The 109,893-nt window shown below is 34.2% G+C and overlaps 3 protein-coding genes across 4 annotated transcripts; 2 read left to right on the forward strand and 1 right to left on the reverse strand.

Moving 5' to 3' along the window:
* Positions 1–6,750: 6,750 nt before the first annotated feature.
* LOC120412884 (ras-related and estrogen-regulated growth inhibitor) lies at positions 6,751–37,837 on the reverse strand. 2 transcript variants are annotated; one of them, XM_039573512.2, is made up of 5 exons: positions 37,711–37,837; positions 17,736–17,882; positions 11,615–11,671; positions 11,398–11,471; positions 6,752–7,590 (listed from the first exon to the last, which is right to left on the reverse strand). In XM_039573512.2, exons 2-5 carry the CDS (start codon positions 17,821–17,823, stop codon positions 7,159–7,161), a joined length of 651 nt encoding a protein of 216 aa, XP_039429446.1. In that variant the 5' UTR covers positions 17,824–17,882; positions 37,711–37,837; the 3' UTR covers positions 6,752–7,158. The 2 variants fall into 2 exon arrangements, with proteins under 2 accessions (XP_039429447.1, XP_039429446.1); XM_039573513.2 differs by lacking the exon at positions 37,711–37,837 and having other exon boundaries at positions 6,751–7,590; positions 11,398–11,464; positions 17,736–17,811.
* Positions 37,838–45,286: 7,449 nt separating this feature from the next.
* On the forward strand, positions 45,287–46,448 carry LOC128093471 (uncharacterized). The gene is made up of 2 exons (XM_052710354.1): positions 45,287–45,715; positions 46,146–46,448. The coding sequence occupies exons 1-2, from the start codon at positions 45,407–45,409 to the stop codon at positions 46,446–46,448; spliced, it is 612 nt and encodes a 203-aa protein (XP_052566314.1). The 5' UTR covers positions 45,287–45,406.
* Positions 46,449–51,621: 5,173 nt separating this feature from the next.
* Positions 51,622–57,969, forward strand: LOC120412887 (uncharacterized). Its single transcript, XM_052709287.1, has 3 exons — positions 51,622–51,629; positions 51,762–51,894; positions 57,436–57,969. The coding sequence occupies exons 1-3, from the start codon at positions 51,622–51,624 to the stop codon at positions 57,952–57,954; spliced, it is 660 nt and encodes a 219-aa protein (XP_052565247.1). The 3' UTR covers positions 57,955–57,969.
* The last annotated feature ends 51,924 nt before the right edge of the window (positions 57,970–109,893 follow it).

The following is a 109,893-nucleotide window of genomic DNA, read 5'->3' on the forward strand; positions in this document are numbered from 1 at the left end:
ACATTTGAACGGAAAAAGTTTTTTAAAATGCATTTTACACCTGCCCAGATGTTTTCTAATCTTTAGTTGTCGAAAAAACTTTTTGCCGTACTGTTCAACGGAATTTTACAAAAAAAAAATATTGTTGATCGATCTCAAATATGCTTAATATGATTTTAGGCGCAGGAAAATGCATTTCAAATTATTTTTAGTTCATTAGACTTCTTTTTTCATTGAAATTATGAAGTTTTTTGGAAAGATTTTTTTCTACCCCCTGATTTTTCGGGCCAATTTTGACATAAACTTCAAAAAATATTTGCAATCCCCCTAATAGTTTTTAAGTTACAGGTTTTTTAATGATAATTTAGCCTTTTTGTACACTATTTCAATGTTGTTGAATAATTAATTGTGCTAAAGTGCTGAAAAAAAAAACAGTAAAAATAAGCTTAATAAATAAAATGAATAGAATAATTTCACTTGACTGTGAATATTTTTTTCTGTCACTTCTGAAAGTTTCATCAACACTTTAAACAAAGTTGTGAACATTAAGATATCCATTATTTTTAATAAATTCAAAACTCTTTTCTGCACCACCGTCACTCCCCCAGCACAGGTAGCAATGAGAGAGGGGGGGTAAAGTCACTCGAGCGGGAAGCGATTTTCGGACAAATGGGATCGATCGGAATTTAATTTTCAATCGAGCGCAAATATTTAATATTTATAAAGTTTGGTGCGCCGTGAAAATTGCCGAAAAGGTGAGTGCGTTCGTCCGTCCATCCACCCCCCCCGTGCGACGACCTGTGTGCACCGCAAGAATATGTGGCGTGTGTGTGTGTGTGCATGCACACGTGCAATGCCCCGTCGTCAATACAAGTGCAAATATGTACACTGAGCTGCATATGCCCGTGTGTGTGTGTATTTGGGTGCTGAAGAGGATGCAGTTAAAATTATTTTGGCGCAGGAAATTCTCTGATGTGCACTTCCGGTTCACGAGAAATGAAGGGAACAAGATTGCGAGATGAAAGTTGCGGTGCCAGATTGAAGTTATGACATTCTATGAATTAAATTAAAATCAGTATTGGAATTTTTCTAAAATTTTCGAAATAAAAAAAATCATCGAAAGATTTTAATTTGTGAAAGTAAAATACATCAAGCCATATTTATTATGCTCAGCCTGTCAGCACCGATGAAACTATCTCTTAATCACGAACCTCCCAACACAAAATTGAATCAATATCCAATCAGTCGGCAGTTTCTTCTCCCATCAAATTACGCATGAAAGTTGCAACATTGAGTAACTTTTTCGCTGAGCTACAAGGCCAAATTGGAAACGTGTCGAGCTGAGTGCCCGGGCACGTGATAAATGATTCTAATAACTCGTGCATTAACGCCACACTGACAGAGAGGACGACCCATCATAAATGGTCCTGGAAGCTGGAAATGCTCTCCTCCCCCCGGGGGAACCAAATCCTTGGCCAGACCCGGCGAGCCCGGCATCCTTCTTCTGATAAATCACGGCACGGCCTTTGTGCGTAATACATTTTTCGATTTGGCTTATGTGGCTTAATCCTATTTAAGAGGATATAATTTCCAGACTTGATCCCCGGGAAGCGCTCGGGATGCGTTGTTGATGGGGATAGAGGTTTAGAGACTTGGTGTGATGTCGGGAGCTTCGAATAGGATGAACCAACACCCCCTCTTCCTCTTAAATTGCACGTGGCAGTTCATTCGAGCTTTTGGCACCATCAACGGTTAAGCTGATCTGTGGAAACTGTTCATAGGGGAGGTCATGGTTAGTTTACTTTGTAAAATACAGTTTTTATGAAGAAACTTAGGTACACCCAGAACTGGGCATCGGCATACGAGAGAATAAAGAGCACGATTCGGTAGTAAAATGGTACTGTGTGCGGACGGAGAGGATAAATCCTGAAATTACCGAGAGTACTTTACTCATGGTTCATTTTCCAAAAAAGTTCATCCATCAAAAAAAAAGTACCGGTACCGAGACTCGAACCCAAGACCTTCGGCATATTGAACCGTGCCTTTGCAGTATGGGCCACCATGGTTCGGTGACTAAATGGCGGTCGTTTGTCCATATAAGCCACTCATAGGATGAACTGTTCCAATGAACGAATGAACACGTGAGAGGACTTTACTCTCGCAATATGGCACTTTCCTCACGTTTATTTTCGTGAGGACTACCCCCTCGTTCTTTAACTTTGGGTGTATGTCACGTTTCAATTAAAGAAAATCTTCCCAGTTCTCATCAGGGCTATCATGTACAGAGCGGATCTAGTGACAAGTGTCTTCCTTAAGTGTCATAATAAGGTCTAACTTGTGACGATTACTAAGCAATTGAGTCCAGAAAGGACACGATCACGGTGAATGGCCAAAATTTAATTCTCGATCCACCTCTTATTTTATGAGCCATTGTGACCGATCAGCGGAATTACAGTTTTAATTTAGGTGTCACCCATAAACCATGTGAACACTTTAGGCGGAGGGAGTTTGGCGATTGTCCACAAGGGCGACAAAAAAAATAAATGTTGGGTAATCTTCAGGGATTTCCCTGGTTCGATTTTTTTTGGTAAACATAAGTAACTGTGCAAATTTTGAACCAAATCGGTTAAGGTATAATGGTCACTTTTTATCGTTGAAGTTTGTATTGGAAAAACCGCAAAAGATTATGGCGTTGAATGGATCGGATTATTTTCAAGTGTGAGATTCATGAGTAAAATTGTATGACAAACAACTTTGTCGAAAACTGTAAAATGATCCGAGTTAACCCTGACGAGTTATAAGTGATTTGAAGAAGACATTTATGCATGAAAACTTTTTTTTTAACCAACTTTAAAGATCTAAAGCAGGGGTGCCCAACCTTTTGGCCCTGCGGGCCAATTCTTATTTTTCTGAAGCAGTGGCGGGCCGGAACTAATATTTGATAAAAGTTGAAAAAGTAAAAGTAAGTTTTTTTTTTCAATTTTCTTATGATTGGGTTCTTTTAAAGTAAATACATAAAAGAACTAGTGTTGCAAATATGATTCATATATCTTGATTTTAAGAATAAAAAAAAAGATTACATTCAAAAATGTGTTTATTTGACTTATTTTAATTTTTGTTTGTTTAATTTTTTAAAATTGTACAGATTTTTTTGACAGTTGCAATTAAATGCCTTGATATATTTTTTATAAAAAAAAACTTTAAAATTTCAATGATCATTGCAATTTTTTGAAGTTTTTAATACGTTTTTTAATATTTTTTTAAGTATTTGTAGCGATCTATTTTCAGTAAGAATAATTTAATTTTTTAAGCTTTTTTTAAAAAAAAACTTTATCAATAAAAAGTTGTTCTGGAATAATACATTATTTTTGCTAACTTATTTATTTTGAAAAAAGAAAAAAAATCAATTTGAAGTAAACACAGTTTAAACTGAAAGAAATAACATTTAGTCTCTTTTTGTAAATTTTAAGACAACAATCAAAGTTTTTTCATAAATTTCACAATTTTACGAAATGGATAATTTTGTTTTCCTGCACAATATTTTAATTAGAAAATATCAATATAAAAATTATAAGAATTAAATTAAACATGAAGAATGTTCTTATTATGTGTTAAAATTTGATCTCAAGCTTATTTTTTTTAATCCAGACAATAATTTTATTTATTAAATACTTCATTAAGGGTCAGTCATGGAACTATTTTGAAAAGCCGTCGCGGGCCGGATGAAATGGCTTCACGGGCCGGATCCGGCCCCCGGGCTGGACGTTGGGCAGGTTAAATAATGAAACAGAATAATAATTTCACGCTGGCTATAATCGTTTCGTAAAGGTCCAAGGTCAAATAGATAAAATGAAACAAAAAATAACTTTAAGATGCTCATACCCGAGCAGACGTGAATAACTTTGGAAAAACATTATTTGATATTTGAAAATTCTATTTTATGTCATTTAGAACAAAATTTGTTATTCGTCGTTGTGATTTTTTTGTTATTGTAATAACAGACTTATAACAATTTAAGTTATTCTTCGAACAAATCTTTGTTATTATTTTTTGTCATTTTAACAACTAATCCAATCATCCCAATAACAGTTTGAGGTATTCTTCCATAACAAAAAATGTTATTCCAAAGTTGTTTTTGCTTTCAATCAATATCAGAGCAATAACAAATTTTGTTATGATAACATAAACTGTTATTCAACTCTTATGAAAACATTGATTTTGCAAGAATATTCCATAACACTTTCTGATATTTTAACAATATTTGTTATTGAAATGGCATAAATTGTAACGATTTCAATAAAAAGGATTTGAATATTGTTAAACAAAATATTAAAATTAACCAGGGGCAGTTTTTTTTTTTAAACATGTAAGCTCGGATTTCCGACAAAAAATCACAATCTCCTTACTCTTTCCGAATTTTTTCAGGTTATGGCGAATTCCCAACTTCTTTCCCACTTTCACGATTTGAGTGGCCACTTTGAACATAGGCAATGCATTTATTCGATGTGATGTGCATTATTAAAAACATATAGTTATTTTGTTCTATTTGATTTGGACGTGAAATGATTTTCACTGAGAGATAATATCTATTAAAAACAAATTCTTTTTTGATCTCAAAGAGATGCCATTTGCGTGTAATATTTTATTTTGAATATGCATAACGATGTATAACATGTAATTTATTATTAAGTTACCAAAGGAGCAATAGTAATCATTTTTTTATACTTTTTTTCAGTTTTTTTTTTCAAACTCCCAAGCTCGAGAAAAAAATAGATGCAAATTCCCACTTATCTTGAATTAAGATGTAAAACAAAACTATAAACTGAGTTCTAAATATATTTATGAAAAGATCTAATAACATTAAAACAGAGAAAGCGGCGATGCACTCGCTTCACTTTTCATAAGTTTATAACATAAAGGCTTGGATCGGGAATGACAAAAATTACGAAACTCCTGGAAATACTCACTAGAAAAGCCAAATTTCCGCACAACTCCCAAAATCAAATTCGTGAGAATCGTTCCCTCGAAATTTATTGAGGGCTCAAAGCCAAAATCGATAGAATAATGCTACCAACTCACACCATCAAAACAAATGTGTTCATTCGTTAATTGATACAATAAATCTCCAACAAGTGTCATACGTCGACTTCTGACATCCCCCTAGCTACCAAGCTGTGGTGGCCGAGGCAGTTAAGTCATTGGGTTAGTCTGTCAAAGGTTTCTGGTTCAATTCCCGTAGTCTCGACAACTCTGTTTTTTTTTGTTTTGAAGGATGAACTTTTGTAGCAAATGAACCTCGAGAGAATAATTCATTCGCCCAACTCGACCTGTGTTCTCTGTGTCCGTGAATGATACCGCTGTTCTCTAGACCCCAGGCCATTATTCTCACGGTCAACGCTGCCCAGTTAGACAAAGTAAAACTAATAATTCGCCAAATGTCAATTACATCAATTTTATGATATTCAAAACGCCTTTTTCCCCACATTTCTTATGTTTAAATGGTGCACACAAACCAGAGCTTTATGCACCAAAGTTTTTATTACGTAATTTCAAATCTACGGAAATTATCGATATAATTGATTCATCCCCTAAGATACTGCCTACAAAATTTTTGATAATACAGTTTGACTATTTTTACAACCAGATTGCTGCAGGATTGGGACCGTCAATTTTACAACCTTCAATAGCCTAAAACGAGTTTTTGATATGAATAATTATCATTTATCAATAATGTGTTTTTGGTTTTTTTTCTTCATATATATTGATCATTGATTGTTACACATAAAATTAAATCAACACCTCACTTTCCCTTACGTTCCTTTTCTCTCCCTGACTGTAAGCGACAAGCAAAATAAATATCAAAGTTTTTGCTTCATTTCTTCACGGCGGGACATATTTCTTCTACCCAGCCCGACTGACTGCGTAACACCACATTTTCACGCAGGCAAAAAGGAAAACCTCCAGATTTGCTAAATGGAAGGGAAAACTTTGCAACCACGACTCTTTCTCTCGCTGGCAAGTTGAGATTTGGCCACGCCTGAAATGGTGCAACCTGCTCGCGTTGCCTACTTGCTGGCGGGGGGGATCTCGCCCCGAATTATTTTCACCGGATTAGGACGGATGGTATAAAAATCGCTCGTGTTTATGCGGTAAATTATTTGCGGAATTAACGTAAGCCAGTCGCAAGAGGGGATGATATAATGACTTGTGGATTGCACAACTTTTTTTTTCTACTTAGTCGCCTCGTACTTTGCGTACGCCTCATTATTGGTGTGTTTTATGGGGAAAGAATAACACTTGAGTGGAAGTTGCGCTGCTTAATTAGTTTGAGTTATGGGTGCTAGCGTGGAATTCATTGGAAGCGCTTCAGTTTAACAGTTGAGTATGATTTTTTAATCAGAACTTTTTATTTTTAGCATGAAATTTTTATTAAATTCTTGAAAAGTAAGCAGATTATGGAAAAACAATCCGACAAATATACGGTTTCTTCCGATTGCGTTTCCAAACAATCTGACAAGCATTAATTACCATATTGATATGAGCTAACAGATATCATCGACAAATCCAACAAACAGTTTGCAATGAAAGCTGTTCGATGCGTTTAATACCTCCAGCATCAGGTGTGGATAAATTTATTTGTTTAGATCGGGTTTCCAATTCAATTACCTGCCATAAAGCGCTATAAAAAATATAAAATACAGATATCGAATAACACACAAACGCAAACGCACACTCGCTGCGAAAATGTTTTCTATATCTGGAAAAAGAAAAAAAAACGCTAATTAAATTTAATCTCACTTGTTTGCTCGTATATTTCACTGTTTATTGTTTTCATTCTCATTTTCTATTTTTTTATCTATCTCTTCTGTCTCTGTTTCATACATATTTGCACTACTGTTGTCCTATCACTTAAACAAATTGAAATAAATTAAATCTACACCTCGGCACACGCAATCCACACTATTGCGGGATTGGAGGAAAATAAAAAATACAGACACTAGATCGGATAACATCCCTACGAAACCCCCTCGGGAGCCAGGAGGGGGGAGAGCAAATCAACAAATCAATACAACTAATTTCAATTAATACCGCGCAACAATGCACATTGGGATAGAACCGTTCTATAATTGAATTGAACAAGTTCCCCCGCAGAAAAAAAAAACCCCGCTGCCCCGCTCGTCAGTCCTTGGGCGAAATGCTGTCGCTCTTGCCCCGGTTGTACGTCCGCGACCCGCTCAGCATCCGGTCAATCTTGTCGATGAAGCTCTGCTTGGACTTGCGCTTGGCCGCGATCACCTCCCGGCACAGGTCGTGGAATGCCTCGGCCACCTGGAAGACGTGCTCGGCGGCGGAAATCTCCGCAAATTTACACTCAAAGTCCTTGGCCAGGATTTCGCCCTCGTCGGTGCTGACCTGGCGCAGGTGCACCATGTCCACCTTGTTGCCGACCAGCGCCACCGGCGGCGTCGTCTCGCACGGCAGGTCCTCCTTGGCGCGGCGCACGTAGTTGAACGAGTCCCGGTCGGTGATGGAGTACACCAGCAGCAGGCCGTCGGCCCACTGGACCACCTCGGAACCGGCCGTCAGGGACGGCTCGCCGTGCTCCTCGACCTGTCGATGAGGGAGAAAGCATGGGTTATTTTTTTTATTTTTTTTTAATCGTTATGTTTGACAAAGTTAAAGTAAATAAAGTTCAAAAAGTTTGAGCCAACATTTGAAAGTGTATTTTTTTTTACTTTCGAAACAACAGGTAACTATATTTTATTCGCAAGACTTGAAGTGTAAAATAATAGGTGGCTCCCAAGCTTCCATTTAACACAAAGGAGCTTGTTAAATAATTTTAGCTTTTAAAATGCTGAGGCGCCTTTTTCAAATGCAGCTTTTGAAGTACGATTAAACTGGCCCGTTCAATATTGAGTAGTGAAATGGATTGAACTGTGCCAACTATTGAAGCTGTAGTGTTCGTTAAATATTACGTGAAATTCAAAAATAATTTGTTGGGCTCCAGCTTGTCCTCACTCCACAGATTTAAAAAATAATGTAGATTGAATTGTTTCAAAATAGCTTATTCATAGCGTTAGTGAATTTTCACGATTTCGGGGACAGCATGAAATTTGTGAAATTTGACGATTTCCGTGAAATCGCGTGAAATTTAACAATTTGATATGAAGTTGATATGAAACATTTCAGTTTTTTTTTTTTTAAGGGGTCTTATAAGCTATTGTTTTTCAAATGTTTAAAGGTCCCCTTAAAAAAATTCTAGTTGTTGGCAAAACATACATTAACAAAAAATGGTAAACAAAACAACTGAGAAGTGAATCCTGCTGAATTCTTATGTAATGCAAACAAAAATTAAAAAATAACATGTTTTTTTTCGGAATCATCAACTTATCACATGCATGGTAAATATTAGGAATCATTTGTTATTACAGTTATTCCTTTAACAAATGTTTTAATTTTTACAAATGATTGCATTTTCAACCGAATCTTGTTAAAGTTTACTTAACAATGAAATTGTTATAAGTTTTTAAAAAACTTCAATTTTTTTTAATTTTAATGATTTTATGTGAAAGTAACAGTAGCAACATTCTCTTTCCTGAGTCAATATATCATTGACTGTCCTCCAATCAGAACATAGACTGAAAAAATTAATTCCATTGGATTAGTGACAAATATTCAGTATCAATAATAGTTTTTCTTAAGAAACAGAATAAATTCAGTAATGTTTCGATGCGCGGTTTTAAAAATTTGACAACTTTTTTTTATTTTTAAGGTACAATTTTAAAATAAATTTCAAGATTCTAGCTTGGTTTATCCAATATTAATTGTATAATATTATTGATTTTTGAAATCACATTTTAAGAACATTATAGTTTTGCCTGAGTCCTGTTTATTTTCACGATATTTGACTATTTGAGTGAATACTTTTTGATACGACGCAACGGCTTCGAGATACAGTAATTTTTAAATTATAAATTAAAAAAATATTTAAATACCTTACGCCCTTCTCAAATGTTATTTTCGAGTACTAATGGCTCCATATACACAAACATGGCTTATATAGGCCCAGGATAACATGTCTACAAAGTTTCATTGAAATCGGAGAGAGTCAGGTACAAAAGTACCAGAAAAATTCCTGATTTGAGCTGGAATTGTTCATTTTAAAAAATCATATTCCCGGAAGAGCTGAACCAATTTAGGAGCGTCACATTTTGAAAAAAAAAAAGATTATTAGTTTAGCTTTTTTGGAAACGTATGTTGAAGTACGAAAAAATTAGCTGAATTTTTGAAAAATCCTTTGAAAAATTCTTTTGCTGATTTGAAAGTCTTAGGACCAGAGAGCTCATACCTAAAAATATTTTTCCCTGGTTCCTTGTAAAGTATTTCATAACATATCCAAAATTTCGATATGATTTTTTGAACATAAAAACTGTTTTTTTTTTCGACGCACCGCGCGCATAAACGGTAAAATAACGAAAACGGGTAAAAATCAACACTTTTCACTAAAATTGCGATACCTTGAAATTTCAGCAATGTTCATGATCATGTAAAAAAGCACCCCACCTTTTATGAAAAATAAAAAAATGAGGAAATAAAAATAAAAAAAAACATTTAATTTCCGAAATTCGAATGACCAAAGTAAAGCAATGCTCTACGATATCGGTCTTTTTTTAATTTTAATCGTTGTATTTTTTAATCCGGCTGAAACTTTATTGGTGTTTTTGGTGTGTCCAAAGAAGCCATTTAGCATCATTTGTCCATTTGTTCAAATTTGATGTATGAAAATTCAAAAATCTGCATATTTTGAAGAATTTTTTTGATCGACTTGGTGTCTTCGGAAAAGTTGTAGGTATGGATAAGGACTATATTGAAAAAAATTATACAGGGTGAAAAATTTTGAAGAGCTACCCGGGCAGACGGTAATAACAAAATCCATACCATTTCAATAACAAATACTGTTAAAATAACAGAAATTGTTATGGAATCTTCTTGAAAAATCAATTTTTGCATAAGAGTTTAATAACAGTTTATGTTATCATAACAAAATTTGTTATTGGTCTGATATTGGTTGAAAGCCAAAACAACTTGGGAATAACATTTTTTGTTATGGAAGAATAACGCCAACTGTTATTGGGATGATCGGATTAGTTGTTAAAATAACAAAAAATAATAACAAAGATTTGTTCGAAGAATAACTGAAAATGATATTAGTCTGTTATGACAATAACAATCAAATAACAAAAAAATCATAACGATGAATAACAAATCTTGTTATATATAACATGAAATGTTATTGGCCTAGTATTTTCAAATATCAAAAAATGTTATTCCCAAGTTATTTCCGTCTGCTCGGGTAGGGGAACTATATCCTTTCTCAGCCTATTTCAATAATTGGCCTATCAGCACTTTGATCATAAATTACAGTTTGAATAAAGTGTTTTTGACTTTTTTAAAGTGATAAATAGCTCAAACAAAAGTGAGCAAAGCAACTCTTCATTGTTGATACATCTGAAAATGTAGATTTAATATCGGAAAACGGAAACGGAAAAGTGATGAGAATTGGTTGAACGGCTTAGTGTGATTAAAATCGCAGAAGTTTTTCAATTTTATTTTTCAATGTCGAATTTGCAAACAAAAGTACTCTAGTGAAATTTTGATAAAGTGCACCGTTTTCAAGTTATAGTCACTTTTAGGTAACTTTTTCGAAAATATAATCGCAGTTATTCATTTTTTAAAATTAGTGTTCGTGTTTACCCAATTCTGGTTTTTTTTTTGAAAGCTGAGAAAATTCTCTATATTTTGCTTTTTGAAACACTGTTGATACGACCCTTAGTTGTTGAGATATTGATTATATTGAAAATTGATGTTTTGTAAGTCTAACCCAAACAACCCGCTATTTTTCACAATGTTAAAATATGAAACATTCGTAAAATTTTCCGATATTTTTGAAACAATATTTTTGATTTTTATTGATCAAGACTAACTTTTCAAAAGGACGTAATATTGAATGTATGTCCCTTTATAAATGTTAGTCTTGATTTAAAAAATGAAAATATTGTTTTAGAGAAGATCGGAAAATTCCACGAATGTTACATATTTTTAACATTGAAAATCGGACCATTAGTTGCTGAGATAACGACATTAGAAAATGGGGGGTTGTTAGGGTGAGACTTCCTGAACAGACGGTAATAACTAAATTCATATCATTTCAATAACAAATATGTACTGTTAAAATAACAGAAAGTGTTACGGATTCTTCCTTAAAACTTTTTCAAATATCAAAAAATGTTATTTCCGTCTCCTCAGGATATTAAAAAAATAGAAACGTATATTTGAATGCTTGAAAATTGTTGTTTTGTGCAATTGTTAAAAATATACTACACAGACTCCAAACCTTTAAAGACACCTTTCTATTACCTTCGGACAGGTATCCCAAATCTCGCAGAGTACTGCTTCACCATCCACCATGATCTCGTATTTGTGTCTATTTTCTGTAACGAGATGAGCACCTGTCATTTTAGAAAAAAAAAATACTGGCAAAGCATTCCAAAATGGTCTAAAAACGTTGTAAGTCAGCTCAGTGATCCACTTTGAAATGCTTCGCTTTGACGTTTCACCAACGTGGTTCACTCACCTGCCTGATGGTCATACTCTCCAATGTACCGTTTGGTCAAAAACCGAACCGTCAGTGCTGCCAAAAAAGAGAAGATGAAAAACGAAGAAAATGGTTTAAAAATGCGCTAAATCAGGAAAAAACACTCTGAAAATCAAAACTATCGACGGTGGCTGACAACGATGAAACGGACAGACAGCCAAAGCCCTCCCAATAATAATACCCCTTAATTATTCACGACTACCGACTGACTGACTGATGGGCAAGCGAACAAACGTATGTGTGTGTGTGTGTGTGTGTGCGCGCGTGTCCCAACGTGAAATTTAACAATCATTTTGCGGTAACGGCATCAACGGCGCTCGAATGAATAATTAAAAGGTCGCAGCGAGGGGCAACCGATGGGAAATCAAATGGTAATTGCTTCACTGACTGGAAAATAATGGCGGGTTTCGATTTCACTGGAAAATTGTAATTTGAATTTTTCATACAGGCCTCCTTCCTCCCTCCCCGCACGCACACTCACACGCATAGTCATTAATGGTGCTGGGTGGCTATTGTTTGGGCAGCGGATGGGGTCTGAACTTTTTAATTAAAAATAAATGTATTAACGTTCCTTGGAATTATATTGAGTAATTTTCTACTGAAATATGCACTGAAATTAAAATTAATCAAACAAAGAATGCACGGGAATGGCATTTCAGCTGATAATGAGGATTTATTTATTGGAGTCGAAACAATAAGCTTGCAAATGAGTAAAAGGATCAATTTGTTGTGTTCTTAACTGCAATAATATTCTTTTGTTATTTAGTTTAATGAGCTAAATGATGATTAAACTTTACTTAATCCTATTATGCATGATGCATTGAAAGTGCCTCGGCTTATTATCGCATTTCATTTGAAACTTTCACCAAGAGTAAAAGAAATCCTAAACATAACTTTAATCAATTTATGGCACTTACAATTGAAAATGTTCTGACATTTTTTTCGGGCTCATGTTTCTTTATCTTTTGCAGGCTGCAAAAAATCAAGCTAGAGATTTAATCTTTTAATTAAAAATTTGCTGTCAAAACCATTTTAAACTAATACAGTTGGTTTGCAATCATCAGTTTAAAAAAGGAGGATTGGCGAAAAATATGTTTTGCGATGCAAAAATTCTTTTTGCGAAGTTGTACATCAAAAATTAATCAAAATTGAAACTATTTTTAAAACGCTTCAGTTTTCAGCTAATTTGCACACCAAATTTCGCTAAAAATTTGAAGTATTTTGAAAATAAAACCCTCCCTATTGAATCTCTTGCCAATTTTTAAGGAGGAATGCAGAAAAAAAACTTTGAAAATATTAGTTTAGGTTAATTTAATTTTTTTTTTAAATTTTTAAATTTTTGATGTACAGTACTGCAAAAAGTTTCTTTCGTTAAAATTTTTGTTTTCGTCAAATCTTACATTTTTTGAAAACTAATGATTGCAAAAACAACTGCACTAGTGTAAAATGCATTTTGAAGCACTTTGTTTCAGTCAAATGTGAAAATATGATACAAAGTATTCAAATTTTAATTTTTTTTTTGTTTTTTTTTTTGCTAATTTTGTAGTGATTTTTTTTTGTTAAAAACCATGGTGCCTGTAATAGTCACCGTTATTTTTTTATTTCGGTCTAAATGCATTATTTTTTTATTTCGGTGCATCACTTAATTAATTCAAACAAAAGTTAGATTTGTCTTCAAATTTTATTTGAAACACAGCATAATTTATGTTTAGTTAGGTTTGTTAAATTTGTATAAAATTTAATTTTTTAGTTATGTAGATTGTTTCTGGTTTTATCAAAAGTCATTAGAATTTATTTTTTTAATAAAAATAATTTTTTTGTTGCCACCAAAATTTTCTAGCATGTTTAAAAAATAAAATTTTCCTAAGAAACCTGTTTTACGAAATTCTGTTTCAGTAACACTTGTAACTTGAAACTCAGAAACTAATCTTAACTGTTTTAATTTTGAAATATTCAGAAAAAACTCCGGGAATTCAATCCAAGTAATTTTTTTTTTATTTATGATTAATAATAAGCTCAAATCTTTCCATCAGATTTTTAAATATTCTCAGCAGTGTGACATTTTTGCAATTCTAAATCGGTTTTTTTTTGTATTTTTTAATCCGGCTGAAACATTTTTGGTGCCTTCGGTATGCCCAAAGAAGCCATTTTGCATCATTGGTTTGTCCTTATAATTTTCCATACAAATTTGGCAGCTGGCCAAAAATGATATATAAAAAAAAACAAAAATCTATATCTTCTAAAAAAACTTTTGATCGATTTGCTGTCTGATAAGGACTACACTGAAAAAAATTATACGCGGTAAAAAAAATCTGGTGATTTTTAATTTTACTTGTTGTCATAAAAAATTGATTTGCAAAAATACACTTTTTATTTTATTTTCTGATATGTTTTAGGGGACATCAAATGCCATTATTTCAGAAATTTCGAAGATTTGCAAAAAATCTTTGACTGAGTTTTGAATTTTCGAATCACTACTGATTTTTTCTAAAAATCGAAAAAAAAATCAACTTCATTTTTCGATACAAAATCGAATTTGCAATCAAAAATTACTGTAGTGAAAGTTTGATAATGTGCACAATTTTCAAGTTATAGCCATTGTCAGGTAACTTTTTTTTAAATAGTCGCAGTGAAAAAATATTTGAATTATGTAATCATGTTTGCCCACTTCTGAAAAAAAAAAAAATTTGAAGAGCTGAGAAAATATTCTACATTTAACTTATTTGAAATCATGACTAAAATTTCAAGATGGCGTAATAATAATTTTTTTCCACTTGAGCAATTCTCTCAGATTTCGGTCATTCGATTTTTTTGTATTTTTTAATCCGACTGAAACTTTTTTGGTGCCTTCGGTATGCCCAAAGAAGCCATTTTGCATCACTAGTTTGTCCATATAATTTTCCATACAAATTTGGCAGCTGGCCATACAAAAATGATGTATGAAAATTCAAAAATCTGTATCTTTTGAAGGAAGTTTTTGATCGATTTGGTGTCTTCGGCAAAGTTGTAGGTATGGATATAGACTACACTGAAAAAAATTGATACTTGGTAAAAAAAAAATTGGTGATTTTTTAATTAAATTTTTGTCACTAAAACTTGATTTGCAAAAAAACACTATTTTTAATTTTTTGATATGTTTTAAAGGACATCAAATGCCAACTTTTCAGAAATTTCAAGGTTGTGCAAAAAATCTTTGAGCGAGTTATGAATATTTTAAATCAATACTGATTTTTTTTTTCAAAAAATCGAAAAATTGGTCGCAAAAATTTTTTAACTTCATTTTTTGATGTAAAATCAAATTTGCAATCAAAAAGTACTTTAGTGAAATTTTGATAAAGTGCACCGTTTTTAAGTTAAATCCATTTTTAGGTGACTTTTTTGAAAATAGTCGCAGGTTTTCATTTTTTAAAATTAGTGCACTTGTTTTCCCACCTTTGAAAAATATATATTTTTGAAAAGCTTATCTGTACTTTGCTTTTTTGAATTTTTTTGATACGACCCTTAGTTGCTGAGATATTGCCATGCAAAGTTTTAAAAACAGGAAAATTGATTTTTTCGCATATTTTAACATTGAAAATCGGACCATTAGTTGCTGAGATATCGACATTTGAAAATGGTATGTTGTTTGAGTGGGACTTAGAAAACATAAATTTTCCTGTTTTTAAACCTTTGCATGGCAATATCTCAGCAACTAAGGGTCGTATCAACAAAATTCAAATATGCAAAATGTAGAGAATTTTCCAGCTTTTCAAAAATATTTTTTTCAAAAGTGGGCAAACATGTGCACTAATTTTAAAAAATGAAAAACTGCGACAATTTTCAAAAAAGTCACCTAAAATTGGACTTAATTTGAAAACGGTGCACTTTATCAAAATTTCATTAAAGTACTTTTTGATTGCAAATTTGATTTTACATCGAAAAATGAAGTTGAAAAATTTTTGCGACCAATTTTTCGATTTTTAGAAAAAATCAGTATTGATTCAAAAATTCATAACTCGCTCAAAGATTTTTTGCACAACCTGGAAATTTCTGAAAAGTTGGCATTTGATGTCCTCTAAAACATATAAAAAAAAAAATAAAAATAGGGTTATTTTTGCAAATCAAGTTTTAGTGACAAAAAGTTAAATAAAAAATCACCAAAATTTTTTTTTCCATGCATCGTTTTTTTCAGTGTAGTCCATATCCAAACATACAACTTTGCCGAAGACACCAAATCGATCAAAAAAATCCTTCAAAAGATACAGATTTTTGAATTTTCATACATCATTTTTGTATGGACAGCTGCCAAATTTGTATGGAAAATTATATGGACAAACTAGTGATGCAAAATGGCTTCTTTGGGCATACAGAAGGCACCAAAAAAGTTTCAGTCGGATTAAAAAATGCAAAAATTAAAATTTAAGAAAAAAGACCGATTTCGTAGAGAATTGCTCACTTTTGAAATTTTAGTGTTGATTTAAAAAAAATAAAAGTATGGGTTTCGGAAAGATCGTAAAATTTTACGAATGTTTCAAAATTAAATATGAAAATCGGACCGTTAGTTGAAAGCTCAAAAAGCAAAAAATAGAGATTTTTTCTCGTTTTTAAAGGCATTTTTTTTTTAAATTGGCAAACATTGGCTCTTATTTAAATGAATAACTGCCACTATTTTCAAAACAAATACCTAAAAATGACTGTAACTTGAAAATTTGGTACACTATATCAAAATTTTACTATTGTTCCTTTTGATTGCAAATTCGATTTAACATCGAAAAATGAAGTTGAAGTTATGCGACCAATATTTCGATAATATTTTAAGTTAGTATTGATACGAAAGTTTTTCACACATTCTGGAAATTTCTGAAAAGTTGGCATTTGATGTCGTCTGAAACACACATAAAAAACATTGTTTTTTGCAAATCAAATGGTGAAATTAAAAATCATGACAAAAATCGTGTATAATTTTTTCCGATGCAATCCTTATCCATACCTAAAACTTTGCTGAAGACACCAAATCGATCAAAAAATTATTTCAAAAGATACAGATTTTTAAATTTTCGTATATCATTTTTGTTTAGACAGCTGCCAAATTTGTATGGAAAATTATATGGACTAACTAATGATGCAAAATGGCTTCTTTGGGCATACCGAAGGCACCACAAAGTTTCAGCCGGAATAAAAAAAATACAAAAAAAAACTAATGACCGAAATCTCAGAGAATTGCTCAGTTACAGTATTGCAAATCAACCAAAATCTGCTCACACTCCCCTCTCAAACCACCATTAAAAAGCCATCAAAAAGATCTACCTACTCGGGGCAGCTGTCCACTCTATCTTGTCAAAAATCATTTCCCCCAACCAGCAGCAAGGTCATTGCGTCACGGCTCAGATTTTTTTTTATTTTCGTCCCAGTTTATTTCCACGCAAGTTTTCCAACCTAACGAGACACAAAACTCCACCGAAAGGTATCGTTTCGCTTCGTTTTTTTTTTCTTTGAGCTGTGAAAAAAGCAGTTGGGTTTCCTCAATCACACTCAGAGTCTCAAAAAATTTCCGCGGGATAGTGTTAATTGGAAAGATGAGCCGGACTGAAAAACCCCCCACCGCAAATTTCGCCACTCGAAAGTTGGCGGTCGACATCTGGCACGTGCTTGAACCACCTCGATGACGGGGCCCAGGGATTAACCCTTGATGAAACGGTATTGTTTTCTAATTTAAAATTTTTAGTTCTACTCATTTTGAAATTAATTTTGGGGAAAAACCGCTTCAAACAACTAAGAGGCAATCAAAATGAAACAAGTTTTATTAAACGATTGAGGGTTAATCAATCTGGATGCTAGTTAATGTCGACGCGTTGTTTTTAATGGATGTTTATATTTTAGCAACGCGCAAAACCTCGTCGAACATGGGCTTAAATTTTGCCAGCTGTTTTGCCCGGGCGGATGTTGACTGTGTTCACTCAGGTTGCAGGCGAGAATTTTCCAACTGACGGAATCCATTAGTCATATGACATTCCGGAATAGGGAAGCATGACAACGAGTGCATCAACAAATTGGACGTCATTACAGTGATTGGCAGTTGGAGAGAGAGAGAGACAGAGAAAAAAAAAATGTGAAAACTTACCACTTTTCCCCACGCCGGGTGCCCCAATGACTGCCACCTTAATTTCCGCCAAGTAGGACTTTTTCCGCCTGATCCCTCTGGTTGTCATTTTTCACACTAAAAGTTGCCACCACCTGGGTTGAATCCTCTTGTTTGTCCTCCAATAGACTGCGAAACAAAAAAATAAATAATATTGAAAAAAATTCTGTAAAACCCGGCACGCTTCCACTATAAATCCTTTTATCGAGCAACTCTCATGCATTTTGCCTGCTGTTGTAGTCCCGTTCGTGTGAGTGCAATAATCTCCAGTTATACACACACACACACCGCCACAGAGCTCAAATGATGCATCGCTGATGAATAAATTTCAGCACCGCGCGCGATATGGACGCGAAACAGCCGTCAAACAATATCACTTTCTACCCCCAGCGGGTCCTGTCAGTCCGCTACTATTTTGAAATTTAATATACAATAGATTTGTAAAAGCCGTTTTTTTTCAAATTTATCCAACAACAAATACACCCATTTCTCACGATTCCATCAATTTTACAGTCGGTATAGCCCGTGGCTATCAATTTTACAGTCGGTCTCGTGGCGCAGGGGTAGCGGCTTCGGCTGCCGATCCCGATGATGCTATGAGACGCGGGTTCGATTCCCGCCTTATCCACTGAGCTTCTATCGGATGGTGAAGTAAAACGTCGGTCCCGGTTTCTCCTGTCTCGTCAGAGGCGCTGGAGCAGAAATCCCACGTTAGAGGAAGGCCATGCTCCGGGGGGCGTAGTGCCAATAGTTTCGTTTTTTTATAGCCCTTAAAAATGTGCTCAATGAAACAAAAAACAAAAAAACTTCAACTCTTTACCGCTGTGCTCTTCACCATTAGCACTCTCTGTGTCATTGAGCACTCTTTAAGGTTTAAAATCGGGAGATAACGAATATTTCCCCTTTTGGCTTCCTCTTCGAGGAATGCCATATAAAATCACTTGAAAATTGGCTAAAAAATGTCACTGCGATTTCTCGGAAATGGCTAAACGGATTTGGACACTTTCGGTCCTTCTAAGCTTTCGATAAGTCTAGCGACTTGAAAATCTTCCCCGTAGCCCTTTTCTGTCAAAAGATATTTACGAAAAACGATTTGCAAACCTAAAGCCAAAAAACAAAAAACGATGAAATTTTTTCAAAATTGCTTCATTTTTGCATAACTAGGTAGTCTGGAGTGTCCTCCATCCCCGGCTGAAACAGGACAAAAATCCATTGAAATTTGCCAAAGTTACATCCACTTTAAGAAAACTGTTTGCATTCAGCCGCCTTCAAATTGACTAAAACGAGGCCAAAATTAACCAAAATTTCGGCATGTTGCACATTTTTGTCAAGCTCTTTCAAAACCCAATCCACTGAGATACATATCTCGACGAATTATTAAGCTTAGTCGTTAATATCTGCACTAAACTGCTAGTTTCGACGATACCAATGCATTATCACATGCTGGTTCGCCCATCCGGCTAAAAAACCCAGAACTATTATACTTAATTCGAAAGCATGTTGCATCGTGCTTCGAAAGTCATCTTGGGAAATAAAATTCCCTTTGTGAATCGCGTCCAGCATGCAAAGATTCCACCGACCTCAAATCAGGTCCAGAATAGCCTCAAAAATGTCTTAGCCAAGCCAAGACAAGTCAAGTCATTTCGGGAAATGACAATAGAGCAATTCTGTACCAAAACCGGAAATGGATTTTATTTGTATTTTTTATTTGGCTCAAACTTTGTTGGGGGACTTCCCTATGGCCAAATATGCTATTTTATGTTATTAGTTCACCCATACAAGTCTCCCCAAGTAACATTTTTTTTCTAGGAGTTCTACAAGAGCTCTTCAAGATAGCTACAGCATAGCAGTTTGAACCGCGGTAGGATTAAATTCTCTTCAAAACTTCTTCAGGAGTTTGGAAGAGTACTTGAAGAGAGTTTTATCCTACCGCGGTCCAATCTGCTATGCTGTAGCTATCTTGAAGAGCTCTTGTAGAACTCCTGGAAAAAAAAATGTTACTTGGGCTCCATACAATTTTGGCAGCTGTCCATGCAAAAATGGTATGTAAATATTCAAACAGCTGTAACTTTTGAGTGAATTTTCTGATCAATTTGGTATCTTCGGCAAAGTTGTAGGTATTGTTGAGGACTTTTGAGAAACAAATAGGTACACGAAAAAAAAATTTGCAGATTTTTTTATCAACTTTTTTTTTCATTAAAACTCACTTTCCCAAAATACGTATTTTTTGATTTTCGACATTTTTTTATATGTTTTAGAGGACAAAAATCCGCAACTTTTGAGCCATAGAGAAACATGGTCAAAAAATCTGCCGCCGAGTTATGATTTTTTGAAAAAATAGTGATTTTTGGAAAAAATCGAAGTTTCATGCAAAAACAAGTTTGACATTATTTTTTAATGCAAAATTGAATTTGCAATCGAAAAGTACTTTACAGTTTTTTGATAAAGGGCTCCGTTTTCAAGATATAGCCACCGAAAGTTTGATTTTAGCGAAATATTTGCAGTTTTTCAATTTTTAAAAATAGTGACCATAAGTGACCATTTATAAATATTTTTTTTGGGAGGTTCAGAAAATTTGCTATAAAATTGTCTAAGGGCTATCCATAAACCACGTGGACACTTTTTTCGAATTCTCAACCCCCCCCCCCTCCCCTCCGTGGACAATTATCCATACAAAAAAATCTTTTTTGTATGGAGCGTGGACAATCGCCATACCCCGAAACACGAAAATTGACGTTTTGTTAATCTCACCAAACCCTAGTAACATTTTAGGTTTTAAGTAGGCCATAAAAGCCTATTTAGGCCGTATGAGGGTTTCCAGAACCATGATAAAACCTGTAAGTTTAAAAATGTTACTAGGGAAGTAACCCACCATCAGCAACTAAAGGTCCGATTATCAAGGTCAAATTATCAAACACATAAAACCTTCGTGAAATTTTCCGATTTTTCGAAAAAAATATTTTGGAAATTTTTAAATCAAGACTAACAATTTAAAAGGGCCAAACATTGAATATTACGCCCATTTAAAATGCTAGTCTTGATATAAAAATTTTCAAAATATTGTTTTCGAAAAGATCGGAAAATTTCACGACTGTTTCTTGTATTAAAATTGAAAATCGGACCATTATTTGCTGAGATATGGTCATTACAAAATGGTGGGTTGTTTTGGTAAGATTAAGAAAACTTCAATTTTCGTGTTTCTTTTTCTAAAAGCGGCTCTATCTCAGCACCCGGAGGTCCAATCTTCAATGTCTCTTAGACAGCTTGTTAGCAAATTTTCTGAACTTCTCAAAAAAAATATTTTTAGAAATGGTCACTTATGGTCACTATTTTTAAAAATTGAAAAACTACAAATATTTCGCTAAAATCAAACTTTCGGAGGCTATATCTTGAAAACGGAGCCCTTTATCAAAAAATCTGTTAAGTTCTTTTCGATTGCAAATTCAATTTTGCATTAAAAAATAATGTCAAACTTGTTTTTGCATGAAACTTCGATTTTTTCCAAAAATCACTATTTTTTCAAAAAATCATAACTCGGCGGCAGATTTTATGACCATGTTTCTCTATGGCTCAAAAGTTGCGGATTTTTGTCCCCTAAAACATATCAAAAAATCTCAAAAATAAAAAAAATACATATTTTGGGAATTTGAGTTTTAGTAGAAAAAAATGATAAAAAAATCTGCAATTTTTTTTTCCTTGTGCCAATTTTTTTCTCAAAAGTCCTCAACAATACCTACAACTTTGCCGAAGACACCAAATTGATCAGAAAATTAACTCAAAAGCGACAGCTGTTTGAATATTTACATACCATTTTTGTATAGACGCAGCCAAAATTGTATGGAGACTTGTATGGATGAACCAATCACACAAAATAGTTTATTTGGTCATAGGGAAGGCCCCTAACAAAGTTTGAGCCAAATCAAAAAATACAAATAAAATCCATTTCCGGTTTTGGAAGAGAACTGCTCAAATGCCAAAATCAAAAACTGACGATTTTTTTATAAGAAAAACTCAAAAATGTTCTTATCTTTTTTAAATGAAGTCATGCACACAGAACTGGTTCAACATGTCTTCACCAAAATTTTGAGACGATTTGGTCATTGTGGCACCAAAATCAAAATCAAAATCAAATTATTCGCTCTACAGCATTGCCTTGGCGTTCTCGACTGCGAGTGTCAAAACTAAGTGTCCGAAGGCTTGATTGTTGAGGCAATTGCAAACCTCTTTTTACACTTTAGATTAGAGCAACACATGTCTCATGGTGAGAAACATTGGAAAGTGATAAACATTGAATAAAGAAAAAAAATAGCGAAAAAATTGTTCACTGTATTCTTTTTACACCTTAGCTTCCATCCACCCCGGGATTTGAACTGACGACCTTTGGATTGTGAGTCCAACTGCCTACCAGCGACTCCACCGAGGCAGGACGCAAGGAGACGATTCTTACACCTGGACTGAGCTATTGACCTAACCCTTTAGGTTAGACCGGGGCCAACATTTACTTCCCTGTCCGACGGAAGGCGTGGTCAGACAAATCTCGTCTCGAAAAATACCTTCGGGATCGTCTGGGATCGAACCCAAGCCGACTGGGTGAGAGGCAACCACGCTTACCCCAACCCCACGGTCCCGGATTGTGGCACCAGTTTTTTGAAAATTCTAGCTTCAAATAGCTATATCTCAGCAATGATTCAACCAAATGTCTTTAAAATTATTTTGTTAATTGAACGGAAGGATATTCTCATTGAACGCCCAACGCATGTCCAACTTACACGGACGCCCAAGCCTCCCAAAAAAGTTGGAACGGTAACTTCAACACGCCCGTTCTCGGGCATAACTCAACCAATCGGGACGATTCTTGTTCCCAGTGATTTGTAAGAATGTCTAGATGATCCTAAAATTTTGCAGAACTTGATTTGAACAAATCTGTAATTTCTGCGACCGAAAACATCGTTCCAACTTTTTTTAAACGACTGCCTCCGCGGAATTTTTGGCGAATTTTTTTTACACGCGAAAAAAAAAGTTGGAACGATGTTTTTAATCGCAAAAATTACAGATTTGATCAAATTAAGTTCTGCAAAGGTCTAGAATCATCTAGACATCCTAACAAATCACTGGAAAGAAGAATCATCTTGATTGGTTGAGTTATGCCCGAGAACCATTGAGTTGAAGTTACCGTTCCAACTTTTTTGGAGCCTTGGGCGTTGGAATGTTAAAGATAATTGGTTATGCCACTATTTTCATAAAATAAATTTTAAACACATTTGCTAAATATTGTTCAATTTCTGCTCTGGACTCACTTCGCTAAAAACACACGTTAAATTTGCAAACAGATTTCCATCCTGGAGTGTGTTATTCTTGTGCGCAAATTACACAAACAACGTCATCACACGCCAGCACCCTTCCGTGAAAATCTGTTTCAATGATGGCTTTTATTTTATCTGCAGAGTATTTTTGCCGATGCACTCGCGCACCGCCCACACTGGATTGCTTTATCATTTTATTTTTATTTTTTTTTTTTTGCTCCATTGTTATTTTCCCCGATCAACGTGATCGTAGGCCTCCCTCGTGCCTGAAAAAAACGCCCATTTTCCAACCCAAACCGCATCAAATCTTCCGCAAAATCACACAAAAGTGCACGCACACACACGGAATAAAGCCGCCACGGTTGTACGTGTTGAATAAAATTTTAATTATTTTACACCAAACAACGCGGAAAAGTCCCGCTTCTCCTCCTGGGCGAGGGAAGTGGGACAAACGCTTCCGGGGATCCGCCAGGGATTTTTCCTCCGCCCACCCCGAGGGAGGGATTTTCATTGAAGGGCCGGGAGGGCAATTTTTTCCGCCTCACGTTTTTTCCACTCTGGCGCACACGTTTGCAACTATGTACACCGGTAAGCTGAGCATGAAAGCTCCCGTTCGCTTTAAAGTTGCTGGATTTTACATGCGGCGAAGGGGATTTCATTGAAGTGAGTACTCGAATTTTAAACGATGGGAAAACTGAGTTTCCGTGGGTTTTCATCACGCAAGGATATTGTAGCCATGGTTTTTTTGTAATTTGAAGGTAATTTAATGTTTATTATTTTCACGCCAATAAAAATTTCGACATTGAACTTGAACTTGAACAAATTGTGCAAAATCAATTGTGTTATTGGGCAGAGCCATCCGAGAGAATAAAAAACACGATCTGATAGTATAAAGAACGGACACAGAGGATAAATCCCGAGATTGGCGAGAGCGTTATTCTCATAGGTTCATCAACCAACAAAAAAAAAACAGTGCCGACATTGAGACTCAAGCCCAAGACCTTTGACTTATCAAACTGCGCCTTTGCCGTATCGGCCACCACAAATTTCGATGAATATAAGATGGTCATTTGGCAATGTAAGCCACTTAATGGGATAAACTGTTTCAATGAACAAATGAACACAATTTCGTGGTGGTTCACCCTCGAGAAGTTTATTCTTTCATTTAATTTTGGAAGAGCTTTTCTCTCTACTGTGGATGTATGTTTTGCATTTGAAATCAAATAAATATTTTAAGTTTTTTCATGTTTACAATAAGTAAAAGTTCAGGAAAAAAAATATTTGCATAAATTCATTGATATTTTGATAGCAGCATAACTGTAGCGATGCATAAAGCATTTTGAAATATTTTTTGTTCAAAAATTTCGAAAATCAGGCTTAAAATTTGAAATTTCCCAGAACTGGGCATCGGCATACGAGAGAATAAAGAGCACGATTCGGTAGTAAAATGGTACTGTGTGCGGACTGAGAGGATAAATCCCGAAATTACCGAGAGTACTTTACTCATGGGTTCATCTTCAAAAAAAGTTCATCTATCAAAAAAAAGTACCGGTACCGAGACTCGAACCCAAGACCTTCGGCATATTGAACCGTGCCTTTGCCGTATGGGCCACCACGGTTCGGTGACAAAGTGGCGGTCATGTGTCCATATAAGCCACTCAATAGGATGAACTGTTCCAATGAACGAATGAACACGCGAGAGGACTATACTCTCGCAAAATAGCACTTTCCTCACGTTTCTTTTTGTGAGGACTATCCTCTCGTTCTTTAACTTTGGGTGTAGGGAAAAAAACTAAATGTTGTATGGATCTGGTACGTTAATATAAATTTATTGGCTTAAATTTCGCAGAATATTCGAATTCCCATAACATTTCCGAGACTTTTTCCAAAACCATTTTCTTTTCAAAACTGGCAACCCCAAAGAAAACAAAACCTGTTCGAAGAATGTTGTTATCACATGACAAAAAAGTAGCAATTCCTCACGAAAACAGCATGACAAAAAAAACAAAAGGGCTCGGATCGGGCTCAAAATTGGCCGAAATAATTACAACTGATTTTTTTTTTTTTGTTTGGCCATAAGGGTTATGTACGCCTTGTTAGGGTAGTCCAAAAAATTGCAATTTTCGTTAATATTCGTAAAAAACACTTTTTTTCAAAAAATCAGAAATCCCGACACAACCCCACAATTTCAACCGATTTTAGATGACTTATACGCAAATGAATGCTGATAAGTTCGCCTTTCAAAGAAAAATAGTAAGAATTTCAAAAATCTAGCAAAACGTATAAAATGGTCGTATCAAACTTTAAAATGCAGAAATCGCATTTCTCGGTCAATTTTACGTAACATTCTAAAAAATGTAGGGAGTTCACAAACAGGATTCCAAGATATGATATTCTGAACATAAAATTCTCATTTTTAGACGCGCCGCGCGCAAAAACGACACACAAAACTGGCAGCGCTAGTCCGAGAGAATGATGGTCTCGAGTCGAGAGAATAGTGGTACCATTCACGGACGCAGAGAACACAGCTCGAGATGGGCGATAGAACTATTCTCTCGAGGTTCATTTGCAAAAAAAGTTCATCCGTCAAACAAAAAACCAAAAGTGTCGACAACGGGAATCGAACCAGAGACCTTTGACAAATCAATCCAATGACTTAGCTGCCTCGGCCACCACAGCTTGGTGACCAAGGAGAAGTCAGAAGTCGATGTATGACACTTGTTGGAGATTTATTGATTCAACTAACGAATGAACTCATTTGTTATGATGGTGTGAGTTGGTACCATTATTTTATCGATTTTGGCACTGAGCCCTCAATAAATTTTGAGAGAACGATTATCTCGACTCTGAATTTTGGGTGGAGATAATGACAAAATCAGCAAAAAAACATCTACTTTTTTTCACTAAAACTGCGATAACATTAAAATTTCAGCGATGACCTGTTTATGTATGGGTACCAAAAAGTTGTGTCTTTTTTTTTGTACCACCCTTTCAAGGCGTAGATCACTCTTATGGCCAAACAAAAAAAAGCGGGTCTTATTATTTTGACAAAGGACCCCCAGTCAAATTTTAAGCCCGATCCGAGCACTTTTGTTTTTTTTATGCTGGTTTTGTGGGGAACTTCTATATATATACTTTGTATATAAATGTATCATGGGTGTGGGTCTCGTGGCGCAGGGGTAGCGGCTTCGGCTGCCGATCCCGATGATGCTATGAGACGCGGGTTCGATTCCCGCCTTATCCACTGAGCTTCTATCGGATGGTGAAGTAAAACGTCGGTCCCGGTTTCTCCTGTCTCGTCAGAGGCGCTGGAGCAGAAATCCCACGTTAGAGGAAGGCCATGCCCCGGGGGGCGTAGTGCCAATAGTTTCGTTTTTCATATAAATGTATAACTTTGTAGTTGGTCTTGTTGAAAAAATGCTATATTCTCATTTTCATAGAAAACCCTATTATCATATTTTTTTTTATTCTTTTCGAAAGAAAAAGATATCAATTAAAAATTGTAAACATTTTTTGAAGTTTTTACATCATCAGGACAATTTTTTCTACTAGATGATCAAACGGACTACATTAAATTAAATTTTTCATTCAATTCAAAGCCATTTTAATACATATTTTGTTTCTTTTACAATTCTCGTTTACGAAACAATTCTCGTGTATTGTTATCGATTGGAAATATAACAGTTCTTTATTTTCGAGAAATATAGCATTAGAAAAATGTTTGTAAACTTATGAAATTTCAGATCAAAAAGATTAAAGAAAACATAAAAAACTAAAACTTACTTTTAATTCAATCAAGCGTTGCAAAGTTATATTAATTCAATGATTATGTTTTCAATTTCCATTTGAATTTCTCACGATGATGATGATTTAAACCAAAATATCATTGGAATATTTGAAAATCCAGCAATACTTCCTCCTAATTAAAATATCATATTGGAAAAAAATTAATGAAAACAAAGTTGATTCAACAATATTCGACGGATTTTTAGGGTTTAGGTTTTTAAGAAATTTTGAAAGAAGTGCATTCAGTTTAAATTTCAAAACTTCTCTGCTAAGTACACAAAAATTACTTTCGAAAAATTACTGATTTTTCACAATATTATCATAACAATTGAATCAAGACTAACATTTCAAAAGGGCGTAATATTTAATGTTTGGTGCAAAAAGTTTTTAAAGTACAATATTATTTTTTTTACAAAAATCACTATTTAAAAACAACCAAAACTCGTCGGCAAAATCTTAGAAGATACTTTTGAATGGCTTAAAAAATGTGGGGTTTTGTCCTCTAAAACAAATAAATAAAATCGAATATTTAAAAACTATGGATTTTGGGATATTAAAGCTTTTTAAAAGAAAGAAAAAATTAAAAATTCTCAATTTCTTTCCGGGTACCTATTTTTTCTGAATAGTCCGATTCTTGAGATTTTAAATTCCCGGGAATCAAGGGTCGAATTTTGCAAATTAACACTGGAACGCCCAACGCATGTCCAACTTACACGGACGCCCAAGCCTCCCAAAAAAGTTGGAACGGTAACTTCAAAACGCCGGTTCTCGGGCATAACTCAACCAATCGGGACGATTCTTGTTTCCAGTGATTTGTAAGAATGTCTAGATGATCCTAAAATTTTGCAGAACTTGATTTGAACAAATCTGTAATTTCTGCGACCGAAAACATCGTTCCACCTTTTTTCAAAACGACTGCCACCGCGGAATTTTCGGCGATTTTTTTTTACACGCGAAAAAAAAAGTTGGAACGATGTTTTTGATCTCAAAAATTACAGATTTGATCAATTTGAGTTCTGCAAAGGTCTAGGATCATCCAGACATTCTTACAAATCACTGGAAAAAAGAATCATCTTGATTGGTTGATTTATGCCCGAGAACCAGCGAGTTGAAATTACCGTTCCAACTTTTTTGGAGCCTTGGGCGTTGGAATGTTAAATAGAATGTTTCAAAATTTATAAAATTTGTATATATTTAATATAATTATGTCATAGTAATACAACACAATGTAAGTTTAAAATTGAAATTTAAATAAATAGAAAAGTCCCCCACAAAGTTTAAGCCAAGTCAAAAATACAAACAATAAAAATGGTCGAAATCGGTAGATTTCGTAGCGAATTACTCACTTAATAATTATTATATTATTACATCATCAATCCTTGATAAAATTGCCAAATTACAATATAAACAAAAATCATCTTAGGATTAGGAAATAAAACAATTTTAAAATTTATACTACAGTCCAGACTCGATTATCCGAAGGCCTCGGAAAAATTTCACTTCGGATAATCGAATCACAAAAAATTTAATCGCTGTCTTATTTTTGTTTGCATGCATTTTAATTATTTAATAAGCAATCAACTATTCGAATTTGACTAAAATGGGGAAGCAGAGCTCGAATTTGATGTTTAAAACAAAAAAAAAAAACGAAAAAAATCGTGATTTGATTATCCGAAGTCCCATACAAACCTTCGGATAATCGAACTTCGGATAATCGAAACTTCGGATAGTCGAGGCTTCGGATAATCGAGTCTGGACTGTAGTTTAGGTGGTTTGCCATATACTGTTTGGACGCTGACAAACCTAACCACCAAATTCAATGCGAGATTTTGCTTAGGGAAAAATTAGATTTTTGGAATAAGTTATGTGACGAGAAAATTACCACTTCAAAAATGTATAACAAAAAGTTGCAAGCCTGAGTTCAAAATCCAACCAGTAAATGGAAGGCCACACAAACTAATAAAGATTTGAAATCACATTTCTTCCAGAAAAATTTCGAATTGAATTTATTGGTTAGGTTTGTTCGAATAACAATAAATGGCAGACCACCTGAACTAATAAAAGTTAGGGAATCATGACATGGCCAAAACTAAAAGTGTGTGTTTTTTTATTTTTAAATGTTCCGAATGCATTTTCCTAAACCTGATTTTTTTGTTGAATTACTTTCCCAAGTCACATTTTTTCCAGGAGTTCTACAAGAGCTCTTCAAGATAGCTTCAGCATAGCAGTTTGGACCGCGGTAGGATAAAACTCTCTTCAAGTACTCTTCCAAACTCCTGAAGAAGTTTTTAAGAGAATTTTATCCTACCGCGGTCCAAACTGCTATGCTGTAGCTATCTTGAAGAGCTCTTGTAGAACTCCTGGAAAAAAATGTTACTTGGGTTATTTAACTGCCATGGCAAAAAAAAACAAACTGCTATTTTGACTTTTTTCAATATTCATACCAAAAATTTTCAGAAAAATGCTGAAGCAATTTTCCAGCGGCAATCATAAAATTAAATAAAATCAATTCGCTTCAAAAGCACTCCCAAACAACCGACTCCATGCAGCCACACACCCCCCTCGAGCGCAACGGAAACTGCTCTCTTTGATCTCATTTCGGCGTGTAATTTCAGTTTTTAAAATATTATTGTGCGTTCGCCGTGGGTCATAAATTAAACTGTCGCGAAGCCAATACAGAAAAAATAAAAACAGTAAAGAACTGGCGGTTGGCGACGGAAGAGAATAAATCTGAGCTGACAGGGTGTCCCGACCCGCCGGATGCACCACCCCCCTGACCTGCACTCTGTAAAAGCTGTTGGTGGCCAGTTTGAACAGGATCTCATACATTGCTGGCGAGTGTCGTTCTGTGATGAATTTTCCTCTCCTCTCGTCACTTAGCGCGCGCGCGCACGGTAATGAGGAAAATGTCAGGTTTTTTTCGCCGGTTTTTTTTTCAGAAAGGGGATGAGTTAATTAAAATTGAACGATTGGTTTATGGTAATTTACTTTGCAAGTGTTGTGGGACATATTGTGAACAATGCTAATGGTGACGGTGATGGTGACGCTTGCGTGAAATGTTGAAATAGTGAAAATATTTTAATGTAAGCAAGAAAACATTCAGACTAAATGGCGTTCACTAAATAACTTTGTGATCTTTTTCGAATAAAAAATGTCATAGAAGTTGCATACTTTGATGATTTTCGCAAAAGCATTTCTTTTTTTTCTAAAAATATATGTTCGAAACAGCTGTATCAACTTTGGCTAACCACGTTGCTCGTTAGAGCTTTTCAGTACATACATGTCAAATTAAAACTGTATCTTGGTATAATTCTGGTTTAGTTTGCATATGGTTCTAATAGACCTCTCAACCTTCAGCACAAATTTGCATTTTTAGCTAAGTCTCTCTTAGTTGCGTCAAGATAAAAAAATAGAAAAATTATTGAAAAAGAATTTTTATAAATTAATCCAAATAACCGTTTTATTTATCACAATGGTGTAAAATAAATTTTGAATTATTATATGAAATTCTATATAATATTACACCCTGGAATATGTAGCTCATTAGTATGGGAAACCTACTTGACCGAAATGTCATGAAATAACATTTTCAAATGCATTAAAAAGGAGAAAACATAATCTTTAAAAATAAAGGAAATGGGCAAATTGTGAATTGCTTATTTTTATTTTTTCAATTCAATACGGTCGTTGCAAATATTTCTCAAAGTTTATGTCGCCCCTCATTCAGAAATAATCTGAAAAATCAGGCGGCGAATTTTAATGGAAACAGAAGTCTAATCAACTGAAAACAATATAAAATGATCTATTCTGCATTGATGATCATATTTAGCATGTTTGAACTAATACATTTTAAAACACTTTTTTTTTTATTGAAATGTTGAAGCGTGGCCTGTAACTTCCATTTATTTATTTTTTTGCCCCCCCCCCCCCCCCTCGACTTTGGTCTGAGTTGAGGAACATTAACTTCAAAAAATATTTGCAACGGCCTAAATAAAAAGTAGAAACATACCTGAAAAGCATATCGAGCATGAAATATTAAGAATATAAAATACACACAAAAAAATATGTTTTCTAAGTCCCACCCAAACAACCCACTTTTTTCTGATTTCGATATCTCAGCAACTAATGGTCCGATTTTCAATGTTAGATTATGAAACAATCGTAATTTTTTTCGATCTCTTCGAAAACAATATTTTCATTTTTTTATAAGTTAAGCCCTTTTGAAATGTTAGTCTTCATTTTAAAAAAAAACTGAAAACATAGTTTTCGAAAAGATTAGAAAATTTCACATATGTTTCATAACATAACATTGAAAATCGAACCATTAGTTGCTGAGATATCGACATTCGAAAATGGTAGGCGAGACTTAGAAAAACTCAATTTTCCTGTTTTTTGATTTGTGCAAGGCAATATCTCAACAACAAAAGGTCAACAAAGTTAAATAAAGCAAAATAAAAAAATAAAATGAATAACTGCGACTATTTTTAAAAACTACCTAAAAATGGCTATAACTTGAATTCCGTGCACTTTATCAAAATTTCACTTAAGTTTTTTTAGAATACAAATTCACAAAAATGAAGTTGATTTTTTTGCGACCAATATTTCTATTTTTTGAATTAAAAATAGTATTAGTTCAAAAATTCATAACTTGGTCAAAAAAATTTTGCACATTCTGGAAATTGCATAAATGTTGGCATTAAAAATAATTGAAATATTGTTTTTTTTTTTGCAATTCAAGTTTTAGTGACAAAAAGTTAAAATAAAAAACACCAATTTTTTACCGTAAATCATTTTTTTTCAGTGCATTCCTTATCCATACACGGATAGAAACCCTAAATTTGGTAACTCTGTATTGTTGAATTTGACAACATATAAATGTTTAAAAAAAACCATCAACATTTTTTTTTCGATTTTGAACAACAATGTTATCGATTTTGAAAACATTTGCAGCAAAATTCAGAAAAATGTTGACGATTTTGCAAACATTTCCATGTATTCGAATTCAATAACACAGAGTTAGCAGATTTGCTTACAAGATTTCTATCCGTGTACCTACAACATTGCCGAAGACACCAAATCGATCAGAAAATTCCTTCATAAGAGACAGATTTTTTATTTTTCATTTATCATTTTTGTATGAACAGCAATTTTTATCATATTCTTAGAGATTCAATATATTGGGATTGAATGTTTAGCAGAAAATTGGTCTCGAAAAAAAATATTTTTCTGTTTTTCTTTTTTTCTCTTCTACTCTTACAGTCTTGACGGATATATAATATGTAAATAAAGTATTTACACCCCTTGGGCACTATGCACATTTTGTGATGAAACTTGTAAACAATTTAAAGTTTGACAGAAACCTAGTACTACGTTTTGTTCAGAAAATCATGCCGAAAATTTTGCTATAAAAAGCTCATGAAAAGATGATTTCCCTAAAAAGTTATATATCAAATACTATTACAGAAATAAAAAAAAGTGAAAAAATGTGTACACTTTTCGAAAAACTAACATAAATAAAGTTATTTGTTGAAAAATCACCTTTAATCCAGTCTCCCAACTCCAAAAAGGCATCCTTGACTGATGGAAAAAATAATTTGGATTGAATATAAAGTTTACCTTCCATCGGATGAGGAAGTAAAATGTCGGTCCCGGCCTTGGTTGTTGTTAGGCCGTTAAGTCATTCCAGGTGTAGGAGTTGTCTCCATGCCTTAAGTACAAACAACACACCAAACCAAACCTACTCCGGTGGAATCGCTGGCGGCGGTTGGACTCGCAATCCAAAGGTCGTCAGTTCAAACACTGGGGTGGAGTAAAAAGAGGTTTGGGTGCTCTCCCCATTCCAGCCATCGGACTCTTAGGTTCGAGCAGAAACTTGCAATAGAGACCACAAAAGACCCGGGGGTCGTTAATGTGGATGGTTTGATTTGATTGATAAAGTTTACTGAATACTTAGTATAAAAGTTTTTATAACTCTGGAAATTCTAAATAAAACTTATCTAAACTTAATTTTGCAAACTTTCAATTTAACTAAATTTCAATATATTACCATAGAATTGCAAAATAAACATTCTGGAGTGGGTATAAAACCGTTTTGGGGGTTTTTGTATCGATAGAATAGATTTTTCGTTGGAATTTCGTACCAACCCGGAATTACGTCGTCGGAAAATCCACCGGCATACGAACCGGTCCACAATTCACAAGTCAACCGATGTGGCATCGGAAAAGGGCATAAAGTTTCCAATATTTTGACAGCTATACATGTAGTTTTTCTATAAAACCCACGTTTTTAAATACCTGAGCAAAAAGTATGTTTGATCCACGAGAACAAAAATTACGAAAGTCCATACAGTTTTGACAGATTGCTCGAACGAAACCATAACAACGTTTTTACCTAAGTATTTAAAAACGTGGGTTTTAGAGAAAACCAAACATCAATCTTCTTGATATAAATTGTCAGTGAGATTATCAAAACACCTTTCTAAGGACGACTTAAGACAGACTCCAGTTCAATACAATGGGAAGGATGACAGGTCGATTTTTGTGAGCAAAATATGTTGTTAATTTATTGAATTGTAACAAATCTTTGTTTCAGAGAAGAATATGTACAACGAGTCTAGGCATGGTAAAATGGAACTGAGCGGATTTTTTTTTTATACTCTTGAAATAAAATTGACTCATGTTTTTTTAACTAAATAACAGTAAACTTTTAAAAAAATGTAAAGGCCTTGTTGTGAATTATATTTATTTTCATTGATTTTAAAATTTTTAAGATAAAAAAACCCAAAAAAAATATAACCTTCACAAAGATCATAAAGATAAAGAAAAATTTATAACGAGAAATTTAAAATTAATTGCAGATTTATTAATTTTCTGCAGCGTTCATGAATCTGAAAAGATTCAAAGAACTTGATTCATTCACTAATAGCTGAAATTTATTCAACTATTGATTCACAATAACAATTTTTCATTGATCATTAGCCAGGCACAAATTAGCATAGCATAGCATAGCATTGGTGTCTACCCGTAGCTGCTACTTCGTTATTGACCAGGACCCCCAAACATTGCTCCGTGGACCACAGATGAAAAGTAGGAACCAATCATCACCCCTTCGCAATTTTCAAAGGTCCCTAGGGACCATCCATAAACCACGTGGACACTTTAGGGGGGGGGGCATGGTGATTGTCCACGCTCCATACAAAAAAGATTTTTATTGTATGGACAATTGTCCACGAAGGGGGGGGGGGGTTGAGATTCCCTAAAAAGTGTCCACGTGGTTTATGGATGGTCCCCTATCATGCTGATCAATACCGACGCCGGCCACGACCAGAGGTAAGACACGGGGAAGTGGATGGGAATGTTAGTCCGATACTTGAGTGATGGGACCGCCAAATCGACTGCGTCTCCGACAAAGTATCACATGAGTTTTGAGGGGTTAGTAAGATGGGTATGAGGTCAGGATTCACTGTGGTAGGTGATGCGACCATAAGCAATTTGTTTATCGGTTGAAATTTTAAAAATCTTAGGCAGCCGGCTGCGGAAAGATAGCTATCTAGGGATTTAAATATAGTATTAATTCGACCGCGATTCTCCAGAAATTCTCCGTCGGCGTGCCTTCCGATCAACGGTGATGTAGGAAGGGCTTCATTTATTGAAATGATTATTGAAATGATATAGAAAGGGCTTAATCCAGCAATACGACTTGCTAGTCTCAAAAAAAAAAAATAGGTACGTTTTTATAGAAAACTATAAATAGAGAACAACACAAAAAAACTCATCGGCCAACGAACGCGAGTGGAAAAAAAAAACAATGAAAAAAAAAGAAGGTAAAAAAACAGAACTGCGCGTCCCGAAAAGCACCACACTACTGATGCCATTATTTAATTATAATAGCCAATCACCTCATGCACTCGAACAGCGACATAAAAGAGACGGAAAATAACACGAAAAAAAACAGGACTGCGCGTCCCGAAAAGCACCACACTACTGATGCCATTATTTAATTATAATAGCCAATCACCTCATGCACTGATGACAGTTTCGACACAGTGATGCGGAATCAAATTATTTTTCGACGAGGTGTTTTGTTTTGTTTTGGTCATAATTGATTCGATTAATTAAAATTAAAAGTTTTTGGTGCATGTATCGTGTTGAAGAGTGAACAAACACAAGTTCTGGCGGGATCTTTTCGGGGAATTTTGTTGCTGCTGATGCTGAAGAGGACACTGCGAAGAAGCCGAAGGATCGTGTCCGCTGCCGGCAAGGAAACCATTCCACAAGATGAGCAAGATCAAGCTGCTCGTGTTTGGAACACGCAGCTGGCCATCCGAACGATTACGACCAAAAACGGATGGCAACATCCAGTTGCTTAGAAGCAAAGCAGCCGACAAAGAGGGCTACCGGAAATTCCAGAAACTTGGTGAGATCTATCCAAATTCAAACTTTCAAAATTTGCCTATTCATCAACAACCATTAAATACGCGCTAATCTCATTTCTGCCTTATGAGATTGGAAGTCTGAAGATAGTTCGAGGACTCTTCTGGTTCTTGTTCTATGTTTGGGCGGGGCCGGACAATGCCCAATGACCTCGGAATTGGACCGCAAGGAGCTCTGTCATTCTGAAACGGGTCATTGGAAGCAGCGCGAGGGCTAACACCACCTAATGTCCGGGACTGCGATAAGCTGTATCAGCATAAACCAAGTCTGATACAGATTATACTTTCCCATAATTTCGTAGCCGGCCTACGGATATTGGATTGGTTAAACACACACACACACACATAGCCAATCACCTCATGCACTCGAACAGCGACATAAAAGAGACGGAAAATAACACGAAAAAACAGGACTGAGCGTCCACACAGGCACCGCACTACTCTGATCCAAGGCTGTATATCAAAGGTACTCGTCATCTTGCTTTGCATTAGTGTGAGTGCATGACTCCGTGCCACTAAAACCAAAACAATAACAAAAGAACAATGGACCGTGCCAGGAAAACCAAAACATAAACAATGTCAGTGTCAGTGGAGTGAGAGAGTCAGAGATAGCGATTTTGACAACCGCACTACTACACACTCAATCGCGAGTACCTTAGGTAGAAAGCCATGACTCTGATCATTAGCCAGGCACAAATTATTTTTTAAGTTTGTTTGAAATTCTGGCTTTTAATTTCAATTATTATATTTTTTAAAATCCCCACCATACCTTGGCCAGAGTCGAGGAACAAAAACTTAACTTAAAATTTTCGATTTCAGAAAAATACAAATATGAGGTCAAAATAACATATCCAACAGTGTAACTTGTTCGATCCTATCTTAATGTCACAGAAATGGCCCAAGATAATAACTTTAAATTGCTACTCAATTATCCCTCAATTTCAGTTGTCGATATATTTGAAAAATTATGATCCAATTTCCAATGTCAATGCAAGAAATTTTCTCATGTTTTTGGACATTTTTCTTTTAAAATTTCAAAATGATGATATTCATAAATTTATCAACGATTATTCCCCTTTCTGGTCATATCATCTACCAATCCTGACCTTCCCTTACATTTCCCTACTAACAAAATTCCCCCACTTCTCGTGATGTTTGAAGGAGATGCTGTGGATTCAACGGTCTCGTGCGGTGTCAACAGGTATAGAGTGACAAACTCTGTGTCTGATGAGTCTGCAACTTCAACTATTGGACTAACATTCCTACCTTTTGTTGAACTACATCTCCTTGGGGGGGGGGGGGCGCCGGTATTGACTTAAAGCAGAGATCTTCAGGGGTTATACAGTGAGGATCCCACTACTCATCTGTTCCCGAGTAGATGAAAATAACTTGGGAATAACATTTTTTGTTATTTGAAAATACTAGGCCACTAACATTTTATGTTATTTATAACAAGATTTGTTATTCGCCGTTATCATTATTTTGTTGTTGTATTGTTACCGTAATAACAGACTAAAAACATTTTTAGTTATTTTTCGAACAAATTTTTGAACTACTCGTATGCAAAAAAGGGGGTTTCAAGAAAAATGCATAACAATTTTAGTTATTTTAACAGAATTTGCTATTGAATTGGTATGAATTTAGTTATTAACGTCTGATCGGGTTGGTTCATTGTGTAACTTCAGCTGATCCGTCAAAAACGGTGTAGCAGCTCATTGGCAGTCAACCAATGCTCATGCTCAAAATTGGATCAATAGTTTCTAAGATATTGTCAATTTTTAGAATAGTTTGACAAAAAAATTCTACGTCCATTTTTAGAGTGGTGTCAAAATGAAGGAGGTGGTTCATTTTGGACGAAAATTTAGATTCGTGCTGGTTTTGATTTCTAGAAGTTTGAGGCGACTTGACCCAATTATGTTAGTACCTTGAGTTCCATTGTATTGTATACAAAAAATCTGCATTGCATAAATTCCCAGAATTGAAAATGCTTTACAATTGAAATTAAGAATATTTCTTCCCCATTTTTCTAGCCAACGAAGCAACAAACAACATGTTCAGCTCTTTTCGATTCCGTTCCTCGAACATCAGCGATGCATTTTGTAACATTTCAGCAGAATGCATTTGTCTTCACTCTGGAGCGCAAAATATTCCATGAAAAATCCTCACAAGCACACGAGCGTCAATTTTCCCACCCCCTTCGATCACGTTGGATGGTTTCCTCACAAAACTGCTAAAATTGACGGTTCAGGAAAAATTTCATCAACAGTTCCGAGATTTTTTTTTTTGTTTTTGTTTTCCACAAAGAGGTAAAAATTGCCACACTGACTTCTGCTGCTGCGTTCCCGGATGGCCTGCGGAATTTCGATACACACCATTCGGGGAATCACTTTGCCTTCAGGAATATTTTCCACGGCAAAAAAGAAAATTGCAACGCACCTTTCCTGTACCAGCGTAACGTAGAAATGCACCAGCGAGCAAAATTTAATAACAAAATAGCGCCCAAACTCGCGATCCCGGCCGCGCCCGTACGGTCCGTACCGTTATTCGATGAATTTTCAACTGAAAAGATTTTATTCCCGTGAAAAGTGAGAGAATTTTCCGCGTTGCACACACACACAACCACACGCTGTGGAAAATGTACACAATATTTTGTGAGCAAGTTGATCCTAAAAATAAGTCGCGATCGTGTGTGTGTGTGTGTGTCGGTGATGCTGGCCACACTGGCCGGTAGGAATTGGGACAACCATTCGAGATCGACACGCGACGACGGCCAGCACTGGTCTGGGCCGTTTGCCCGATATTGTTTGGAGTGCGCGCAAAATTGAACGGTTTATTTACAAGATCCGCGCGCGCAAAACATGGATCGGGCACATCTGTTTGGGAAATGGAGATTTTTTGGCCGATTGACGCGGTAACCCTTGACCAGGAGGTTTTAGTTTTTAGTTTTTAGTTTTTAGTTTTTAGTTTTTAGTTTTTAGTTTTTAGTTTTTAGTTTTTAGTTTTTAGTTTTTAGTTTTTAGTTTTTAGTTTTTAGTTTTTAGTTTTTAGTTTTTAGTTTTTAGTTTTTAGTTTTTAGTTTTTAGTTTTTAGTTTTTAGTTTTTAGTTTTTAGTTTTTAGTTTTTAGTTTTTAGTTTTTAGTTTTTAGTTTTTAGTTTTTAGTTTTTAGTTTTTAGTTTTTAGTTTTTAGTTTTTAGTTTTCAGTTTTTAGTTTTTAGTTTAAAAGTGAATATGCCCCATTCAAATGTTTGTCTCAACGAAACTTTTTTGCCTCTAACTGGAAGTCCCTCCAAACCAGTTTAAGTTTTCCTTTGGGAAAAATCAGTAAACATGATCTATAAACACTCATTTCCGTCATCACTCGGTGAAAAATTTCCTCGTAAAAATCCATTTTTCTTCCTTGCATGGCAAAGTCAGGCAAACAGCAGCCCCCGCGCTGTCTTCCATAATGGAGCTGTTTATTCAAGTTCAACAATCTTTCTGCTATTTTTATTACTGTTTTTTTTGCCTTTCCTTATTTTCCCGCACTCATATTCCAAGTGAAAAATAAACGCACCACAACCACAGTGGCGGTGGAAAAGAAAGAGAGTAAGACAGCCAGAGTGGAAAAGTCTCAGGGTTAAACGGCACCTTAACTGATGGGGGGAGGAGGGGGAAGCATCCGAAGCAATTAGCAAGCCCCCCCCCCCCTCCCCTCCTGAGACCAAAGACTTTGTCGGAAATGAGACTCGGTAGAGACCCAGCTGGGAGGAGAGCAAGTGAGGAAAACCTCAAGGAAATTACCGCGGAAAAGTTTAAACTACATCATATTGAAAAGTGAAAATGGAGGGAAAACAGTCTCGCAGACAGCCGGACAACCATTTGGACCGGTTGACCTTTGGGTTTGCCGGTGCGGAATGGAGTTGGGTAGAGTTTTTTGTTATTGAAAAATGTTTTGAAATTGTTGCCAAAAAATTATACAATATATATTGTTATGCTTTTTTTAATATTTGAACTACGCAATTTTTTTTAACAAAGTAAGGTAATAAATATTTCTAGAGATAGTTTTTTGAAATTCACGATTTTTAAGAGACACTAAAAAATTATTTGATTTTTTTTAAATTGAAGAACAATATCACAAAAGTTTTTTTTTCTGCAAAAAATAATCATTTTTGACAATTTTGACAATTTTGTCAATTTTGTCAATTTTGTCAATTTTGTCAATTTTGTCAATTTTGTCAATTTTGTCAATTTTGTCAATTTTGTCAATTTTGTCAATTTTGTCAATTTTGTCAATTTTGTCAATTTTGTCAATTTTGTCAATTTTGTCAATTTTGTCAATTTTGTCAATTTTGTCAATTTTGTCAATTTTGTCAATTTTGTCAATTTTGTCAATTTTGTCAATTTTGTCAATTTTGGCAATTTTGGCAATTTTGGCAATTTTGGCAATTTTGGCAATTTTGTCAATTTTGTCAATTTTGTCAATTTTGTCAATTTTGTCAATTTTGTCAATTTTGTCAATTTTGTCAATTTTGTCAATTTTGTCAATTTTGTCAATTTTGTCAATTTTGTCAATTTTGTCAATTTTTTTTTCAATTTTTTTAATTTTGTCAATTTTGTTTTTCATGAATTTTTATTTCGAAGATGGTGGCCAAGACAGTTCTTCCAAATAAAAAGTATAAAAAAAAATTAAAAATGTATGTTATCTTCGAATTTTGTGGTAAGATTTTAACTACTTTATCAATTTAATTAAGTTCCTAAGAAACCCTTTAATGGCAATTGAAATCAATTATGTTACATGAATTAATCCAACTTTTCACATCCATTTTCAACGAGATCACGAGAAAAACTGCCAAGACACACACGCACCCCAAAGTAGAGAATAACAGCGAAATGATTTATGAACCACAAACGATACTGCGAATGCAAATACTACCGAGACCAACTAAAGTCCAAGCCAATCCAAGAGTGAAAGGGAAAACAACGACTGACTTGTTTTTCGTTCTCCTTGCCCATGGGGAAAAGTCCGGAAAAATCGCTTTTCCGCAGCTCGAGAAGTGTTTGAGAAGGAAGTAGAAATTGAAAAAAAGAGAGAGGAAAAACAAACAAACCGAAATAAAGAACGAACGGTCAACCACGCTCAGCGGAGAGTTTTCCCTCTATTTTTCCACTACTCTTTTGAGGGCAGATTTTCCGACGTTTCGGATTAATGGGCCCAGGAAAAGGGAGAAATTGAAAGGGGAATAAAAAAAACGAACTGCTCATCGTTCTGCCATCGTTCGGTGTAAAATAAATAAATTATTTTTAATTGTGCTTTATTACATTGAGCTTGTGTTATTAGTAAACTGGTTGGAATTTTTGGTGAAAACGAGCGCCGCAAAAACAGTGCCATTCTGAAGTGGTTTTCTGCGTTTGGGGTTGGAATGTGAACTTGACTGTCCCGTAGTTGTTGGTGGGTTTGGGGCATTTGTTTGCTCTCGCTGTAATCTATTACTGGTTGACGAGGGCAATCTGGCAGCTGGGCTTGTAGGTCATTAATTAGTTTTTGTGTTTTTTTTTTTTGCTTTCCGATGTAATGAGAAGAGTGTTTTATATGCTAACTAGCGAGATTGCTTTGCCTAGTTGGAGGATAACGAATGGCCACTACATAATTTAATTGCCGTAATCGTTGAGTTGAACCATTAAAATATGTCAATGATTTGTGTTTAAAATAAATTGAAAGTAAAATAACATTATGATAAATTTACAGTAGCACTCATCTAAGTGTTGACACAGAGAGAAGAGAAATACAATAAAATACTCTTTGGTTGAAATATTTAACAATTTAGCACTTATATCGGAAAGTAAACTATCCTAAACTGTTTTTTCATATGGAAAACTAAAAACAAATGAAACACAATAGCTTATAGGACCTTAAAAAAAATGTTGAATTGAAAAATCCTATTCAAAAGTGATTATTTTTCGGAATGGCGGAAACTTTTGTTTGCAACTAGTTGCAAAACATTGAGAAAATTGACAAAATTGACAAAATTGACAAAATTGACAAAATTGACAAAATTGACAAAATTGACAAAATTGACAAAATTGACAAAATTGACAAAATTGACAAAATTGACAAAATTGACAAAATTGACAAAATTGACAAAATTGACAAAATTGACAAAATTGACAAAATTGACAAAATTGACAAAATTGACAAAATTGACAAAATTGACAAAATTGACAAAATTGACAAAATTGACCAAATTGACAAAATTGACAAAATTGACAAAATTGACAAAATTGACAAAATTGACAAAATTGACAAAATTGACAAAATTGACAAAATTGACAAAATTGACAAAATTGACAAAATTGACAAAATTGACAAAATTGACAAAATTGACAAAATTGACAAAATTGACAAAATTGACAAAATTGACAAAATGGACAAAATTGACAAAATTGACAAAATTGACAAAATTGACAAAATTGACAAAATTGACAAAATTGACAAAATTGACAAAATTGACAAAATTGACAAAATTGACAAAATTGACAAAATTGACAAAATTGACAAAATTGACAAAATTGACAAAATTGACAAAATTGACAAAATTGACAAAATTGACAAAATTGACAAAATTGACAAAATTGACAAAATTGACAAAATTGACAAAATTGACAAAATTGACAAAATTGACAAAATTGTCAAAATTGTCAAAATTGTCAACATTTACAAAATTTACAAAATTTACAAAATTTACAAAAATTACAAAATTTGCAAAATTTACAAAATTTACAAAATTTACATAATTTACAAAATTTACAAGATTTACAAAATTTACAAAATTTACAAAATTTACAAAATTTACAAAATTTACAAAATTTACAAAATTTACAAAATTTACCATATTTACAAAATTTACAAGATTTACAAAATTTACAAGATTTACAAAATTTACAAAATTTACAAAATTTACAAAATTTACAAAATTTACAAAATTTACAAAATTTACAAAATTTACAAAATTTACAAAATTTACAAAATTTACAAAATTTACAAAATTTACAAAATTTACAAAATTTACAAAATTTACAAAATTTACAAAATTTACAAAATTTACAAAATTTACAAAATTTACAAAATTTACAAAATTTACAAAATTTACAAAATTTACAAAATTTACAAAATTTACAAAATTTACAAAATTTACAAAATTTACAAAATTTACAAAATTTACAAAATTTACAAAATTTACAAAATTTACAAAATTGAGATTTAAAATGTGATAGGGGAACTATACCCTTTCTCAGCCTATTTCTATTATCGGCCTATCAGCACTTTGATCATGAATTACAGCTTTCATAAAGTGTTTTTGACGGTTCCAAAGCAATAAATAGCTCAAACAAAAGTGAGCAAGCAACTCTCCATTGTTGATACATCTAAAAATGTTGATTTTATGGCGGAAACGGCAAAATTGATGAAAATTGGTCGAACGGCTTAGAGTGATTAAAATGGGCATATTTCCCCTAAGTCACTTTTTAAATCTGCTGTAAATTTCAGATATTATTTTTTTTCTTCATTTCATTCATATTCATTTTTAGTTCCGTGAAAATTTTGATTTTGATTTGATGTTTTGGTATAATGGAAAATGGAAATTTGGATGCTTATTATTTTTTAAGATTTGCTTAGAATAAACTATTGCTTCTCAGTCTTTTTAGTTGATTTATAAAACTATTGATAGAATAAAAGCAATTTTGAGAATATTTTTGTCATGTTTTCAAAATGCCAAAGAAAACTCGAAATTTATTGATCATTTTGGCTAATCAAGACAGTTAAATCTTGTTTTGAATTGGAAAATATTAAAATGTAAAATTGATAAAATTAGTAGGGAATCAGAGAAAATTTAACAAGCCTTATAAATTGAAAATGTTGAAAAAATGAACATATGCTTGCCCATTAAATTTTAATTGAATATCATTAAAAATAATCAAATTTGTTTAGCAATGCTTATTACAAGTGAGTTTGAGATATTTCACTCTAAATATTTAATTTATTTCTATTTGGTAGATAAATCACAATCTTGCAAGACTTCTCGGCTTGGCAAACTCAGGTTATGGGAATAATAAAGTTTAAAAATACAAAGAATACCTTTATTTAGTTTATTACTGTCATGTTAACATTAGCGAAGACAGTTTAAGTTTATTGCAAAATATGATATGGCCGTTGCAAATATTTGTTGAAGTTTAGTTTCCAAAATGTCTAAGTACTGACGAAAAATTGAACACTGTAATTCCATAAATGTTCAAAATAATTTTTTAACGATTCCAAACACGGTAAATATGATTATCAATGCAGAAAAAGGCATTTTAGATTGTTTCGAGCTGATTAGACTTCTATTTCCATTGACATTTTCCAGTTTTATAAAAAAAACATTGTTTTTGGTTTTTGCCCTCTGATTTTTCGAACCAATTTTGAAGGCTCCCGACATAAACTTTGTACAATATGTCTGGAGTTTTTTTTTTTGAAAAGGTCCAATAAACCAAATTTTCAGTTTTTGCTTTTTGGGTGTTTTTAATACCCCTGACTCAAGGCGGTTTAAGAAACACCCAAAATGCAAAAACTGGAAATTTGGTTTATTGGACCTTTTAAAAAAAACTTCATATGTGTAACGGTCTAAATTTAATTTAAAAAACTACTTTCTGATTTTTTTTCATAACATTTTCTAGGTTATTTTATCGAATGAAAATTGCGATTCTTGAACGTGAAAAATAATTATGCATAAATAAACTTAAACTACAATCGATTTTAGGAGAGCATAAATAGACCGATTTTAAAAAACTACAAATCAAGCAAAACAATCATGTCACTTGATGTTTACAGTAGGAAAGAGCAGGATAGACTCTTTGTTTACACTAGATTTACGAAACACCGAATTGTTTTCTTAAAATATATTTTTATCATTCCAATATTCATCCAAGTAGCATTTTTTTGTCAAAAACTGTCAACTCCACGCATCGATCAGTATTTTTTTAAATTCCGTTCTCCAAATTCCCTCAGTCCTCACAACATGAACCGCAGCCTGAACCGCTTCCAATCGTCGCAGGACCTCACCATGGGGGTCATCGGTGCCATCGTTTCGCTTGCCGTCACCCTGCTCCAGCACCTGAACGGCCACGGCAGCAACAACCCGCAGGCTCTGCTCGCCGCCATGGAACCGATCCAGCACCAGCTGGCCAAACTTCGGCGGCGACTCAAGGTCGTCCGACAGCGACAGCTTGCTCCGGCTGCTCCAGTGGTCAGAAGTCCCGCCCGAATTCCGGCGAATGCAACCTTCCTGGGTGCGGCACCGCTAAACACGACGCTGCCACGAGTGCTGGATGCAACCTTCGCGGCACCGCTGAACACAACGAGGCCAACGGTGGCATCACCCGGACGCGTTGGGCTGCCAAGGTTGGACACGACCTACGCAACGGCCGCCGCTACAATGCGGAACGCTCCGGGCATTAACGCAACGTTTCCGGCACCGCCCGCCAACCGGACCTTGCCCACGCCAGACGACTACCAGTGTCCGCCCGGGTTCCGTGAAATCAGCAACCTGGAAAGCTGGCTGGACGAAAGCAGCACACGGGAGGCGTCTACGCGGGACCCAACTCAAGTTTCACTGGAGCAGTCTTACGACGCAAATTACTATCCGGATATGAATCGGATAGTTGCGGATCTGGAGTCCAGTGATGCGTTCCGCCCGCCGTTGAGCAGTACCCAGCCGGAAATGGATGTGACGTTTGATCGCGGTGCAGCCATCGCGGGAGGACCAGCACCAAACGTCAGTTTGCTGCCGCGGCGGGTTGCCGAACTTCGAGCTTCAGGGAACATTACAAGACGTCAACAGCCGTCGCCGATAAGCTACCAGATTCGCGAATCGAACAACACCCGCAATCTGGACGGAAGTCTGTCGCATGTGTCCCGCACCGTCAGTGGTCCGGACATGACAAATGTCAGCGTGCTCAACACCAGTCTGCCCCCGTTCGACTCGTCAAATTGATCAAAATCGTAGTAGGCTCTCAAGCCCCACCCAAGTGACAGTTGCTTTTTATTTTCTGTAATCTTTCCAACAAATTTGGTCGCGCACAATAAAATTCCTCGTGACACTTTTCCCTCACCCCACCAAAATGAATCCCCAAGAGAGCCAAAAGCTCGAGATGTACATCCTGCTGTGCCAGTGTTCCCACGCCCTCATAACGTCCCTGATGAACGCCTCGAAGCGGTGCAGTCCGTACGTGCAGGTTGCCATCCGGCAGCGGATGTTCCAGCTGGCGGAGTCACTGCGGCTATTTTTGAGCGGGACGCCCGATCGGAGCTTGAGAGCGGGTGGTGGGCACGGTTCCCGGCTGGACCGATCGCTGGACGTGTCGAGGGGGAGTGAGCGAGGGGCGGCCAGCAGGCATGACGTCACGCAGGATGATTTGAATGCGTCGGTGGTGAGTTGGGGAAATCAATTTGTTTTATTACAGTTTTCTTCAATAGAGTTATCTACGTGCGAATGTATTGCGTGTACGTACACGAAAAAGATTGAGGTTAAATTTTGTACCGGCCAGCAAAACAAATGGCGTGCTAGTGTGCGTGAGAGCGGGCTTAGATAACTCCTAAGAGGAGTGGGCTTAGGATAACTCTATTGTTTTCGAAACATTTATTTTTTGTATTGTTTTATATCCCTGTGAAACTTGATTTAAAACAGTTTTAAATTTAGTCATTGCCTTATCGAAAGAAAATAAGCGAGTGCCACAGTGTAACCTAGAGGGAGCACTGTTTTTGATACCGTTACGCGGCACCCGTACAAAACCCCACTTCAAGTAAGTGCCTTTAACGCACCTATTCTGAATCCACTTTATTCTCCGTCTACATTTGCAGGCCACCAACCCGGAAGCCGCCCTAACCCAACCTGGCCGTTTCCCGATGCTCCAATCCCTTCTTAAATCGCTGGCCAGCTCGGCGGACGATTCCGTCCTAACGGTGGCCGTTCATCCGTACGCGCACGTTCCAAACTTTGCCACCCAGGTGCTGCAGGAAATGGAAGATCTGAACCAGGTTTTCCAATCGGACCAAACGCCCCAGGAGATGGAAGCGGTCGTGTCGGAACGGTTGACCCGGATGGAGGACAGTATCAATCACATTTTGTTGCACTTGGATCGGTTGGAGGAGCTGCAAAAATAAGAAGGGAATTTAAATTTCGAGTTTGAATGTGTGGAATAAAGCGTTTGCACGCAAACGGTTGAAGTAAGTTAAGCGTTTTCCTTTAATGTATCGCTATCTGGTGGTTGGAGTGAAAACTAGTGTTAATGACGTAGATGGCAGCATCATTTGGTTGGAATCTTTGCTAACAAGGTTCTATAATAACACTGCAGGTGGCAGAAACGATAATGAAGTGAAATTCAAATATGAAATTAATAAGTTTAAATTATTTCAAGCGATTCAGCTTCTGAAACTACAGTCATCTCTCAAATTAGGATATCAATAATTGAATATTAAGATTAGCTTTAACTTTCATTTGAAAGCTTTCCTTGTATTGATCAACTGCAATCACGTTTTATTTCAAGTTTTTGGAGGAATACATTGACAACATTCCACAAATTCGGAAAACTTTTTTTTAAGGTGTAACGTGCCATCATCAAACATGGCGAAAAAACATGGAGGAATTTTATCCCCTGCCACCTTAACGATGACGCCGTCCCGTTCCACTTAATCCGATGAAAATCGTAGGCACTTTACAAAACAAACAAAAATTCGCCGTTCTGTAAACTGGTATAACCAAAACGAATTTAATCAATATTCACAAAATATTCTCGGTAATCTGAATAAATAATAAAAAAGTTACAAACAGGCTGATTTTGTCATACTCTTGCCTTTTTTAGAGAGATCAACTTTCTCCATACAAAAAATTGTGCCACAGAAATCGCCTCAAATCAGCCGTTTAATTCAACTAACCTGAATAAATATATAATCACAAAGCGTGCTGCATCCAGGAGAACTTGCCGACTTCCACAGAAAGACACAAAACTCACTATTTTCACGAAATCGTCACTCTAAACTCACGAATTGAACATTTTTGCGTGATAATTTTCTTTTGTTCCGATACATTCCAACACTACGATGTTGCAGCAGCAGCTACATAAGTATTAGCAGTCATCGCCACCGAAATCACGCAATGTTGCCAGAAATGAAATCAAACTGTTATTAGTAAAAATATATGATTTGCACTACCTGCACAGTTTCTTGTCAACAAAACGGAGAGAATACAAAAATTAAATGTTTCCTTAACTTTCTAAGACAGTTTCCAGTCATTTCTATGCTAAAAAAAGGTGCAGGTGGTTATGTTACACATGACCAGTATGACAAAGAACTTAGCAGAAAAGCTTTTAAAATTAAGCAATTTTGTTGAATTATGCGTCAGATAAAATCAAAACATTATTGGATTTATATTTTCGTTTATTTTTTCTTTAAGCTCCGTATTAAAAAAACCATGATATCTCTATAATTTGATGTTTGTCCCCCAATCGGAACAATCATCAGGTAGCGGCCTCTCCAGATTGTTGCCACCTTTTTCGAAATGGCCAGTATTGTAAACCATGAGTTGTGATACCCATATTGCCAAAACTCGTTGGTTCAATAGATGTCTTCCCGGGAAAACTTTCCTTTAGGGCACCGGCCACTGCAGCTTTTGGTTAACTTTTTCTAAATTGCCATTTTCATTACCAATATCAAAAACCATGAAATTTGATATATATATTACAATATTGCCCAAAATCTTATGGTTCGGTAAATGTCCTCCCGGGAGAACCTCCCTGACCGGCACCGGCCACTCCAGGTTGTGGCCAATACTGTCAAAATGGCCATTTGCATTACCAGTATTGAAAATCATGAATTTTGATACCCATATTGCCCAAAATCGTTTAGTTCGTTAAATGTCCACCCGAGACAACCTCCCTGAGGGCACCGGCCACTCCAGGTTGTAGCCAATACTGTCAAATTGGCCATTTTCATCACCAGTATCAAAATCCAAGAAGTTTGATACCCATGTTGTCCAGTCTCGTATGGCCTTCCATCGGAACACCCCTGAGGAATCTGGCCACTCCGGATCTTGTGGCCAGAATATTCCGGTGGCTCTCAATTATTCTGGCTGGCCTGCCTCCGCTTGGTCTGCTCCTAGCTCCGGGCTAGCTGCTTTTCGGCCAACTGCTTCTGGGCCTCCAGGCCATCTGCTTCCAGGTCCAGGTTGTTGTTTACTCCTCGGCGTCCAACGATAGAATGATTTCCCAGGGTTGACCGAGCGGGGTTATATTGGCTTAGAATGGTGACGGATGCCCCGCCCCTTTGCGCCGGTTATCCCATTCCTACGTCATTCGCTTTTTGATGCAGTGGTGGGGATAAGAAGTCGTGAAGGCAGCATTTTTGCCAACGATTTTTATTCCATCGTAATCGTTCGAACCGACAACACCATAGCAGCAGCAGAAGAAGCAGCAGCGGAAAAAACAACGACTGAAGGAAATCAAGAGTGAGCTCCGAGAAGAAGAAACACGCCAGCGTGTGCGTGAGATTGCTGCCAAGATGACGTTGAAGGAGAAAAACAAAATTTTCATTTAAAAAAAAAACTTACGAATATTAACAATTTTCTCTAGCAAGTGTCAAACGTCAAACGATCGCAGTTGGCCTTGAACAAGCAAGCGCGTGCTTTAACCCACGCAAAAAATCTTTCCGCTCTCTGATTGGCTGTTTTGTTTTGCCGTGGAGTCGTGAAGGCAGCATTTTTGCTAACGATTTTCATTCCATCGTCATCGTTCGAACCGACAACATCGTAGCAGCAGCAGCAGCAGCAGCAGCAGCGGAAAAAAATCAACGACGGGAGGAAATCAAGAGCGAGCTCCGAGAAGAAGAAACACGCCAGCGTGTGCGTGAAATTGCTGCCAAAACGACGTTGAAGGAGAAAAACAAGGCCTACTTGGATGGACGCTCGAGAAGATGGCCACAAGAATCAACTTCTGCTGCAATTTAACAAAATGGCGCTTTTCAGCGCCAACGAAAAATTCACGAAAGAGTTATTGTTTCAAATGATTCATGCACTGCTTCTGGTGCATTTTTAAAGCTTTTGACGCTTGGCGTTTAATTTAATTTAAATACTTCCCCCAAAATTTTCATTTAAAAAAAAACTTACGAATATTAACAATTTTCGCTTGCAAGTGTCAACGGTCAATCGATCGCAGTTGGCCTTGAACAAGCAAGCGCGGGCTTTGACCCACGCAAAAAATCTTTCCGCTCTCTGATTGGCTGTTTTGTTTTGCCGTGGAGTCGTGAAGGCAGCATTTTTGCCAACGATTTTCATTCCATCGTCATCGTCAACGATCGCAGTTGAGCCTTGAACAATTGCTTAAAATCATATGGTTCGGTAAATGTCCTCCCGGGAGAACCTCCCTGAGGGCACCGGCCACTCCAGGTTGTGGCCTACACTGTCAAAATGGCCATTATCATTTCCAGTATTAAAACCCATGAATTTTGATACCCATATTGCCAAAAATCGTATGGTTCGGTAAATGTCCTCCCGAGAGAACCTCCCTGAGGGCACCGGCCACTCCAGGTTGTGGCCAATACTGTCAAAATGGCCATTTTCATTACCAGTATTGAAAATCAAGAAGTTTGATACCCATATTGCCCAAAATCGTATGGTTCGGTAAATGTCCTCCCGGGAGAACTTCCCTGAGGGCACCGGCCACTCCAGGTTGTGGCCAATACTGTCAAAATGGCCATTTTCATTACCAGTATTGAAAACCAAGAAGTTTGATACCCATATTGCCCAAAATCGTATGGTTCTGTTAATGTCCTCCCGGGAGAACCTCCTGAGGGCACCGGCCACTCCAGGTTGTTGCCAATACTGTCAAAATGGCCATTTTCATCACCAGTATCAAAATCCAAGAAGTTTGATACCCCTTTTGTCCAGTCTCGTATGGCCTTCCATCGGAACACCCCTGAGGGTTCTGGCCACTCCGGGTCTTGTGGCCAGAATATTCCGGCTGGCCTGTCTCCGCTTGGGCTGCTCCTTGTTTCAGGCCAGCTGCTTTTCGGCCAATTGCTTCTGGGCCTCCAGGCCATCTGCTTCCAGGTCCAGGTTGTTGTTCACTCCTCGGCGTCCAGCGATAGAATGATTTCCTTGGGCTGATCGAGCGGGGTTTATATTGGCTCGAAATGGTGACGCAACAGTGCCTTGTTGCGTCGCAGACCTCTTCTTCAGTACCAAGCATGCAACATTTTCGTAACGCGCGACATTTTTCGTTTTTCTGGATTGACACCTCACCAGAATAGAGCCCTTAGGACAAAGTTCTTTGTCAAAATATTTATTCAAAATTTATCAAAATAAACTCATTTATTATATTATACCGTGTCCGGCAACACTTTCCTGGAACTTTCCAAGGGAATGTAATGCATGTCAATTTGTAGCTTGAATGTGCGTTGCCAACATGAACGTATTATTCGCCTAATTTTCACAGGTGGGCCCACAAAATACTAAGGAGACGGCAGTTACGCTTTCTGTGATTCTTTCCTCCCCTTGGTCAAGCTGCAAAGCAAACTGTCAAAGTCTGCAGTTTGTGTACCAAATTGAAATGAGAAGGCAAAGAAAAATCAAAATTGATCGGTAAACAAAAGGTAAGAAAGTTAGGTTTCTAGATAATTATTCGTTAATAAGAGTTTTTCTAAATTAAATTTTAGCATGTTGGTTGGAGCTGGAGAGCAGCAGACCGATGAACCGCCAGCTTACGGATGCGGTTCTGCACCACGCAGAGGATTGCCAGGGGATGGCGGACACGAGCGTATTTGTTGCAGGCATTTTCCTTTCCGGCGAACGGCAATATAATAAGAAGCGGATGTAAATTACCACGGACGGTTCCAGATCAGCGGAACGTGTTTGCCGGCTCCGATCTCGCAAAAAGAGGTGATGAACGAGTCGCCTAACCTGCCCAAGGCCGGAAGGTTGGTAGAACGCAACAGATTGCTGAAGGCAAAGGAAGCAGCCGAATAGTCGTTCCACGACACACGACTGCCAGTGGAAAAAGCCTGCTGGTCTACGGGACGTCCTGCTGGAATCAACTACCCCTGGCCACCAAGAGAGAGACGCGCACTTTCGCTTTCAAGCGCGCAATAGTTCGTGAAAATCAAAATTAGATTTAACGAGAATTGTAACTAGTCAATTTTACTTCTCCCAACTTAATACTCTAAACAGTTTCCGTCCTTGCCCTGATAAAAAGTCTAACTAACAGGATATCGTTGCCAAATAAAATTACTATTACTATTACTATTAAAAAAAAAAAAAAAAAAAAAAAAAAAAAAAAATAACTGGGCCATGCAACGGTGGTGGCCTTGTTGATTTGGTTATTTGTGGTGACTAGAACGATTTTCGGGAATTGTCCTCAACCGGCAAGCACGGTACGCCTCCTTATTTGTCGTTCCGGAACCGACTGTGGTATATGACTTCCACAACAGATCGTATCGCCATCTGTTCCATCTAGAGCAGCTGATCATCAGCTTGGAGAATGCCGAAAATAAATACGCCCATGGCCACTACACTATCAGCAAGGCAATCTCCGACCTGGTCCTGAGCCGCATCCGTAAGGTGGTTGGTCGTATAACGGTCTAACAAGTTTCTGGCATTCGCCTTGGTGTTGACATCGAATCCGGAAGCGAATGTCCGTCGACTACGGCAAAAAGTCCAAACTAGCGATATCATCACCCCACTCTCGACCGCCGGCGCGTCTCGTTTCCGTTCAGAAGCATTTTTTAAATTTTTATTTGTGAATAAATGTTTAAGACAAGTAAAACATGTTTCCATTTACATTTTTCCTGTTTACATTTTTCCTTGTAACTTTTAATTCGAACAGAAAGTAAATCAAAATTTGCTTACAATAGGGCTGACTCTACCTTCTTAAAATCATTTTTAACAACAAACATGTAATAAATAAGCTCAAGTTTCTGGAGAAAATAATCGAAAATATACTTTTGCCTAAAAAAGGTTTCAGTTAATAATTGATTATAATATAAACTCTTATTAAATGTTTGCTCAGTGGACTTCTCGTTCGATAGACATTTTCATTTGTTAGCAAAGATCTTTTGCTCACACAACTACCAGCTTATTGGTCGGCACAAATACTCGTTCACCGATGACGTCATCGATGATCATTAGCAAACTAACACTACTAAAGCGCACTAATACATCGGCATTAATATTGCCTTCACGTTTCACCTTAAGATGTAAACAAACTTTGGTTCTCTTCAGGAGTGCACTATGAGTAAGGCTACCAACTGTACGGATTTTTTCCTCACCATACGGATTTTCGAACCTCTTCGCGGATTTTTAACAGGCCGGATTTTTTGTAGGGAATTTTACGCATAATACGGATTTGTACGGAATTTTAACAACTTTTTAATCATTGAATTGCTTTTCGATTTGGCGAAGCTTTTGTTAACTAGAAATTTTTATTTTTCTGTGAGTTTAATTAATAAGGGAGAGTTTTCCTGGGTTTCCTCAATTCAAACTTAATTATCAATAATTCTAGAGTTTTTTAACTATTGTCTTTCATATGTTGATAGGATCTTTTGAAAAAAAAAAACTCTATTTATCCATTTCCAAAGGCTTTCTAAAACTTGTTAAAACATTTGAACACTTGAATTAACAAATCTGGAGTTTTTTTTAAGGTCCTATAAACTGTTGTGTTTCACATGTTATAGGATCTTTTCAATAAAAAAAAAACTCTGGAAAAGTGTTCGTGAAAACACTAAGAACGATATTATTCGTAAAAACAAACTTAACATTTCGTAAACTTTTAAACGTTTAACAAAAAATAATGATTTGATTAAAATCACGGTTTATTTTATGAATACTTTTAAACGTGCAAGTCATAAGCACTCTGATAGCATTTGTGAAATTTGTGAGCTGTAAAAACGACTTAATTTATCTAAATCATTCATTGACAGTTTTTGTTACAGCGGTATACGCACTTCGGAAGGAACGGATCAAGAAAAAAATCAAATGGGCAGCAGCGGCAGCGCAAGCAAGTCAGAGAGGGTTAAGAAAAGCCCCAAGAAATCGCTCCCTCTCCTTTGTTCTGCTGTTCGTGAAGCTGTTTCTTGACCCCTTTCCTTCCGATCTGCATACTAGCCTTACACCATGGTGTCATATCGGCAAAGTGTACGGATTTTTGCTCAGCAAGAGTTGGTATCCTTAACTATGAGTAATGGGTTTCCTATGCAGATAGGACCTTTTCAGAATTTAAACTAGGTATCATGAACATAAATAAAATAAAATAAAAAAACATTTTACATTAGGGCAACTAAAAATTCACAGTGTAAATGTTTGAACGAACAGTTTGTTTGCTTGCAAACTTGTTTGCCAGACTTGCAAACTATTTGTTAGTAAACTTTTCCAGAAACAATATGGCGGACCAAGCAAACTGTAAAACGCTCAATAGGGACGTGGCGTTACATCAAGAATGGAAAAATGCTGAGTCATCGTCTAACAATAGATGGCGTCTTATCTCGCCCAGCAAAATGAAGTCGAAAAAGTTGTCGGTTTCGATGGAGAAAAAGTGGAAAACGTGGTCTAAAAATAGCAACGCCATCCCCCTATAGGTGCGTGTCTTATTATCTAGTTTGTTTGTCAGTTTGTCATAGTCTAATATTTTCTTAACGCTGGAACACGGTGTATGAAAGGAAAAGTGTTAAACACCATGATTTCAATTCAAATACCAATAAAAAAAAATTCTAAATAAACTTCAAAAAACATGCTATGAAGGTATCGATTCGTGTTTGAAACTTTTATCCAATCACCAAAAATATATAAATTTGTTGGAACTGCCTCATATTTTTCTTTTTTTTACTTATTTCAGCAAATTAACAACAACGAAAATTAAATATGAACAAATGTAGAATTTGGTATTCAGCTACATTTTATTTTGTTCACAATAACCTAGCCACGGTTGTACTGTAAATAACATTTAACTAACATTTATTTTAAAATTGTTCGGTTAGGCGGATTTGGCCGTTTACTCATTGTTGTTGAAACTTCAAATCGAAGAATATTTTTTCTTTGAAATTTTCTTATTTTCCTGATTAGAATTTTAACTTATTTAAAACAATTGAAAGGTTTTCTTTTTTCATTCACTTTATTTATTTCATTGTTTACTGTTCGTGATTGCCGTGTACATAGTAAAAATTCATTCGTTCCAACACACCGAAAATTTGGCAGTTTATTTTGGATGCTTTAGAAAAAATTGGTAATTTGATAAATACGTTTTATCACTGAACGTAATTTTTTTTAAATCAGAATTTAAGATTTTCACTATATTCTGATATGTTTTAGGAAATCAAAAAAGGCACTCATTTAGCCATAAAGTAGTACGAGCAAAACAGTTCTTGAATAGAAAAAAATTGTACAAGTGCAAAAATTTCATGTAAAAATTAAAATGTATTTATTTTAAAAATATAAATTTATCAGTTAAAAAAAAGAATATTTCTGATCGTATTGAAAAAATTGTTTTTTTATATCGGCTTGACACTTTGAAAATTTTAATTAGTTGTTGTTTATATCTTTCTTTCGAATCAAATTTTAGGATAGTTTTTTTTTACGAAATCGGTCTTTTTTATTCTATTTTTTAATTTTGAGCAGTTCTCTCCGATTTCGGTCATTCGATTTTTTTTGTATTTTTTATTCGGACTGAAATTTTTTCGGTGCCTTCGGTATGCCCAAAGAAGCCATTTTGCATCATTAGTTTGTCCATATGATTTTTTATACAAATTTGGCAGCTGGCCATACAAAAATGATGTATGAAAATTCAAAAATCTGTATCTTTTGAAGGAATTTTTTGATCGATTTGGTGTCTTCGGCAAAGTTGTAGGTATGGATATGGACTACACTGAAAAAAATGATACACGGTAAAAAATTTTTTGGTGATTTTTTATTTAACTTTTTGTCACTAAAACTTGATTTGCAAAAGAACAATATTTTTATTTTTTTTATTTTTTGATATGTTTTAGAGGACATCAAATGCCAACTTTTCAGGAATTTTCAGGTTGTGCAAAAAATCTTTGAGCGAGTTATACATTTTTGAATCAATACTGATTTTTTCAAAAAATCAAAAAATTGGTCGCAAAAATTTTTCAACTTCATTTTTCGATGTAAAATCAAATTTGCAATCAAAAAGTACTTTAGTGAAATTTTGATAAAGTGCACCGTTTTCAAGTTAAATTCATTTTTAGGTGACTTTTTTGAAAATAGTCGAAGTTTTTCATTTTTTAAAATAAATGCACATGTTTGCCCACTTTTGAAAAACATTTTTTTTAAAGCTGAAAAAATTCTCTATGTTTTGCATTTTTGAACTATATTGATACGACCCTAAGTTGGTGAGATATTGCCATGTAAAGGTTTAAAAACAGGAAAATTGATGTTTTCTAAGTAACACCCAAACAAAACACACAATTTTCTCATGTCGATATCTCAGCAACTAATGGTTCGATTTTCAATGTTAAAATATAAAACATTCGTGAAATTTTCCGATCTTTTCGAAACAAATATTTTCAACCAAGACTAACATTTCAAAAGGACCAAACATTCAATATTACGCCACAGATTTTTGAATTTTCATACATCATTTTTGTATGGCCAGCTGCCAAATTTGTATGGAAAATTATATGGACAAACTAATGATGTAAGATGGCTTCTTTAGGCATACCGAAGGCACCAAAAAAGTTTTAGTCGGATTAAAAAATACAAAAATTAAAATTTAAGAAAAAAGACCGATCTTGTAGAGACTTGCTCTTTTATAATCCTGTTAAAATTTTAAGATCTCTTCGAAAAAAATATTTTTGTTTTTTCAAGTAGAGACCAACATTTCAAAAGAACGTAACATTGAATGCTTGGCCCATTTGAAATGTTAGTCTTGATTAAAATAAAATAAAATATTGTTTTCGCAAAGATTGAAAAATTTCACGAATGTTTCATATTTTAACATTGAAAATCAGACATTAGTAGAATGAGAGGTTGCTTGGGTGAATTTTAGAAAACATCAATTATCCTGTTTTTAAATCTTTGCATGGCAATATCTCAGCAACTAAGGGTCGTATCAACAAACTTCAGGAAAGCTTTTCAACAAAAAAATGTTTTTCAAAAGTGATAAAACATGTGAACTTATTTTTAAAAATGAACAACTGCGACTAATTTCAAAAAGTTACCTGAAATGGCTATACATTGAAAAAAGTGAACTTTATCATAATTTAATTTAAGTACTTTTTGATTGCAAATTTATTTTTACATCGAAAAATGCAGTTGAAAAATTTTTGCGACCAATATTTTGATTTTTTTGAAAAATTTAACATTGATTCAAAAAATCATAACTCAGTCAAAGATTTTTTGCACATTCTGAAAATTTGTAAAAAAATGGCATTTGGTGTCCCCTAAAACACCAAATTTGTTTTTACCGTTTATCATTTTTTTCAGTGTAGTCATTATTCATACCTACAACTTTACTAAAGATACCAAATCGATCAAAAAATTCCTTCAAAAGATACAGATTTTTGGACTTTCATATATCATTTTTGTATGGACAGCTGCCAAATTTTGTATGGAAAATTATATGAACAAACTAATGATGTAAAATTGCTTCTTTGGGCATATCAAAGGCACCACTAAAGTTTCACCGGATTAAAAAATACAAAAATATCTAACTACCGAAATCTCAGAGAAATGCTTAAAAGCAAATTCAAAAAAAGTAATTCAATTTTGAAGGAATATTTGATAGATCAACAAAATTTTCTGATCCAGTATAAAACTGATTTTGCTAACGTTTTCAGGTCATATAAAATTCATTTGCAGCACCAGGTTATCATACCAAGATTAAAATATGGGTAGAATTTTTCGACTGATCTTTATAATCATAATTGTTCTGGGGATTGTAAAGTATGAGTTTGATATATTTACTTGCTTTTGTAAAAATATTGCGGTATTGAAACTTCTATGACGCTGCTCTGATGGCTTTTTAAAAACTCACCAAAATTTGTTTTGAAATTAGTATAAAATTTAATCATTGAAAATAGAAAGGATGTTATGGAAAAACCTGTGCCACTGCTTTAAAATAATATTGATTAAAATTTTACTTCGCTTTTCCAGCGCCCGCACTCTTCCACCCTCAACGAATCCTCCCACCTGGAACGAACCCAAAATCTGGACACATCAACCCACGCCCACACCGGGGCATCCCACTCCAGCCGCTTCCCCGTGCTGCAGCAGTTTCTGGCCGCCCTGTCGGAAATTCACGACGAAAACCTGACGAATCTGTCCGGCGGAGGCGGCCCCCTCCCGGTCGTGGACGATCCCCGCTACAGCTCCCAGTTGATGCAGGAAATTGACCGCGTCATTGGGCTCACATCGGGCAACGTGGCCGGCTGGGGCGAAGCGACGCTCGAGGATCGCCTCGGCAAGCTGGAGATTAGCGTGGGCGTCATGGTGGACCACTTCCGGCGGCTCGAGCAGCGCCAGATGGGTGCGAAGGAGCAAGGCGTGGAAAAGGTCACGGAAAGGGTTGAGGAAGCCAAAGTGGAGGAGGTGAAGAAGCCTAGCAAGGAAAGTCTCAAATCCGCCGACGGTAAAGGTAGCAAAACGAGCAAAATTGAAGATTTGAACGAATAAATTGAACGATAAATTAAGTAACCGAACAAACCAAGTCAACTTTCAAGGTTCAACTCTCCAGACACGTGCTGAGTTCCTTCCCCAGTTCCCTTCTCGCAGGTCTCAAGAGCCTATTGTCGTCAAGTGACCGGTCGACCGGCCGGCTGGTAAGAGTTTCCAGGTGGGGCCGCACGGTCAGCGCCACAATTAACGTCGCGAATGCATTCTAATTAGGCTCGCGCGCGGTACATGCACCAATTGGGTAGTGAGCAACGGGTTGATCGTGACAGTTTGCCCGACCTGGGGGGTGACCCTTTGAAAGTCGATATTTATAAATGGTTTGGGGTTGATTTAAAAAAAAAAACTTTAAAAAAACATTGTAATGAAAAATAACTGTACCATTACCATTTAAAAAAAAATCACTCATTATTTTTGACCATGTATTTGTGTATTGTATTTGTGAGTATTGGTTAGTAATAAAAACACCATATTAACTATATTATTTAAAGAATAAAACAATATAACACTTATGTTTGACTATATCAAATGTTAAAGTTGATTTGAATGTTTTGAAAATATTTGTGTTCGAAAAATTGGAAAGTAGATTTTTTTAATTGATAATCGGACAAATTTTTGCTGATTTAACGTGAATCTGAATCTGGTCTCAGAATTCAGCTATTGTGTCAGAATATCGATTTATGATCATATGTTGAGTTTCCATTTATTTTTTTATATAAAAAAAACCCATGATGATCAAAAATCGATATGCAGCACGGAGAAAAAAAAGTTACCGAAATTTTGATTTTGAAAAACGTACCATGAAATTTGAACACTTTGTTAGTGGTTCCCATTTTCATGAACGCTTGTTCACGGATTTGGGAACTCTTTTTTCTCGGTGAACTTGGTGCTTGAAATTTGACCTGCCCTTTTTTTTAGATATTTAAGTTTTAAATTTGCACATTTTTACCCTTAATATGGCTGTAACTTTTGACCCTTCCTGCCAAATTGACCTGTCAAAAAGTAAAAATATTTGTTTAATTACTTTTAGAGCACTAAAAGTAACCCCACCATCACTTTTTTCCATAACTTAACGCTGAATTGCTACGTACAAAATTGTGATTTTTGAAGGTTTGTTTAGATGCTTTCTTTAAATTTGGTCGTAGAAGGCGTAGATTGCGAAATAAAATGATGGAGCCTTCGACAAAGTTGCTAAAAGACGAAAAAACGAAAACGAAACTATTGGCACTACGCCCCCCGGGGCATGGCCTTCCTCTAACGTGGGATTTCTGCTCCAGCGCCTCTGACGAGACAGGAGAAACCGGGACCGACGTTTTACTTCACCATCCGATAGAAGCTCAGTGGATAAGGCGGGAATCGAACCCGCGTCTCATAGCATCATCGGGATCGGCAGCCGAAGCCGCTACCCCTGCGCCACGAGACCCACGAGACGAAAGATTCCCAAAAATATTCCTGAAAAGTTAGATTTACACAATCACCATAATCGTGAACCACCCTAATTTTCAACCAAACCAAAAGTTGCCCCACTTTTGGAGCAATTTTTTATATTTTTTTTAAACTTTTCGGAAAAAAATAAAAGGTATGGTTAAACCTTGACAGGTGAAAACCTGGGTAAAAAAAATCAAAATTCAATTTTAAGATTTTATCAAAATTTGTGTAAAGTACTGTTTAAAACGAATGAAAACTAAATGTCAAACCTGTTTCAAAGTTCAAAAAATAACTATTTTCTTCCAAATGCAAATTTCATCGCCAAATAAATATGTTTTGAGCAACTTTGAAAATGTACAAAAATTATTTTTAATTTTTAAAGTTAAAAATTCAATTTATAGGGTAACAGCATCTAATTCCAGCGTGCCTGTAATGTTGCCATATCAGAGCTTTGACATTCAATTACAGCGCATTAAAAGCGTTTTCAGTTGAAATCGAGTGATAAATAGCTAAATAAGAAGTGAGCAAGCAAGTTTCTATCAACAGCTTTAATCAAAAATTTAGATGCAGTTAGAAGCGAGTGCTTAACCTGCCAAACATACGAGAATTTCCCCTATGTAGTTCAGACTCGATTATCCGAAGGCCTTGGCAAAATTTCACTTCGGATAATCGAATCTTCAGATAACCGAATCACGAAAAACATTTTGTATGATGAATATGTATGATTGTTAAGCTTTGTTATAACTCCTAAGCTACTCTAAAGTGATTTAGAGTTTTAAAATCCAAGATGGCGGTGATAAAATATTGAAAAAATGCATTTATTTTTTATAGCCAATCAACCATTCTAATTTGACTAAAATGTGGTCACAGAATTCGATGTTTAAAGTAAGAAAATAAAAAATACAAAAAATGGTTTTCGATCGTGCTTCTATTATCCAAAGTCCCATACAAACCTTCGGATAATCGAACTTCGGATAATCGAAACTTCTGATAATCGAGTCTGGACTGTAACATTTATTTCATTAGAGTCTAACTAGTTCATTCTGAAAAGCTCTAAGCAAAACCCAGGACTCCAAATCGATCAGAAAATCCGTTTTCAAGGTACAGATTTTCGAATATTGTAATGATCTTTTTGTATGAACAGTTGACAAAATTGTGTGGGGCTTACCTAACTTTGAAAACTGACTTCTTTGGTCTTAGATTTAGTATACTGTATACACAAAGTTTCAACTTAATCAAAAATTTCAAATAATGATCTTTGTTGAAAGTCTCAGATATCTGCTATGTATTGATTATTATTTTTTGTGTCGTTTAACATTCCAACGCCCAAGGCTCCAAAAAAGTTGGAACGGTAACTTCAACTCAATGGTTCTCGGGCATAACTCAACCAATCAAGATGATTCTTCTTTCCAGTGATTTGTAAGGATGTCTGGATAATTCTAGAACTTTGCAGAACTTAATTTGATCAAATCTGTAATTTTTGCGATCAAAAACATCGTTCCAACTTTTTTTTTCGCGTGTAAAAAAAAATTCGCCGAAAATTCCGCGGAGGCAGTCTTTTTAAAAAAAGGTGGAACGATGTTTTCGGTCGCAAAAATTACAGTGTTGTTCAAATAAAGTTCTGCATAATTTAAGGATCATCTAGACATTCTTACAAATCACTGGAAACAAGAATCGTCCCGATTGGTTGAGTTATGCCCGAGAACCAGCGAGTTGAAGTTACCGTTCCACCTTTTTTGAGAGGCTTGGGCGTCCGTGTAAGTTGGACATGCGTTGGGCGTTCCAGTGTTAATTAAAACTGTGTGAGTATTTTTGCTAAACCGAAATTAGTCGATGTCTTATAACTATGTCCCGCCCGTGTGGATCAATCAGACTGCGCACTGGACTCACAATTCAGAGGTCGCTGGTTCGAATCCCGCGGCGGGCGCTCTAAAATTCTTTGTGTAAATATGGGTATTCGGCGCCGTCGCTCCGTGCCATACTTTCATACACTTAGGAGCCCAGGGCGGCGAAGTCCTTGTAGATAAAAAGGAAGACACTAGTGGTTGGTACTAGCAATGGTGGCCGACAGCTATAAAGTCAACTTCGTTTTTTTTTTCTTATAACTATTTTAGGCTGTTTTAAATTTTATTTAAAGTTTATGTCACCCCCTTAAAAAAGTTGGCCCAAAAAATCAGGGGGCAACAATTTTTTTCAGAAATATCAAAATTTCGAGGGAAATTTAAGTGCAATCGACTGAAATCAATTTCAAATCCATTACCTTGCGTTTAGAATCATTTTTAACATGTTTTAGTTGATTTCTTCTTTCTGATCTTTTGATATCTGAAAAACGCATTTTAAAACACTTTTTGCATTCAGCCAGAGCCGAGGGACAAAAACTAAAAAAAATATTTGCGTCGGCCTTAATTGGCATAAAATGCATTCTTTTATTATTTATCTATCCGCGTTCAATGCCGTAAAAAGATTCAAAATTGCTGCACGTTATCAAAAAATCGATTGCGTACTCAATATTACTTACATATTTTTTTTGTAAGAATATTTTTTATTTGCAAAAATGCAAAACTTGGACGAAAAGAAGTGGGGATTTTTTTCCAACTTCAAACTATGTCACCTTAAGGGTTCCGTCCAACCAATCAAAAGCGAATATATTTAGAATACAATAAAGCAGCGAATTATTCCCGGTGATAATAAAGCGATAAAATGCACATTCTTGATTAAGCATTTTGCGCTGACGTACGGTTTCGATCGCACATCTGGAGTCGTGATGTTTAGATTTGGTTTTATTAGTTTTTTTTGTGTGGCCAAGTTACTTAATTGATATTTTGCAGCTTATGTAAGCGATGTAATGAGAATTGTTTTACAACACGATAACGCGGCGCACTTCCACCTGCCAGCCAGCCAGAGAGTCATAAACCTCTCTGGACGCTCTGAAACACGATAAATCGATGCCATCATTGCTGCTACAGGGCGACTAACTTACCCCACAGCAAAAAGCGGTTAAGGGTACGAGTTGGGTTAATTCACGCGCGCACCCGCGATCGTTACCTGTCAATTATCGCGATCCACTGGGAGGGGGAGGGGAGGGGAGGAGCGGCTCAAAGTGAATTGATTTTCCACCCCCGTGATCACCCTGCAGCTGTGAATCGGTGACGGGGCTAATCATAAACAATTTGACTGACTGTGAAATGAGACACACTCTAGGTATATGGGTCATAAAGGGAGCATTTCCCATCGGTGGTTTGAAAACGTTTAATTACTTTTGGTGTGGTCACTGTGTCAGGCTACAAAGTCAAAAAATAAAAAATAAAATTAAAACAGTGATACAATTATTCTACGCCTGTATTGTGAGGAGTTGTTTAGTGATTGGTTTTGAATGCAGATGTAAGAAAACCAAACGACTACTATCTCATTCCAACGGAAAACTTTCATGGCGAAGATTTGGTAACGATAACTGAAACACGTTTTCTCGGAGTTTTTGAAATTTTCAATCATCGACTAACAAATTCAGAGCAGATAAGATTTCAAAACAACTGAGAAATTGTTTGATACTTCGGCTACCCGTATTTTTACATTTTTTAATCTGGCTGAAACTTTCTGGGTGCTTTCCTTGTTCTTTAAAAAGGCATTTTGCATCATAAGTTTGACCAAATCAATTCCCAATTTCTTTGATTCATTTTGATGTATTCGGCAAAGTTGTCGGTATGATTGTTAAATTAACCTTTTGATTTCTCTAAGGGGACATACATGTAAGGCAACCTTTTCAAAATTCCAGAAAAGGAAAAACCGTTTTAACGAAGTTTTGTGTTTTTTTAAATGATGTCTCAAAAAAAAATCTGGAGTAAAATCAAACAATACAGAACAGAACAGAATGATTGTTTTGATGTTAACAGATTATTTGAGACCTAAAGAATGCCATTCACTTACATTTCAGTCCAAACTTGTGCAATTTATAAGTAAAATCGAGTGTCCGGATTTCGAATCAGCTTTTATCAGTGTCCGGTAATCAAATACAACAAGTCATTTTAATTTTAAAATTCTGATGAAAACTTGTTAGAAAAGACATATTTTGCATGTATTTTCATGAAATTGACTGTTTATTCTATGTTGCGACGGAGCACGTCCCAAATACGGCCGAAGCAATCCCCTCGTACTGCGTCAGTATTAGTGTTTGTTTTCGTTTTGACTGGTGCCCGTGCTGTCGCTTGGCGATCGATCAGAAGTTGAAAACAATCTGAGCAAGCGGGAGCACGGGCGCAGCTAAGAAAGTAGCTGCGAAAAGACACCGTAAATGTAAGTTTATTGTTTATTGTGAACGTTGTTAGCTGTAATTAATTTATAAATAAAATTACAGTTTTGTAGCATGTGGTGAATAAAAGAGTTTTATTTACCCTGCTGACGGAACCGGTGCCCGGTTGAGAAATTCCCGCCTGTCTCAACATTCTACATCCTTATGATATTTCTACATTTCCTACTTATTACATGATTTTTTGCCAGCTGTGTCCGGATTTTGAATCACGTTAACATTGTTGATTCGGCTTTTGAATGCTGAGATATGACCAGGGAAATATGAGATTTTCTCAGTATTACCATATTAGCCTTCGATTTTTGTTTTTTTTTTATCATTGAAATCTCAGGAACTAATGGTCCGATTTCAATGTGAGAAAATTAAACATTTTGTGAAATTGTCTGCCCTTTCAATAAAATAAATTTCGAATTTTTGTAATGTTATAAAATTTTAAAATTAAGTTTACAATCAAAAAGTTATACAAAAATCAATTTTTCAGTAGAAGTTGCAAAATAATTTCAATTTATCACCCTTTTAAAATGTAACATTGAAGTCTATACATTTATTGGAAACTAATAATCCTTCCTGATATTTAATAAACAGAAATTCATTTCATGAATACTTTTTTTACACTTTTTGAGTTAGAACAATAATTCAAAGTTTTTGTCCAAAAAAATTTTAATTGAAATAACACCAAGATTGTTAGCGATAAAATTATCGAGGTTCGATAACGATAACGATAATCTATCGTTATCGTTATTCCGATAATTCTTTCGGCGATAATTTTATATTTAATATATTTCTAAAATTGACAAAAACCAACCAAATTATGGTGAATGTTCAAGCTTTCTCTAAGTAAATATTTTTTGATAATATGGTAAGTTTCAAAGATTAAATACTTTAAAAAATCACAAAATACTATAACTTTTTTGAAAGTACTAAAATATTATAAAATGCAATATGGGAACCAAACGAATAAAAAAATTGCATGAATTTTCACTGTTAAAGAGATTTTTAAATGAAATACTAAAATTTTCACAACGTACCGCATTTTCTCGAAAATACTGATTTTTTTCTAATTCGCAATATGGGTATCAAACGATTTTAAATTTTGCATGTACTTTAACTGTTTTAGAGTTTTTTGAATGAAAAAGCAGGTAAAATTTCACTTCGTTTGATACCCATATTACAAATCATGAAAATTTGAGTACTTTCAAAAAATACGGTATTTTGTGAAAATTTGAGTATTTCATTCAAACAACTCTAAAACAGTGAAAATGCAAGCTTAATTTCGAATCGTTTGATACCCATATTGCGAATTATAAAAAATGAGTATTTTCAAGAAAATACGGTATTTTGTGAAAATGTTAGTATTTCTGTCAAAAAAACTCTTAAAAAGTGAAAATTCATGCAAAATTTTGAATCGTTTGATACCCATATTGCAAATTATGTACATTGAGTATTTTCAAGATAATACGGTATTTTGTGAAAATTTTAGTTTTTCATTAAAAAAAATAACTCTTAGATATTAAAAACGCATTCAAAATTTCGAATCGTTTGATACCCATATTGCGAATTATAAAAAAATGAGTATTTTCAAGAAAATACGGTATTTTGTGAAAATGTTAGTATTTCTGTCAAAAAAAACTCTTAAAAAGTGAAAATTCATGCAAAAATTTGAATCGTTTGATACCCATATTGCAAATTATGTACTTTGAGTTTTTTCAAGATAATACGGTATTTTGTAAAAATTTTAGTTTTTCATTTAAAAAATAACTCTTAGCTATTAAAAACGCATTCAAAATTTCGAATCGTTGATACCCATATTGCAAATTATAAAAATTTGAGTATTTTCGAGAAAAAAAACGGTATTTTGTGAAAATTTGAGTATTTCATTCAAAAAAGTATTTATTCTTTGAAACTTACCATAAATATTGTCAAAACATATTTTTTAAGAGGAAGCTTGAAAATTCCACATAATTTGGTTGGTTTAAGTCAATTTTGGAAATATATTAAATGTAAGTTATCCTCCTTTATCGTCGATAGTCAATAGATTATCGTTATCGTTATACGATAATATTATCGATGATAATTCTATCGATTAACAACTTTGGTTACAACATTAAGATGGAAAAAGTGTTTTAAAATGCTATGCAAATGTGTCCTATTTGCTTTGTTTGCTTAAATTTTATGATAAGCATTTTGTTATTGAGCAATTCCAGCTCAAATCAGGATTTTTTTCTGGTACTTTTGTACCCGACCCCCTCCGATTTCAATGAAACTTTGTAGACATGTTATCCTAGGCCTATATGAGTCATTTTTGTGTATATGGAGCCAATAGTACTCGAGAATAACATTTGAGAAGGGCGTAAGGTATTTAAATATTTTTGTATTTTGCAATTTAAAAATTACTGTATCTCGAAGCCGTTGCATCGTATCAAAAAGTGGTCAAAGACAAACTTGTAGGAAATTGGACGGGCTTTCTGATAAAAATACACTGAAACAAAAATACACGCCACTTTTATATCATTTTTCAATTTTTATGTTTAAAAGTTAAATTTGAAGGGAATGTCACTATTTTTTTTTCGCTCAAAATTTTTGAGGAAATATCCTAAGATGTTACCAAAAGACTGACGAAAAATGCAGGATGGTATGTCTCTCCTAAAAAAATACAAAAATCATTTACTAAAACTGTTTTTTTGAAAAGTGGTCTAAACGTCAAAATTTTTAAAAACCAGTAGTGGGAATCGATTTCCCAGATAATTTTACATAAAAGTCTCCATATTGACCATTGTCCTATGTCCAATCCTTGGGAAGATACAGCGGTTTTAAAAATAAAAATGTTGAAAAAACGGGATTTTTTGTGGTTTTTGGCATTTTCTATATGACAGACTTGGTTTTTCAGTCTCGTAAATATTTTTAACGGAAAGCTCGTCCATTTTCCCATATGTTTGCCTTTGACAGCTTTTTGATTTATATCGTTTTATATTTACGTAATCAAATTTAGTATCCTGGTTTCTACCACACTGAAAACAATATTCTATTTTCAGTTATAAGCAATGTAATTAAGCTTATATCTGTAAGCCTTTACATCCAATTGAAATGCTGTCAAAGGCAAACTTATGGGAAATTAAACGAGCTTTCCGTTGAAAATATTTACGAGACTGAAAAACCAAGTATGTCGTATAGAAATTGTCAAAAACCACCAAAAATCCCGTTTTTTCAACATTTTTATTTTTAAAACCGCTGTATCTTCCCAAGGATTGGACATAGGACAATGGTCAATACGGAGACTTTTATGTAAAATTGTCTGGAGAATCGATTCCTACTACCGGTTTTTAAAAATTTTGACCTTTAGACCACTTTTCAAAAAAACAGTTTTAGTAAATGATTTTTGTATTTTTTTAGAAGAGACATACCATCCTGCATTATTCGTCAGTCTTTTGGTAACATTTTAGGCTATTTCCTCAAAAATTTTGAACGAAAAAAAAATCGTGACATCACCTTCAAATTTAAGTTTTAGACTTAAAAATCAAAAAATCTCATAGATGTGGCGTGTATTTTTGTTTCAGTGTATTTTTTTCAGAAAGCCCGTCCAATTTTCTACAAGTTTGTTTTTGACCACTTTTTGATACGATTTTAAATTACAGAATACAAAAATATTTAAATACCTTACGCCCTTCTCAAATGTTATTCTCGAGTACTATTTGCTCCATATGCACAAAAATGGCTTGTATAGGCCTAGGATAACATGTCTACAAAGTTTCATTGAAATCGAAGAGGGTCAGGTACAAAAGTATCAGAAAAAATTCTGATTTGAGCTGGAATTGCTCTATTATATGTTTTTTGTGTACACAAAGTGTCTTTTTTAACATTATGAAGTTTTTCATAAATTTTAAATTATCAACTATTATTAGATTATTAGACTATAAAAAGCGAATTTGACTAGTTTTTAGGTAACTTAAAATATTAATAAGTAATTCGGATCCATTGAACATAGGATTTTTATATTAAAACAATGTTAAAACAATTGATATTATAAATTTATTCAGCATACCGACTCAAGAACTAATTTGAGTCTTTTCTGAACCACAAATATACAAATATCACACAGTAATTCTCAATGTTCATTTAACCTTTAACGGAAAAAAATAAAATGCGAAAATATCTCTACCCATAAGATGAAGATATTGAAACAAAACTTTAAAAGTTATCAATGCTATTTATTCAATGTCCAGTGTAAATAATATGAAAGTTTACATTTTTTCATTACAACAAGGTTAAGCAAATAACATTTCAAGTTATTCCCCTGCCCTCTCCCTTTCTTTTCAAAATTTGTATAAAATCAGAAGGTACAAAAAAATTCAGGGTTATACAAATTATTTCAAAATCTAGTACAATCGAAACTTTACCAAAAGATTACATTGTACATCGTTTATTTTTTGTATTTTTATTTATATCAGACAATTTTGGGCTTTTTAGCAAATTTTGATTACTTTCTGCATTACATTTTAAAAAATAAGGCTGGAAATTTGAAATTCAGATTTTTTTCCTCGACTTTCAGCAAAGACATCAGAAAAGTTGTTCTTCGTTACTCAGTACTGTATCGACAAGATTGGATGATATGTCAAAGGCTATGAAATTTTCCATATAAATAGGACATTTTAAAAAAAAACTCTAGTTATGCTCTAGGAATAAGTTGTTTATTACATAAAAATTATTTACCCTTTAAATTTACAAAATTCGCATTGCTCATTAATTGGCCTTATCTTAAATTAGCATAAGTTGCGAACCAGTTTTGACGTTGAATATCTGCATTCCTTCAGAGAACTTAAAAATCAAGTTATTCGCTCTACAGCATTGCCTTGGCGATCTCGATTGCGAGATTCCTACTCGAAACTAGGTGTCCGAAGGCTTGATTGTTGAGGCAATTGCAAACCCCTTTTTATACCTTAGCTTCCATCCACCCTGGGATTCGAACTGAAGAACTTTGGATTGTTAGTCCAACTGCCTAACGGCGACTCCACCGAGGCAGGACCTAGGGAAACGACTCCTACACCTGGACTGAGCTAACGACCAACATTTACATCCCCGTCGGACGGAAGGTGTGGTCAGACAAATCTCGTCTCGAAAAATGCCACCGGGACCGTCTGGGATCGAACCCAGGCCGACTGGGTGACAGGCAATCACGCTTACCCCTACACCACGGTTCCCGTGGTAAACCAGTTTATTTTCCTTCTTGCCTAATTGTCAACATTGCTAATCTGGTTTCGCGCATTAAAACAACGCATTACAGTAGTTGTTCGGTAACTGGGCGTTGTTTAACTGGGCTGCTTTTTAACTGGGCGCTCGATAACTGGGCCGTAGCCCAGTTAAAAAGCAGACAAACGTCAAAAAACCAAAACAAACCAAAATGACCGAGGGGTTAATGGATGCAAAAATCATATTGAATTAATAAAATAACTTTTTTCAAACTTTTGTTTAATTTCAAGTTACAATTAAAGAAATATGAAAAGTAAGCATTGTAAATAAATTTGAGTAACTTTTATTTTTATATTTCATCTGGAAAATATTATGCATCGGTGGTCCCCTTGTAATTTCTTTTTTCAGCCCAGTTAACGAGCAACATTCGGTGACTGGGCTACGTTCTCAGCCCAGTTACCGAACAAATACTGTATTGCACTCACTAAGTTCGCACTAAGCTTGTTTGATTCGGTCACCTCCATTGACGTCACTGGTAAAAAGTTTTGCTCATTGAAAAAGGATTTCCTGTTGTTCTGGAGCAGGCAACGAATTCTGTTGAGTCATGACGGATTAATCACTTAGGAACCAGTCTAGATTCTCAGTAAGATGTTTTCTCCGAAAGGACTCAACTAGAAACTTTTGCGCGTAAAAATCAGAAATTATTCTAGGAAGCAACCAGACTAATTAATACAACTAGTATAACAAAGGACACCCCAGTTCATGAAAGTCATCATCGCAACTTCTAGATCTAAACGGTCTAGGGCAACGGCAACAGGTGACAACTCAATCGGGAAGTGAAACGGACTTTTCAGTCTGTCCGTCCATGTCACGAATGTTTTGTCCTGACTGCGAACGTCCGGCAACTGCGCTTTGAGGTTAGGATTTTATTTTCCGGGTGTCCACGATGGCAATCGGTCATGCATTTAGACTTCAGCCAGCAGCTTAATTGAAGGTAATTATGACCGGCCAATTTGCTCGCTTGCAGCGGAGTTGGGAAAAGAAAGTGAATTTCGTCGCTTTGTTTCAAGAACTTTAGCTTGAGTGGTTGCCGGACAGTTTTTGTTACAATTATCCTAGAATTAAATAGGACGTTTGCCTGGTTGAACGCGAAGCTTAAACAGCCGGGTACAAAACGAGTTTGTTGTTCGCTCGACGATTTGAATCTTCAAGCAGCACCTGCTATTTGTTTGATTTATTTGATCGGTTCGAAATCTCAATACTCGAGTGCCCCAAGTAAGTCGACTAATCAGGTTTAAAGGGTGTATAATTAAATTACGAAAGATTCCGTCAATCCGTCGCACGAAACCCACGACAGAAGTAGGAAGCCGTTTGATGATCGTGAAGTCACACAAGAAATCAGATCAAGCCGACCCATTAAACGGATTCCTCCGAGGGCAGTAATTAAATCGAAGGAGCAAAGTGGCTTGGCAACATAGTAAAATGATTGTTGAACATTTTGAGATGAGCTTCTTGTGGTTTGTTTAGGAATTTGTATTCCTATTTTTTTAGTCATTGTACTTTCAAATCTTTAATCTTCTTTCCTGGACAAATTCAAAAAGCGGTTTATCTAAGCAATACTAAGCCCTTTTTTGCTTTTAACTGGTTAGTTTTTTTAACTTCTCTAATATCGCGTAGCATAATCTTTTAATTTGGTTTCGGGCATAAAAGTTACAACTACAAACAAAGTTTACTATTTTTTTCTTGCTTTTGAAATCAAATTCGAGTTTAGTGACCCCATTTTAGTAAAATTTTGATCGTTAATTGCATTTTAAATTATTAAATGCATTTTTAATTTGTTTTTGTTTTTGTTTTTGTTTTTGTTTTTGTTTTTGTTTTTGTTTTTGTTTTTGTTTTTGTTTTTGTTTTTGTTTTTGTTTTTGTTTTTGTTTTTGTTTTTGTTTTTGTTTTTGTTTTTGTTTTTGTTTTTGTTTTTGTTTTTGTTTTTGTTTTTGTTTTTGTTTTTGTTTTTGTTTTTGTTTTTGTTTTTGTTTTTGTTTTTGTTTTTGTTTTTGTTTTTGTTTTTGTTTTTGTTTTTGTTTTGTTTTTGTTTTTGTTTTTGTTTTTGTTTTTGTTTTTGTTTTTGTTTTTGTTTTTGTTTTTGTTTTTGTTTTTGTTTTTGTTTTTGTTTTTGTTTTTGTTTTTGTTTTTGTTTTTGTTTTTGTTTTTGTTTTTGTTTTTGTTTTTGTTTTTGTTTTTGTTTTTGTTTTTGTTTTTGTTTTTGTTTTTGTTTTTGTTTTTGTTTTTGTTTTTGTTTTTGTTTTTGTTTTTGTTTTTGTTTTTGTTTTTGTTTTGTTTTTGTTTTTGTTTTTGTTTTTGTTTTTGTTTTTGTTTTTGTTTTTGTTTTTGTTTTTGTTTTTGTTTTTGTTTTTGTTTTTGTTTTTGTTTTTGTTTTTGTTTTTGTTTTTGTTTTTGTTTTTGTTTTTGTTTTTGTTTTTGTTTTTGTTTTTGTTTTTGTTTTTGTTTTTGTTTTTGTTTTTGTTTTTGTTTTTGTTTTTGTTTTTGTTTTTGTTTTTGTTTTTGTTTTTGTTTTTGTTTTTGTTTTTGTTTTTGTTTTTGTTTTTGTTTTTGTTTTTGTTTTTGTTTTTGTTTTTGTTTTTGTTTTTGTTTTTGTTTTTGTTTTTGTTTTTGTTTTTGTTTTTGTTTTTGTTTTTGTTTTTGTTTTTGTTTTTGTTTTTGTTTTTGTTTTTGTTTTTGTTTTTGTTTTTGTTTTTGTTTTTGTTTTTGTTTTTGTTTTTGTTTTTGTTTTTGTTTTTGTTTTTGTTTTTGTTTTTGTTTTTGTTTTTGTTTTTGTTTTTGTTTTTGTTTTTGTTTTTGTTTTTGTTTTTGTTTTTGTTTTTGTTTTTGTTTTTGTTTTTGTTTTTGTTTTTGTTTTTGTTTTTGTTTTTGTTTTTGTTTTTGTTTTTGTTTTTGTTTTTGTTTTTGTTTTTGTTTTTGTTTTTGTTTTTGTTTTTGTTTTTGTTTTTGTTTTTGTTTTTGTTTTTGTTTTTGTTTTTGTTTTTGTTTTTGTTTTTGTTTTTGTTTTTGTTTTTGTTTTTGTTTTTGTTTTTGTTTTTGTTTTTGTTTTTGTTTTTGTTTTTGTTTTTGTTTTTGTTTTTGTTTTTGTTTTTGTTTTTGTTTTTGTTTTTGTTTTTGTTTTTGTTTTTGTTTTTGTTTTTGTGTTTGTTTTTGTGTTTGTTTTTGTTTTTGTTTTTGTTTTTGTTTTTGTTTTTGTTTTTGTTTTTGTTTTTGTTTTTGTTTTTGTTTTTGTTTTTGTTTTTGTTTTTGTTTTTGTTTTTGTTTTTGTTTTTGTTTTTGTTTTTGTTTTTGTTTTTGTTTTTGTTTTTGTTTTTGTTTTTGTTTTTGTTTTTGTTTTTGTTTTGTTTTTGTTTTTGTTTTTGTTTTTGTTTTTGTTTTTGTTTTTGTTTTTGTTTTTGATTTTGTTTTTGTTTTTGTTTTTGTTTTTGTTTTTGTTTTTGTTTTTGTTTTTGTTTTTGTTTTTGTTTTTGTTTTTGTTTTTGTTTTTGTTTTTGTTTTTGTTTTTGTTTTTGTTTTTGTTTTTGTTTTTGTTTTTGTTTTGTTTTTGTTTTTGTTTTTGTTTTTGTTTTTGTTTTTGTTTTTGTTTTTGTTTTTGTTTTTGTTTTTGTTTTTGTTTTTGTTTTTGTTTTTGTTTTTGTTTTTGTTTTTGTTTTTGTTTTTGTTTTTGTTTTTGTTTTTGTTTTTGTTTTTGTTTTTGTTTTTGTTTTTGTTTTTGTTTTTGTTTTTGTTTTTGTTTTTGTTTTTGTTTTTGTTTTTGTTTTTGTTTTTGTTTTTGTTTTTGTTTTTGTTTTTGTTTTTGTTTTTGTTTTTGTTTTTGTTTTTGTTTTGTTTCCAGATGACTCTGATTGGAAATGAATATAATTTAAATTATTCGTTGAAAAATACGTAGACAAGTTGCTTTTTGAGTTATGAATAAGTGCATTTCTTACTGCTCATAACCAACAGCACTTCATTGATTGCCACGTCCCACAAATTATTCTTGCGATTTTTAATTCACTTCCCACAGCAATTGTTCAGCCTAGTCCAAGATCATCGATACTAAATGTGACAAAACATGGAAATGCTTTTAACTTTTCCCATACGCTTTGCTCAGTCTGGAGAAGCAACCTTTACCTTTCAAAATCGAATTAATTTCAATTTCCGGTAGCTTACAATCACCCGTTCCCCTCAGAACTTCCGAACATTGCTGTAAGTAGTTGAAAATCAACAATGGTTACAGATCGAGGGGCACCGCCTAATCTGGCCCAAATCACTCCCCCCCTGCTAGTCAACGCCAGTGTGCCAGTAGGTTTAAGGTTAAGCTGCTCGAGCCGGTAGTGTAGGGTTTTGGATTAGGACGGAAAGGAACCTACTGGACCGGAACCACTGCCCGCAGCAGCAGCAACAGTTTGTGCGATCTAAAATGACACCAATTCACTTAATATTTATTAGTGCCTTAGCAGTTCTGGTTTTATTACCGCACTTCGCCAAGCCCCAATCACCGCCCCTTTTTTTTCCTACTTATTATTATTCCACCTGGTGGAAAACACTTTACAACAAGGAAGGAGGTGTGTGTGCGATTGATTCGACGGGGGTTGAAATAATTACCTGCTGACCGGTTTCTAGCTTTATTGTTTGATCAGCAGAAGCCGTACATTCACACACAGTGAGCACACACTGTCAACGACAGGTGGAAGGCTTAAGCCGAGAGTCAGGTAGAATTTAGAACTATATTTGACATAGTTAAGACGGGCCGCCGGCGAGAGACCATTAAAGGTGCTATTCGAGGGAAACGGACAAAGTGTCAAATTTAGCACAGATTTCAATGCGGGCTGAAGTGTGTAATGAGTCTGGTTTGTACAACTTGCGACCGCTGGCCGGAATTCAATAAATCAATAGTTGGTTGGAGTAAGCAATTAACCCTTGGTGGAAAAAGGAGGTTAATTAAGGGTACTTTCCAGGAGTCTCGTCAACTACTGTTTTATTTTCGTGCTTTATTTATTTATCATCAACAAGTTTATCAGTCTTGATGCAAACTAAACAACTTGTGATCTTAAAACTATGGTTACAAAACCTTACGACTGATCAGCGTTTTTTTCGTTATCTTCAAGTTCCGCTAAAAAAATAAAAATAATTTTGTTCTGATATGAAAATCTAAATAAGTTTCATTTCTTAACGTTATTTAATCTTGATGAAAACGTCAATGTTGAATCGTTAGACCCTACATTTCAATTTAGTGTGTGAATGAATAGAACATATACCAATCCTGCTAAGGATGATAAAGCGACCCCAACTTTTGAAGAATAACGTTTTCGGATTCACAAAAAATGGCTTCATCGCTGGTTCGAACTCCACATCTTTGAACTCGTTTTTGTTTTAAACATGAAATTCGAGTTTTGCGATCCCATTTTTGTCAAATTTGATTAGTTGATTTTCTATTAAATAATAAACTACATTTTTTCAAAAGTTTATCACCGCCAGATTCGTCGCTATTTTGGATTTAACACTTTTAAATATCAAGTTTGAAGATCATACTTCTGCTCGACATTGAAAAATTAGACAACGAAAACAAAAATTTCGTGATTCGATTATCCGAACTTTCGATTATCCGAGGTGATTTTTTTCCGAGGCCTTCGGATAATCGAGTCTGGACTGTATCCTGTAAAGCAAGAGTATTTTTTAATCAAAAAAGGAAAAAATATTGATGATTCGAATTTGTAAAGCCAAATTTAAAAGCCATTGAATATTAGAAACACTGAAGACAAAAGTACGAACATATAAAAACATATAAAAAAATAATTTACAAGCCAAGTTTTTTAGCACATGAATGAAAAAAAGTGTGTTATATTGAATTTTACTCAGTTCAGTTGCTAAGCAAAAATCAATTTTCAAATCTTAAAAAAGAGGATTTTTTTTTGCAAAAAGAAAACACCAACAAAATGCAAAAAGAAGATTTTTTCAGCACGAGCCGTACACTCGTCGAATCTCGTTGGATAAATACGACGAGTGTTGAAAAAATCAAGTTTTGCAACGAGTTCCATCCAACATTTTTTGCAATTTCGAAAACACCCTTTGAGTGGAATTTCAGGTAAAATGTTCATGTATTTTGTCAATTAATCGTTCAAATCAAAAAATGCTGAAAATTGTTACTATTCGATTTTGTTATTCTTGGTACAGAAAAGTAGGTTTTTTCATCGTTTAAGAATGACTGGAAAAATAGGTAGTTTCACGAAGGAATTGCAAAAAAAAAAAATAGTTTAAAATAGTTTGCATTTTTTTGCACTCTTTTTTAACTTTTTCTAGGTTTTCCATGACGTTTAGCCATAGCTCTAAACTTTCACACGCAATGTCTTCTTGTCATCTTACATTTTTTCAAACGTAGGTCCTCAAAATCATAAACGTTGTTTTAATCCAAAATATAAAAAATGCCTTTTCCACGATTTTTGGCATTTAATTGTCTTAGAAATGCAATTCGGACACCTTAAAAAACATAAACTTTTCATAAGAAAAAAAGGTGCAAGAAGATGTCAAAGATAACAGTCATTTATTTCGATATTACTCTTCTCATTGAAAAGTGCCAGCGACAAAATTGGGCGAAAAGTTTATCGCCCGGAGATCGCGAGTTGGCTCGAGCGAATGAACACCGTGAAAACAGACTCGGGGTGCATTGGGGTTAAGTGATTATTTCGTCATTCGGTTTAATTAGAAAATAATTATTTTTTCGTAAATATCGCTACTTTGATGCGATGTAATTAATTTTTACAGTAAATTAGGCATTGTTACATCAAATTTGACCTTTCAATCGCACTAGAATGGCCAAATTTTAAAACAACAATGTTTGCCAATTTGACCGTTTTACCCCCAATTCCCCTTGTAGAACAAAAGAAAAGTTCATCCGCGAACTGTCAACAGCACGCTGTTTTGTTTGCTAGATCAACATTTGGAAATGTCGAACGTTAAAGGAAATCGCTCAATAAATGGAAATTAACCGATTTCAAATGTTTTGGCCGCAAATGAAAGGTAAGGGTGGCTAATTTTTGATTCCGATCTGTAAAACTTGCTCTGGCGAGGGTTCTGGGCACTGCGGCAATCGATTTTAACGGCGGGTTGCTTCCGGTTGCATTTGATTTGAGGAGAAGGTTTTTCAATCCACCAGGGGCTTATTGGGGGCAACAGTTTCGGTAATCCGGAACTTCTGGTAAGTTTAATATTTGCAGTGTTTAGCATGAAAATCAAACATAGACTAACCACTTTTTTCGAAAAATCATAACTCCTCGACATTTTAACCAATTTCAATTGTCTTATACGCAAATGAAAGGTGATAAGTTAGCCTTTCAAAGAAAAATAGAAAAAAGTTTCAAAAATCTAGCCTAATATATGAAAATAACATATAATAATATATGAAAATGGCGTATGAAACTTTAAAATGCCGTTTTGACGGTGTCTGGACCAAAGAGCCTATGTCTGAAAATATTTTTATCGGATTCCCTGGACATTTTGCCTTCCTCACTGAGGTAAGGCTATAATCCTGCTCTAAAAATGAACTTTTTATTAAAAGCTCGAAGACCCACCTTCATATATACATATCGACTCAGAATCGAAAACTGAACAAATGTCTGTGTGTGTGTATGTGTGTGTGTGTGTGTGTATGTGTGTGTGTGTGTGTATGTATGTATGTGTTCAAAAATCTTGCCAAGTTTTCTCAGCACTGGCTGAACCGATTTTGATCGAACCAGTTGCATTCGACTTGGTTTAGGGTCCCATACATCGCTATTGAATTGTTTGAAGTTTCGATAAGTAGTTCAAAAGTTATGTATAAAAATGTGTTTTCACATATATCCGGATCTCAATTAAATGCATGTAAACGATGTCCGGATCCATCATCCAACCCATCGTTGGTTAGGTAATCAAAAGACCTTTCCAACGAGTCCACATAATTGAAGATCTGGCAACCCTGTCTCGAGTTATGACCACTTAAGTGATATTTAAGTACTTTTTTGAAGCCGGATCTCACTTAAATGCATGTAAACGATGTCCGGATCCATCATCCGACCCATCGTTGGTTAGGTAATCAAGAGACCTTTCCAACGAGTCCACAACGTCGAAAATCTGGCAACCCTGTTTCGAGTTATGACCACTTAAGTGATATTTAAATACTTTTTTGAAGCCGGATCTCACTTAAATGCATGTAAACGATGTCCGGATCCATCATCCGACCCATCGTTGGTTAGATAATCGAGAGACCTTTTGAACGAGTCCACATAATTGAAGATCTGGCAACCCTGTCTCGAGTTATGACCACTTAAGTGATATTTAAGTACTTTTTTGAAGCCGGATCTCACTTAAATGCATGTAAACGATGTCCGGATCCATCATCCGACCCATCGTTGGTTAGGTAATCGAGAGACCTTTCCAACGAGTCCTCAACATCGAAGATCTGGCAACCCTGTCTCGAGTTATGACCACTTAAGTGATATTTATGTACTTTTTTGAAGCCGGATCTCACTTAAATGCATGTAAACGATGTCCGGATCCATCATCCGACCCATCGTTGGTCAGGTAATTGAGAGACCTTTCCAACGAGTCCACAACATCGAAGATCTGGCAACCCTGTCTCGAGTTATGACCACTTAAGTGATATTTATGTACTTTTTTGAAGCCGGATCTCACTTAAATGTATGTAAACGATGTCCGGAACCATCATCCGACTCATCGTTGGTTAGGTAATCAAAAGACCTTTCCAACGAGTCCACAACATCGAAGATCTGGCATTCCTGTCTCGAGTTATGACCACTTAAGTGATATTTATGTACTTTTTTGAAGCCGGATCTCACTTAAATGCATGTAAACGATGTCCGGATCAATCATCCGACCCATCATTGGTTAGGTAATCGAGAGACCTTTCCAACGAGTCCACATAATTGAAGATCTGGCAACCATGTCTCGAGTTATGACCACTTAAGTGATATTGATGTACTTTTTTGAAGCCGGATCTCACATAAATGCATGTAAACGATGACCGGGTCCATCATCCGACCCATCGTTGGTTAGGTAATCGAAAGAACTTTCCAACGAGTCCACAACATTGAAGATCTGGCAACCCTGTCTCGAGTTATGACAACTTAAGTTATATCTGTGTACTTATTTTTCTGGACCTAAAAAAAATAGCTGAAATATGTGTCCAAACCACTCATATTACCCATTGTTGGTAACAAGTGAGGAAGGCATCAACCACATAGGTGGATTAAGTTAGTTTTTACATAACATACTGAAAAATGGGAGAAGTTCATTAACAGGATTCCAAGATATGATTTTTTGAAAATAAAATCAGTGTTTTTTTACGCGCCGCGCGCAAAAACCGGAGAATGACGAATTTGGCAAAAAATCATCTTTTTTCACTAAAACTGCGATAACTTTAAAATTTCAACGATGACATGTCTGGGTACCAAAAGTTGCGTCTTTTAATTAAAACAATTTTGATCCCCAAACATCTATAGGTCATCGCTGAAATTTTAAAGTTATCGCAGTTTTAGTGAAAAAGTTGATTTTTTGCCAATTTCGGCATTCTCCGGTTTTTGCGCGTGGAGCGTCAAAAAACACGGATTTTATTTTCAAAAAATCATATCTCGGAATCCTGTTAGGGACCATCCATATACCACGTGGACAATTTAGGGGAGGGAGGTATGGCGATTGTCCATGCTCCATACAAAAAAGTTTTTTTTTGTATGGTCAATTGTTCACGAGGGGGAGGGGGGGTTTGGGTTTTCCAAAAAAAGTGTCCACGTAGTTTGTGGATGGTCCCTTAATGAACTCCTCCCATTTTTTGGTTTGTTACGTAAAAATGTCCGGGAAATCCGCTAAAAATATTTCCAGACATAAGCTCTTTGGTTCAGACACCGTCAAAACGGCATTTTAAAGTTTCATACGCCCTTTTCATATGTTAGGCTAGATTTTTGAAACTTCTTACTATTTTTCTTATCACCAACTTATCACCTTTCATTTGCGTATAAGACAATTGAAATCGGTTAAAATGGCGAGGAGTTATGATTTTTCGAAAAAAAATGGTTTTTGCGAAAATCGACGAAAATTTCCATTTTTCAGAAAACCGGCGCAGGTTACCCCAATGGCCAAACAAAAAAATACGGGTCGAATTATTTCGGCCAGGGAACCCTCAGAAAAATTTTGAGCCCGATCCGAGCACTTTTGTTTTTTCCATGCTTTTTCGTGGGGAATTGCTGCATATAGACCTCCATTGATCACGCATGATCTCAGGGGGTACCGGAAAACAAACCCCGTAATGGCGGACAATAGGGTCCTAAAGCCCTAAGTCAATTGTTATGTTCAACGGTAAAAAACAGATTAAAAACCATCTCTGATCACTTTTTTCATTTAAATGCAAAAAATAGGACAGGACTGTTGCCCCCGAATAAGCCCCTGGTGGATTGAAAAACCTTCTCCGCAAATTAAATGCAACCGGAAGCAACCCGCCGTTAAAATCGATTGCCGCAGTGCCCAGAACCCTCGCCAGAACAAGTTTTACGGAATCAAAAATTAGCCACCCTTACCTTTCATTTGCGGCCAAAACATTTGAAATCGGTTAATTTCCATTTATTGAGCGATTTCCTTTAACGTTCGACATTTCCAAATGTTGATCTAGCAAACAAAACAGCGTGCTGCTGACAGTTCACGGATGAACTTTTCTTTTGTTCTACAAGGGGAATTGGGGGTAAAAAGGTCAAATTGGCAAACATTGTTGTTTTAAAATTTGGCCATTCTAGTGCGATTGAAAGGTCAAATTTGATGTAACAATGCCTAATTTACTGTAAAAATTAATTACATCGCATCAAAGTAGCGATATTTACGAAAAAATAATTATTTTCTAATTAAACCGAATAACGAAATAATCATTTAACCCCAATGCACCCCCGAAACTTTTTTCGCGGTGTTCATTCGCTCGCGCCAACTCGCAATCTCCGGGCGATGAACTTTTCGCCCAATTTTGTCGCTGGCACTTTTCAATGAGAAGAGTAATATTTTTAATAATAATCTCCTTATTTTTCCTGGGGTGAATACAAAATTGCACTACCCGAGCAGACGGAAATAACTTGTGAATAACATTTTTTGATATTTAAAAATACTAGGCCAATAACATTTTATGTTATTAATAACAAGATTTGTTATTCATCTTTATGATTTTTTTGTTATTGAATTGTTATTGTGATAACAGACTAATAACATTTTAAGTTAAATCTTTGTTATTATTTTTTTGTTATTTTAACAACTAATCCGATCATTCCAATAACAGTTGGCGGTATTCTTCCATAACAAAAAATGTTATTCCCAAGTTGTTTCGGCTTTCAACCAATATCAGACCAATAAAAAATGTGTTATGATAACATAAACTGTTATTAAACTCTTTTGCAAAGATTGATTTTTCAAGAATATTCCATAACATTTTATGTTATTTTAACAGTTTTTGTTATTGAAATGGCATGAATTTTGTTATTACCGTCTGCCCGGGCAACCCGAACAGACGGTAATAACTAAATTCATGCCATTTCAATAACAAATACTGTCAAAATAACAGATAGTGTTATGGAATATTCTTGCAAAATCCATTTTTGCATAAGAGTTCAATAACAGTTTATGTTATCATAACAAAATTTTTTATCGGTCTGATGTTGATTGAAAGCCAGAACAACTTGGGAATAACATTTTTTGTTATGGAAGAATACCGCCAACTGTTATTGGGATGATCGGATTAGTTGTTAAATAACAAAAAATAATAACAAAGATTTGTTCGCAGAATAACTTAAAATGTTATTAGTTTGTTATTACAATAACAATCCAATAACAAAAAAATCATAACGGCGAATAACAAATCTTGTTATAAATAACATAAAATGTTATTGGCCTAGTATTTTCAATTATCAAAAAAAAAATGTTTGAAAATCTCCACTTCAAACATTGTAGCATTTCAATACGATTCCCTCGAACAAGAAACACTGTTGGATGACTTGTCTTTACCATATCGTTGTATTTGAGCATCATTTTAGTTTCATTTGACCCAATTTCACCCCCTCTAAGAGGTGAGATTGGGTCAATTTTCAAATTATTGGCATTTAAGGTAGTGTTCATCAAAATCCACCTTATTTTGGGTAAATGTTAGTAAACTATCTAAGAACAAATCTACGTTGAAAGATTTTAGATGTTATTTAAATTGTTTTTGTTACTAAGAAATTGCGAGAGGTGTATCGTTTTTTGACCCATAGTCACCCCTACTGACTTTAGAATAAAATTGAGTAAGTACAAAACCCAGGTAACATTAAAACAATTATTTGAAAATTAAATTGGCACTTTTATGGAATCTGAGGCAAATCATATTCTCAAGCTCACAAAAATTTTAAAACTGAGGCAGTGATTGTATCAAAACTACTTGATTTAATCCAAAAGATTTTCTTTTAAATAATTTCAGTGATTTTTATAAGAACATTATCAATTCTTTGGCGATGAAAAAGACACAATTGTAAATGTTTACATTTTTAACAAATGAAGATACCTTGAAATTAATTCAAGCGGTATTTTTATGATTTTATTTATTTTTGTAAAAAATAATTGCTGATATTATTGTTTATATTTTTGAATACCCTCAGTAGAGCAACGCCATTTGGAGAAAAATGTAGCACAAACTAGAAGTAAAATAATGCTGTGCATGAATGGAGAGAATACATCTCCAGCTGACCGAGAGCGATATTTGTCCTCTTACTGTAAATGTAGTTTTTTTCAACTAATGGCAAGTGTTTTGTTTTAAATGTATACACTTTTCCATTATATTTTTTTTTATGAAAAAGAAATTATCTCACCACAACTAACATCTATAGAATTAAATTAAATAAAATCTAAATTATTATTATTATTATTATTGATAAGCTAAGGGTTAACATAAATCGACAAGTAATTATTTGCATCGCACACATAACGCCAATCCACAGCGTGGGGGTGCAGTTTGAGGAAGGTTTATCATGCTCACAACGGATACATTACAATTAGAACATTTAGTGGGCACGATCTGCCGTAATTATAAAAGTTCCTTCCAAACAAAGAAGAAACAAGGAGGTGAAGAAGCGTTGAAGCAGTGCTGCTCCACCAATCACAGCTGCACTATTTCTGCCTATTTAAAAAAATAAGCACTAAAGGCGCTTTGCTGGACCGCGGCTTAGTTCTGGGAGCAGCTACAACCGCAAATAGTGAGACTAGTGTGCACTAATATTGAGGAGAGGATCGCAGCGGCTTGTTGGGCAAGGGGCAGAAAAAAGGTTGAATATTTCAAGGGCAAACAGCCCGGGGGGTTTTGATCAAACTTGCAGGTCCCCGTTTTAGCGGTTATTACTATGTTGACTAGCGTTTAGTACGTGTACACTATGCTTGGGTACCGGTATATGATCTCCTAAATGGGCACTAAACGACACAAAAACATGGTTGTTTGACACGTTAGCAGAATGTCGCTGTCTGGCTCGGGGGCAATGTTTGTTTCAGGTTGGAATAAATAAATTTATTTGTATGACGTTTTTTTATTTTTTTTAACAATTAAATAATTTTGAAACTAATCAACACTCAGTCAAAGCAAAACAAAAATCAAAGCACAATACCACGTCAAACTTCATCGTCCAGTAAATGACTTCAACGCCTCTTTACCGCCAAGAGGCGACGAACCTCTTCGTGTTCGTGCTAATCTAATCCTTGACTTTAAAACAGCAACACACATACACACTACACTACTAATAACTTTGACCGCTTGTTTTAAGCCACCGTCTATTGTGTCTGGAGACTTTGATTTCCGATATCTGATTGTGCGCGCGTTCCATGTTGTACAATGTTTCATGACACGATCGGTAACATTTCCTTGATTTTTGTTCTCGGCTCTTCTTAACAAACTGGGCAGTTGGTGGTGCTTACCGGTGCTAGCTGGTCGGTACGTACCGCACAGTTGAATGATTTTGATTGTTGAACGTCATGACTGATGTCTGCAACTTTTATAAAATTTTAAAATATATATAAAACTTGGTAAAAAATAATAAAATTTTAACAGATCTGAGAAACTTTGTTTTCATCAGAGTCACACAAACTAACGGTTAGTTTTGACCACACGCGCGGCCATCGCTCCAAGTTGGTCGTGCACGTAGGCGCGATCAGTTGATCGCGGGGCTAGCCAGAGCTGGAGGTCCAGAACCAGATGTGAGCCTGTAGAGCCGGTGGCTCGGTCCCGACTGGGACTGGGATATCTTCCCTGTTTTATCTGGTCTGAACCAGTCTTCAAGTCCATGAGAGTTTGATGAGTTATTGGTAGATTAGAACATTTTTTTCTTGTAAAGGTTTCAACATTTGTTTTTTGAAAGAATAATTTGGCTTTTTATTTCGTCCAAAGGTCACCATTGCTAATAATCTTCAACCAGCATCAAAACCAAACCACCTCACGACTAGAGCTCAAGGGTTTCATGATCCCAGCCAACAATCTATCTAGCCCGGCGATCAACGTTTCAGTGACACGACACGACTCGGAGCGTTTAGTTCCGTTCGCCAGCTCAGCAAATCGTCAAGACGTATCGACAGCCACTCGAAAGGCCCCAACACACGCCGTGCGAGTCATGTCATAGGGGAACACCTCCAGCAGCCAGGGAACTGACCTGGTCGGAGGTCAAAGCTGGTGCAAAATTTCCGACTAATCCACTAAACGGAACGTGATCCTTCCGAGACGATCGTGTTGCACCCAGGCGGCAGTGTCCAATACGTGTGGTCTGGATTCCAATTTGCGAAAACTATCCATTAAACTAATTATAGTTTTTTTTATGATCGCTATTAAAGAACGCACGGGACAGGAAGGTGATTACCAAGTTTGGCACCAAAACCGCAACACCAGGAAATAATGGCACTGAACGTTGACCCCCTTGCGTGGTTTGACACACCTGGTTCTAAAACGATTGATTGTTGGTTTTGGGTTTAGTGCCAAACTTGGTAATTTTATGACATGACGAATATGAATTAATTGGATCAGGAAGGCACTTTATAAACTACATTTTGCTGGTAACGATAAGCATAAACCTGCATTATACATTTAAGTGAATGTGGGCCTCTGATTCAACCAAGTCATAAGGCATTATAAATTTTGAATATATTTGATATCATACCGCCTTAGGGTGACACTAGGCCTGTGTGGAAAAATTAGGCCAAAATGTGTCTAACAAATATTTTGAAACTTCTTGTATCAAAAAACGGGGTAATATCACATCTGGTAAAGGGTACATCTTTTATGTCAGAAAAATGTGTTTCCTCTGGCAAAGTGTAATTTATCCACTTTTCTCTCTAAATAATAGTTTTACCACTCTAAGCCTAAATTTATGTAAAAAAAACTTCATAAAAGAGATTTTCTAAAATTAAATCTTCCCAATTTAAACAATTTGTTAATGTGGTCTATGCCATAATAAGAAAAACTAGGTGCATCCATTTCATATATTTTTTCGAGTTTGCGAATGTTTTACAAAAAGATCGAAGGAGATATGGTCGAATGGATTGATTCAATAATTTTTAGATTTTTAGATTTTTAGATTTTTAGATTTTTAGATTTTTAGATTTTTAGATTTTTAGATTTTTAGATTTTTAGATTTTTAGATTTTTAGATTTTTAGATTTTTAGATTTTTAGATTTTTAGATTTTTAGATTTTTAGATTTTTAGATTTTTAGATTTTTAGATTTTTAGATTTTTAGATTTTTAGATTTTTAGATTTTTAGATTTTTAGATTTTTAGATTTTTAGATTTTTAGATTTTTAGATTTTTAGATTTTTAGATTTTTAGATTTTTAGATTTTTAGATTTTTAGATTTTTAGATTTTTAGATTTTTAGATTTTTAGATTTTTAGATTTTTAGATTTTTAGATTTTTAGATTATTAGATTTTTAGATTTTTAGATTTTTAGATTTTTAGATTTCTAGATTTTTAGATTTTTAGATTTTTAGATTTTTAGATTTTTAGATTTTTAGATTTTTAGATTTTTAGATTTTTAGATTTTTAGATTTTTAGATTTTTAGATTTTTAGATTTTTAGATTTTTAGATTTTTAGATTTTTAGATTTTAAGATTTTTAGATTTTTAGATTTTTAGATTTTTAGATTTTTAGATTTTTAGATTTTTAGATTTTTAGATTTTTAGATTTTTAGATTTTTAGATTTTTAGATTTTTAGATTTTTAGATTTTTAGATTTTTAGATTTTTAAGATTTTTAGATTTTTAGATTTCTAGATTTTTAGATTTTTAGATTTTTAGATTTTTAGATTTTTAGATTTTTAGATTTTTAGATTTTAGGATTTTTAGATTTCTAGATTTTTAGATTTTTAGATTTTTAGATTTTTAGATTTTTAGATTTTTAGATTTTTAGATTTTTAGATTTTTAGATTTTTAGATTTTTAGATTTTTAGATTTTTAGATTTTTAGATTTTTAGATTTTTAGATTTTTAGATTTTTAGATTTTTAGATTTTTAGATTTTTAGATTTTTAGATTTTTAGATTTTTAGATTTTTAGATTTTTAGATTTTTAGATTTTTAGATTTTTAGATTTTTAGATTTTTAGATTTTTAGATTTTTAGATTTTTAGATTTTTAGATTTTTAGATTTTTAGATTTTTAGATTTTTAGATTTTTAGATTTTTAGATTTTTAGATTTTTAGATTTTTAGATTTTGAGATTTTTAGAATTTTAGAACTATAAATTTTTGGATTTTAGATTTATGAATTTTTAGATTTTTAGATTTTAGATTTTTAGATTTTTAGATTTTTAGATTTTTAGATTTTTAGATTTTTAGATTTTTAGATTTTTAGATTTTTAGATTTTTAGATTTTTAGATTTTTAGATTTTTAGATTTTTAGATTTTAGATTTTTAGATTTTTAGATTTTTAGATTTTTAGATTTTAAGTTTATTAGATTTTTAGATTTCAAGATCTTTAGATCTGTGGATCTTTGGATTTTTAGATCTTTAGATTTTTAGATTTTTAGATCTTTAGATTTTTAGATCATTGGATTTTTATATTTTTATATTATTAGATTTTGAGATTTTTAGATTTTTAGATTTTTAGATTTTTAGATTTTTAGATTTTTAGATTTTTAGATTTTTAGATTTTTAGATTTTTAGATTTTTAGATTTTTAGATTTTTAGATTTTTAGATTTTTAGATTTTTAGATTTTTAGATTTTTAGATTTTTAGATTTTTAGATTTTTAGATTTTTAGATTTTTAGATTTTTAGATTTTTAGATTTTAGATTTTTAGATTTTTAGATTTTTAGATTTTTAGATTTTTAGATTTTTAGATTTTTAGATTTTTAGATTTTTAGATTTTTAGATTTTTAGATTTTTAGATTTTTATATTTTTAGATTTTTAGATTTTTAGATTTTTAGATTTTTAGATTTTTAGATTTTTAGATTTTTAGATTTTTAGATTTTTAGATTTTTAGATTTTTAGATTTTTAGATTTTTAGATTTTTAGATTTTTAGATTTTTAGATTTTTAGATTTTTAGATTTTTAGATTTTTAGATTTTTAGATTTTTAGATTTTTAGATTTTTAGATTTTAGATTTTTAGATTTTTAGATTTTTAGATTTTTAGATTTTTAGATTTTTAGATTTTTAGATTTTTAGATTTTTAGATTTTTAGATTTTTAGATTTTTAGATTTTTAGATTTTTAGATTTTTAGATTTTTAGATTTTTAGATTTTTAGATTTTTAGATTTTTAGATTTTTAGATTTTTAGATTTTTAGATTTTTAGATTTTTAGATATTTAGATTTTTAGATTTTTAGATTTCTAGATTTTTAGATTTTTAGATTTTTAGATTTTTAGATTTTTAGATTTTTAGATTTTTAGATTTTTAGATTTTTAGATTTTTAGATTTTTAGATTTTTAGATTTTTAGATTTTTTGATTTTTAGATTTTTAGATTTTTAGATTTTTAGATTTTTAGATTTTTAGATTTTTAGATTTTTAGATTTTTAGATTTTTAGATTTTTAGATTTTTAGATTTTTAGATTTTTGGATTTTTAGATTTTTAGATTTTTAGATTTTTAGATTTTTAGATTTTTAGATTTTTAGATTTTTAGATTTTTAGATTTTTAAGATTTTTAGATTTTTAGATTTCTAGATTTTTAGATTTTTAGATTTTTAGATTTTTAGATTTTTAGATTTTTAGATTTTTAGATTTTTAGATTTTTAGATTTTTAGATTTTTAGATTTTTAGATTTTTAGATTTTTAGATTTTTAGATTTTTAGATTTTTAGATTTTTAGATTTTTAGATTTTTAGATTTTTAGATTTTTAGATTTTTAGATTTTTAGATTTTTAGATTTTTAGATTTTTAGATTTTTAGATTTTTAGATTTTTAGATTTTTAGATTTTTAGATTTTTAGATTTTTAGATTTTTAGATTTTTAGATTTTTAGATTTTTAGATTTTTAGATTTTTAGATTTTTAGATTTTTAGATTTTTAGATTTTTAGATTTTTAGATTTTTAGATTTTTAGATTTTTAGATTTTTAGATTTTTAGATTTTTAGATTTTTAGATTTTTAGATTTTTAGATTTTTAGATTTTTAGATTTTTAGATTTTAGATTTTTAGATTTTTAGATTTTTAGATTTTAGATTTTTAGATTTTTAGATTTTTAGATTTTTAGATTTTTAGATTTTTAGATTTTTAGATTTTTAGATTTTTAGATTTTTAGATTTTTAGATTTTTAGATTTTTAGATTTTTAGATTTTTAGATTTTTAGATTTTTAGATTTTTAGATTTTTAGATTTTTAGATTTTATTAATAAGCTTTGAAAAATATTTCGCCAAAAAACAAAAAAAAAAAACAAAAAATAAACATCGTCGAATTGCAAAATTCCAGTTCTTATCATAATGTGCTTTTTTTTGAATTCTAAAGCTCTTTATCGCTGTTAGGGTCACAAAATAAATCACATTTTGGGCAGCTATCCGTTTGATCTCTGACTTCCTAATGGATTACGCCTTAAAAGCTATGAACTTGACCAATCAATCATTCGCGTCTGATATCACAGCTTTTTCTAGCAGGCACGTGGATGCAATAAAACAAAATCCAAAAAATCCCTGGCCTAGGACAACTTTGAACGGGTTGTGCCAAATGTTTTGGCAACTTTTTCCCCATGATTTGGCCAAAGTTTTCGCACTCTTGGACACCACGTAACAAGTGAACCAGTTTTATCCAACCCAGAAATCGAACACACAAGAAGAAAAAAACCCAGGAGAAACCGACCGTCAAAATTAAAGGATTGCTCTGCAAATGAAGCACGATGGACAACGTCCGGGCATTTTTTGGGAATTTAATTAACGACCTATGGAAAGTTATGAGCGGTTGAGTGCTTTTGAGCGTTTCCAAACAAAGGTTTTCGTTTTGCACGGTGGTTGGTTTCTTCCTTACAGGATGATTTTCAACACAATTTTTTTTTTCTTCGTATATTTTGCTACAGTGGCTTATCTCCGTCTGATCAGAGGTCGGAACAAAAGTTAAGGGACTCTGCAATCAATTTCGCAATATTTGTCGAAGATTCGAGCAACATTTCAGGTTTTGGTTTTGTTTTATGACCTTAAGTTTCTATATAAGTTATTGCCACCAATCAAAACTTGTTTCAAAGTATTTCACAACTTATCCTACCAGAAGCTTCCAAATCCGTTCTAACTTTAGAAGCTTCAGGATCGAAGTAAGAATTCAGTGTAGGAAGAAGGGTGACATTCAAAGTGGTCAGCTTAATCCGATCACACAGGTTGGACTCTCAACTTGTCCGAAGTTGTCCTAGGCCCCGGTTTTTGGCTGTTTCTTTTTTGCTGATTTAATTTTTATATGGCGTGACAATTTTTGGCTGTGATTAATTGCCTTGGTTTGGGGGAACAGGTTCCTGGGAGGTTTGGGCGTTGATTGATGGTCGAAACTTGTTAGATCCCAGGGGATGTGGAGTCTGGAATGATCGTCGTTGGTTCGGTTGGTTGTCACGATGAAGGAATAAATTAACGTTTTATGGAGCCTGTATTTTTTGTCAGCTGATGAACAAAAACTTTCCAACGCAGAGAGAGAGAGAGAGAAAGAACACAAGTTGGCAACGTTAGGAACGGTGCTTCTCTGTTGTGAGTGATTGAAAGGAGTTGGTAATGGATATCGTATGACTTGAGTGACTTTGAGATATCTCGTGATCTCTTGCAGATATTTTGATAATGATTTTTTAAACGTTTTGAATTAATTTCTGAAAAAAAAAAACATTTTGATTTACTAAAGCTCTTCTTCCTAATGGCGCTTACGTCACACAGTCAAATCAATGAACATTATGGATGTGCATCTCATTTGCATCTCATCTAAGCTGGCAAGAGCTGAAGTAGTGATGCCAGTTTTAAAATTTTAATAAGGAATTCGTTTTAAAAAGGAATTCGCAATTTTTATTTTACTTAATGGGTTACATACATGTAAATCGGCTAAAATGTCAGAGGTCAGGTGTCAAAGGGCATTAAAATATACATGTTTATCAATAACCAAAACAAGTTTGAAGACATTTGGTTGAATCGTGGCCGAGATATAGATTTTTGAAGTTATCAGTTTCAAAAAACGGGTGCCACGATATCTCAACACTTTTGACCAAATCGGGTCAAAATTTTGGTGAAGACTCATTAAACCGGTACCGGTGCATGATGAAGTTTATTTGAATGTCTTGAAAGTCTTCATCTCAAATTTCAGCCAATTTGGTCCATCCCATCTCGAGATATCGTGGCACCCGTAAATCAACCCAGTGTTAAAAAAATACGTTCTCAAAGTTTGACAGTCCACTTTGCGCATGAGGAGGGATTGAAAATCATCTTATTAGTAGATTTAATCAATTTCCTGCAATAATAAATTTTGGGATCTCCTACATGTATGCAACTCCTTAAATAACTGTTTCTTGGCACTGAAGTGACTTATTCCAATTACAGTCCAGACTCGATTTTTCGAAGGACAAAATTTGTCTTTGTGTAATTGAATAAAAAAAGCATAACTCATAAACTTATCTATAGTGATTCAGAATTATAAATCCGAGAAGACCGTCCAAATCGCAACATTTTTTTTCAAGTATTGATTGAAATACTGGTTGCTAAGATACGGCCTTTTAATGTCTAAATTTTGTGAAAAAATAGTTTTTCTCAGTGTCTTAATGACACTTAGTCCTCTTTTTTCTACTCACGATATCTTGGAAACTGATTTTTAATGCTTACAAATTAAACCATTGTCAAATTTTCAACCCCAAGAGTAACCTTTTTAGCTTAATTTGGATATTTTCAATCTTGGCAATAATTTCTTTATTCAGAAATTATTTTTAATTAACTAGAAAAGAAAATTTCGTAGCAGTTCCATTGTTTTGGAACCATTCCATAAACCACGTGGGCACTTTTTTGAAATCTTTAAAAATGTAAAAAAAATAATCATAATAATTTAAAAAAATTAGGCTTTTAAAGGTATTTGGAATGCTTTTCGTTTTTTTCTAAATTGTTAAAATAAATACTTCTGGAGTATTTTTTGAAAAGGTCCAATAAACAAAATTTCCAGTTTTGGCTTTTTGGGTGTTTTTAATACCCCTGACTCAAGGCGGTTTTAAAAATACCCAAAAAGCAAAAACTGGAAATTTGGTTTATTGGACCTTTTCAAATAAAACTCCAGATCTTGAAAACAACACACTTAAAGCTGGTATAAATTTTATTTATAGTTTTTGTCTCCCCACCTTCAAAGTTGGCCCGAAAAATCAGGGGGCAGAAAAAAATATTTTTCAAAAAACTTCAAAATTTCAATGGAAATTTAAGTACAATTAGCTGAAATCAATTTAAAATGCGTTTCCCTGCATTTAGATTCACTTTTAGCATGTTTGAGTTAATTTGAAAAGCATTTGAATTTTTAAAAAATTTTCGATGTTTAAGTTTTTTTCGCTAAAATTTTTGTTTTCGTCATCTTTCATTTTTTGAAAACAAAATATTGAAATACAACTGAACTAGTGTAAAATGCATTTTAAAACACTTTTTTCCATGCAAATGTTGAAACTATGGCTTGATATTTCAATATTTCAATACTTCAAAGGTAAAATAATACCACAAAATAAAATCATTTCAATACCAAGTTGAGGTCTTCTGAATTTTTGAACATTGCTTGAATACCAAAACTTGGTATTGCCATGGTTTTATTTTTAGGTATTCCCGCGCCGTTGGAAAATCAGATTTTGGTATTCCTGTGGTCTTCCACAAACATGATTTTGGTATGATTTCATGGTATTTTACCATCTATTACTGGGCAACCAAGAGCACATTTTGGTCGCTGGTATTTGCACAAGTAATACCAAAATTTGGTATTTTCATACCATTTTTAGTGCAGCAGTTGCAGTTTGTGAAAAAACGGAAATGATCCATATGCAACAGCCAAATCTACTCACCTGATGATTCCATGTTGTTCTTAGTGATATTCTTCACCACACCGAATGCATTTGTCATTGATGAACGGCCTGTGCTTGAAGTTCTTGAAGTTTCTGAAAAATACCAAGATTGAAAAATAAGTATTATTAAAATGAAACCGGATTGAAATTCACCAAAATTAAATAATCTGTTGATTGACTCGTTTTTCAAAGTATTTGGTTATCCCGACTTAAAGAAATTTCAACGTTTTTGAAAAAAATATTAGTGAGTATATCACAAAAAAAATCAGCTTTAACATTTTTATGTTTCAAGTCATTTTAGCGCAAAATTAATTATCTCGCCAAAATTTTTAAAAAAATTCCATAGTTTCAGAGAAAATTGATGAAACCTTTCAATACCAAAATGTGCCATCCTGACTTAGAAAATTTTCCACAATTTCAAGTCATTTCTGTAGGGGGTATATCAAAAATGTTTAAAATCAAGTTTGAAATTTCCGGTTTTCAATGAAAGCATTCGCTTTGAGACATCATTTTAGCGCAAAATTAATTATTTTGTCAAAACTGGTCAAAATTTTCCCATAGTTTCAGAGGAATTTGATAAAATGCTGTAATACCAAAAGAATACCAAAATGTGGTATTCGATCATTGACAAATTCTGCAATTTTGCAATATCAAAACAATACCTTAAATTGGTATGATACCACATTTTGCTCTTGCATAATCCTTAAGACAAATTTTCAAGGGTCCAGGAATACCAAAATTTGGGATTGATACCAGAGAAAGGTATTATTATGCATTTCCCTTGTTATTTACCCATGCTCGGGATAACTTGGGATTTTTTTCGATTTGTATTACAAGCCTGTACAATTTTATTGAGCCTTGTGTGGATAAACTAACAATTTAACTAGTCCTAATTAAAATTTCTTTATGTGCGTACACCTCCTTGCACTGATAAAAGTCTGCCTAACAGGAAATTGTAGAGAAATAAAATTACAATGATTGATAACTTGGGCAAAGTTTAATTAATCTCAAAAAAAGAAATTACGAAATTCTTGAGAATCACTCGTATAAAACACCAAGTCGTCGCCGTCGTGCTAATTTGTCGTACGTTCATTTAAGGCCAAATTGAGTTTAGAACGCCATTCTGTGCAGCTCACAATGCCTCACCTTTTGACCTTCACAGATCCTCAAAATTCGATTTCATTCCTGAGATATTCAATAAAAACCAAAAAAAGGTCTGAAATTTTGTGTTTGTCGTGCTATCCTGTCACAGACTGAAAATTGTTGTAAGTGCGACAACTGGCCAACTGGATTTCAGGTCAGAACGCGTTTGACGCTCGTACAAGATAGACCACCGTAACTAAACATTTGTAATAATAACTCGGGACTCCAGCAACCAAATTCAACCAAACTTCGGGACAATGCACATAATGGTCAACCAAACAAAACGTGTTTGTTATTGTTTACATTGCGTGCTCTTGTTTTTGTTTATTCAAGGTCAAACATTAAAACGCGTTTTTCTCGGAACGTCAAAATGCGACGTTGGTTCAAAATTATGACTATACATGTATTATTCAAAAGTCAAAAATCCCTTGATACATTGATCCACTTTTCTGAGAAATTACAGGTGAAAACATCACAAGCGATTCGATATCCCCGTACGAAATCAGATCAATCCAGCGACGCAAATCCGTTCGTGCCCAACCTTGAACAAGTATTGAAATTGCGTGCGCAAAGCTGCAAAAAAAACGCCAGAGCCGATCGCAACCAACATTAGACGTACTAAGAAGAAACTTTTAATGCTTTTAATGGCACCACCGAGGAATTCCAGCCGCGGCAAACCCGGATTTCAAACCATGTTCAGGCAAGAAGTTCTACCAACCAGGAAACCAGTTTGCGATGTTGTTCAGCTGGCGTGCTGAAAAAGGCACCCGAGACACTGCTGCGATACGGCAGCCGATCTGTGCGTTTGCGATGAACTCCTCACCAGTCAACACCAACACACACCTGGTGGGATGAAATGCGGAAAGCTGGGCGCAATTAATGCGGTATGTGCCGGCTTGCTCGCACCAAGCAAAGGTTAGATCGGTGATGTTTGACCTTACAGAGTTTTGACGCGACACGCTTGCGCTACCTCCCGCTAGATGGCAGTCATCGATTCAGCTTCTTAAACGTCGCTAACAAAACATGCTTTCTTCGAATGTTTGCTGTAACGTGACCACATTTGCTTCCCCTACCCTACTTCAGGTACAGCTCACAGTGACTCCAGTTTGTGATGGTCGAACCAAGGACGACCCGAAGTTATTTCCGAATTTTTCCAAACCACCCGCCCCCCTTCTGGGGGGACGGGTCCTGGGGGCTTCCCCCAAAAACCGAACTGAACCTGCGTGAACTCAATTACGAACCGTGAATCAACGATCCGTTTCGTTCTGAGGTAACGCTTCGTTTTTGCAAATCCTGATCGTGGTGATCGCCTGAATGAGTTGGCAGAAAATGGCCCAATCAGTGCTGAAGGAGTTACTACACATTTTCACGTGCGAGTTGCCTGGAGCGAGAGCTATTTTTGGCACAGTGATTAGCTGGCTTTACCGCGTTTGTTTACAACCGATGTTGTGGGTTTGTGTTGTTTGCAACAAAAAAAAAAACTCCGTCTGGGGGCGCGTACGTGCAACTCTCAGCGTTGAGGTTAGGTTGCGAATTTTTGTTTGGCTTGGCCTCTCTCCTTCAGGAAGTCAGTTTTAGCAATTTAGTGGTGTGTTGGGTGTATTTTTTGAGCTTTATGTGGGTGTTTGCCGACTCCACTGTATTCAGATTTGACTCCTCAGCCCTAGTCAAAACTTTCTATTGAACTTTTCTAAATAAATTGTAGTCATTTTGTTAGCTGATCAACACGTCCTTAAAAAATGAATTTTCCCAGCATGCTAACGGCTCGTGTAACCGCGGTGAGAACCGCTGCAACAGCTGTGATTAATGATAGCGATCAGTACCCGTTAATTGTACTTAAATGAAATCATCCGCCGCACTTTAGAACAACTTCCCTTTTACTTTCAAATATCCGTAATGAGCTCACGATTGCATCATCACCGAACAAGACAGCTATTTTCACTTCTCAAAGAACAACAAAAAAAAGCAAAACTTCTCCCACAGCCGATATCGACACCAGAATCAACATTTCAACAATCGCAAGTCAAGTGGCCGCATTGTAAACAAAACTTCATCGCGTGCAACGCGATAATTGCGATGCTCAACGCGAAAAAATACGCGACGCGTCAGAATTAAGTCACTTTACCGGTGTGTGTACGATTATAGTTAGTCCTCGGCCAAGCGGCCGCTTGACCCATCTGGAACAAAGGAGCTGTCCATAAAAAACGTGGTCATTGGTTTAAACATTGCGAAACGCTCTTTTCTCTTCAATGTTTGTTTCTCCTTGAATTTCTGGAAATGCATCATAAATCACTAGGTCTACGTACCATATGGATTGCCTCCGATGTGCGAAATATCATCGATACTGTAGAACATAACCTCAATGTTCTTCGGTAGAACAGTTTATACTGCCTTTTTGTATTATAAAAAAGACAGTGTGTTTCGTTGCTCTTTTCATCCGGTGTCACGTACACCACTCGTGGAGAAGGCTTTTGTTTAACCTGTTAAGGCTTTATTCGTTGTTTCATTAGATTAAATCATGGCAGTAAAGGAGACCTAAACTGAGAGTTGAGTGATAGCATGATAAAATGAACAAATATAAAGTAGTTTTAAGTAAATTAAAAAAAAATATTGGATTCTTCAATTCATCAAAATTGTTGACTAAAAATTGTTCAAAATAAAAAATGCTAGTGACAAAATCAAACAACATTTTTTTTTCATTCTGAGTAATTCGTTACAATATCATTTCATGAAATTTTTACTTCTTGAGCAATTCCATCCCAAGTAAAATTTTTTTCCAGGAGTTCTACAAGAGCTCTTCAAGATAGCTACAGCATAGCAGTTTGGACCGCGGTAGGATAAAACTCTCTTCAAATACTCTTCCAAACTCCTGAAGAAGTTTTGAAGAGTGCGTCAAACGCGTTCTGACCTGAAATCCCTTTGGCCAGTTGTCGCACTTACATCAATTTTCAGATAGCACGACATGATTGAAACTGCTTTTGTATGTAGAGTCACAACAATAAACGGAGTTTTTCCGGTTTTTATTGAATATCTCAGGATTGAAATCGAATTTTGGAAATCTGTAAAGGTCAAAAGGTGAGGCATTGTGAGCTGCACAAAATGGCGTTCTTAACTCAATTTAGCCCCAAAATGCACGTGCGACAAGTTAGCACGACGGTGACGAAATAGGGAATCAGTTGTACTGGACCCTCTCCGATTTCAATGAAACTTTGTAGACATATTATCCTACGCTTATGTAAGCCATTTTTGTGTATATGGAGCCAGTTTCACTCGATAATGGCTTTTGATAAGGGCGAAAGTTATTTTATTATTTTTGTAATTCATCTCATCAACAAATGGTCAAAGGAAAACTTGTAGGAAATTTAACGGTCTTTCCGAAAAAAACACTGAAAGAAAAAACACGCTACTTTTACGAGATTTTTGGATTTTTAAGACTTTTAGTCCAAGTTTTTTTTCGTTCAAAATTTTTGTGAAAATAGCTCTCGAAAAAAGACTCACGAAAAAGGCAGGATGGAAAAATCCAACTAAGAAATTACAAAAATCATTTACTGAAACTGTTTTTTAAGTGCTGGGTAATTCTCTACCAACTCACACGAAATCGGGAAACTTTGTCCTAAGAGGTAACTTTTGTCCCTGTTCACGAATCCTAGGTCCGTTTTAAGATATCTCGTGACGGAGGGGCTGTACGACCCCTTCCATTTTTAAACATGCAAAAAAGAGGTGTTTTTCAATAATTTTCAGCCTCATCACCAGATGAGATAGAAATTTGGTGTCAAAGGGACTTTTATGTAAAATAAGACGCCCGATTTGATCGCGTATTTTTCATCGAAAAAAACACTAAAAAAGTTTTAAAAATTCTCCCATTTTCCGTTACTCGACTGTTAATTATTTTTGTAACATGTCATTTTAAGGGAAATTTAATGTACTTTTCGAATCTACATTGACCCAGAAGGGCCATCTCTTCATTTAGAACAAAATTTTTCATTTTAAAATTTCGTGTTTTTTCTAACTTTGCAGGGTTATTTTTTAAAGTGTAACAATGTTCGACAAAGTTGTAGAGCAGACAATTACACAAATTTTGATATGCAGACATAAGGGGTTTGCTCATAAACATCACGAGTTATCGCGATCTTACGAAAAAAAAGTTTAGCGGTTTCGCTGAGAAAACAAAATAATCTTTGGCGAGTGTCCGTGAACGAGTAAAAGAGACGGAGTGATAGAGAGAAAATGCCACAAGCTATAGTGGCGTTCGATATTTTTTTTCTGATATTTTGATGCATAAATCATCAAATGATAGTGTTTTCTATCACTCGTTTACAACACACATCATTTTTGAATGACCCCAATAATTAACTACTTAAATTCTACCTAATCCTACTTAAACCGTGGAGAAAATGTGGCCAAATCGGAGGTTGGCAAATTCGGGTGATTTTTAAAGGGTGCTAGTATTGAAGATACTTAAATGTGAAATCTGGGTGCAAAAGCTATGGTTGATGTAACCGTTAAATTACAAATTATTAAATCAGCATCAAAAAATAACTTGAGTTGCTTAGCTTATTTGAAAAAATAGACTAGTTAAAAAAAAACAAATAATTTTTCAATATTTTTACCTTATTTTGAATTTTTTTCAAAAGATCCAATTTCAATTTAGGACTTTGAACATAAAATTTTGCATCGTATAGGGTACGGTTTGTAAACTATTTTGCTCTGTAAATCATTTACAAACAAAAAAATCATGCATGATGTTATTCAAAGGGTATGCGCAAACACTTAAATACAATGATTGTTAAACAACTCTTCGAACTTTTAAAGATTACGAATATTGGTTAAAGATTGGACATGGCTAGAGCCAAATGAAAATAAAAAAGATAAGATGCTTCTTAATTCATAAACAAACAATACATTTTTGCACTCACAACCGTTTGCCACCGACCATTTCATGAATCACACTGTTGCCTTTCTTATAAAGAATGGATACAGAATTCGCTCGCTTTTTATATTATCCTCTGATGTTGTTTTAATAAAGCCATTTAAGGATATTATGTTAATTCATTTGTTATCAATTGTGGCAATTAATGATTATTGTTAATTTATTAGTCTATTAGTTGTTAGTTTAAAAATTTAAGTTTTTAAATGATGTTCAAATTGTTTTATTTTTTTAAATGGAAATTGTCCACGTGTGTCCAGAATTCTCGTAATGTAGCAAATCATTTATTGTGGATTAAAAAAGACGAAATCATAAACATTAGGTTGGTCATTTATTTGAGGGCTATCAAAAATACCTTCGACGTCCCGAAGAATTCATCAATCAATTGTTACAAAATCAAATCAACTTTTTTTTAAGTAAAGTGTCAAGTTCTAGCAAAAATGCGGATGTTTTGGGCTTGGCCTAACAACAAGTTTAACCAAGAATTAAACACAAAAAAACTGTCCATATAAGCTAATGGTTCTGGTTTTGCCTCCTGTCCTGAAAACCTCCCTCCTACCCCCGGGGGAACCGTCCCCAAACTGCGCTCTCCTCTAACTGACCTTTATGGGCAAGACAACGTCAAGTCAAGTCCGCGATCATAAAGCGGGTTGAAAACATTTGAAAGGCTGGCTATGAAAAATCCACGTCGACCTGCTGCTATAACTAATGATAGAACGCGGTCTGTTGCTTGGCCCTCCCCCTTCCCTCCGCTCTGCTTGCCAGGAGTCCATAACAACAACCAGCAACGGGAACAACGCCAACAACAACAACAAAAAACGGCAAACATTACTCCGGGTGGCACTGTTCCATCTGATCAAGTGTTGGACAACGGGATCAGCTCGGGCAAATGTTGGGCGAAATCTGAATTTGATCAGATTTACAGCAAATTTGAATATTCTAACAACACAAAAATTTCCAATTTTGGCCAAATTCGAAACAATTTCAGCCCACTGTTCGCTTCTAGATTCTCCCCTTCACGTGAACAGGTTACTGACAATCCTTTTCACAACTTCACCACCCGCACCCGTTTTCCCCCCCGTACGAGGAGTTACTGTTGGAGCTCGAGAATATCGCTGTAATGTTTGATCTATTTAGAATTTAGAACATGGAGTAAAAATGACTCTTGCCCCAAAAAGCGCCATTCTTCAGGGGGAATAGGATGCGATGAGCTTGGGTAATCCTTCCCGATGATGAGGACACTTTGCAGAATGTTGCATCATCCTAATCATAAACCGCAATTGTTGCTAATTAGAGTTGGACGGGATTGACGGCTGGTATTTTAGTTTTAGTTTTTTTTTTCTTTCTTGGAAGTTAGACTTGCATGATATTGAGCTTTTCTTGTAACTATAGCATTTTTTTTAAATTAATGATTAAAACAAAAGTCCAATCACTTTTTGTTTAACGCTGTTTTTATTGTTGAAATGTAAAAACCTGTAAAAAAAATTTGCACACTCTGGAACTTTCTGATAATTTGGCATTTGTTCCCTTGAACATATAAAAAATAATAAAAAAAAAGATTTTTTCCCGAACAGACGGTAAAAACAAAATTCATGCCATTTCAATAACAAATACTGTTAAAATAACAGAAAGTGTTATGAAATATTCTTGCAAAATCCATTTTAGCATAACAGTTGAATAACAGTTTATGTTATCATAAAAAAATTTGTTATTGGTCTGATATTGATTGAAAGCCAAAACAACTTGGGAATATTTTTTTTGTTATGGAAGAATACCGCCAACTGTTATTGGGATGATCGGATTAGTTGTTAAAATAACAAAAAATAATAACAAAGATTTGTTCGAAGAATCACTTAAAAAGTTATAAATCTGTTATTACAATAACAATCCAATAACAAAAAAAAACATAACGACGAATAACAAATCTTGTTATAAATAACATAAAATGTTATTGGCCTAGTATTTTCAAATATCAAAAAATGTTATTCCCACGTTATTTCCGTCTGCTCGGGTTTTGCAAATCAATTTTAAGTGACAAAAAGTGAAATTAAAAATAACCACAATTCGTTATCATTTTTTCAGAGTAGTCCCAAGACACCAAATCGATCAAAAAATTCCGTTAAAAGGTACAGATTTTAAAATTTTCATGTATCATTTTTGTACGGATAGCTGCCAAATTTGTACGGAAAATTATACAGCCATTCCACGTCAAACAGGAAGTCTCCAAATCAAAACTGCTCCGATTTGGCTCAAATTTGGAGTGGGGGTTTTTCGTCGATTTACGCAAAAACCACATTTTTCAAAAAATCATATCTCCGGAACGGCTGAACCAATTTTGGAGAGCAACAATTCGAAAGAAAGGTTATAAGTTGGGTTTTTAAGGAAAAATATTTTGAGGTCCAATAAAACTATCTGAATATTTGAAAAGGTCCTATGAAAATTTCATTTGCCGATTTCAAGGTCTCAGGACCAAATAACAATTCCCGAGCAGACGGAAATAACTTGGGAATAACATTTTTTGATATTTGAAAATACTAGACCAATAACGTTTTATGTTATTTATAACAAGATTTGTTATTCGTCGTTATGATTTTTTTGTTATTGGATTGTTATTATAATAACAGACTAATAACATTTTTAGTAATTCTTCGAACAAATCTTTGTTATAATTTTTTGTTATTTTAACAACTAATCCGATCATCCTAATAACAGTTGGAGATATTCCTCCATAACAAAAAATGTTAGTTCCAAAGTCAAGAAAATTCCATAACACTTTTTGCTATTTTAACCAGGGCTGCGGAGTCGGGTCATATTTCAAACGACTCCGACTCCGACTCCGACTCCGGCTTTCTCAGATTAGCCGACTCCGACTCCGACTCCGGCTCCGGCTTTCAACAAATGGTTGGCTCCGACTCCGACTCCGACTCCGGCTTACCAACTCTAGCCGACTCCGACTCCGACTCCGACTCCAGCTTTCAACAAATGGTTGGCTCCGACTCCGACTCCGACTCCACATATTTTTGAATGTTTCAAAAGTTAGTTAACTATTATTAGTTAATTATTTTTAAAACATTGATAAATAGGATTATTTAAATACTCTCTAAGCGTCATGTTTTTCTCAAGAAAAATAAGTTAAGTAAAAGTAAAATAAAGTAAATAAACGGAAAAAAAATTCTAGGTAACAAGTTTTATACGTTATGGAAACAGAAATCAAAAAAGATCTTCAGTTTTAGAGGCATTTTGAGAAGAACAGTTTTGTAAGTAAATTTGGATTTATTTGCTTAACTCAAATTTGAAAATATTTTTTTCAAGGCTAATAAATTTAAATATTAAATTGTTATTTTTGAATGAATAACTAAAAGAAACCTGGGCTTAATGATCTATTGAACATTAAAATTCAATTTGCTCACTTTCAGGCTGACATTTGTAAGAAGCACAGTGACAGGCACCTTGTTTTTAAATGACAATTTTAAACGAAACATTTTTTTTATTTATTTTTTTAAGACGTACATGGACATCACGCCATGGCTAAAGGAGATTATTATTGCAAATCAATGTATCTAAACGATTTCTTCGTGGAAAGGACGCTTAAGATGTCCTTTTCAAATATCTGTGACATGGAAAATATTTTAACCTGGAAATTTTTAATTTATTTTAATTTTAAAATTTTATATACTTTAAAAAGGAAGCGCACGATACTTCGTGAATCTTCACCTAAAACGAAGCTTTATGAATGATCTTGCGCCTCCATCAAAATATATGAAAAAACTTAAAATCCACAAGTTAAATATTTTCTAGGTCACAAATATTTTATTTTTTTAATGTACATTGATATGTAATGATTATCACCTTCCTTCATATTGGCGTAGGACAAACAGTATGAGAAAATTCGTACCAGTTGATATTATTTTGATTTTGTTTTTTATGATATTTGAAAAATAAATTTAAATCCTATATTTTGTTCTACACATTTTTTATTAGTTCATTTTTGTACTGAATTCTTGAGATTTGTTCAACGATAATTTGCAACGATATCAAAATAGTTTACCTAAAATCAACATCAACATCAACAATCAATGATTATTTCAAAATTTGTTGCAACTTGTTTTGATATTTTTTGTTAGTTTCAATTATTTTAAATGCAACACTTTGATTTTCTTGTACTCAGTTATAAACAAAATGCGCATGTTGAGTTCCAAGTAAGAGATTGTTATTATCGTTGATTATTTGTTACAAAAGTTAAACTGTCAGTGACTTTTTTCGATTTGCAAAAACAGTGATTACTATTTATAATCTTTTTATGTACCTCGATTTAACTTAAAACTTCCAAGACATATGCTATCGGGGTAAAAGATGACTGTGTGTGTACTTTTTTCAGAAATAACTGGATGAAATTTGGTCAAATTTGAATTGAAAAGGCACATAAATATAGGCAAAAGGAAGCATTCAAGAACTGACTACATAACCAATATTTTTTATTATTTTTTAAATTATGATACTACATACTTGGGTAAGAGGTTATCATTTAGTGATTATAGTGTAATAACACAATTAGAGCTTTTCAATCACAATAAAAAGCTTCAAATACATAATCGCATCTGATAAATCAATTAAAAATATAAGTTGTTTTGTAAATTAAACTGTTACATAGTAAATACTGAAGAATAAAAAAAACATATTTTTTCTTGAATTTAAGATAACTCCGGCACCGACTCCAACTCCGGGTTATCAGAAATCTTCGGCTCCGACTCCGACTCTTAAAATTTAGCCGACTCCGGCTCCGACTCCGACTCCAGCTGTTCGAGTTTTGACGACTCCGACTCCGACTCCGACTCCAGGTCCCCAAAAAGACCCGACTCCACCGACTCCGGCTCCGACTCCGACTCCGACTCCACAGCCCTGATTTTAACAGTATTTGTTATTGAAATGGCATGAATTTAGTTATTACCGTCTGTTCGGGTTATGCTAATTTATCGGAATTAAAATAAAATGAGAGAATTGAAAATATAAAATAAAAACATAAATTTTCCTCAGTCACATCCACACTCCCGAAACTTTCGTAGACGCAATCTGCATCGCCAAGGCGGCCTCGGTGTTTCGTTTCCTGTCCCTGGCCGTGAAATGCACCCGATCGGTGCAAACCGCCAAGCCGAACCAAGCCGTTCGTGCCGCGTGACACTGGACTGGAAAACGCCGCTGCATATCTCACGAACAAATCACTTACCACACGCGAGCCAGCCAGCTTCGAGGGGTCCACCAGCAGCAGCCTCATGGGTGCACGGTGAGAAAAAATTGTTGTATTTTTTTAAAGTTTTTGAAAAGACTGTTTAAATTTTTATTAGAGATTTCATATTTAAAGGCAATGCTACAAAAAAAATAACCCTAATGTTATCAAAACTTCTTCTCACCGTGCAGTAAAAGGCCAGTAGATCTTTGATCTGCCAGCAGCAAAACCGGCAGCCGGCAACCAGCAGCAGCAGCAGCAGCACACGGAATCGATTCGCTGCGGGTCCAACTAAATGCAACTATTAGTGTACCGTCTTAGTCATTTTTTACCTCTTTCTATTAGCGCGAGAACCCCTCGGTGTGTGAGTCTGCGGCTCTGTGTTCACAAGTTCATTGTCGTTACGTCTCAATCACCACCGTCCATAGATTGGTTAGAGGTGCCGGCTAATGTGCTGCAAGGTGCCGAGAAGTATACTCCCTTCAACGAACCGCAGCTAATCGGGGAATTGGACTTGGATTCGAGGGGGTCTCGCCGTGAGGAGTTCATGCTTAAACGATGGATTAAGGTGCTCTAATTGATGACTAAGTTGTTTTATTGTTCGAGCTATTTGAAGTCACTTCTAATAATTTCATATCATGTGATTTAAATATTTTGTATTATTTAAAACATACTTATATTGCGCATTGTTTATTAAAAGAATCTTTTTTTGCCATTTTCAACCTTAAAAAGTTTGTTTTTCTTTGACCATCAAATCTTTCAACTCAAAGGATTGCTTTCTTTTGCGCATAGTGTTCATTGGTCAAAATTATTCTGAAGAATCATTACGAAATAAAATTTGTTGACGAAATTTTGAATGCACAAAAAACAATGGAAAATTACCAAATTTAAATATTGTTCAAAATCACAAATAATTGAATAAATGATATACTGCCGCTCGAAGCTGGTCCGTCCCATATGTAATAAAATAATAAAATAAATAATTAAATAATGATTAAATTTAAAATTCGACGTCGCCATGCTATCTTGTCGCACCCGCCGCGTATTAATTTTTGACCTTGAATAAACAAAAACGAAAGCACGCAATGTAAACAATAACAAACACGTTTTGTTTCGCTGACCATTATGTGCATTGTCCTGAGTTTTGGTTGAATTTGGTTGTTGGAGCCCCGAGTTATAATTACAAATGTTCACGGTAGTCTAACTTGTACGTGCGTCAAACGCGTTCTGACCTGAAATCCCTTTGGCCAGTTGTCGCACTTACATCAATTTTCAGGGAGTGACAAGATTGAAACGACTTTCATATGTAAAGTGACAAAAATGCACGGAGTTTTTCTTTTTTCTTCTTAAGTGTTATGTAATTATGAGGAAATGTGAATGTTTATTGAGTAATAAAGGCTATAATAAAATGGTATTATTTTGTTGTTAAAATTCGTTTTGAATTACTTGTAAAAATGTTTGATTTATAGCCCGTTTTGGCCTTTTTTCAAAGATTTAGTAATATTTTGAAAGCTTTTTTTTTATTTGAACACAAATTTGTGACTAGACATGCAGTTTAACATCATAAGTTTTCATTGAAATTTTGTTAAAAATGTTGGCATCTTTCTTTCCCAGGGATAGTCGAAGTATTTCAGACAAGCTGTTTTTTTTGTAATCCACAACTCATTTTGAAAAATCGTGTAAATTGACCATTGGAAAAACAATACATTTCAATAATCAGTCAAATTGAAGAAAAATAAAGAAAATTTGTTTTAAAATCATCAAAAACATGATTCAAGTAAGAAGAAGTTTTAAAATTGTTGAATGTGCTTTTAGTTCGAATATTGAAAATATTCAACTAACTTTTGAAGTAACAGAAATTGTATAAATCCACAGAAATATTTAACATAAAAACTGCATTTATTTTACACTCAACCCCCGGTGGTTGGTCACTTTTTCGTTTGACACTTTTTTAGTTTGTAATCCGTCGGTTGGTCAAAGTCAAACTGAAAAGTGACGAACTGTCACTTTTTACACGGCGCTCACGCACACTATCAAAAAAAAACGTTTGGTAGTGTTTGTGAACTCCGTGTACAGAGGGTGTCAAACAAAAACGTGACCCCGTTCGTTTGACAACAGTTGGTGTCAAACCATCGTGGTTTGAGTGTATTTCTGGAGCAATATTTGAACGGGGCGGTACGACATTGCTCTTACGGCCTTTCGTCCCATCTAAACTCGTGTAATGAAAGGCCGTAACAGCAGTGTCGTACCGCCCCTTACAAATGTTGGTTCAGAATAATCGAATTGGTATTTTCGTCAATGTTATAGGTATTGATAGGAAGGTTTTAGGAAAAAATACCTGTATTTAAACAAAATTCATATTAATTTAACATTTTCATACAAAATATTTCATTGGGCAATATGAACTTGTTTGAAAGGAAAATAATTTGGTTTGGTGTTTAGTTTAGAAAAAATAATAAATGATCAGATGATAAAAAATTTAATTAAATTTATAAATTTAAGACAACATGATCAAAATCAACATAAACTTTAACGTCAAAAAATAATTGCAGCGGCCTAAATTAGAAATAAATTACAACTGTCCTGAATTCAAACATTCATACAATCAAAATTATCTTGTAAGATTGCATTTCTCTTGTTGCGTTTTCATCCTATTGTTTTATGCAATCAAATTGAATTAATTTTATTTGAAATGAATATGTTATGCATGCATGATTTTTTATGTTAAAAATGTAGGTTCAAGGCAAATTTTACACCCTAATTGAAAACAAACTGGATTATTAAAAAAGGTGCACCAAAATCGATCGATCATTCTGAAGCCTTTCCACTTAAAATATCGATCAAAAGAGTGAATCAATTAATGTCGCCAACCATCCGAAACCAATCTCCACCGAGCAGGCCATATGGCCCAAAAAAAGGTGCAAAAGTGTGCGTTGTCCCTGTCACCACCACCTTACCTAAAAAAATGAACCGGTCACGCCTGACCTCTCCTGTCAAACGCAAAAATTCTATCGGTGGCGGCTCTGGTGCTGATTCTCGACTCATTTTTACCCTTGATTTTGGATTTCGCAAATCGCCGCTCCACTCCTCTAAAGAACAAGCAGAAGAAAAAGGAACCGCCTATGACGTCCGAGAAAGCGTTCTATTGTCCTCGAAACAATTGGGCAAAATTTAAAAATAAAAAGTGCCAGACCAAATGCCTCACTTGGCAAGGAACCTGTCTGATCACGATTCCGCTCTCTCTCTCTCGCGCCTCAAAGGCGGCAGCTAATGGATCGAAATAATAAAGATCGTGAGTTCAGCGTGATTCGATCCGTCCAAATTAGATCCTTTCGGTGTAAAGTTCTGGAAGCGCGAAGGAAGTTCAGCTTTTGAGGGCGGTCGCCGCTTTGACAGCTTCGATGACGCAAATCGATCGAACCATATTGACCATAACCTGAAAGGATCGAACGGCGGAAACCTGATACGTCAGGTGTCCGAAAATCGGTAATTACTATAAATCGTGGCTGTAAACGATATGTTGGTCGTCAAAATGATACCTCTGGGATAAAAGTCAGATAAAGGGGTTGTGACGCACTTTGAACCAGAAAAATGTGGAATTCATCCGATTGTAGGGTGCAGTTAGTGGGAGGTTGTGTAAGACAGTGACTCACTGATTTAATTTAAATTTATTTTAAATTGATCTATTAAAGGATTTGTCACAAACGGATGTTGAGAATTCCCCAACTTGTAAGCTGGAAGAATGCTTTCATCCTGTTGTGAAAGAAAATATTAAATATTACTTTTTTAAATCAAAAAGATCAAAATATCAAATTACATTAAAAAACACACACGCAATTACCCATACTAAACTCTAAAAACGATTATCAGCGCAGGGAAATTCATTTTGGATACTTTTTAGCTGATTGCACGTCTATTTTCATTGAAATTTTGAAATTTTGAAAAAACAAAATTGTAAAATCATTAGAAAAGTTGCCTTACGCTTAATGTTAAAAAAATATCTATTTCGGGAAAAAAAACTGTTTGCGGTATTGTGCATCAGTATTTCACAAGAGTTACGAATATTTTTCAACTGGTTCATTCATGATTCAAAATGATTGACAATGTAGGAAAATGCATTTTTCATTGTTTTTGATTATATTCACGACTATTTCTATTAAAATCTTGAAATTTTTTGAAGAAAAAAATCGATTTGGTGTCTTCGACAATTTATTGGTAATGATGAAAAATATACAGAAAAAATAGGCAACCGGAAAATATTGCATATATTTATTTGTTCCGCTAAAATTCAATACTTGTAAAAATTACCTTAGTTTTAAGAGATTTAATACTTAATCTAAATTAAACTAAGTTTGGACTAAATCATTTAAGAGAACAAAAACCAGCATCGATTGAGCCATGGAGAAATACGGGAAAGAATGTAGCTATTACTAAGTACAAAAATGGAGACTAAAAAATGTTTTTAAATGAAAATCTAGTCAAAACACTTTTTTTGGCTGTAGTATTTAATCTAAGATTAATTTGCTATCGAAAAGTACTTTTCAAAAAAAAAAATTCAGGTTTGAATTTAACTTATAATTTGCAATTTTAGACTTTTTTAAATACAGTTCAATTTTTTTTCGAAAAGTTCAGACTATTTTCTAAGAAACATAGAAGATTCAAGAACTTGTCGAAACAAATATTTCCATAAAAGGTCAACTTGGGAACTATTTTGAACAAACCGAGAACTTTAAGTTTTGTTTAAAATCAAACTTTAATTGGGCATATTTCGAAAACATTGGTCATCAATCTCATTCTTCTGAGTAAGATTTATAGTTTTTCCAAAACAAATTGAGTGGAAATTGAGTTTTGGGAAAAATAAATGTTTAACCATGAGCACAGTTTTATTTAAATCAAGTATTGATGATTTATCCCATAAATCTAATTACATCAAACTTTGTCACAGAAGCCATTTTAAGTTTTGTGAACTATTTAGAGATAAATTGCACTCGTAAAAAAATGTATTTTTTTTCTCACCAAAAAAATTCCTTCCACCTTTTCCCACACCATTTGAGCTATGCAGAAGCAAGGGGTTACCGTTACCGTTACCGATTTTAAAAAGAAATATGTGTTTTTTTTCGAAAAAATAAAAATCTCAATCTGACAAAATTTTTGTGACTTCAGCTTTTAATGTAATCGAAAAGTACTTAACAAATGTCAACATACATTTTAACTAAAAATGTGCATTTTTTTATTATTTTTTTTTCAAAGTGCTATGAGCGACCATTTCTGAAAATATTTTTTTCGAAAGGTTCATAAAATTTCATCTCAGAAATATTTAAGATTCTAGGTCTTTTCAAAACAGTATTGAGCAATTCCAGCCCAAAACAGGATTTTTTAAGATGATTTTTTGTCGACCCTCTCCGATTTCAATGAAACTTTGTAGACATGTTATCCTAGGTATGAAACGAAACTATTGGCACTACGCCCCCCGGGGCATGGCCTTCCTCTAACGTGGGATTTCTGCTCCAGCGCCTCTGACGAGACAGGAGAAACCGGGACCGACGTTTTACTTCACCATCCGATAGAAGCTCAGTGGATAAGGCGGGAATCGAACCCGCGTCTCATAGCATCATCGGGATCGGCAGCCGAAGCCGCTACCCCTGCGCCACGAGACCCACAGTATAGGTATATATAAGCCATTTTTGTGTATATGGAGCCAGTTACACTCGATAATGACATTTAAGAAGGGCGTAAGTGTTTTAAATATTTTTGTATTTCGTAATTTAAATATTGCTTTATCTCGAAGCCGTTGCATCGCATCAAAAAGTGGTCAAAGACAAACTTGTAGGAAATTTGACGGGCTTTCCGAAAAAATACACTGAAAGAAAAAAACACTCCACTTTAATGAGGTTTTTTGATTTTTAAGTTTAAAAGTCAAATTTAAAGTTGAGCCCACGATTTTTTTTCGTTCAAATTTTTTGTGAAAATAGCCTAAGATGTTACAAAAAGACTCACGAAAAATGCAGGATGGAGCAACTCACCTAAAAAAAATAAATCATTTACTGAAACTGTTTATTTTTTCAAAAGTGCTCTAAACGTCAAAATTTTCAAAAACTGAACTCGATAGTCGATTCTCCAGACAATTTTACATAAAAGTCTCCATATTGACCATTGTCCTAAGTCCAATCCTTGTGAAGTTACAGCGGTTTTAAAAATAAAAATGTTGAGCAAATAAGTTTTTTAATGGTTTTTGGCAATTTCTATATGACAGACTTGATTTTTCAGTCTCGAAAATATTTTTACCGGAAAGCGCGTCCAATTTCCCATAAGTTAGTCTTTGACCACATTTCAATTGGATGTATGGGCTTACAGATTTTTTCAATTTTTTTAATTTAAAAATTGCTAACTTTTGGTTTATATAAACATTAAGTGGCCATATCTTAAAACGGTGCACATTTAAAATATTTCTGTCCAGTACGTTTCGATATTATATTTTCGAATATTATATTTTAAATTAAAATTGAGGTCAAATTTAAATTTTGTGTAAGATTAATTTTTTTATACAACAAAACATAACTAGGTGGCATTTTTTTTTTTTGCTTAAAAGTAGCGGGTTTTTGTCCATCAATATCAAACAAATGTTAAAAAAAAACTAACAAATACGGATTTTTAGCAATTGTCTTTCAAGGTAAATTTAAAAATCCTTATCAATACCTTCCACTTTGCCGAAGACACCTAATCAATCAGAAAATTTCCTTCAAAAGATACAGATTTTTCAATATTTACTGCAATAATTGTATGGAAATTTATATGGGGAAGGCCCCCACAAAGTTTTAATCAATTGATGAATGCACAAAACTGGCCGATTTCGTAGACAATTTTTCTATAATATACAAACTTCATGATAAGATTTAAAAATACCAAATTGAAAACTTCATGGCTAGGTGTCAAAGGTTGATCTTTATGGTTTAATGTTTAAAAAGAAAATCTTTCAATTTGCATTTTGGAAGTTTCAATGTTAATAATTTAATAACAAAACAAAATAAAAAAATATAAAAAAATGAAATAAAAAACATACTTGTTACATCTGAATAAATAAACCGTTTATAAATGCATTTTATTCTAGTTCAGTTTTTATGTAATCATTGCATTTTTAAAAATGTAAAAAATTTGACGAACACAAATAAAAGGCGAAAAAAGTTTTTCCTGCATTGTACATCGAAAATTTTCTAAA

This window comes from Culex pipiens, chromosome 3 (assembly GCF_016801865.2).
Source record: "Culex pipiens pallens isolate TS chromosome 3, TS_CPP_V2, whole genome shotgun sequence".
Classification (NCBI taxonomy): domain Eukaryota; kingdom Metazoa; phylum Arthropoda; class Insecta; order Diptera; family Culicidae; genus Culex; species Culex pipiens.

Excerpts from the sequence above, each read along its gene's own strand:
- LOC120412884 (XM_039573512.2), bottom strand. The coding sequence starts at position 17,823 with ATGACAACCAGAGGGATCAGGCGGAAAAAGTCCTACTTGGCGGAAATT. Across the intron at positions 11,672-17,735 it reads ACCCGGCGTGGGGAAAAGTG|CACTGACGGTTCGGTTTTTG; the intron begins GTAAGTTTTCAC and ends CTTTTTTGGCAG. Across the intron at positions 11,472-11,614 it reads AGAGTATGACCATCAGGCAG|AAAATAGACACAAATACGAG; the intron begins GTGAGTGAACCA and ends ATCTCGTTACAG.
- LOC128093471 (XM_052710354.1), top strand. The coding sequence starts at position 45,407 with ATGAATCCCCAAGAGAGCCAAAAGCTCGAGATGTACATCCTGCTGTGC. Across the intron at positions 45,716-46,145 it reads ATGATTTGAATGCGTCGGTG|GCCACCAACCCGGAAGCCGC; the intron begins GTGAGTTGGGGA and ends CTACATTTGCAG.
- LOC120412887 (XM_052709287.1), top strand. Across the intron at positions 51,895-57,435 it reads TGAGCCGCATCCGTAAGGTG|CGCCCGCACTCTTCCACCCT; the intron begins GTTGGTCGTATA and ends TCGCTTTTCCAG.